The sequence below is a fragment of the Malaclemys terrapin genome, chromosome 9, assembly GCF_027887155.1.
Source record: "Malaclemys terrapin pileata isolate rMalTer1 chromosome 9, rMalTer1.hap1, whole genome shotgun sequence".
Lineage (NCBI taxonomy): Eukaryota > Metazoa > Chordata > Testudines > Emydidae > Malaclemys > Malaclemys terrapin.
The window spans coordinates 62,582,077-62,703,972 of NC_071513.1; the positions used below are offsets into that span (position 1 = coordinate 62,582,077).

General features: G+C 44.0%; 1 protein-coding gene and 1 pseudogene across 7 annotated transcripts; one reads left to right on the forward strand and one right to left on the reverse strand.

Annotated features, from left to right (window-relative positions):
- Positions 1 to 6,710: 6,710 nt before the first annotated feature.
- Positions 6,711 to 119,786, forward strand: ST6GAL1 (ST6 beta-galactoside alpha-2,6-sialyltransferase 1). Of its 7 annotated transcripts, XM_054040531.1 has the most exons (10): positions 7,045 to 7,593; positions 26,794 to 26,913; positions 27,530 to 27,583; positions 51,523 to 51,597; positions 78,214 to 78,360; positions 81,140 to 81,827; positions 85,067 to 85,164; positions 102,482 to 102,583; positions 106,262 to 106,436; positions 116,662 to 119,786. In XM_054040531.1, the coding sequence occupies exons 6-10, from the start codon at positions 81,182 to 81,184 to the stop codon at positions 116,901 to 116,903; spliced, it is 1,263 nt and encodes a 420-aa protein (XP_053896506.1). In that variant the 5' UTR covers positions 7,045 to 7,593; positions 26,794 to 26,913; positions 27,530 to 27,583; positions 51,523 to 51,597; positions 78,214 to 78,360; positions 81,140 to 81,181; the 3' UTR covers positions 116,904 to 119,786. The 7 variants fall into 7 exon arrangements, with proteins under 7 accessions (XP_053896507.1, XP_053896511.1, XP_053896506.1 ...); XM_054040535.1 differs by lacking the exon at positions 51,523 to 51,597; XM_054040532.1 differs by lacking the exons at positions 7,045 to 7,593; positions 26,794 to 26,913; positions 27,530 to 27,583 and adding an exon at positions 6,711 to 6,772.
- LOC128843761 (zinc finger MYM-type protein 6-like) lies at positions 22,389 to 25,412 on the reverse strand (annotated as a pseudogene).
- Positions 119,787 to 121,896: the final 2,110 nt, after the last annotated feature.

Sequence of the window (121,896 nt, forward strand, 5' to 3'; positions counted from 1 at the left end):
CTGGATGATTTGACTCTTTCTACTTCTTTATGATTTTTTGCATAATCCAGCTCCTGACAAGTCAGTGCTTTCAGGGAAACCTTTACTCTTCTCCAGTATATTGCAACTCACTGACACAGATTTTGTAAACAATAGATGGGTTCCTCCTGCCTCCCCTTCAGGTGGTGCTATCTGTAACTGCAATCAGAGACAATGTAATCCTCTTAGGTTGCTGAGTGCATAATGTGAATAATTCAGCACCAGAGTGACATCAGGTTACTATCTATCAGTTACTGCTACCGCAACCTGCATAATATCTTGTTTTTAATCACTTTCTAAAACCACGAACAGGAAATATCAATGCATAATGAATTGCGTGCTTAGATAGCTTTGCCCAACACCATGTGGCCGTGCTAAGAGGCAACATCATAGTTCAGAGCTTTTCCCCTTTGCCAACAAACTATACACAAATTAACTCGGCAAAATCAATACTCACACTTGCTTTTATTCTGACTGCCCATAGACCCATCCACAACCCCTGTGCACAGATTTCTGCTGTCAGAAGTAAGCATCATCTGAGCAAGGGGAAGTGTATGCATCCATGGATGCAGATGAACTACATGCCATAGCAGTACATATTTTCCCCAAATGCCTCTCTGCAGCAACAGGGAAAGTATGGGGTGTGGCAGGACAATGAACAATAATACTAGTACATTGCTGTAACCTGTAATGTGACCATTCAGTGTCTCAGTTAAGGCTTACAAACCTCTTAATAGTTCAAGACTTTTTTTTATCAGAGGGGTAGCCGTGTTAGTCTGTATCCACAAAAACAACGAGGAATCTGGTAGCACCTTAAAGACTAACAGATTTATTTGGGCATAAGCTTTCGCGGGTAAAAAAGCCACTTCTTCAGATGCATGGAGACATCTACATGCATCTGAAGAAGTGGGTTTTTTACCCACGAAAGCTTTTTCAAAACTTTTTTAAAACTTGTAACTGTTGTGTCATTTTCTTTGGGCAGCATAGAAGGAGGGGAATTTGAAAGATGAAAAGGTAGTGGTGGCCTGGAGATAGGAGAGCATTCCATGTATGGGTGAGTGGGAATGCATGGTGTAATTGTGGAAGAAGCAGGTAATTGCATTATTGAGGCTGGTGGCATTGGTGGAGCATGGTGAGTGATGCCATAGGAGAGACTAGAGCTAATGAACAGTGAAATTTTGCAGAGCAATCTATTAACTGTGTGTCATATCTAAGCCTTCCTCCTATGAAAAGAGATATTGCTCAGAGTTACTAAAACACAGAGATTTAAGCACAAAAGAGTTTGGAAAAATACTCAGTTAAGGATCTCATTCTGACCTTGATCCTTTCATAGCAGATCTGCAACACAGTTAGGGATAAGCAAAAGCACTTCTGCCAGAAGAACTGCACAAACTCAACCTTTCAATCATCCCATTTTTTAGGTTTCAATTGGTTGTTAACGCTTCCCCTTCACTCTTGGCAGTGGTGTTATACCAATAGAATAAAAACCACCAAAATGTTATACCAATAAAATAAAAACCAGCAGGATCTTAAGAGGGATAAGGCAAAGATGCCACATTTATTGTAAATATACTGATAAAGCAAAAGATAAAAGTAAACAACATTGTTTGACCACTTATTTCTCTCTCTCTCTCTCTCTCTCTCACACACACACAAACACACACACACACACACACACACACACAGAGATTCATTCCCACAATCATTCATTCAAGTTCTGTATAGGTGTTATAGTTACCAGCCTAGAAGTTGCTCATGCCAAATTACTGGCCAGGTATCTTGGTCATGAGGATGGAGCCGAGTCTGTGTCAGGTGCACCTGACGCTCCTGGAGGCTGGCAGCAGAACCAGAGACTCAAAGTCATCAGTCTTTAGAGTCCATTCTTATAGGAATTAATTCCTATGTTAGTCTATGGGAACTGTTTCATCCTGCTGTTGCTGACTCAATCAGCAGATGGCACATTCCTGTCCAAAGTGGCACATTCCTGGTGGCTCCACACTGTCCAAAGTTTATGTTTCTCATCCTTCCAGGTGATGGGGTGGATCCCAGTTTACCCTCCGGAGATTTTCTGGTCATCCACTTGACACATTCTTCGGGCGATGGATACTCCCTTTCTAGGCTGGCATCTCCCTAACCATTCATGTATATCAAGCATTCATCAGCATACATTCCATATCTTAACCGTATTTTAATTTACTGTCTCCACCACTTTCAGGGTGTGTGCTTATTCATTTGAGACTCCCGGCCCTTTAATCACAGAGGGTGGGGGTCTGTCCTAGGAGCCCTTGAATGAAGTGAAAATCACTTAACAGCTTATAGTGTTTGTTTACAATTACTTCAAGAACAAAGTCAATTAACTTGTTTGTAAGTTTTACATAGTAATAAAGTATCTTTCACAGGATAGATATAATCAATGGTTTCTACAGACAGTAGCTTACAAGTTTTAACAGAAGACCCAAGAGATTTTTGTACTTGGTGAAACTGTTGGATTTTAAAGTGTGGGGGACAAATTATGAGGGGGTCACTGTCACTTGGGGGAATGACTGTTAGTACCTTCTTTAATATCCCTACAGTGGGATGTCATAGGTTCTGTACCTCTTTTCTCGCACTTCTCTAATAGAGGTGACCCATGCTATAGAGCAAGTCAAATTCTGCCCCCAGCAAAATGCAGATTTCAAAAGAATTGCATAGGCCTGAGTGAGAGCATTATTTTGGTCTTGTGCCAAGGATCTCTTGTGTTCCAGAGTTGAAGTTTTTGTGACAACAGTTGCTCCATTAGCAGCTTGTTTGGAGGCTAATTTATATATAGTTTAGGAAATATATTTATGCAGATAATCATAATATTTACTTGCGCTTGTATCAATCTTGATAGAGGAAGAGCTATGATAGAGGAAGAGCAGCTTTGTCCTCTTTCTCCGCTTCGGGAGAGAGAGTAGCATGAGCCACACTTTATGATGCTATGTCTAGGCTATATTTTGCTCTTGGGTGCCTGTTGTGCATCCCACTTCCACAGTTTCTGCCACACCGTGAACCGTCAGTTCCAAGGTCAGCCAAAATAGCCAGCATTGCGGGAAGAGAGGGGAGCCAGAAAAGCTCCCCAAAACACACTAAACCAACAAGCCAAGGAAAGTTGTTTGGCTGCAGCCTGATTACAAAATACTGTTAAGGTACACTTCAAAATAGAATCACGTTGCAATCAAGTTAGAGGACAACCGTGCTGTAACGTTTCCCTGACATGTTTGTATTTGTCATATACACAAGGTCACTTTCACTGGGGGAAAAGGTGCAGAGTCTTTTTCAAAAAGTCTTCCCATGGATGACAGGAGTGGAGGCGTAATGGATTGATCCAAGACCGCTGCTATGGAAGGGGAGGGGGAAACTTTTGTACAACAATAGACACTCTAAATGACCTCATTATCACTTAGAAAGACCCTATTATAGTACTTACTTGCAAGGGAATAATTACATTTATTGTTGGAACGATAAGTAGAATGGCCTGGTGCTTCATATTTAAATACCAGTTCTAATAACCCAGGCATGAGGAAACTAGGGCCTGGGGGCTGCATCCGGCCCTTCAGACATTTGAATCCAGCCCTCTTGCTGGGGAGTGGGGTCCAGGGCTTGCCCCGCTCTGGCGCTCCAGCCAGGGAGCAGTGTCGAGGGCTTGCCCTGCTCCGTGTGGCTCCTGGAAGCAGCGGCATATCCCCCCTCCAGCTCCTATGTGTAGGGGCAGCCAGGGGGTTCCACACGCTGCCCCTGCCCCAAGTGCCACCCCCACAGCTTCCATTGGCCAGGAACCACAGCCAATGGGAGCTAAAGGGGCGGTGCCTGCGGATGGGGCAGCGCACAGAGCCACCTGGCCGTACCTCCGTGTAGGAGCCGGAGGGGGGACCCCTGATCCCCTGTGCAACCCTGCCCCAGCCCTGATCCCTCTCCTGCCCTCTGAACCCCTTGGTCCCAGCCCAGAGCACCCTCCTGCATCCCCAGCCCCTCATTCCCAGCCCCACCCCAGAGCCCTCACCCTCTCCCGCACCCCAACCCGCAATTCTGTGTGCATTCATGGCCCGCCATACAATTTCCATACCCAGATGTGGCCCTCAGGCCAAAAAGTTTGCCCACCCCTGTACTAACCATTTTTGCTGGCAGGGACAATGGCAGCCCATGTCTACACTACCCCTTATGTTGGCAAAACTTTTGTTGCTCAGGGGTGTGAAAAAATAGACCCCTGAGCAACATAAATTTTGCCAGCATAAGTGCTCGTGTGCATAAGGGCTCTGCTGGAGGGAGAGGCTCTCCCGCTGATATAGCTACCACCAATCGTTTAGGTGGTTTTGTTGTGTTGACGGGAAAGCTGTCTCCCATCAGCATAGACGGCTACATGAGCGATCTTACAGTGGCACACCTGTACCTGTGTAGCTCAGCTGCTGTAAGCTTGCTATGTAGACATGGCCTTACTGAAGGTCTTGAATAGTGGAATAGAAGCAGGTCATATGACTTTCTAGTGCAATACCAGAAAGAAGTAGGGGGGGGGGGGGGTTGATCTTTTTGTCAGAGGCTCCTGAGCGTTGTTGGCATGAATGCAACTATTGTTAAGCATAGCTCTACTGTGGATGATGAAGTCTCATTTTAATGTGGATGATTGAGGATTCAGCAAAAACTACAGGTGAAAAGCAAGGTCAGACCAATGCAAGAACTGCAAACACAGTATTGGCAACCCCAAATGTTCAGAAAGCATGAGTCAGGCTCTCCAAAAATCATGAGACTGGCTTTAAAATCATGAGATTATGATGTAAAAATAATACATTTATTTGCCATCTGCTTTTTGAGCTTTTAGGGTACACTTGGGTCACATTTTGAAGTTTTCTCCACAGCCATGAGGGCTGGAAACTTACTTTTTCTTTAAGAATGAAGGCTGAAATCATCACATATCCACTTGACTCCAGGAGCTGGGGCTTTATGGAAAATAATTATTATCATGAGACTCATGACAAAATCATGAGAGTTGGCAACACACTGACTTAAGTGCTACTCCTTTCAGGGAGATGGAGTTGGTGTAATGGGTCAGTTACATTGGCGGGAACTCTATTTTAGTGAAGAACTTACAGAGTTAGGTCAATGTAAGTCGCCTTATATTGAACTAACTCTGTAGTGTAGACCAGGGCTTTCATTATCAATAATAATCCAGTTTATAGCATGTGTACACTCCCTGCTCCCCAAGCAGGGAACAGAACAGTGGGTTTTCTGTTCCCTTTCTGTATCTATAGTTGATACAAAAGTCTGAAGGACAATATGAAGAGGGGGCAAAAGTATGAATTTTAAAAAATACACACGGAATTGCACTGAGAGACTATCTTGCCCCCCAACTGAGAACGGCGATTCATAAAAAGTAGTGCAAGTCTGCTATTTGTTTCAGTACTTTGTACTCAGGGCCGGCTTTAGGAAGTGCGGGGCCCGATTCGAACAGTTTCGACGGGGCCCCGACAGGGATGACTAAACAAACAAACAAACAAACAAAAAAAAAACACGCGGGGCTTGTACTCACCCGGCCGTGCTCCTAGTCTTTGGCGGCGGGTCCTTCACTCACTCCGGGTCTTCGGCGGCACTGAAGGACCCGCCGCCAAAGTGCCGCCAAAGACCCGGAGCGCCTCCAGGTGAGTAAAAATTAAAAAGGTGCCTCTAGCCAGGGAAGGGATTCTCTGCCACTTGCCCCCCACTCTGGGCGGCCCTGCCACTGGACGCGGAGCCCTCTTAGGTGCGGGGCCCGATTCGGGGGAATTGGTGGAATTGGCCTAAAGCCAGCCCTGTTTGTACTGAAAGTACTAATTTCAATACTTTGCATATAATCAGAGGTGAAAGTAGAAATAGTGACTTACAGGTAAGGGGCTGGGTTGGGGCCAGCTCTGGCCCCCAGAAGGGGCGGGGCCTCAGGCAGAAGAGGCAGGGATTGGGGGGAGTCCCAGGCCCTTTAAATTGCCGCCTGCGGAAGCCAGCCGCCCCCGTATGGTGCACCGGTTCTTGCTGGTACGCCGTAAAGGGGCGTACCGGCTTACTTTCACTTCTGCATATGATATAGCTTCTTTCATGCAAGGCTTGGAAGGTACATTTGTAACAAAAGCATTATCAGTCCTCCAATGTCACTCCCTCCCCATTGCACCTTGTGTAGTCATTACACTTCTGCAGAGTAAAATGCTGCCAGTGTGACACCCACCTGGAGTAAAAGACTGCAGTGGAGAATCCGGAACAGCCAACCCGACCAGTCCAGGTGTGTGTGTGTGGGGGAATGAGGAGACAGCATGGATGGAGGGGTTTATGTAGGGTGACCAGACAGCAAATGTGAAAAATCTGGACAGGGTAGGGGGTAATAGGAGCCTATATAAGAAAAAGACCCCAAAATTGGGACTGTCTCTATAAAACTGGGACATCTGGTCACCCTAGGTTTATGTTAGAGCTGAAAGGGAAGTTGAGGGAGATCTGTTTCATTCAAGGCTCCTCAGTACACTCTGAGCTCTTATTATCAGCTTTTAGTCTCCATCGTCGTCTTTCACGACCCTGGGCTTTCGGACACACACAAAGCCTCGCCTTGTTATTGGCAGCCCCCCTCACCATTGTTTCCGCTATGCCGGGGGAGCGGATCCGCACCACGCTGCTGGCCTTGTCTTCCCAGCCCATAGGCACTGGCTGGGCAGTGTGGCGGGGAGAGCCCAGGGGCAGGGATGGGGGAGGAGACGGAGCCCCACCGCACAGCACTGAGGAGGTAGGGCAGGTCTCAGGCTGCAGCTGGGCGGTGGAATTCCGGCGGGGCAGGAGGCGTTGGGCTCCTGTGAGTGGGTGGGTGGGTGAAGGGGGGCAGGGGGTCGGTGCCCGCTGGGGGGTCGGAACGAGCAGCACGCGCCGGCGGGCGGGCTCCCTTCCTCCGCCCGTGCCCGGCTCACGAGGCGCGTTCTGTGCTGCGGCTCAGACAAAGGCTGCAGAGGACCGCGGCCCATCCCTCCGCGCGTGCATTGGCCGAGGAGGGTGAGGGGAACTCGGCCGGGGCTCCGCGGCCGGCTGGGCGCTGGCTCCCCGGGGTCGTTTGGACTCTGATTTCTGCGGCAGGCCCCCGGGGGGCGGGGAGGGAAACACGTGGGGGCTCTGCCGCCGCCAGCCCCCTGCTAGGGACCGTTGTGCCCCTCCCCACGGGGAGGGGGAGCCGGGATTGCGGGGGCTGCAAGGAGGGGAGCGGCCGGGGAGTCCGGCCACCCTGGCTCGTGGGGAGGGGGCAGCGGTGGGGCACCTCTCCCCGCAGCAGATAGGCTCAGCGCCGGGCCCCCATCCCCGGGACTCGCGGGGCCGCTGTACAGCACCCTGGCCTCCCAGTTTTGCATAACATCCTCCCCATCCTCCTCTCCCCGGGGCCGGGCTGTCGCTTGGGGATGATCTTATCTTCTCTCCCCGCCCCCCCGCCCCTCGCTGGCGAGCAACCAGTGAGGACTGTGGCTTGTGAATAGCTGTGAAGTGACCGGGCGGTAACAAAGGGACCCGAGACCAGCGGCTGAGCTGCCCGGGCCGTGCTTAGCGCAGCAGCTGCAACCCCAAGTGAGTAGCACCAGCAACTTCTGGGTCTGCTGCAAGGCACCGGGCAGGCGTGTGATTGGCACAGCCGAGGGAACCCGACCTGGACTCGGGTATTGGGGTTGGGAAGAGAGTGGACACTTCTCTGGGCACAATGGCATGAGTCTGATCCTGGGCTGTTTCCTCTCTGCAGAGGTTGAGGGAGGGCACTGAAATTGCTGGGGATTTTTTTTTTCTAAGCAAAAATTTAATTGCACTTCAAGTTCAACTCTGGACACTGCATTGCCCCCCCCCCCCAAAAGCTCATGCAATTCCCTAGAGAGAAATCCTAGTTATCAAATACTTTTTTAAATAAAATGTTCCTATAAATAAATTAACTAAATCCTTTCTATCAGGAGTTTGGCTGCAACATACTCTAAAAGAGAAATGATTAATCACCTGTTGCTTCTCCAAAAGACCAGCAGTTATTTTTGGTGTAGATTTTAGTGGCAGAAGTCTGTGCTTTTTTAAAATAATGTAATTCTTTTATTTTTTAAAGATGAAGAATTAAAAGAAAACAAAAGAAACAGAAGATAGCCTTTGTTGTATAGTTGCAAGTTTCCACTTGGTAACTAATAAAGGGCTAACTGTAGATAATCTTCAAGAGTTGAGATAAACATTTCAACTTGCACATCCAAAGAAAGTGGTTTTTTATGAATTTTTGCTGTGAAAGCCTGATCTTTCTGGATATGTATGTTGTTTGATTTTTGAATCTTTAAACTTTGCTCAAAACACTTCCTAAATAAAGGGGTTTGGTATTAATCTCTGGGTCCTTCCTTGTATGCTAACTCCTGTTCCTGTTGCAAAAACTCCCGTGAAATTTGATGTGCTGAATAAGTTGGCAAATGTTGACCATCAGTTCAATATGTAGAAAGCGCAACCACTGAGATAATGTAACAATCAATACTGCATTTCTATAAGCTCCATGTAGTTTTCCCCTTTTGAAATATAAATGTTCGTTCTCTCTCTATGTCTATATCTCTATATATAGAAACACTTTAATGGTTTATGTATCGCTGTTAGTACTCGAGTAATTTCCTTTCAAAAATATGCTGTGTGTGTTACTTTAAAGAAGACCAATAGAGATTCTAATTTTCATATTGCATGCATTGCTAGCAGGTCTCCGCAACGAAGCTTGTACATAAAGATTTGGATTTTGTTTGCGGATTTCACGTTAGTAGAGTGCTATGTACAAATACTTCACTGCACAAGTATACTCCAGATATTTTCTTTTCAAACTGACAGATTGAACATTTGATGTTGCCAGACAGCAGGTGGACTGCATTTTTAAATTTGTTGAATTTGAGGATTTAAATATGCTACTGCTTGTAGATTTTTGATAGTATTCACCTCTGGGCCAAATTCTGCCATCGTTGGTTAAGCAAAAGTCCCATTGGCTTTCTGCTCAAGTGAGGAGCACAGACTTTGGCCCTGGTTTAAATTGCTGCCATAACATTAATGAAAAGAACGGTTGGGTTAAACTATACTCTATAATGTGAGGGTGACAATGCTGTTTTGATGGGAAAAATCACCAGAAGAACTTGTTGTTCTTAGTGGCTGTACTAGACAGAGGTGGTAGTCTGATCTTGAAGTGTTTTCTCTCAGTTTCAGAAAAGAATATTTTCAATTAATTTTATATACAGGTCTGTCGCGTCTTACACTCATTTAACATGCGCGATTTCAACCTTACACGGTTGGCAAAAACAAAACAAAAGAAAAAAATAACTATTTTAATACTATACCTGTAGTGCTGGCGATTCCGCCCGCCATTGAACTCAATGGAATTTTGGCTATATGCGGTTTTCGCTTTATGCACTAACCGTGGAACGGAACCCCGCGTAAGACGAGACAAACCTGTATTAAATCCCCCCCCCCCTTTGTAAAAGCATAAGCATGAAGGGGCAGAATGTCAGCTTGTAAATGGAGCTATGCTTATGTATTCCTGTGGCTTTGCTACCTCTCTTTTTCCCTCCCCCTCTATCATCTGTATATGCCCATTTGTAATGTTCCTCACTTCGCATCACTACCACAACCTCTAACGCTACCTTTTTTCTTCTTCTTTTTGTATTATTTTTGGGAGAGCAACAGAAGGGGAGGATTGGGGGCCTCTGGCAGTGCCATATGTTGAATGGAGCCCTGTCATAACTATAAAGGGAAGGGCAACAGCCCTGCTATGTACAATACTATAAAATCCCTCCTGGCCAGAGACTCCAAAATCCTTTTACCTGTAAAGGGTTAAGAAGCTCAGGTAACCTGGCTGACACCTGACCCAAAGGACCAATAAGGGGACAAGATACTTCCAAATCTTGGTGGGGGGAAGGCTTTTGTTTGTGCTCTTTGTTTTGGTGGTAGTGTGCTCTTGGGATTAAAAGGGACCAGACATCAATCCATGTTCTCCAAATCTTTCTGAACAAGTCTCTCATATTTCAAACTTGTAAGTACAGCCAGTCAAGGCATGGTAGTTTTATCTTTGTTTTCTCAACTTGTAAATGTACCTTTTACTAGGGTGTTTACCTCTATTTGCTGTAACTTTGAACCTAAGGGTAGAGGGGGTTCCTTTGGGCTCTTTAAGTTTGATTACCCTGTAAAGTTATTTTCCATCCTGATTTTACAGAGATGATTTTTACCTTTTTCTTTAATTAAAAGCCTTCTTTTTAAGAACCTGATTGATTTTTCCTTGTTTTTAGATCCAAGGGGATTGGATCTTGATCCACGAGGAGTTGGTGGGAGAAAGGAGGGGGGATGGTTAATTTCTCCTTGTTTTAAGATCCAAGGGGTTTGGATCTGTATTCACCAGGGAATTGGTGAAAAGTCTCTCAAGGCTACCCAGGAAAGGAAATTAGCACATTGGAAGTGGTGGCAGTGGACCAGATCTAATCTGGTAGTTAAGCTTAGAAATTTTCATGCAGGCCCCCACATCTGTACCCTAAAGTTCAGAGTGGGAAAGAAACCTTGACACGCCCAAACTGGTAATTGCCACAACCTGCCAAAACATCTTTGCACGCAGGTCTCATCCATTGATGTCAGTACTACTCTGGGAATAGGGTTTTAGTTAGGTGCTGCAGAACCAGTAGAGGAGGGATTAACCTGTGTGGCTCTTTATTGTTGCATTTAGCAAAGGAGTAGATAATCTAGGATTTTTTCCACCCTCCAGAATTATAGTAGTATGAAAGAAGGTCAGATGAGGTGCCTAGAAGTTTCCTGGAAGTGTGTTTGGTTCTTTGTTCTCTTCCACACCTTCCTAGGAACGTAATTTGTTTTCAGATGAAGCCACTCATTTGAGTTAATTATGTATTTGATTATTTAATTCCTAGCATAGCCATTTGCAGTAGCCTGTAGATACTTCATTGTTTAATTTTTTTTTATTTTTATTTTAAAAATCAGACTAGCGTTAGGAAAAACATCATTTTACCCATTTAACATTTTTTATCTTCTCCATTCTTTGTCACTTTTTTGGGGAGGGTCAAATCCAGTTCACATTACTCGCATACCTATTTTAAGGGAAGTCACAATAGAATACAGATTGAGAACATGAAAGAGGAATTACTGGAATTAGTGGTTTAATTAGAGGAAGTGTTTTTGATAATATCACGTAACTGTTTACTGTAAACTGATATAATCGCTGATATCATTAAAAACAAAACATCTGATAGGGACAAGTGTCAGAAAAATCCCATAGCTGCTGAACATAATGGAAGAAAGATTCTTTCTGAGCTCTGGGTGAAAAAGAGGATTTCAAAAGGTCTTATTGTTAAATGTTGTGAAAAGCCTTCCTGCCTGTTGAAATAAGATGTTCTAGCATAAGGTGCAAGCCCTCCATTTTATAAGTATCCTTTCATAAACTGTGTATTTTCATAATTTAAGACACATTTAAGCAGCAGCTTAAATCTTTGCTTGTTTAAATAATTCAGCACCATGTCATCTTGTCCAAAAATAGCAGTGGAGTTTCACCGGCATTACTCAAGGGTGGAAGATGCAGATTACAGAAAATGAGTTTGGATAGCTGAAAAATAGATAAAAGAACAGGAGTACTTGTGGCAACTTAAAGACTAACAAATTTATGTGAGCATAAGCTTTCATGGGCTACAGCCCACTTCATCAGATGCATGTAGTGGAAAATGCAGTACTGTATACAGTACCTACTGTATTTTCCACTACATGCATCCGATGAAGTGGGCTGTAGCTTATGCTCAAATAAATTTGTTAGTCTCTAAGGTGCCACAAGTACTCCTGTTCTTTTTGCGGATACAGACTAACACGGCTGCTACTCTGAAACCTGAAAAATAGATGTAACTTCTAGTGCACATACTCCTTTTCTGTCCTTCCACATTTGTTACACTCATGGCTAAAAGAGGGTTAAATAAGGTGAGTTACTCACTCTCTTATCTGTGCTGTAATGCGCACATCACAAGCTAGTTTACAAAAAGATTGCACCCAACTTTCCCATTTTGCTGGATCTGCACTAAATATTTGGGAGTATTATGTTCTACACCTGCTATACTCTCTAGTTTCCCCTCAAACATTTCCCTTTTGCTTAGCACAGTAGAAGAGGAGGTTAGTCAGAGGAGGCATGCACCACCTCTCTGGAGTGTAAACCCCAAATTATATCATCTTGCACTGCAAGTTTAAGTTTATTAACTACAAAAGATAGATTTTAAGTGATTATAAGGGATAGCAAATGCATCAAAGCAGATTACCTAGCAAATAAACAAAACACGCAAATTAATCTTAATATTCTACATAGATCAGATATGAATAGCAAATTCTCACTCTAAATGTTGATGCAAGCAGGCTGCAGGCTCTTAAGGGGCAGGTTGCACTAACTTACTGCTTGGAATCCCCAGGTGTTTCATTCAAAGGCTAAAAAAATCCCTTTAACCTGGGTCCAGCACTTCCCCCCAGTTCAGTCTTTGTTCCTCAGTTGTTTCCAGGAGTCTCTTTGGGTGGGGCGTCAGTGAAGAACCCTGATGATGTCACTCCCCTGCCTTATATACCTTTTTCATATGATGGGAACCCTTTGTATTAGCTGAGAAGCAGTATCGTTATTGGACTGCCTTGATATCACTTTTACCATGTTTAAATTTCCCCCCCCAAAATAATGTATACATTTGTTACACATTTTTAAAGGATTTACCATCAGCACCAAATTCTTCGTCATAACCTTATGATGAGTAAGGCTAAGATTTTGTCACATATATTTTTAGTAAAAATCATGGACCTGTCATGGGCAATAAAGAACAATTCATGAAAGCCCGTGACCTATCCGTGACTTTTACTAAAAATATGTATGACAAAATGAGGAGCTGTAGGCTCCCCACACTACCAGCGGGGGCCTGGGTCGAAGCTGCAGTGTCCCTCCCACTGCCCATGGTGGGGGTCCATGCTCCGGGGCACCCTGGCCGGCGGCGGTGGCTCCAGGGTTCCCACGGTGGCTGGGGGGGTCATGGGGGCCCTGCTGCGTGTGGTAGCCAGGAGCTCGGGGTCTCCCCACTGTCTGGGAGATCCAGGGCACCCCTGCCCACTGCTGCCTGGGAGGTCCGAGCCACGCCAGCTTCCCGCCCCGGCTGGGAGCTGTGGGGCACCCCTGCTGCTCTCTGCGGCTGGGAGTTCAGCCCCCGTAGTTCCCAGCTGCCAGGAGTGGCGGGGGACCCTACAGCTCCCAGGCCCTGGGGGCTCAAGTTATGGAGGTCTCTGGAAGTCACGGATTCCGTGACCTCCATGACAAAATCGTAGCCCTAATTATGAGACTTATCTTATGAGTCTTTCTTCCCCTATAATGTTTTGTCCAGTATCCCCTTTAGTAAAGGTTCTCAGTTTATGTATGGGACTTTGGAGGGGTAAGAATGTAAGAGGATCTAGCATGTTACGGGCTGGCCCCTGTGGAGTTGCATTCCATCTCCAGGGTTATGCCCATGCAAAAAATCCCTCCTTCCCTACATGGTTTCTTTCTCATTCTCACTCCAAACATTGGGACTTTCCCCATCCCCTTCTTCTAGAGGGCTGTGATCTTTTAGCAGTTTTTCCTTAGCAGCTTGATGGATCTTATACTCCTGAGGGCATTCTGTGCCAAAAATATAAGAATTCTGCGCACAATATTTTAAAATTATGCATAATTCTGCAGATTTATTTGTCAATAAATAAATGCAGAGGCTCCAGCATGGCAGCAGGGAGCACAGGCCACTCGCTACACGAAGGTGGGAGATCACCTTGCAGGCCCCCACCCCTTGCACCTGACACAGTACAAGGGCTGGGCCTGCCCCAGAAACACCCTGGGGCCCTGCTCCTCTGCACCAGGAGCCCCAGGTGTCGGGCAGGCAGGTTCAACCAGGCAGGATCCAAGTGTGGGGGGATCCAGGTGTGGGGTGAGAGGATTCTGTGTGGGACAATCTGGGTGCAGGCAGCTCAGTGGATGTCTAAGTGTGTGGGGGATCTGGATGCGGAGAGGCTCATTGGGGGGGGGTTCCAGGTGCAGGGGCAATGGGACTCTGCAGGGGCTTCCAGGAGAAAGTGGTTGGGGCTCAGCGGAGGGTCTGGTTTGGGGTTTCAGCAGGGGTGGGGGCTAGATGCTGGGGGAGTGGGGCTTGGTGGGGTGGGGGCCTGGGTGCAGCTAGTTGGGTGTCAGTGGCATGGGGAGCTGGATGTGGGGGCTCAGGGCAGTGGGACTCCTCAGGGTGGGGGTTTGAGTGCAGGGAGCTCAGTGGGGTGATCTTGGTGCAGGGGTGGGGGTCTGGAGGCAGGGGCTCTGGATGCAGGGGGGTTGAGATTCAGTGGGGTGGGCTTCAGGTATGGAGGGCTGGGGGGTTCTGGACGTACGGGGCGAGGTTTGGCAGGGGTGTCTAGGTATGGGAGGTTCGGATGCACAGGGGTTGGGTGGATGAGGGAGCAGCTCCCCATACAGTGACCCCTCCCCCCACAGCTGAGGCACGATGGAGGCAGGAAGCAGGGGAGGATGCTGAGCTTCCTGCAGCTGGGGGAGGTTTCTGGGGGTGGGTCTGATGCAGCCCCAGCCACTCCTTGTAGGGGAAGAGGAAGTCCCATCCTCTCCTGCCTCCAGCACAGCCAGGACTAGCAGCTGATCCCGGCTCAGGGTAGAAGCCACTGGCTGGGTGTCCCCAGACCTGCGGTGATTTACCTCTCCACCAGCTGCTCAGGGTGCCTGAAATGATGTACCTCACAGCAAGGGAGTGGTGTGTGACTGGTTTTGCATCTTCTCTTTGCTTTGCTGTCAGAAAGTCATTTTTCTGCAGGGAAGTAAAGAAATCTTCGGGGTACATGAATTCTGTGCATGCACAGTGGTGCATAATTCTCTCAGGAGTAATCTTACCCACCTGGGAAATGGCTTCCTCCTCCCCTTTCTCCGGTGGGTCATTAGCATTTTCACTGACACTCAAGTCTTTAAGACAGGATAAGAATCCTACTAAAGAGACAGAGTTAGTTTTCACAAGTACATCAGGAATAGCAAAAGTGGGACCTGGATTGGAATACCCTCTGCCACCCCTCTGTCTGTCCCCAAGAGGTCAGCTGTATGACTGCTCCCCTTGGGAGGTGAGTTACACAGTTCCCTCTTAAAACCTGAGACACAGGTCGGGTGCCTGGGAGCACAGATGCTGGAACAGCTGTTCTGTCCTGGGCAAACCCTCCCATGTAATCAGTGAGGAGATATTCCCATAATTCCCCAAATTTCTTCTCAACTTCCCCCTCTGGACCCCCCTCTAAGACACACACCTCTGTGCTTTCTAGAGTGGGATGTATCCTCTGATCAGCTGTGAAGGGCTCACAGCTAACAGCCAGAACAGTCCTTTCACTGGCAGCCACTACAGAACCCTCAGCCACCTCAGTGGTCTTGAGGATTCCATTACCCTCCTCCGGGCTTCCCTCTAGGACACATCTTCCTATGCCCCCTAGAGTGAGGTCTGTCTCTTGCTCAACTGCAACCTGCGAGCAGCCTGCAACCTGGACAGTTTTTTCACTGACTGGCAATACGCTCCCTGCCCCCCGGGAGGAAATGCTGCCTTTAGCTATCGGGCAGGAGGAACTGGTCTCAACCACACTCACCCCTGGTAGCAGACTGTTTCCCATTGCTGCAGAGGAATTAAAGAGGCACTCTCCTGTCTCCCCCGCAGTTTCTGAGACTTCACCCTTTCCCTCTGGGGTTTCAGTACGGTATTCCTCCTTGCTGCTGGCAGACCCCTTTACAGCCTGAGCTACATTGAAAAGGTCGTTCCCCAGTAATAATAGTGACTGGTACAGCTGCCACAGTCAATTCAGCTTCCAAGTCCTCAGTTTCCATGTGCACTTTAGCCAAAGGCACAAGGATTTTGTGACCTTCTACTAACAAAAGCTGTGCCATCTTCCTTGGCAGTAAGTCTTTTTCCTGAACAAGTTTTCGCTTGACTACAGAAATTTCTGCACCTGTATCCCTCCACCCAAGGGGTTCTTTGCCATTAATTTTGACAGCCTTTATGTGCTTCCTGCCTGGCTGTGCAGAGGCTACTTTTACAAACCCTGTATGATAAGTGGCAATTGCCTGAGGTGCCTCTGTGCTCTGGGTAGCAGCATTTCCATGGGCTGCTTGCTGCCTGTTTCCCCCCAGCACAGGGCATTTATTTCTTCGGTGCTCAGTGGAATTACAGTGATAGCACCTGCTGGGCTCTTCTGTTTTTACAGGAGATTTGGGATGAGGACTAGAGGAATGGACTTTGGGAGGTAAACGCCCAGACTCCCATCCACCGTCCTTCTTCCCAGGGGCAAAATGGGGACCCTGCTTCCCACCAAACTTAAACCCCTCCGTATGTGATTTATTTCTAATAGATGCTTGGGTTTGTTCAAATTCATCAGCTAGAATAGCAAGTTCTTCAACAGTTTTCACTTTTTCCCCCATAAACACTGTTTTACGTCATCACTACATATACTCAGGAAATATTCCTGAGCAACAAGATCACACATTCCTTCAAAGCTTGTAATACCTTTTCCCCTTACCCACTTACCATCAAATCTCTCATATGGTTTACATATACTACATTACTTGTCCCAGCACCCCTCTTAACCCACTAAATTTTACTCTATATGTTTCAGGTGTAATCTGAAACTGTTTTAAAACCATTTCCTTGAATTTACCATAATCTGAAGCATCTCTAATTGGCATCTTATTGAATATATACAGAGCTCTCCCAGACAACTTTGCAATCAAAATGGTCATGTTTTGGTCTTCAGGAATTTCACGGAGTACACACAACCTCTCAAAGGTGATGAAATATTCAGTAATTCATAGATTCTAGGACTGGGAGGGACCTCAAGAGGTCATCGAGTCTAGTCCCCTGCCCTCATGGCAGGACCAAATACTGACTAGACCATCCTGGATAGACATTTATCTAACCTACTCTTAAATATCTCCAGAGATGGAGATTCCACAACCTCCCTAGGCAATCTATTCCAGTATTAACCACCCTGACAGTTAGAAACTTTTTCCTAATGTCCAACCTAAACCTCTCTTGCTGTAGTTTAAGCCCGTTGCTTCTTGTTCTATCCTTAGAGGCTAAGGTGAACAAGTTTTCTCCCTCCTCCTTATGACACCCTTTTAGATACCTGAAAACTGCTATCATGTCCCCTCTCAGTCTTCTCTTTTCCAAACTAAACAAACCCAATTCTTTCAGCCTTCCTTCATAGGCCATATTCTCAAGACCTTTAGTCATTCTTGTTGCTCTTCTCTGGACTCTCTCCAATTTCTGCACATCTTTCTTGAAATGTGGTGCCCAGAACTGGACACAATACTCCAGTTGAGGCCTAACCAGCACAGAGTAGAGCGGAAGAATGACTTCTTGTGTCTTGCTCACAACACACCTGTTAATGCATCCCAGAATCATGTTTGCTTTTTTTGCAACAGCATCACGCTGTTGACTCATATTTAGCTTGTGGTCCACCCAGTTTTGCCAAAAAAGTCAGAACGGCTGGGACAGGGCTTACAAAAAGGACTGTCCTGGCCAAAATGGGATGTATGGTCACCCTACCTCTAAGGCTATGTTTACACTACATAAGACAGCTTATGTCTGCAGAACTTATGTCGCTCAGGAGTCTGAATAAACCAAGCTCCTGAGTGACATAAGTTACACTGACATAAGCACCAGTGTGGACAGCGCTATGTCCCGCCGACATAACTTCTGCTGCTCGCAGAGGTGGTTTATTATGCTCATGGGAGAGCTCTCCCATTGGCATAGAGCCTCTTTATCAGATACGCTGAGCGCTGTATGTGTAGACATGCCTTAAATGTGGTGGGGGCTTAATTCTTTTAACTGCTACTGGTTAGTAAAAGTAAAAATTCTTTTTACTGCAATGGATTGGGATTCATCTGTTCTAGTCCAGGAAGAAATGAAACACCATACTTACAGTGCTACCGCAGTTCTTATTACAGTAGCGTTTTGCAGAAACTATAGTATTTCCAAGGTCTTAAATAACAGAGGTAAGGAATTCTTAAAGACATGGGGTCATTTTGTATCCTCCCAAGGAAATATTTGGGAGAAAGGCCCATGAAATTCTTGGGAGGTGAACTTCCTTTTCCCTCAGAAGTGGGAGGGTTTATGGGACTGTGGAGTGGGTTTTTATCTCCTGACCCTGCAGACTTTGGGAATAAACAGAAAAGGGAAGCTCCAGTCTTGGAGGAGCAGCCCTCTGCTATTCTCCTGGGTTCTCCCCATCACTGGCAGTACAGCTACTTGGCTCATCAGAAGCTGCTGCTTTGCGGGAGACACATGTGCTGAGCCTAAGTTAAATAACCTATTTCCTTTTATTTATGTAGCTCTCCCAAAGTGTTGGCAGGAACATATCCTTGGCCTGTGGAGGCCAGCATGTTGCAGAGAATGGCAATTGGCTGGCATCAGCCCCTCATAGCCCTGAAAATCTGGGGTGGACTAACCAAGAAGAGCTCCAACAAAGAGGCTTCTTGGGAGGTCCAAGAGGGAGGGACAGTGTCACAGAAATGGTGCTCCCCCATTTTGTGTCTCCCAAGCTAGATCTGTCCACTCTGACTCTTCTCCCCTTATGGAAGTGGAGGAGATAACCAGAGCCATATTTTTGTGTATCTTCACGGTACCTCCTTTTTAATAGACAAAATACCCCCAATCTTACTGAGGAAAGAATTCAGTTTCAGGCAGTGGACACAAGGGATTGAGGCTTTTATTTACAGGCCTTTATGACACATTGCTCCCATTAGGTACCTCTCTGGCTAAATAGAAAAGTGAGTTTAAAATTGTTCCTTTGACTAAGAAGAGTCATCCTCTCTTTGGACATGTACCAAATTCCCTGTAATGTCTGTTAGGAACTCTCAGACATCACCTAACATTTTCTTGAGTTGGCCTTATGTTCCTATAAGACAGAAAATCCTGTGCAACCAAAGTTTGTGACAAGGCTGTGGCAACAAAGACGCTTTGTATAATAATGAGGTTACTGTTTCTTTGGAAACTTGTTTTAACTTGGTTAAGTCAAACCTTGGAACAGTGCATAGATTTAAACCTGGCCTTGTTTACTGAGACTTGAAGTTGTATACAGACAAATGATAGAAATGCCTGAATTTTAGCAAAGTGCTTGTAGCTGTTACTGACTAAATCACATGATGTAATTTGGAAATGTGTGTGAGGAAAGTAGGGTTCCCAATGTGAGACAGAGATGGATTATGTCTAATAATTGACAAAGTGCAGACTTATGAGATCTGGTATTACTTAATCTCCATCCACATATAAGTCTTCATCACCAAGTGTGTATTTAAAAGTTGTGTCACTTGACTGGCATCATTTAGCTCCAATGCCAATAGTAAAGGGTATGTGATTGGTTTTGAAATTGCCTTTTACGTAAATTCAAATGTGCCAGTTTAAAAACTAGAATGTGAAAGGGATGCTGTGAAGATTGGTAGGTCCAAACTTTTCATAGACTTCAAGGCCAAAAGGGATCATTGATCAAATAGTCTGATCTCCTGCATAACACAGACTGTAGAATTCCCCAGTGATTCATGTGCATAGCCCATCAAATTTCAGGTGAACTAGAATGTCTTTTAGAAGGACATTGATTTAAAGACTCTAAGAAGTAATCGAGAGTCCACTACTTCCTATGATAATCTGTTCCAGTGGTTTATTGCCCTCACTGTTAAAAATACACATCTTATTTAGTTTGAAACTTGTTGACTTCAACTTCTAGTCTTTGGCTCTTGTAACATCTTTGTCTGCTAGATTAAAAAGCATCACATCTTCTACCCCTGTGGGTAATTATAGACTGTGATCAAGGCATCTCTTAACTTACTCTTTAGCACCTTTGGGTTTCATTGTGATGTGATTTCCAGACCTCAAGCCATTCTCATCGCCCTTCTCTGAACCTACTCCTCTCACTACACATTTCAACACTCAATAACAAACCATCAGTGTAAACAGCACCGTCTTCCAGTGCCATGCAGAGGACAGCAGCTGGATGGAGAGAAGCAGGCCAAAGCTCAAGAGAGGCAAGATAGAGGTGATACTGATAGGAAGCACATTGAGGAACTCTCCTCTGTTGAGGGCATTTGCCCATTGGTTATAATGTTGCTGCAGGTTACTTTTGGATTTTTCAATGCTATTCAATATGCAAGTATCCATGGCTTTAAAAAATGCCCACTAATCCTGTGACTGGCTAGAAGACTGTTGCCCCATCCTATCAGTTATGGCCATGATGATCTTTCTATCTGTGACTGCCAGGCTTAATTACTGCAATTCAGAATACCTGGGAATAAAACCACACCCCTTCTAACAATTCCCACTAGCACGAAATGAAGCAATCCATCTACTCGGCAACTCGGTTGCTGTGAATACACCACCACAGTGCTCCACTCTTTGTGCTGACTCCCCGTTGAAAACTGAGTGCCGTTCAAGGTCCCTTGCCTGATTTTTGTTGGATTGAGCACCCCATTGGGTTGGGTCAGCTGAGACATACAGGAATACATGTGAGCACTGGAGATAGTCAGAACTTCAGTGGGAGCTGGATCTAGACTAAGGAATTCACTCCTACAAGAAATAAAAATGCCACTGACTTCAGTGGAACCTAATGCAATCCCAGTTTCTTCAGGTAGCTTTTCCTTGTTGGCCCATCTGTGAATCTCATGTGCACAAGCTTGCATGTGAATGCACACTCACCCATCTGGGTGTGTGTGTGTATATATATATAATACTGAAAAAAGTCCACTACCTATCCAAATTTTCCCCTACAGCTGGCAAAGCAAGAGTTTATTTTTGTATTTGTTTTTCTTAGCTACTTAGGCAGGGCTTTAGGATACCATGGCAAAGAAAGCCATATAAATACATAGATGGCTATACAGACAGCTGTCTCCGCCTGTTTATAGCAGCAATAAATGTGTAGACACTCTCCTAATGTTACTAACCCCACAAGGTGTTAACTTCAGAGATGAGTTGGGACCATTTAAAAGCTAACTGTATGAGGATCTAAATATCTTAATACCATCTCCTTATGCTTTTATTGTCCTTCTTCCTCAGGATCGGCTGTTAGCCTAATTCAGAGCAGAATGGACTTTGTCATGCTGCCCCAGTGAAAGGAGATTAGGTGATTCCTGCCCCTTCGTTCTTAGATTTTTTCCTTTTAATTTCTCACTGTAGAAAGTGCAATGGAGAATGGGCTGTTGGCTACTAGGTACTGTACATATCCCCTGGGAAAGTGGCTTCTGTGCAGGGGTGAAAGTAACATAGAAGACTTACCTGTACGGTTGCCCGGCACCTCGGGTGGAAAGGACAGGGTGGGACTGTGGGGGTCAGCCTCCCTGAATCAGCCCATCCACGCTGCCTGGCCTGTGCTATCCAGAGATTCGGCAGTGATTTAAAAGGGCTCGGGGTTCCACCCGCTGCTGCAGTAGGGGCGTTGGCATCTGGGAGCCCCGGGCCCTTTTAAATAACTGGCCCTCAGGGCAGCTGCCCCTTTTGCCCCCCAGTCGGCGGCCCTGCCAGTAGGGTCGCCTGTGTGTGTGTGTGTGTGTGAAAAGGGACAGCGATATTAAAGCGCTTAATGTCGGCTGCATATGGGCCGGTACCAGCAGCCACTTCTTACTGGTACACTGTACTGGCCCGTACCGGCCAACTTTCACCCTTGCTTCTGTGGATTCATGGCAAGGTCTGCATCTTACCCTGGGGAGCTCAGCAGATACTTGAATAATGCGCAGTCTGTTTTAGATCATGGGAGAGGAAGGCTGATTATCAAGTGGAATTCTCTGTCTGCTCTAGTTAGGCAGAATCCCCTGGTTTTTTGTCTGAGCTCCTTGTGCTTACTTACAAGAACAGTGACTTTATTTTCAGGGGTTCTCACAGCAAATTTGTTGGTTGCCGCTCTGACAGTTTTTCCTGAAATACTTAATTAACTTAAGGGAAAACAAATAAATATGCACATTTACACATGCAAATCATGGTAATTTATTTATGTGGGTTTTTTTTTTGCAGACTCAATAATAAAAATAATTTACAAAAATATTCTTTACTGCCTCTAAACACAATAGAAACACAAATAAGGTGCTTTGCACGTTCTTGTCTTTTTTGTTGTTTCTTTTGCTTTTTTGGTAAAAGGTGGATATCTGTACAACAATTCTGAACTAAATTTAAAAATGCTTTTACATAATAAAAGTCTAAATAATAATGAAAAAACATATCTGCAAATGTGTCCAAAATTTCTTTCTCGTTCACAGATAAAAAAAATCAATCCAATCCAGTAATAAAAATGATAATACAGTAGTAACTAAAAACATATTCCTATTATATTGTACTTTACTAATACAGTGTGATAATGAAATTAAAGTTCTGGGTTTTAACACATCCATTGTGTGGATCAGACAACTTGCAAAAGTTCAGGAGCTCTTTGAATGGAAAGTCTGCAGGATCTTGAGTCTCCTGTGAAACTAGAAGAGAAGCTTCCAGGTTAGCACAGTGAGGCAGTTTTGGTATTTGTTCTTCAGAAAATGCAGTGCACACAGCACAGTAGTAGAAAAGAGGGACAAGAAAAGAAAAGCAACTTTAGCTAGGGGCTTGTAGGTGTCCTCAAACAGATACATATTACTACAGAATTTCTGTACTGTAATACCGGGCTGACTGAAATATACTTTCATTCTTGCATCACTGCACATTTACAGAATGAGGTATTTGAGACTGCTCAAATCTGAAGAGTCAAAGGAAGCTAATCTGTTTTGTAAGGCAGTTTGTTTGCAGCCAAAAAGCCTCAACCAGAATTGCTGAATGGGTCGGTCACGAAGGAGTACTGACTGAAAAAGTTTCCCTCACTTAAATTATTTTCAAGATCCTTCAAGAGGATACTCAGGTATTCAGATACAGTGAAATAGACCTTTCGCTGCACATTCTTATCCTGACAGCTGAGAAACTGACTAAGCTCCTAAAAACTGAAAAGTCTCTTTCCTCATGTAGGGGCTGGACGATGTCAATGATTGTCTTCCTGAATGTATTAATTACTTCAATGCTGTCAGATAAAGTTAGCTGAGGTTTCTGAAGCTCCAGGTTTATGGAAGCAAGCGTGGGTAAACACTCTTTCAAAAAAAGCAAACAGCCATGTGCTTCTGGATCTTGTTGCTTTTGGGACAGTTCCGGCAAAACTGTGTTCAGAACCTCAACAAGCTCTTCCTGGAGCTCAAACAGCCTCTGTTCACTGTCGATAAAACTAAGCCAGCGGATCGGGTTGTAATTCAGCACCATATGTGTCTCGCAGCTCGTTTCGCACAAAGTTGCTGATCTCCCTTCATTGACATCGCTGGCGTTGAGAGCAGTGATGCACTTTTTCACTATGGAATCAACCTCATCCATGCTTTTTCATTGAAGCTTCTTGATGGGCAAAACAGTGAAACAAAAAAAGCTTCAGAGTGCAGCTTTCTTGGAAGCAGTTCAGCACCCACCTTGTGCACTTACATAGCTGCTATCCTGTCCGCTGTCAAGCCGCACAGATTGGCAAAGCTAACGCGGTGGCATACCATTCTTGCCTGAACCCATTGAAAAATGTGTTTGCCAGTTGGCCTATCACTGAGGCTCACCTGACGTAAAATATCTTCAGAAGAACAATGGTGATCACAGTCCAAAAAGTGAACACATATGATGACCTTGGGATTCCTCATGACATCAAGGTTCTCATCCAAGCACAGGCTGTAGAAAGGGCTCACTGTGACTTTTTCAGTTGTTTTGTTTTGTAGAAAATTTGCCAGATCTCATGTGCTCCTCTGTAACATGTCATTGCTCAGTGGTATATCTCTGAAAAGTGTATTTTCTGGTTGTACGGCCAGAACAGTTTTCTTCATGAATGCTCCCTTGCCGAGTGGTTTTCTTGCTTTCCCCAAAAGTAGTGCAACTTTAAAAGTAGCCACCCTTATCTGATCCATTTTATTAAAAAAAAAAAAAATCTCTGAGCTGTCACTGTTATTTTTCAAGCTTGGTTTTTGCATTGTTTAACAGTTTGTGCCTCTGAAACTCACTGTGGTAATTCTGTTCAACTTTCCCTGCATAAATGCTATAGTGACATTGCATTGCAGACATTTTAATTTGATGGATTTCTTTCGTACAAACAGCGCACACTGCAACTTGCTCAGAAATGGAATCAGATGGCTTCAGAAACACAAAACTGCATTTCCCACTGGTCCAGAAATGTTTGTTTTTCTTCCTTCTGTGTTCTCCTTTTCTTAGCAGCAGGTGGCTCTGTGGGGACCGTCTCTGTATCACATTCAGGGTCATTTTCTGTAACTGATTTTTAAAAAAACTTTCCGATATCCATTGGCATTTTTAACTCTTCCACCTTCTGTCACCAACACTCTCAACCTACCCAAACATCGCACAGCGATCTTCCCAACAGTGACATTGGCCAACAGCCATTTACGGAGCTACAGTAGCGCGAGATGTAAACATAGTGATTAGCCAGTGAATATGCTTTGTGACTTGAAAAAAACCCCATGCCTTTGTAGTTCAGCTCTGTCTGTACTGAACTGTAATATTTAGAAGGGAATCAGTGCGCATTATGATTTATTTTGTTTACAAAGTGACATTAATAGGTAACAGCTCAGTGATTGTTGCAGCACTTTAGAGGCTGTCATAAAAATCTGCTGGTGACCAGAAGCAGCCACAGTGCATTTAAGAAACACTGATATAGGTTACTGAGCTAATGAGCAAGACCAACACAACATGCTTCAAACTCTTCATCACAGCTTTCTGGTCAGCTTTCTTTCTGCTGCAGTTTGGAAAGCTGTGAACTGTTACAAGTGCTGCAGCTGTTAGCCTACAGTTTCGAGAAGACAGCACTGCTTTGATCTACACTCCTCTTTATTCTGAAGTTTAGCATTGCAACAAAAAAGGCTAGGACCGTAGCTTTTCAAAAAGCTCAGATTCTGCAGAAGCTTATAGGATTGGCTTCCCCACTCACTAGGGAAATGTTCGAGAGTAGGCAACTAGTTTTCTTTCAAGTCCCGCTGGATACATCTTTCAGTGCCCGTCAATATATTTTTTTGTGTCTGTAATGTGCCATGCAAACCTATGGGACTATATCAGTGTATTGTTTTCAGACAGCAGATGAGTCCGTTCTTGTTTTTTATTATTATTAACAGTGCTTTCAGACACCTTCAGGATCCATCTGAAGGCTCTGCTCCACATACATGATAAAGGGACACCTTCCACCTCTTGTTTAAAGGTCAGATTTAAAAAAAAATGATGTTTGTGCTCACAGACAGGTGTGCAAATTTGCACAGTTACCACAGTTGCATCCATGACTTGTACATTTGTGTGTGCAAATAGGTACTTGGATACCCGCATGCTGGATATATGTGTGCAGTTGTGGTAGGTAGTTGCCCTTGCAAATGTAGGTGTGCAAACGTGCATTTTTGTCTGCCGATCTCAGACATTAAATATAATTTGGCTCTGTGAGCTCTAGGAAGCCCATTCTCAAAAGAAACAATTGAGTTTGCGGATTCATTTTCTTCATATTATTCAGTGACTTGTGGTTTGATTCTTTGTAGCGTCTAAAAGGCTTGTTTTCTTTAATCAGGTTTGCTATCACCTCTCCAATATTTGCCTCTTGCATGGTAAGCTGCTGCAGAGGCCTGGATGTCTCCCAAGTTTATAACTCTGTCAGCAAGTTTATCAAGTTTAGAATTTAATTCTCTGCTGCAATTTATTCTTTTCTGTTTCATTAGTAAAGTCTGCCCAGAAACCAGTGAGGGTTCCAGGCAAGATGGTACCTTGTTTACTCATATTGCCCACTGGCTTTTCAAACATCCTTTAGTTTCTCTCAGCTTTTTATCTAATAGAAACTGGCAATGCAGGTTGGCACCACTGCTCCCCCACAGAGGCAGTGGGGGAAAAGGAGACATAACCTCTCTCCTTCTCTCCTCCGCAGGCAATGAGAACTTGTCTCGGTACAGTGGAAATATGCAAATACAGAAATAGATTGCTCTATGTTGTGCTCTGCCAAAATTATGCTGGCAACATTTATTTCTTTTGGGAACCTGCAGCTGCCAAATAGTTAGTAACTAAAATATGCCTGTAAGCTACTGCGATAACCACAGGACACAAATCTAACTATAGAGCTGATGTTACCTCTGCAGTGTTTTTAAAAAACATCCTCTCCATCACCCCCATAGAGATAACTGTTCTTGTTATTTGAATGTAGTTATCCCGGTGAAAGTGTACTCTGGATCATGGGTATAAGAAGACATCGTAGGTGCTGATTCAGTGCTAGATTGTGGCTGGCATTGTGCTGGTGAACAAGAGGTCAGACGGCCTTGTCCACCTGCATAGGTGTCAACCAGAGTCATTCTTTGCATTTCTTGAGCACCGGGGGGGCTGATCCAATGGAAGGACTTCTCATTGACTTCAATGGGCTTTGGAGCAGACCCAGGGAAAGTGAGTCCATAACAGCAGTGGTGCTGGACTTCTCAGAGTGGGTAGGGGTGAGCACCTCCTTCTGCATCAACCAGTGGTGTCAGGCCAGTGCTGTGTGAGGTACACTCAGTTATAGGGTGGTGTGGGTGCTGCTCTGTCATGCTCCCTTTTACCAAAGTACCCAGAGTTATTCTGAAGCCTTCCTATAACCCCCCACAGTATAGCCCTTAAGTATGCAGTGCCAAGAATACCTAGACAATGGGAAACTCTGCTTTTCTTTTATAATTTGACTTTTCCCATTTTTTCTCCTTAGGAACAGAGAGAGGGAGTCTGATCTACAGATTTCATAACTGGGTGGATGCTTTGGTGACATCAGTCTTGTCTGTAATCTTTTGTCACTTAACAGAAAGGGTCTCCAGTCAGGAGGGAACAAGTGAGTCTATATTCCACCATACTCTGCCCTACACAATGGGGCATTGAAGATGGGAGGGAGGGTAAACAGTTTATTGGCTGAGGTACTGAGTTTGAGGTGAGCACTAGGTCTATATATATATAATCTTTAGTTGGCAGTTTTCCTAGTATTAACCCAAGTTAACACTTACGTTGTAAATCCTTCATCGGTAGGGCTAAAATTCCCTCCCCCCAAATTAGTGAAGGAGCTATTATTTCTCAACTATACTCTAATATGTTACAGAAGAATAAAAGTAGCAGGCTGCCATGAATAAAATTTTAATACGCAGTACTGTATTTTAATGTTTGCCTTTTGTAACTATTACAGTATATTACTATACATTGAATGGAATGCGGAGGTAATACCCAGAAGTCTGATTGGACAGCGTACAAGACATAAATTCTCTAGAAATGCACTGCACATTTCAGATTTGCTTTACATCTCTGAGTTTTGGAATATATTATCCAGAAGGAGTAAATGTTTAGTCCCTTACTGATTGGGTTTCTGTTCTGAACGTAGAGCTGTCCTGTTTTGTGCTTTCTGTTGTCCAGTACAGTGGATGAAGGTTTTATGGTTGTTCCTTTTTATGGTTTTACAGAAGTGATCAGTCTCGTGTTATCCAACTTGGGACCTTATCCTCTTTCAGGAGGAAGTAAGTGTAGTTCCATATAATTTTAATGAAAACAGATGTTGTTTTGTTCCTGACATGGATAGTTGATGGGTTAATGCTTGACGCTCTTTTTATACCCAGTGGTGTGAGTAGAAATCATTTCTTGACGGTACTGTACTCATGGAGGGCCACAAGGGGGGCACGTGACCTCCCCCACGTGAAACTCCATGTGACCCTGCCCTCAGCCCGGGGCCCCCACACTCTCTCCGTCCCCTCTGATACCCCCCTTTGTATATACAAACACCAACATGCTTAACTACTCACTTTGCCCCCACATATGTAATATTCAGTCTGTTCATATGGAATATGGGAGTTGGGTGAGGAGCCATTTCAGCATATGTATGACTTATTAAAAGACAAATTTTAAGTAGCACTGTATCCTAAACTGCTTTATGGTATTGTACTCAAACATTGCATTTCAATGGGAGATTCAACTTCCTTTATAGGAACAGACTCCTGAAACTCTTACCAGTCCACAAAAGTGGTCCATAGTCATGCAAATAGTCCCATGGTCTTCAGTGGAATTGATCAAATGATTAAGGGTTTATAGGATTAGGTTCCAAGTTTGTAAATTGTTCTGGATGAAACTGATAATGCCTGAGCTATCAGATCAGAAGGAGCTTCATTCGAATAAAGGTGGGCAGATGTGTGATAAGTCTTAGCTCCGTTGCTAAGATGAGGAACATATTTTCAGCAAAGTTCTTGGCAGGTTCCTGAGGCAGCTGGTTTAAGGCTGTCAGTGTCTGGCATTATAATCTTCATTTATAGTTCTCTCACCCACAAAGCATGGGGCATTTGTTTTCTTTGTTTTGATGCTCCAGTTCCAGTTAACAAAATGCATGTTAGACTAGTTTGGCTGCAAAGAAGAATTCTGTGTTTACACTGGGGACAACACCTGATTCCTGTCAGGCTGCAGAACCGGGCTGATATCAGAATCCAAACATCCTCTGGTCAGTGCAAGCAGAGGCATTCCTCTAATGATCTGGACTTGATGTGATGCAGTATGGATATCATGGATAATTCAGACCAATAGGGAGAAACAGAATCAAAAACACTGTTTAAACATCTTCCATCCCCCTCCCTCCCCTCTTGAGGACTCCTGACCAACATAACAGCACAATACATATGCTAACAAACTTAAAAACAAAGCCATTTAAAGAATGAATACTCTCCCTAGCCACGTTCTGCTCTTTTAAGGAGCAGAGCGCAGCCCCATCCCCCCCCCCTCCGTAGCGGGGAGCTAGCCCCAAGTCTTTCTGGTATCCCATACCTGCTAAAAATCTCTTGCCGGTACTGCGTATTGGCGGGTACCCCCTACTTGTTTATATGTGATCCTGCAATCAAAAAATGTGGACCTATTCCTGGTTCTTGCAAGGACTCTTATTGCAATCAATGGGACTGTGTGTGTGCGGGGTTTGCCGCAGGGATAGGATTGGCAGGATCAGGGGCCTATTTTGTATTTGTTAGCCTGCAACTTTTTTTTTCCCCAGTAGAGACTCAGGATGACATAGACATCAAGGGGTTCTGCAGGTCAGAGCTGAGGTGCATTACCAGAAGCTGAGCTGTCTGGAGAAACTTATATAATGCCTACACTGTGCCTGGCTCCTTATGATGTTAGTTTTCCCAGCAGGATATCTGGTTGGTGTTTGATGGGTCTTGCATACTTATATTGGATTCATTTTGGGGGGTACTGCTTTAAACCTTGAAATCCATGCCTGGTTTAATAGTGCAGGATTGTTCGAAATGTTCGGCAACCTTTGCATCTTTTTTTAATTTTAAAGAACCAATTCTTCATCCCTGATCATTAACCTTTAATATGTCTGAGGAAGTGTTAATGAAGAGCAGCCTGAATACCACAAACCACATATTATTATTGGTTGGCTCTCGTGCAAGACTTCCTAACTGAATGGCAAAACTGGTGGTCAAGGTACTGGACTGGGATTTGACTTGGGAGATCTGGTATTCTTTTCTGGCTGTGCCACAGACTTGCTATGTGACCTTGGCAAGTTGCTTAAAGAGACACTGTCAACTTGAACAGTCACTTTTGAGACTCTGATAATTAAAGTATTCATATAAAAATAACCTAATATTCTCCAGAATGACTTCTCACTAACTTATAGCTTATTGGCAGAATTTTCCCTTGAAATTTCTTTTTCAGTTGGCACAATGCAGTATTATCTCTCTTCTTGGCACCCTCACTACTGTGGGGAAAAATAAAGGTGTTTCACATTATGTTATATATATATATGTATTTCCCAAGTTGCTTGGATGGAGGAGGAGAGAAGGAAGCCAAATCTATTTTACTAGAGCCAAGCAAATTATTTACAGAGAATAATTTGAATGAACTTAACCTCCTCATTTTTGCCTGTGGAATGTGTGTAAGGCAGGGACAGTAGTGAGAGATGAGGGAATGGCAACTCAGAGGAGGAGAAAGAGCTGTGTTTGAAGAACATCATTTTACGAGTGATGCATGGGTGAGTGGGGGCTGACTACATAGACTGCTCAGAACAATATGTCACTGCAGATGAGCTGATTACTGTGAGAACCTTCACTTTGGAATTTCCTGACTCTTAGGGTTTAAATTCCTAAACTTCATGCTGTTGATGCTTGGTTTTTGTTTTGCTTTTTTGTCCCTTTCCCCTCCCCCCAGAGAATAAATAGCTTGGACTCTGGCAGGATCAGTAGTGCATCTATTGCTCAGGTAGCCTGAAAGATGTAGATTGATATTTTGCTTCCAGTAATGAAATGAAAAGTGTTTTACTTATGAACCTCAGCAATATGCTCCATACAGCCAAATATCAATTGAGTCAGTTTATATGAATTTATTCTTTATCATGGACTTCATTCACAGGAGCCAGGATCTCAAAAATCAGGGTGACTCTTAGTGGAAGGTCAGTCATTTTAGGATGCTTCTAATCTTTCCAACCCTAGACAGGATCAGAAAGGGAAATACTGTGACTTGCTGTCACTCTGGTCTTTCTGTCACTGAGAAAAAGCTTGTCCTAGTGAAACGTACAGGCCAGTTTTTAGTTCAGAGTCCTTGAGTATCTGGTGCTTTTGAGGGTCACATTTCTCTAATTTACATTGAGTCCAGTTGTTAGCACACTGGTCTGGGACTTGGGACACCTGGGTGCAATTCTTACCTCACCACAGACTTCCTGTGTGACTGTGCTTAGCCTCTCTGTACAATGGGGATAATAGCACTGACCTCCCTCACAGGGTGTTGTGAGAATAAATACATTAAAGATGGTGAGGTGCTCCGATAACGATGGTAATGGGGGTCCGACGTGCATCTTAGATAGATAATTAGAGAAAGTATCATATGCTTGATACTTAGAAATCATGAAATTTGTTCAGATAGAAAATAAATGGCAAGCTTCACTATTTCTTTTCCTTCACAGTATCTTGGATTTTATATTTTATGATGACAGTGAGTAACGATAACTTTTATCAAAGGCCCTGACTGGTCCTGCAAAGACTCATGTGTGTAATTAGTTTTACACCTGGGAATATCCCATTGTCTTTAATGGGACTTACCCATATGCATAAAGGTAAGCATGTGCATAATTCTTTGCAGGATGCCCTAAGCTGGTAGTTCTGGCCAAACTCTGTTGTCAGATATGAAATGGGCAGCTTCTGTTAAAATTAGTACAAGTCATGGATGTGATTCTGAGAGCAGAAGTTGGCATAAGGGTAAAAGTGCAACTGCATGCAGAACTTCTTTGATTACTCTTGGAGAACCTGCCTCCACAATCCCTTCAGTGAATTAAATTGACTGGATTTCAGTAACCACAGGCTTTTTAATCTAACCTTGTTTGTGCATCTTTCATTGCAATTGTCCTCAGCATCTGGTTGCATAACTAAGATAAAAGTCCTTCAGTTTGTGCATACAGGCGTATTGGGGCAGTTGTTTGACTGCCCTCAATTTAAGAATACCCCACTGACTACAAAGCATTGAAATAGTATGCATCACAATCTTGAAGCTATCTTCAAGAGTTGCTTAGATCATCCACCTTAGGGGCATCCTGCATTGGCTTGGTACTCTGGCTACATCTTCAACCCCTACAGCCTTTTTTCTTGGCCCAATGGCAGTATATCCCCTTGTTCAAAGAATATCCCTCCATTTGTACTGTCCTTCTTAGCTTTATGGGCCCACTTGCCCCACATGTCTCCCTATTGATCCCACACTCTCAGGCTCCTCTTAGCTCAAGTAGTGGTCCTTTCCCATCCAGAGGCTAAGCATCAAACTTGGAGAATACTGGGTTCTGTGCACTTCGGACCCCCATTCCTACATGTTTGTATTAATGTGATACAACAATATATAAACAGACTGAAGGGAGTTGTACTCCTCTCTTCCTCTCTGAACTTCGGAGTCTGAGCTGAAGCCTGTCTTGTATCCCTGCAGTGGTTGATCGTCAGGGGAAGTGCATGGCCATCATCAACAATCCCCAGAGAATGGAATCTCAACCCCTGTATTTTCCAGCAAATGTAGACTGGGATGGGGTCCCTAGCAGTAGCCCAATTCACCTCCTTTGCATCCGCACTAGGTTCTTGGAGCCCAAAGCACTAGACACAGACACCTTTGCATGGCTTGGAACTGGGCTACCTCCCCTTCCCTAATACCTAGAATGCTAAAAAGTCAGAGTTGATATTGCTAGATCCCTGACACCCAGTACTCTGATGGGCTTATTATTTGGAAGCGATGAGTCTAATCCTGGGTTTCCCCTTTTGAACTCTTCCATTTGGCTCTACTGGCCCAGGGACCAATTCTAGTCTCCTGCAACGTACTGTTTAGGTAAGCAACGTAAAGACTGACTGGGGCTGCTTCACAGGAGGTTTTTCTGATGTGAAATTCTTCCAACCTTTGTTCATCGGGGTACTGTAGTGCTGGGGTGGTTGTCCCTCCCCCTCTGTGTCAGAGAGAGGCCACACTGCCTCGCTTTGCCGTCGGGGCTTCTGCCTTATAGCAGGGGAATTAGCATAGGCATTAGCGTCCTGACTGGTCTAATGGGCTGGGCAGCCAACCGTCAAGGGCCCTGGGACTTTTCAAGCAGGGGCTGCATCCACCTTAGTCTATGACCTCCGGACCCTTGTGGCAGGGGTCCGGGCCAACACAGACATAAGTAGCTTCAAGCCCTTCAGCCCAGGGCAGAGCACCCCCAGTAGTCAATTGGCTCCGGCCTCTGGAGACAGAGGCAGCGCAAACCCTGTAGTCAGTTAGCCCCAGACTCTTGCTTCAGAGACTGGGCACACCCAATATTCAATGAGCTCTGTGCTCTTGTTGCAGAGCCGGCGCACACCCAGCAGTCAATTAGTCCTGGGCTCTTGTAGCAGAGCCAGAGAAAATCCAGGAGGTAATGAGCTCTGGTCTCTAGTGGCAGAGATAGAACGAACCCCAGGGGCAGGCGTCCTAGCTCCAGCGGACAACCGACAAGCACAGGCACTGGGCCGGATGAGGGGAGGCTTCCACCCCAGGGATGGAGTGGCAGGTGGGGTCTGGGCCCACCCTACTCCACCAGACCCTGACCCAGGGCCCTAACAGTGACAGAGTAGTCCGCCACTGGTCAGCGGGATCCCAACTGCAACACGCTGGCCGTGCTTCAGGTAAAGCTGCAGCCAGACTAAGGTCAGCTGCCCCTCTGGGTAGGTGGCTTGTGGCAGTCCCAGCAGGTCCGTGGCAGAAGCAGGCTCCCCAGCAGGCAGGGCGTCACTGGGTTCAACAGCAGGGAGCGAGCAGAGTCTGTCTGCCTCCTTCGGTGTCGCTGTTCCAACTGAGTGGGAGGCTCCGCCCTTTGTACTTCCTGTCCTGGTGACATCCTTCCGGCAGGAGGAGGGAGGCAGGCCTAGCTCCACCCACTTGGACATGGAGGGTGGTTCCTCCCCCTCTGTCTCAGAGGGAGTCCACACTGCCTCACTACAGGTACCAAGAGAAACATTTTCACCCATGCTGGTTCCCTTCACGATGGCTTTCACTTCCCCCTTGCATTGTCAATGTCATTAGTCATTTAGTCATTGCCCTCAGAGCTAATTTTAATCCGCTGTTTATGGGTCTGTTGCTGGCAGAGATATCAGATCATAGGTTTGTGTCAGGAGACTCTCCCACTTCTTACTGCAGTGATACCAATCTAGTTCAGTTGTTCCTCAGTGGAATCTCTTTTGATATTGCTGGGCTTGTGGGCCCTGCATATGCGCCACTGGAAGCGGAATTTTCTTGTCATTACCCCTGTGTGGTCAGTTTTTTCCTGAGGAGATGGCCTTTTGGCTGTCACCTGACTTATTCCTTCAGTGAACATCACGGGCCTGATTCTAATTTTCCTAACACAGTTGTAACTCCATTGATTCAATGTAGGCCAGCTTGAATTACACATCATGTAAAGTAATCGCTGCTACCTCCTTTGTTGTTTCAGCTCCACTAGTGGTAAAGTGGTAGTGACAGTGGGAAACTTTAGCAAACACAGCCTAGTATATTTACAGCTAAGGTGTGTATTTTATGGGCTTATGACCAAGATGATGGTAAGCAACCAGCTCCAGCTCCATAACCACTTGTCCAGGGCTCTTTACATGTCATGGGCAGCGAGGACTGAAGCCTCCACATCTCAAGTGTGCAGGCCCAGTCATCTCCCAGGACTTGCATATGGGACCATCAGCTGGATCTGTTTTGCCCCCTTTGGTTTTAAAGTCCTACAGGCTACATGCTAAGGTAAGACCTCCCTTTGTTACATCCTTTGTCAATTTTCAAATGTTTTTGTTCATATGATGGAAGAGGGATGTATGACCAGGGAAAATTACTCACCAGTAATTCCTTTTGTCATCTCTCTCTCATTCTTTCCTGACATCACACATTCTGTTCTCTTTCCATCTGCCTTCTTCTTTCCTGTATTTTCTCTATCCTCCTTTCTCCCTATCACTCTGCATGCTTTCTAACTGCCAGGAAGGCAGTAGGCTGGGGTCTTATATACAGTGCTTGACTGGCAGATATTCTGCCTGCTTGATGCTAGTAGGTGGAGCCATGATACTTGAATGTCTCTGTTCAGAGGATGGGGAGACAGAGGGTACAAAGCAAGGAATTAGCAGTAAGTAAGATTGTCTTGCTTGTCCCAGCAGATTGAACACTTATCTGTAGTACACTGTGGAGCATGCTGGTTGCATTGTCATCTAATTTGAAGCCTCTTTTCCACTTGAAGGGGAGTAGGGAACCCTTCAGTTTCTCCTAAGCTTGTTAGGTTTGTTAGTCTTATCTGCATACACTGCCATCCAGCACTGTTGCATATGCTGTTCTCCATAAGGGTAGAATGCTATAGGGCTTGCTGCTGTTTCACTAAAAACTAGTGCTCTTGAAGAATGCGTCCTTTTAGTCCTTTCATATTCATAGAATGGCATTTGGATTTCTAAGGTTTCTGCATCATATTCCGCTGAAATGGTTTAATTTCCACAAAATTACGTATCTTGTATGTTGATAGCATCTTTTGTGCAAGGATAAGCTACATGAGAGAGATTGCACTGGAATGAATTATAGCAGTCTGAAACATTTCTTGTTCTGTCCTAGCAGTTGTTGTAATGAAGGGGGGAGAGTTTCCTTGATGCTCTTGGCATTTGTACCTTTATTATTTGCTACAGTGCCCGGTGTCCACAGACCCTTTCCCTGCAGTCTTTTTTTGAAACAGTTAGAAATAATGAAGATGTACATCTGAACCGTGTGGAGGATTTCAAAAAAATACATAAAATGTGAACACAATCCATGGAGTTTGCTTGCTTAAAGACAGGCCCAGTCTACCCTACATTAGGGTTACCATACGTCCGTTTTTTCCCGGACATGTCCGGCTTTTCGGCAATCAAACCCCCGTCCGGGGGAATTGCCAAAAAGCCGAACATGTCCGGGAAAATGCCGGCCGGGCACTTCCCCTCCCGCGGCTGCTCTGCTCCTCCCCTGACTCTTCAGCTCTGTTTAAGAGCCGAGCTGCCTGAGCGCAATGGGCTTCAGGCAGCCCCCTGTGCCTCCGGACCCCAGCCGCCGGCCGGGCACTTCCCCTCCCGGGCTCCGGCGGCGCAGGGTCCGGAGGCATGGGGGCTGCCCGAAACCAGTAGCGCTGGGGCAGCTCGGCTCTTAAACAGAGCCGAAGAGTCAGGGGAGGAGCAGAGCCTCCGACCGCGGCGGCTCTGCTCCTCCCCTGACTCTTCGGCTCTGTTTAAGAGCCGAGCACTATGGGCTTTGGGCAGCCCACATGCCTCCGGACCCTGCGCCGCCGGAGCCCGGGAGGGGATGTGCCCGGCCGGGGGCGCAGGGTCCGGAGGCATAGGGGTTGCCCGAAGCCCAAGCGCTACCGGCTTCATGGTTTGCCGGGCAGCCTCCAGACCCTGCGCTCCCGTCTGGCGCTTCCCCTCCCGGGCTCCAGCTGTGTTTGGGAAGCGCCGGCCGGGGGCGCAGGGGTCTGGGGGCTGCCCGGCAAACCATGAAGCCAGTAGCGCTCGGGCAGCCCTTTTCGCGTGGGAGGGAGGAGGAGGCGGAGTTAGTGCGGGGTTGGGGCAGGGGAAGGGGCGGGGCTGGGGTGGGGTTGGGGGTGGGGAAATGGGCGGAGCCAGAGCCCGTGGAGGGTCCTCTTTTTATATTTGTTAAACATGGTAACCCTACCCTACATATACCACAATATTAGGAGATCTGATTATAACAAGGTTCCATTTTGTAGCACAGGTAGCACCTTAACAACGTTAACTGTATTAGTGTCTGGTTAAAACAGAGAATTTAAACGCCTGCGTGCACACACAAAAGGAAATGCAAAGGTTAATCTTCTCCTAGTAATGGTATCCTGTCCACATCCTGTGTTATTAGTTGAGCTGTTTAAATTTATACTTTAAGTATTCACAAATGCTTCCTATGATAAAAGAACATAAAGGTTGCAAAATCAAACACTCGAAAGTTAATAAATGCCAGAATTCAGATTGCCTGTGCAGCCTTAGTTTTGGTCCCCTTGTGCATACGCACTATAACATTCTTTAATTACATGATCACTTGCTATTTCTTTTCACAAAACCCCTCCCTCATTCAGGGCACATAATGGATGGTGCTCTCTTAAGGAGAAGCTCTTAAATAATTTTTTATCCTCACTGTTCAATGTGTGGCCGTAGGCCTTATTTACCGCTCTCTATTCAAACTTTGCTGTGAAGACAGTAACATTAATTTCTTCCGGGGCTTTCCTATAGCACTCATCATTATACTATCTGACAGCTTCACAAACACTGGTGAATTTATTTTCCCCAAACCCCTGTAAGTGTAGGGGGTGGGGTGGTATCCCTTTTTATGGATGGGAGCCAAGGCACAGAGAAATGAAGGTAAAAAATATCCACTAATTTTGGGTGCCCAGTTTGAGGTGCCTAGGACCTAATTTTTCAGGGTACTTTGCATTATATAGCAGTTTATTTGTTCAAAGCACGGCTTCCATTGTCTTCAGTTGCAGCTGTGAGTGCTCGGCACTTCTGCAGATCAGATCCCAGGGTCTGAAGTCGGGCATGTAGAAAATGAGGAACACAGTTAAAAATTTGGTTTAAGTAGCTTGCCTGGCATCACATAGGAATTCTACGGCGAGGCAGGGGTAGAATCCAGCTTTCCAAGGCAGCATTCAACTGCCTTAAACATGAGACCATCCTTCCCCTTTCTGCAATCCCTTGCCTCATTCATGACACATTTTCCAACTTCTGCAAAAAATGAAGCAGGGGTTCTACAGACAACTGTTGTCTTCACTACACAGCTTTGATTCATCCCCAGTGTGGGCCCATCCAAGTGTGCTGAATGTGGCAGGGGTCCTGTGGAAAAAATTTTATATGCCCACGTAATTATAGTTTGTATGATAAAGCATACAAAAGGGGGCCATTGTAAGGTTGCGCAGATAAACTTAATTCATTGTGCTAGGCATTGTACAAACAGAGAACTAAAAGTCGGTCCCTGCCCCACAGAGTTTACAATCTAAGTGACTAATGTTATTCTTCAGTTTGCAAATTTATAAATCTCAGAGTGTCAAAAAAATTGTGAAAAAAAAACAGTAGCACAGCTACCACTAAAAAAATTGTGCATTCGCTGCTGGTGTGAAGGATGGCTTGAAACTGTCTCCAGTTTTCTTAACAAGCAGGAGTTTATATCCAGAAGGCTCAGCTCAGAACAAGTTGTGCAAATAGGCACTCACTGCAGTTGGTTACAAATCAAGACCTGTGTGGAGGAAGTGGGGGAAGGGTCAGGAGACTCTTCCCACTAGCTGTTTATTGATCCAGGCCCCTCTCCTCTCTGCACAAGAGCCTGTGCTGGCTGCCTACTGCCCTGGGGCAGCAGGAATCTTTGCAGACCTGTGTGATGGTTCCCAGTGGCAGCTTCACCTTCCAAGCACTAGTGCTTGTGGCAGGGCTGCAGGGGCTTGGCTGCTTGTTTTCTCACCTCAGCGGCCTGATGAGGGGTGGAAGGCTCTTTGGGCTGATGGGCCCTATTCATGGCTGATTGCTCTGGAGCCTGGTGGTAGGGAGAAGGGCTATTATGCTGCCTTTCCTGCTGTCCCTTATGCTAGGAGACCCCACATCCCGAATGAGACTTTGAGGCAGGCCCAACCTCCCTTAGCTGTTGTTCCATGAGGACCCCACTGATACATATGGCTGTGTGTGTATGGAGTCTGGGACTCTGCCTCCTGGAGAATAGTCAAGGCTGGGTGGCTCTTTGGATACACTGCCATACTCTGATTCCAGTCAGACTTTGGGGGCACTGAGCTATGGTAGAGCTTTAGTCAGGGTCCATCTGCATTAAGTGGGAGGATCAGGGTTTGGCCCATACAGTGTTTCTTCTCTGGAAAGCCTATCCTAACTAAAGATTCATTCCTCACATCACCTCAGCTGAGTAATAAACACACCGTTGCTTAAACTATACTGCAAGTCAGATGGGATTCGCTGGTATATCTGAAGGCAGAATTTATCCCACATGTATCACTAGCGCCCCAAGTTATGGCAAAGTTTTGGCCAGAATGAAAAGACAAATTGTTCGCTGCTGGACCAGCAGATACAGAATTGCCACCCATAGAAAACAGGGTAACTTCTGCTGCTCTTAACAACACACAAGGATTTACCTGCTTTTTCAAGTTACATACTTTTAAACACAACATATATGGCGTGATCCAAAGGCCACTGAAGTCTCTGGGAGTCTTTCTGTTGGCTACAGTGGGCTTTGGATCAAGCCCAAAGTGAAGTATTTCTTGAAAAAAAGGCAGAGGCAGAGTACGTACCATAGAACCTACTCCTTTCCCCTTTGTGTTGATCAGTTTCCAGCTGTTGCTGCATTGAACCAATTCTTCATGGACATTAAGGTTGTTTTTCAGGGACTGATTCTTCAGTATGAAGGAATGCTACGGTGGTGCAGTATAACTATGTTTTGTTGTGCAGTGATGTATTTAATACTCTAGCTGAGGGCTTGTCTACCCATAAACCGCTCCAGCAGCATTGCTGTGGTGCTTCAGTGAAGACACTCCCTATGCCAACAGGAGAGGATCTCCTGTCCCTGTAGTTAATCCACCTCCCTGAGAGGTGGTAGCCAGGTCGACAGAAGAATTCTCCCATCACGGCTGTCTATACTAGGGGTTAGGTCGGTTTAACTGCATTGTTCAGTGGTATGGATTTTTCACACTCCTGAGTGACGTAATTATACCGATCTAATTTCATAGAGTAGACCAAGCCTGAGAGAACCTCAGGGAAAAACCTGTGGTTAGCAGTTTTTCAAATAGATATTCAGATATCATGGTGATGGGTGTATGTGTAGGTGTGTGGTCTATAACCCCACAGTAAAATTACACACACTCTCTCCTAGGGTTTCTGTTTGGTTGCACTAAATATATGAGAATAAAACTCGAGCCCATCTCGTCATTTCCCAGCATCTTACTCGATGCAGCCATCTTTTGTAGGTGACAGGGGTAACTTAACTGTATCTGTCCGGATGGTATCAGTAATAAATCAATGGGAACACAGTGCATCCATCTGATAAATGAATGATACAAACAAGTGTGTTCTTATCTAAAGCTACTATCGATTAGAGTTTAAGCAAATGCACACATAGGTAATAGGTTTAGGACATCACAGATACAGTTACCCACAGTCTAACATAAGAACGTCCAGACTGGGTCAGACCAAAGGTCCATCTAGCCCAATATCCTGTCTTCTGACAGTGGCCAATGCCAGGTGCCCCAGAAGGAATGAACAGAACAGGTAATCATCAAGTGATCCATCCCCTGTTGCCCATTCCCAGCTTCTTGCAAACAGAAGCTAGGGACACCATCCCTGTCCATCTTGGCTAATAGATCCATCAATGGCTATCTTCCATGAAGATGAACCATCTTCATGGAGGATAGGTCTCATGGTCTGAGATGGTTTTGAGTGATCACCAGCTGGGCTTCCAGGGGCCCTCTTTCCGTCCAGCTGATAGGGAGTTTAGGTGTCATCTCCTTGCCCGAGGAAAAGCTCCGAGGTATTTACTTTTACCATATCTTTTATAGCTAAGTCTATAACTCTATTTGGTTTTCAGCTGGCAGTGACTGAACATACAAAATGGATCAGTGCTGTACTGTCAAGTTCTGGGGTACACACAGGAATGTCAAATTCTGGGGTAACGCACAAGGTGGCGGTGGTTTTTCCTGTCAGAGCAGATATTTGTGCTACACTAGAGAAAACCGGTAACATCTTGATCATTTTCTTTTCTTCCGTTTACTCAGCCATGGGGGCAAGTGAATTTCCACCTGCTTCAAACAGGAGGGGATTGGAATGAAAATTGCAAGTATTACCTCCCCTATTAGTTCTCTTATCAATAATCCCCCCCCCCAATAAATTAACAACTGTGGCCTGCACATGTACTATGTTTAAAGTAAACCATCTGCCCTCCTAAGCCAACAGGCATTAGAACTTGATGCACCATTAACTAAATGGAAAAAATGGTGTCTGCCTACTGGTTGCCTATAATCTGCTAGGCCAGTGGTGATATCTTAAAATAAGCATTGGAACCACTTTAACATCCTCCTATGCCAGCCCAAACAAGTTTGTTATCTTCTTCTACAGGCCAGGGGGAAAGGGAAGAAAACAATGGCAGTAAAAGGACTTCTTGTTTGATAACATTCACCTGTTTCCTGCCTCCAGGAGATGCAAAGAGCTGCGCTAGCTGGTTAGGGACTTTCAAGCTGACTGGAATAGTTCTAGTTAGACTTTAGGAAGTCTTCATTGTTTTTTTTTTTTTTTTGCCTCCTGATTTCAGATTTTAACTTCATAGGTAGTGACTTGCCTTTCTAGCTGGGGTTTGCCGTTATTTCTGGTGTTGCTGGATGGTTGCCCTGGAGAGAGATCTCTCAGGATGGCACACGGCTGTGTTCAAGGCTTGAAAAATTTTCTGGGCAATTGCTAACCAGAGACTGATAAAAAAAGATGTGGAGGAGGGCACCATGATGTTCTAGGCAGAGTGAGTGTTGGACTTCCTCCAGCATGCTATCCCTGAATGGGCTTGAGCCCTCCAGGCAAGATTCTGAGCTGTACCTCTCTGGAGAAAAACCTGGGTGTGGGGGGAAAAGGTGGTTTCATACCACCCATTGTGCCTCCTGTATACTGGCCTCAGCTGGCAGCCTATGCATTTATGCTTGCTTCTCATCCATGGGTGTTTCTGCAGCTCAGAATAGCCAGAATGCAAAGCACTCTGACCATGTCCCTCCCACTCCACCAGTCCCCCTCCTGGGCCCACCCCGGTATACCTGTGCTCAAGAGGTGGCAGAGGGCTGTTATGCCACACCCATGCCATTTGTGGAACTTCCCAATAGTGAGGAAATTCTCAACTGGGGGGATCTGGTTGTCTTCTAGCCTTTTTGTTTCAGCAGCACTAGAGAACTGGGGCCATGACCTTTTCCATTAGACTGGCTAGTGAGTGTCTGTTAAATTTTAATCCGCTTTGTCTCCCTCTTGCGACAGGGATGAGAAAAAGAGTTAGCTCATTCCTCCAACCCCAGAGGATGTGTTGCTGGAGATGCCATCTAATAATCTCAGACTAAGGGCTTGTCTACACGGAGACTTAGTGCATGGCAAGCTGGGGTGTGAGTCTACAGTGCATAGTTGCCGCACACTTACTAGCCATGTGGACCTTGCTACCGTGCACTAAATGTTCTGTAATGCACTTTCAGCTACTGCTCTTTCAAAGAAAACACCACAGAACTATTATTAGGTGGCCTCAGGCTTCACATGGTCAGCTCGCGTGGGTAGATTTAACCCTGGCTTGCCACACACTAAGTCTCTGTGTAGACAAGCTTGAGGTACCATAGTTAATGGTATTAGCGCTGGAGTGCTAGCTAAATACATTCTGAGAAAGCTGGAAAAATTACTAGACTTTCAATGGGATACCATATTCTTCTTCACTTCCTGTCTTAAACCATTGCATAGTACTGAATAGTTGCGGCATTCCATCCCAGAGGAGATTGCATGTCTGAAGCAGATGAAATAATTTCTTTCAGGATGAGATGAGCTATGTAAGTAGAGGATAGTAAATCTCTAAGAAGGACGCACACGTTGTTTTGTTCTAGGGTAATGCATTGTGCAACTCATCCTTCACTCTTGGTAGCCCACGTATAAGCTTTCGCTTTCACAATCCTCTTTGAGAAGATATGTGGAATGTCAATGTTTCAACCAGAAGTGTGTCCTTTCTTCTTTCTGCCCTTCCCCTCCATTTATCTTTGTCCCTCTGTCTTTTTCTCCTATTTCATTCTATTTTCATTTTCTTTGTCTGTGTTCTCCCCCTTTCCTTCTCTCCTTCTCAAAGCAGAGTAAGGAGACCCACAGAATCAATTTACCCCTGGGACCAGCTGTAGAATAAAATGGACTGAGTTTGCAAGGATTCAGTCTGCAACTGGCTTCATCTGGAAAAGATTTCAGTGGTTCTTCCTCTCTGCTGGTGCTGCCAGTGGCCTTCAGGGCAGCAGAAGGATAGGCAGAGCCGTGAAATGCTGCTGTATTAGAACAACTCCACTGCTGAATGCTTTCTTTCCAGGGAAATGGCATGTTATTCTCTGGGACAGGTTGGCTAATGTCCCAGATGTGACATTGGTGCCTGATGAGGCCAAGGAAGAGATATATGCCTAAATAAGTTTGTTTTTTAAACAGGCTATAGTACAGGGGTTCTTAAACTGGGGGTTGGGACCCCTCAGGGGGTTGTGAGGTTATTACATGGGGGGTTATGAGCTGCCAGCCTCCACCCCAAGCCCCACTTCGCCTCCAGCATTTATAATGGTGTTAAATATATAAAAAAGGGTTTTTTAATCTATAAGGGGGGTTGCACTCAGAGGCTTGCTATGTGAAAGGGGTCACCAGTACAAAAGTTTGAGAACCACTGCTATAGTATGTCTTTTGAGAGTAAATCTGGAGCCTTTCCTTATGGAGATGTGTATAGGGGTAAATGGGGAAATCTGGAAGGGACTGGGGAGAAAATGGCCGATCTGGTGATAATTCCCTTTAACACAATTCAAATTAATAGATCATCATTTATTTTGAAAAGTCTCAGAAATCTGATCATAAGGGCAGAACTCAGCAGTCAAGTGAAACGATGCAACTCCACTTAAATCAAGTGAGTTTCCCCAGGCTTCTGCCAGTGGTGAATTTTCTTGGTGTCTCTACATGCTATAGAGAACCCTAGCCTCTCTTAGGGGTGGGCTCTGAACTCAAGGGAGTGCTGCAGAGATCCTTTCTGTCTCTTTGATGCACCCGTCTGGGACTTTGCAGCACTGTTTGAGACTAGCATAGGACAGCCTCAATGATGGACACATTGCTGTCTGCTGGGGAGAAGGAGCCACAGGGCTTGGTTCTCTGTTGCCACGTGCCTTGTGCATTCATTTGCACCAGTGCAGAGTGAGTGTAAAACACTATCATTCTGGTGTGGTGGCATTTTACACTGGCTTTGCATGGGTATAAATGACTGAACGGGGCAACAGAGAATCAGGCCCGGCCGTTCCCTGCCCCCTTAGGAAGTGGTGTGGCCCTCATTGCTGGTTTAGTGCTGTGAGGATCCTTCACAGGAGCTTCCTTGGCTTCCTCATTCATTTCCTGCGTGCATTTCAGGTTCCTAGCCTACACGTTGGTTTTCTTTCCTTGGGAATTTTCTCCCCCTTTCTCTTCAGACCAGTCTGAATCTGTTCCTGGGCAGTGCAGACGTCTCCTGACCGTGCTTGTCTATAATTCTTTGCCAGGGCTGCACCTCAGACTGCACAGAGTTTAAGTGGATTTAAACACATTGTAGCTTTTTGTTATAGCTCATGTTTCTCAGGGTTTATTTTTAGCAATTTTTGAGCTTTGTGTAGATGTCCAAAAATCAGGGTGTTTTGGGGTTTCTCTTTGTATATACCAGGGGTGGCCAAACTTACTGACCGTCTGAGCTAGGTATGACAATCTTCATAAGTTCAAGAACCGGGGCACACCTGCCAGGGACTGGGGCTTCAGCGCTGCTCCTACTGAAGCTCTGAGCCCCGGCAGGTGTGTCCTGCTGGGCAGAAGCTCCGAGACCCCCCTCCCGGCTGGGCACAAGCTCCGAGACCCCTCCTCCATGCTGCAAGGCAGAGGTCCCAAGCTTCCCCCCATTTGGTAGGTGGAGAATGGACATGGGGGGGACTCCGCGAGCCACACTTAAACGCTAAAAGAGCCGCATGTGGCTTGCCACCCCTGGAATATACTGTAATGAATAATGTATATAATATACATTACTCATTACAACAGTATATGCTATGCTATGTTATACTATACACTATACTTAGTTCGCTTTCCAGTCACATATGAAGGGAAGTTCAAGCAAGTGGTTGTGGGGGGAACCAGATGTGGAATGTCGTACCTGCTGTAAAATGTTGCTCAAACCTCTTCACCCATTTTCCAGCTTGTACCACCAGGCAAGTATCTGCCTCTTTGGTCTGGCTAATTAATTTATGTTGCATGCAGACTAAAAGGAATCTAATCTATATGCATGTGTTTCTTCACTCCTCCATTGTCCCCCATCCAGTTTAGATCACATAAAGGAGCACTTACTGGGAGGGGCATAAAGTCTTCTGTGAATAGAGCCACAAGCAGGAAATCTTCTTCATGTGCTCTTAATCCCTTGATGCTACTAGCTGGGATTTCCCAGCATGGCTTGTGAATGCATTAGAGCTCCAGCCCTGCCATCTCCGAGGAGTTAACAGCTTCAGCATTGCAGCACTGTAGCAGCATTCCAGTCTCAGGGCCATCCCTCTTGCATGAGCTCACTGGCTGTCTGAAGAATGGTTGTATTCTTCATTATTTCTTCTTAGTCTGAGTTCTTTGGAGGGGTGGGTTTCACCTGAGATCTTGGATTATTTTACCCAGGAGCATTGCGAAAAGCCTCCATAACATCTCTCCTTCTCTTCCCCCCTTTTTCTATTAACTTTTATTTTAAGTTGCTCTTTCCTACCTCCCACTCGGAGTACTCTAAGCTGACAGGACATAGATGTGGTAAGAGGAGTCTTCCGCTGTTTGCAAACCCTGCCATCTTGTCTGTAATGGTCAAACCAAAAAAGCATCCTTGAGTCCCCACTTGGCAGCAGAAAGTACAGCTGTTGGACATTTGATCAGTCTAAAAATAATCGGTTAGATATTGGTCAAATAATGTCTAAAATGGCCAAATGTTTTAAAGCACGAATTAACTGATTACTAATTTATTGTGACACCAGTAACAAAAAAGAGTAAGTATCAGAGGGGTACCTGTGTTAGTCTGTATCCACAAAAACAATGAGGAGTCCAGTGACACCTTAAAGACTAACAGTTTTATTTGGGCATAAGCTTTCGTGGGTAAAAAAATCACACTACTTCAGATGAATGGAGTGAAAATTACAGATACAGGCATAAATATATTTGCACATGAAGAGAACGGAGTTACCTTACAAATGGAGAACCAGTGTTGACAAGGCCAAAAGCTTATTTCCAAATAAAAAAGAGTAAGAATTTATGGTCTCCGGTAGGCTTAGCCTTAGGTAGGTAGTTATGCCTAATTACAAAAAACGAGTTATTTAACTGAGTTAATGCAACAAAGTTTTAAACAATGAAAGAATAATAATTATTTTTTGAGCAATGTTATGTTACCCTTTAAATGTGCCTGTTTTTCAGGCCTGACCAGTTACAAAATAAAAGAAAAATGAAATTAAACAGAAATAAAACAAAACTGTAAAATAAAAGATTTTTTTTAAATGCATGTATGCTAGGTAGTGAGCAGATCAACTCTTCAAGCGGCTTAATGGCTGTGTTGAGGGAGGAGGGAGGAGGTTTAATGACTGTGAACCCTCCTCTTTCTCCCCGATTCTCTTCTGAGTTAATTTCTGTATGTCTGTCTAGTCAGTTTAGATAAGCTGCTCAGGGCATGGACTGTGCCTTTTAACATTTTTTTTAATGTGTTTGTAAACGGCCATGTACATTGATAGCCAGGTACACAAATTAAGATATATATGCATACATATAATGTTCTAGAAAATTCTAGCCAATCAAGATGTTCAGCTTTCAATTAGTTTACCTTTTTCCTAACAGGTGGCATTAGCATGTAATAATGTGAGTGATCAAAGTTTTTAAGTAGGCTTGCTTACAAATGGCATCATGATGCAATCAAACAGATAGGCCACCGCCTACATCAGAGCATTCTTGCTGGAATATTTGACAGTATTTGACCATGGTCAGATAACACTGCTCTACATCCAAAATGCTTCTGAAATAAATGTAGTCGAACTGTACTAATTCTGGGTCACTGAGAACAAAAATGATGCTTAAAATTGTTATCAGCTCTAGAAATCATACAGTGTCGTGCCCTCTTATTTGTCAGTGTTTGATTTTGCAAAGGAACACATTTCTGTTAAGCCAAAGTGAGCAGAGATGCCTCATACTTGTGTGAACAGTGCAGATAACTTCTGCTATGTTTGTGATGAAGTGACTTTTGCATCACTGAAGCGCAGTATAACCACTATGGTTAAGAAAGCCTATCACCTTTATTTTGGCTGCAAAATTGGAGATCAGGACAAGAGGTGGGCCCCACACATATGCTGCAACACTTGTGCAACAAATATTTGCCAGTGGTTGAACAGGAAAAGGAAAAATGCCTTTTGCAGTGCCAATAATTTGGAGAGAGCCAACAGATCATATCAGCAATTGTTACTTCTGCATGGTGCCTCTAGTTGGGAAAGGTGTGTCAAAGAAGAAAAAGAGGACTGTGCATTATCCAAACATTCCATCAGCTATACGCCCAGTACCCCACGGAGAAGGACTGCCGGTTCCTGATGCACCAGAATCATTCTCACTTGAGTCAGACGAGGAAGAGGATGAAACTTCTGGTCCTGAACCATCAATGTCACAGGACCCACATTTTCTCCCATCCTCCTCTTCTGAACCACACCTCATAACACAAGGCAAACTGAATGACCTTGTCAGGGATTTGGAACTACCCAAGAGTAAGGCAGAGCTGTTGGGCTCCAGACTACAGCAGTGAAATCTCCTGGCAGGTGATGTTAGGGTTTCCATGTTCCGTGACCATCAAAAGGATCTTGTCCCATTCTTCTTCATGGAAGGTGATCTTGTAGCCTGCAACAACATCGATGGTGTGATGGCAGCCCTCAATGTCGTTCACAATCCAGATGAGTGGAGACTGTTCACTGATTCATCGAAGACGAGTCTTAAAGATGTTTTAGTGCATAATGGCAATGTTTTGCCATCAATTCCAGTTGGTCATGCAGTCCATATGAAGGAAACCTATGACAACATGAATCAACTTTTGAGGTGCATAAACTAGGACCAACATCAGTGGCAGCTTTGTGGCGATTTGAAGGTTGTTGCTCTCTTGCTTGGTCTGCAGACTGGATACACAAAGTACTGCTGTTTTCTCTGCGAATGGGATAGTCGTGCAAGAGATTCCCACTACATCAAGAAAGATTGGCCACTCCGACAGTCATTGGAGCCTGGGAGGAAAAGAGTTCAGCATCCACCACTTGTTGAATCAAGGAAGATTTTGTTACCACCCTTACACATCAAGCTGGGTCTGATGAAGAACTTTGTCAAGGCCATTGACAAAACACAAGCAGCTTTCAAATACCTCCGTGGAAAATTTCCAAGGTTAAGTGAAGCTAAGATAAAGGAGGGTGTCTTTGTTGGTCCTCAGATTCGTGAACTTCTTCGAGATGATGCATTTGACCATGCACCGCGTGGCAAGGAAAAGACGGCATAGAAAGCCTTCCAGTTAGTGGCAATAAATTTTCTCGGAAACAACAAGGCAGACAACTACAGGTTGTTGGTGGAAAACCTCCTCAAAGCATACAAAAGCCTTGGTTGCAACTTGTCACTAAAGATACATTTTTTGCACTCTCATCTAGATTTTTTTCCACCGAACTGCGGAGCAGTGAGCGACGAGCACGGCGAGCGATTTCACCAGGACATTGCAACAATGGAGAAACGCTATCAGGGCAAATGGAGCCCATCAATGCTTGCAGACTATTGCTGGACAGTGACAAGAGATGCTCCATTTAATGAATACAAGAGACAAGCCAAGAAGCGCCGAGTAGATACTGAATAGGACTAAACTATGTACAGAATAGTTTTTTGCCTTTTGTTTCATAATACATTTTATTTATATAATCCTTTTGCTGATTTTTAAAGTGTTACATAAACAGGACAGGTGAAATATTATCATGTAAAGCAACCATAAACACATGAAAAGACCTAGGTTTACAATTTATGATTAAAACTCTACTATCTACACAATATACATAGACATAAAATGTAAAAAATTAAATATCTTAGAAACAGTAGCCAATCAGTTGTTTTAATTGTCATATTTGAATTCAGCACATCAAAATACATAATAAATAGCACATTTTATCTCTGAAGCTGACGACTTCTCAAAAACTGTAGACCAGTGTAATAGGTGGTCAGTTGACATTATTGGACTGGCCAATTGATAGGCTTGCCCAGCCTACAGCTGTTAGATCTATGGATCAGACTCCATGTGGAATTTACATTGTAGAAATCTCAGTCTGGCATCACACCCCCAATGTATTTCCTTTTCTGTGTTGTTTTTTGTTTTCTAGTATTCTAACTTAGTGAAAAGAAGGAGAAAATGAGACAAAAATCTAAAATGTAGGCAGAAGAGCAGAGGAGGGAGATTGATATGATGTGGAATTCACTAATATCAATTTGTATAATCTTGGTTTACATGTTCTTCATTCTCATTGTCCATAACTTACAGTGGCAAATAGAGAGAATACCAGGTTTTCCTGTGCAAATTAAGTTTGGATGGACCTTGCTAATGCGGTAATACTCAGAGAGATGAGTTAAAGCCAACTTCTGTTACATAATGTTTTGAATAGAACTGGTAGAAAAAACTGATTTGTCAAAACCAAAACTTTTTGAGGAAGTGTATTGGTTTTGACAAAAGTTTTGGGAAGGTTTCTCAGGTTTAGGATAAGAGAGCACAAGAGCTCCATTTTGTAATCCTGTATTACATTCCAAAGGCCCAAAGTATGTATGTGTATATTTAAAAAGCAATTAAATGTTAAAGATCCAATTATTTTAAATCTCAGTTACTCTATATACAACATATACGGGAACATGGGTTCTGAAGTAGGGGTTGCGAGACCCATGAAATCCTTAAAAAAAAATATCAGCCACTGATGGCCTGGAATTGAATCTAATGGGCAGCTTTCTAAATCCACGCACATGACAATGCTGCTGAAAATAGTCTGAGAGCTGTTTGTGTAGCTGATTACAGGCTGTTCTTTCTTTCCTTTCTTCCTTCCAGAATACCCTTTGTAGGGTTGCATTTCTAATCTTATAAAATATGTCATGAGACTAAGCTTCCTCAGGTTGTTTAATTATTAAAAGGACATGCACAGTTCATTCAACATGTTGCATGCTTTGAGTTCCTTATTTTAGGCCCTGATCCTGCAAACACTTATGTAAATGAGTGAAGTTCCTTATGGGTGGTTCTGCTGAGGCTACTCTTGTGAGTAATGTGCGTAAAATTACAAAGGCCCCAGTCCTGCAATGAGCATCACATGGGGAGAACTCTGCACCTTCTTAGACCTTGCTGTAGGGTCCTGGCTTATGATTCCGATTTTACAAAAGGTTACTCAAGAGCTTAACTTTCTGCACTTCAATCAAGTAGTTCCAATGAAGTCAGTGGAACAGCTTGCAGTGTATAAAGCTAAGTACCTGCATAAAACTTCTCAGGTTCAGGGCCTTATTTAGCATGTTATACCATAATGCACCACAGGGAGACACATAATAGAATTTTAAAGGTGACCTGCAAAGTAAAAGCAAATAAAGAACATTTGGTTTTGTTCCCTTCTTGTTTCTTGCACAGAAAAGATCTGAAAGGTTCTTGTTGTGCTTTTACTTTAAAGAGGTTTTAATATTAAGGAATGTCAAGGTTTTCCCTGGTTTGCTGAGTTGTGTTCATAACAATTTTAACCAGGGTAGAGAAGATCTGAATATCTAATATAAAAAACAAGCAAAGAAAAACACGGTAAACACCTTTCTGACCACCTTTATACATCACTAGCTAGAAATGACACATACTTTCCTCCTCTTTTAGATCGCCTTTAGTATTGCAAGATTAATCACTCAGAGGTGTTCACTGGGGGCAGAAAAGGGAAAAGTGGTATGTTACACAGTCAATTTGGAACCAAGTAAGTTTAAAAATAACCAAGTGGAAAGTAGTGTCAGGTGCTGCATTAGCCCTAGAGTTTTGCTATTTTTGTGGTTTTACAACTACCGTTTAAAAAAAGATTTTCTCTCCCTTGTTACTGTGTGAAATTTCCATGCAAACAGGAGCGAGAAGTGAGTAAGGGTCTGATACAAAGCCCATTGAAGTGAGTGGAAAGACACCTAGTGATTTCAGTGGGCTTTGGGTCAGGCCCTAAATGACTTCACAAGGGCAAATTGAGACTGACTATATACAGAATGCCACCAAATGCTCAAAGTAAACAGACTGAAAATATAGAGAATAGGGAAGAACTCCTCAGGTGGTCTAACTTGGTGTAGTAGCTACATTGATTGAGGATCCTGGCCCATTTAGGGGCAGATTTTCATAAGTGCTCATCAACCATGATTGGGGCCAGACTTTCCAAAGAGCTGAGGCCCCAGTTCAGCAAAATAAGCATGTGCCTGACTTTAAGAACAGGAGTTGTCAGTCCCATTGCCCTGTTTGTGTGCATAAAGTTAGCTAGGTGCTTCAGTACTTTGCTCAGTGAGGGCCCTGGCTCCTGTTTGGGCACCAAAACAAAGTGGCCAGACTTTCAAATACTCCCAGTATTCATCCAGGAACTGCTGGGAGCTGAGCTCTTTTGAAAATCTGTCCCTCAGCCTCTGATTTACAGTTCAACTTGCTTTAACCTTGTCTAGCTACAAGTTCTAGAACAAAGTGTTTTTTTTTTTATGATTGTACCCCTTTAAGATAACAAGAGGAAATAAACATGTTTTCATGGTGTGCAAAGGTTGCTGGTAAATTCAGATAGTTCACTGTCAGAACAGTTTTTTTTTTCACTCTCATGTGGATTTTTACAGTACACTTTGATCCCACTCACCTGTCAGGGTTAAGTAATGTAAAATTTAAGCTCTGTGCATTTCCGAGAAGTATACCCCCAACTACCCATTGAACATCTTCTCTTGCGCAATGATCTGAACAAGCTTGCTGCTGCTACGGGAATTGTTTTTGTTTTAGCAGTGTAATGTTAGAAGTCATACAACTGTAGATGGGATTATGAGTCTCTGCCCTGGATGACTGCATTCTCAAGTAGCCATGCTTCCTTAGCTGAGGTTTTGATTGAAAGGTTCATTAGGGATTCCTTCCTACTCCAGGATCTCTGTCTGAACAGAATACTCTTTAAATTAATCACTTGCTGCTTTTCTTCCAGGTAGAGCAATGTTTCCTAGCATGAGGGCGGAGCCTCCTTTGGTGTATCAGACTAGTTGGTGGGAAGCGTGAAAGTGTGAGTAAAAAAACTTAGGAACCACACTGTAAATGTTTTGTTGCACCCTCCCTTCCTATTCCCATTGTCTCTGCATGCTCAGGTGGATGGCAATAGGAGTAGCCCCAAGCTTCGTTGCCTTGCTCCTGTGGCACTTGGTTCAGCCTTGTGTTGCACCATTGGGAGCCTCCCTCCCCTGGAATACTAAAGCAGTGTAGACTTTTGGTGAGTGGGGGTATGGGAAGAGGGATCAGAATTAGCAGGGAGGACGTGGGGAGCAGGGGAGGGGAAGAGGAGAGACATGTAAAAGAGGGAAAAAAAGGCAAAGAATTGCAGAGCAAAGAGTAAAGGAGGGAATGTGAGAAAAGATGGACAAAGTGAGAGAGAACCAACTGGGTCGAGATATGTTGTGGGAGGTTTTGGCGGGTGTCCATCTGCCAGTCCATCCTGAGGATGGCCACTGAGCTGCAGCATTCACTCCTGTAGCAGAACCCTGTGGAAGGAGTGCACAGGAATCCGGTGAAATTGTGCCCAAGCAGGGAGAGTTTATTGGCCTTCTGACCTCTCAGTATCGATAGCCACATGGCAGGTACACAGAGGCAGCTGAGTGGAGGGCTGGCCATCCTGTATTCTCCTCCAGCAGGAGCCATGTTGTCTTTGGCAGAATCCTGGTGGGGTTTCCAGCAGCTATAGAGGAATCTCCACCAGCGGGAATAGGCCATGAAGCAATATTAACTTCTTATGGGATAGGTCCAACCAGGAACTATTCCAGAGAGCATCATATCCCTAACACGGTTCCCTCCTGCACCTCTTTCTAGTTCTGCTCATGTAAATCTAGGAAAGCATGTAGGCCATAATGATGGAGATGGGTTGCCCTGAAATGAGGGCTTTAATCTCTTCCTAATAATTGCAATTCACAGAAATAAACATTAAGAGATTATAGCAGAACTCGCTCCTCTAGCTAACGCTATGAGATAGTTTTCATTCAACTCTCTTGCTTCCTCACTCAGAATTTACTGCAACTTTCAGCTGAAATTTTCCAGTTTAGCCTCTGCCAAAAGTTACCTTTAAAAAAGAGTTTGAGCAAAAACTGTTCAGCCATTCTTGAATGTGAGGAGATGAAAAAACAATAGACACTTTTCTATTGTGGAAACATTCTTGCAACCTGGCCCTGTGAGCAAACTGGAAGGTAGCTGAACATTGGAACAAAACTCACAAAATGGCTTTGTTCAAGAGGAAATTGGGTTTGAGTGAGTTTTATGAGTTTTTGAAAATCATGTACTGAGCATGGGCAGTGGATTTATTTATTTATTAAAATTACTGTTACTGAAGGAGTTTCAAGAAGAAGATAATCGCTATTATTATAATTGTTTACTGTGTATGGTCCGTTCTCCAGTATAGTTAGTCAGTCAGTTTCACATTTTTAGCTTGTTAACTATGTTGAAAGAGGTAAAGAAAACAAACTCCCGGATAGGAAATACGATTTTAAAAACTACCCAGTTTGGACACACACTTTAACTTTGACCCCATCCCCATGCAAATACTGTATATTAAAAAATAATATTTTGGAGATCCGCTTTCTTTTAATAAGGAACTGATACAAATGTTCTTGAACGTATCAATAATGTTTAAAACCACAATTTCTGCTGCTTGCACTTCAGAAAGCTCAGCAGACTGCTCAATTTGCCAAAAAAAATAATTTTTTTAATCAAAAAAAAGTTTTAGTTTTGGGATGTTATCCCTGTGTTGTTTTAAATCGGGGTTCTCAACTTGAGGGTCTTGGCCACTTTGTCCATATGTTGCTAAATGGGAAGGAAGCAGATCTGATCAAAAATGTGTTTTTGTTTTGTTTTTTTTTCTTTTGTTTTTCTCAAGATAAAACTTCAAATTTTTTTTCTAGTGGAATTTTGAATACTGAAAAATTGAATATGAAAATGGAAATGCCATCTTGGTGCATCATGGGAGTTGCCAGTTGGGTGCTTTATGTTCCAGTTCTCCTCTGTGGGCTGGGGTTCCTGGTTGTACTACATCTCTGATCATGGCTTTCCTTCTTGGAGAGGGGAGGTGGTATAGCATGGAAGACCCTGGCCATGGTTTACATCATGAGAGATTTCAGAGTAGCAGCCGTGTTAGTCTGTATCCGCAAAAGGAAGAACAGGAGTACTTGTGGCACCTTAGAGACTAACAAATTTATTAGAGCATAAGCTTTCGTGGACTACAGCCCACTTCTTCGGAAGTGGGCTGTAGTCCACGAAAGCTTATGCTCTAATAAATGTGTTAGTCTCTAAGGTGCCACAAGTACTCCTGTTCTTCATCATGAGAGATGTAGTCCATCAGGGGAGCCCGGCTTGGAGAGAAGAACTGGAACATAAAGCCACCCAAACTACAACTCTTATGAGATACTATGATGGGGTTGACTAGGCTCAGAGGCTACCTGTTGGAGGCCTCAGGGTCCTGCAACACCCCGTCACAGAGAGGAGCAGAAGAGAGGTTCTCCAAGCGGCCTAGAATGGCTGCGGGGGAAGCAGCCAATCAGAGGACCTGCAGGGAGCAGCCAATCACGGGATCATCAAACAACTATAACCCACTTTAGGCCTTCAAACAAACCCCCAACTTCTCCAGTGGCATCTGACCAGAACAATCGATGCAAAACCTGCAGACATATCTCCACTGCTACAGTGATCAACACCCCCCCACAACACAGCTGTCAAGATCCATGAGTCTTACATATGCCTATCACAATGTGTTATACTTCATCCAGTGCACTAAATGCCCCACTAACTAAGTGGGTGAAATCAGACAATCACTGCACTCTTGAATGAACTCACACAGGAAAATTATACAAGACAAAAACACACTATCAGCTGTATCTGACCTATCAGCCGCCGCTTTTTTTCCCACTGCCCGCCCCCCCACCTCCTGATATTTGATCTGGGTGATCTGGTCATCCTACTTTGCACTCCCTGGTATTGTCTAGAAGCTGTGATTTACAAGAGAAGCTGTTAGTAGTGAAACCTGCAAGTGTTGGAAATGGCCTGTGATATATACAGCCCTGTTTCAGAGATATATTTTATTTAGTATTTTTTAGGCTAAGAAGACAAACATCCAGCCCAAGCCATCAAACTTTTTTTGGTCACGCATCTGTAGTCTGCTGTGCCACAGTAAGCTATCACTGGCAATTTAGGTTTTGATTCAGCAACGCTCTTTTTCATGTGACTTGACTTCAGTGGGACATAGGCACATGCTTAAATGCTTGTCTAAATCTGGACCTCAGTTTCTTTTGAATGTATGTGTAACCCTTCTGCCCCTCTGAGTTGGCAGCAACAAGGGCCGGGTTCAGTATCTAGGGGTTCTGTTTCAATAACGCAATGCAAAACCGACTTGAGCCCCCACCCAGTGACCTGGGACAATTACATACCACCCCCCTCCCAGGCACCTCTAGGAGGCAATACTTCCCCTCTCGCAAGCACGGAGTCTGAGTGTAGCAAAAACCTTTTAATAAAGGAGGGAAACAATGCGGCATTATGTTGGGGAAACACCACAAACAGGATTCATAACACAAACCATGAGCAAAAGACCCACCTCCAAGTAAGTTTGACAGTGTCCTTTTCCCCTCAGGGTCTTAAGTCCAATCACCCCAAAGTCCAACAACCCCAAAGTCTCTGTCCCTGGTCAGTGCCGCCCCAGAGTTCAAAAGTTTATCTGCAGAGTTTTACCCCCCTAGCCTGGGCGGAAATGGGGGGGGGCACACAGGATGTTAAGGGGCACCTTACGTGGTCCGAGGCCAACTGCCCCACCTCTCCGTGGAGTTCTGCTGCAGCCTTTACCATTAAAGGCTCCGCTCTACCAGACGTGCCACACGGCTCCACTCCACTCCTCCAGCCATCCCCGCAAACTGCTCCACTCTGCTCTGCTCCCCATTCCGTGGGCCGCTCCAACCGTCCCACAAACTGCTCAGCTCTGCCAGCTGCTTAGCAATATATCTTCAGGCTCCCCCACTGGTTAACACAGCACTCCATGATCTCAGCTCAGCAATTTTAGCTCTTTTAGTGATTTCAGCTTGTAGTAGGGGAGCCCCAGGGCTGATGCACCATTGGCCCAAAGTGAATTCAGTTCAGCAACTTCTAGCTAGACTCCTAATGGAAGCAAACTTAGCTCTACTATTCAACAGTGGAGAGAGGAAGGGGTAATGCAACTGGTGTTCCAGGCCCCCAAAAGGGGCCCATACCATCAGGTACACATCATACCTATCCCCAACCTCTCTCAATTCACTGGGTTTTGTAACCCATGCCCCTTGTCTAGCAAGTGCTACTTAGTTACTGGTGAGTCCCTCTGTCATACAACAGTTCCACTGGCCTTGATTCACAGAATCAGGGTAACAACACTTTATTCTTCCTGCCCCAATAACAGAGAAACTGGGGATCCCACACCAGCCAAAGTAACCACTTTCAGTTGTTGTCCCAGGCTAGGCGGGTGGTTGTGCCTATGCAAACAAGATCAGCCCCTGAAGTTCTTTTCAACCCTCACCATAATTCACCACCAGATGTCAGGGTAGAGCTTATCCTGACTCTGCTTACATCTGTTTATACCCACAGCAGAAATGCTCAGACATAGGTGTGTCATTGTAATAACTAGAAATGTTCAGAAGCATCATGCACAGGTCCAAAGAATATCAAAGGGGACTGTAAATAATATTTACATTACTCCTTGCTTAAAACTTCTTTTGGTTTTTGTCTCCCTATCAAGTTGTTGTTTTTTTCCCAGTGCTCTCACACATTGATTTGTGACTGCAGGGGTACTCATTGAAAGCTGAGCTGTTGGCATTCAGACTCTCTCTCCTCTTCCCACCCCCCCCCCCCCTGCATCCGAAAAAAATAATTGAAGTATTTGTTCTTGTTTGGGGAGATGCTTATCAGCAATTACTTGGACTTTGCAGATAGGTGGCTCATAGATTGCAAGGCCAGAAGGGACCATTGTGGTAGTCTGACTTCCTGTATAACTCAGGCAATAGAATTTCCCCAAAATAGTTCCTTTTCCTTTAATTTATGCCTTATTCAGTTTGACATTGTCTAACTTCAACTTCCAGCCATTAGATCATGTTATACCTTTCTTTGCTAGATCGAAGAGCCCATCATTCTCTTCCCCATGTGGACACTTACAGACTGTGATCGTCACTTGTTAACCTTCTCTTTGTCTGTTAAATATTTAAGATCAAATTTGGAATCTACTATTATGTAATTGTGGTGTATGCATTTGACATTTGTGCAAAAAAAGGTGATGCTGCTACTTTATGGTGATTCCAGACTAATATAACTGGAAAATAAAGCAGACCTTATCTGTTATAGGAAAGAATAACTGTCTAATTGTTTCAATGACTTTTGGACACTTGAGTCACCATGTGATTTCATGCCTCTAAGCTCTGTAAACATGTAAAATGTTCATGTCAAGGTTTATTAGACAAATAGTTTCTGAATGTTATAGCTAGTGAATGTGAGAGAAAGAAATGAATTGGCCAGTTTTAGTTTGGTGTTGCCTCCGCTAAGAGTTACACTGTACCCCCGGGAAGAGAGTGGAGTCTGCCTTGGCAAGTGCTTGAAATTAAAGGGTTTATTATGCTTTCTATTTCCTTGCCCAAAATTGATCAAAAATTGCAAAACACTAATGTGCTCACCATTCTCACTTCACTGTCAGGTTTGGCAACTACAGCTGGAACAAAAACAATTTTAAGGAAAATCTCAAATCACTGGTCTACAATTTTTGAGAAGTCGTCTGCTTCAGAGATAAAATATGCTATTTATTATGTATTTTGATGTGCTGAATTCAAATATGACAATTAAAACAACTGGTTGGATACTGTTTAAGTTTTTACATTTTATGTCTATGTATATAGTGTGGATAGTAGAGTTTTAATCATAAATTGTAAACCTAGGTCTTTTCATGTGTTTATGGTTGCTTTACATGATAATATTTCACCTGTCCTGTTTATGTAACACTTTAAAAATCAGCAAAAGGGTTATATAAATAAAATGTATTATGAAACAAAAGGCAAAAAACTATTCTGTACATAGTTTAGTCCTATTCAGTGTCTACTCGGCGCTTCTTGGCTTGTCTCTTGTATTCATTAAATGGAGCATCTCTTGTCACTGTCCAGCAATAGTCTGCAAGCATTGATGGGCTCCATTTGCCCTGATAGCGTTTCTCCATTGTTGCAATGTCCTGGTGAAATCGCTCGCCGTGCTCGTCGCTCACTGCTCCGCAGTTCGGTGGAAAAAAATCTAGATGAGAGTGCAAAAAATGTATCTTTAGTGACAGGTTGCAACCAAGGCTTTTGTATGCTTTGAGGAGGTTTTCCACCAACAACCTGTAGTTGTCTGCCTTGTTGTTTCCGAGAAAATTTATTGCCACTAACTGGAAGGCTTTCTATGCCGTCTTTTCCTTGCCACGCGGTGCATGGTCAAATGCATCATCTCGAAGAAGTTCACGAATCTGAGGACCAACAAAGACACCTTCCTTTATCTTAGCTTCACTTAACCTTGGAAATTTTCCACGGAGGTACTTGAAAGCTGCTTGTGTTTTGTCAATGACCTTGACAAAGTTCTTCATCAGACCCAGCTTGATGTGTAAGGGTGGTAACAAAATCTTCCTTGATTCAACAAGTGGTGGATGCTGAACACTTTTCCTCCCAGGCTCCAATGACTGTCGGAGTGGCCAATCTTTCTTGATGTAGTGGGAATCTCTTGCACGACTATCCCATTTGCAGAGAAAACAGCAGTACTTTGTGTATCCAGTCTGCAGACCAAGCAAGAGAGCAACAACCTTCAAATCGCCACAAAGCTGCCACTGATGTCGGTCCTAGTTTATGCACCTCAAAAGTTGTTTCATGTTGTCATAGGTTTCCTTCATATGGACTGCATGACCAACTAGAATTGATGGCAAAACATTGCCATTATGCAGTAAAACATCTTTAAGACTCGTCTTCGATGAATCAATGAACAGTCTCCACTCATCTGGATCGTGAACGACGTTGAGGGCTGCCATCACACCATCGATGTTGTTGCAGGCTACAAGATCACCTTCTGTGAAGAAGAATGGGACAAGATCCTTTTGATGGTCACGGAACATGGAAACCCTAACATCACCTGCCAGGAGATTTCACTGCTGTAGTCTGGAGCCCAACAGCTCTGCCTTACTCTTGGGTAGTTCCAAATCCCTGACAAGGTCATTCAGTTCGCCTTGTGTTATGAGGTGTGGTTCAGAGGAGGAGGATGGGAGAAAATGTGGGTCCTGTGACATTGATGGTTCAGGACCAGAAGTTTCATCCTCTTCCTCTTCCTCGTCTGACTCAAGTGAGAATGATTCTGGTGCATCAGGAACCGGCAGTCCTTCTCCGTGGGGTACTGGGCATATAGCTGATGGAATGTTTGGATAATGCACAGTCCACTTTTTCTTCTTTGACACACCTTTCCCAACTGGAGGCACCATGCAGAAGTAACAATTGCTGGTATGATCTGTTGCTCTCTCCAAATCATTGGCACTGCAAAAGGCATTTTTCCTTTTCCTGTTCAACCACTGGCAAAGATTTGTTGCACAAGTGTTGCAGCATATGTGTGGGGCCCACCTCTTGTCCTGATCTCCAATTTTGCAGCCAAAATAAAGGTGATAGGCTTTCTTAACCATAGTGGTTATACTGCGCTTCAGTGATGCAAAAGTCACTTCACCACAAACATAGCAGAAGTTATCTGCACTGTTCACACAAGTATGAGGCATCTCTGCTCACTTTGGCTAAACAGAAATGTGTCCCTTTGCAAAATCAAACACTGACAAATAAGAGAGCATGACACTGTATGATTTCTAGCGCTGATATAGGGCAATTTGTTCAGCAGAGTGATGTAAGCTTCGTTATGATTGTATCATCCATGACTTCTAGGAATAACATGATGCAATTCATAACATGTATGACGCAATACCAGCTTCAGATTGCATCATTCATTGTTTTGCCTTAAAAGCAAGTACTGTCCAAACTCAGTCATAGATTTATTCATAGATCCAGTCAAAAATGTCATTTCTGATTTAAATTGAGATCCCTTCCCTTTATAACTCACTTATCCTCCGCCATTCCCAAGTCAAGAGTCGTATATATTGACCCAATAGCACATCTTGAAAACTAGAGCCAATCAACAATTTTAAGCATAATTTTTGTTCTCAGTGACCCAGAATTAGTACAGTTCGACTACATTTATTTCAGAAGCATTTTGGCTGTAGAGCAGTGATCCAAAAATGTCCCCTTGCTCTGCTGGCTGCTGCCTTCCTTGGAACTATCCCTGTCTTTGGAGCTTAGTCTTGGCAGCATCCCTAGCATTCTGGGGTCCCCCTTCCCTTGCACTTAGTCCTTCCACCTCGATCTGCTCAAATCTTTGCAGACTTTGAGAGAATTTTTCATAAATTTTGAGAAGAAAAAAAAACTTGCTAAGTTTTTCTTGTCCACCAGCTTTACTCCCCCAGAGCAAGGGAAGTGAAGGGGGAAGCAGGAAGGAAGTGGCGAGCAGCTGACTGCTTCCCCTTCTCTCCCTGACTCGCTCATGTCTCTCAGCTGCACTTGGCAAGAAGCTCACATCCTTTTTGGCTGGTGTTGGGCCTTGTCTGTGACTTTCCACCTGGAGGCTGGATTATTACAACACAGTCCCCGTGAGGGCCATGCTTTCAGTCCGTCAAGAAACTGCAGCTAGTACAGAAAGTAACGGCCCATGTATTAATTAAGCAGTATTTCACAGAGGTCCCATCACACTGGTGCTCTGTGCTGGCTACCAGTCAATTTCAGGATGCAGTTGAATGTTAACTTTGACATATAAAACCCTAATGATTTTGGTCCCACATACCAGAGAGATCTCAGTCCTCTCTGCACAGTACTGTTGCTGGTCCAAGGCACTGGCATTCAGATACTGTGCAATACAAAACTCTGAGTTCCAGTGCCCACTAAAGTCAGTCTCCCTTGACTCCAGTGGGTGGCAGACAGGGATTTACTCAGGATGGAGCTACTGGTAAGGAGTTCTCAGTCCCAGTCTCCTGAACCTGCTACCTTTTTTGATTCATTAGGGCCCAGAGTTGGGTTTTGGAGACACTGTTCATCAGACCTGTTCTCCCAGGGAGTGAGTGGTGATGGCAAAGGGGTTGTGATGGGGATTTGCTGATGCTTACGAAGTTTTCACTCACGGATTTTAAAATGTAAGACTTTTCAGAGGTGTTTTGTATGTTTCAAGCTGTTTTTGCGGTGCTTAATGTGCCGAGGGTTTTAGGTGGGTGGATAAAATAGAAATTAAATAAATAAGTAAATAGCTTAGTCCAGTCTTTTATGCCACTTTCTGGGTTTCTTGGGACTCATGTTGAGTCAAAACACAGTGGGTCAGATCTTCAGCTGGTGTGAACTAGTGTAGTCCCATTGTTTGGAGCTAACCCAGTTTATAGCAGTTGAGAAATTGGCCCAGCAGGGATTTGTGATCATTCTCTGTTAACTGTTCAGATGCCTGTTGATGTCTGTCTGCCTGTGCAGTGCCAGGCATGGTCATTTTCCAGCAACTCCCTTAGGGCCTTATTGACCACAGATAGATTTGGAATGATTTACAAAATAGTTTGGCATGACCCTAAATCTCAGTGGATCTGATTTAAGAGGGGGCATTTAAACTGTTGCATTAATGTATCTGGGTCAGCAAGTAAGCCATATCTGTTCAATTTATGTCTAATATAGATAGCTTCTGTAAGGCCAATTTTAGCCTTTAAGTTCAGTGCTAGGGTTTCTCTTTCTGCAAAATCCTGCTTAAATCTTTTATTGTGTTTTTTAAGGTTTCTAAATTAAAGCATCATCTGTTATAACTTCAGCATCCTGTAATATCTTTGAAATGCCTGGGAGTAGAACTAATGTGGAACAATATTTGCTTAAATCTATTATGTCCAATTGTGTGAAGACACTGCATTAGAATTTGACTCAACTAATATTACTTGCCAAAATGCACGTACAGTGTCTGCTACTGAAAATATTTTGGTTTCCAAGAGTCCGGCTGTCAGTTCAACAGTGTTTATTGCTGAGTGGATCGATTTCAATCAAGGTGATTTTTAAATCAAGGCGATTTAAATCATGGTTTAAATCACCAAGTGGAAAGCCTCAATTCAAATAATCAATTTTAATCAACTTTTCCATTTGTTCTTCAATTATTTTCTAAAGAAAGGGGCATTCTCATTGGTTGATATAACCTTTAAAATATATTGTTTTAAAGATAAATAGAGCCTTTAGACTAGATTTGGTACATCTTTTTGTTAGCCAAGAGGGTATACTATAATGATATACACCTCTACCCCAATATAACGTGACCCGATATAACATGAATTAGGATATAACGCGGTAAAGCAGCGCTCCAGGGGGGCGGGGCTGCACACTCCGGCAGATCAAAGCAAGTTCGATATAACATGGTTTCACGTATAACGCGGTAAGATTTTTTGGCTCCTGAGGACAGTGTTACATCGGGGTAGAGGTGTACATTTATTTAAGAAATTGTAGAGGTTAATATTTTCAGATTCTTATTATTTAACTTTTTGCTTATGATTTGTATCAAGCCTGCATTAGGAGAGAAATGTAATTACCGGTAAACACAAAATAGCACACAAAATATATTTTTATTAAAGAAAACAAACTTAAATATTTTGGATACATAAACTTCTCTTCTAAAAATATGTTTCACATTTGCAACAAACAATTTATTAACTGGAGTCAGTGTATTAAACTGATTATTTCAGGTCAGCCTGTGAAAGTGACTGGAGCTTTAAGTTTCTACTTGCCTAAGTCCCTTGAAAATGAGACCGTGGTTTCCTAAGTTGACTGTCCTTCAGACCTTTTCAACAAAGTCTGGTTCCAGGTGCTTAGCTAGTGACTTCCATCAGTTCAATGGTGCGACTTTCTTTAGAATATCATCAAACAAACATGTACAGCTCTGAAATTTATTATGGTTGGCAGGACTGAATTAGATGCCCATGTCATAACCGTATCTTCTTCTTCAACAGTTAGGCAACTAATCTTGTACTTTGGGTTGAGAATGTGGCAAGAAAATGAGGTGGAGTAAGTACTTGGTCCATCCACTTCTTTACTGTCTGCCATTTAACTTTGTTATTGGGTATTTCTTTCTTCAATGTCTCTTGAAGTTCTTTTCAAATTTCAACAGCAGCAGCAAGACTGCAGCAATCTGTCTGCAGTTTGTCTCAGGCTATGGAAATACGTTTCAGTATATTCAGCATATCTTATACATTTCTCTTTCTTCTCATGATTTGTTCCATGTATTTTGTCACAATTTTCTTCCAAAATTATCATCAGAAATGGCCAGTTCTTAATAAATAGATCACAACAGTCAACCACTGAGTTCCACCTTACATTGTGGGGGAGAATTAATTTGGATTCTCCTCTCTTTGGTGAAACTAAACCAAAGTGGTTGTCTCAGAAGTATTTTGCAATTTATTAATTGCAAATTGCAATATGTTCCTTATTTCCTGCAGTTGTACTTAAGTCGTTGGCTAAAAGATACATCAAATGAGCACTGAATCCATGTGTTATAAGCGTCAGGTTCCCTCCATTGTTTTCTGCTAGATTTCTTCTCATCTTGGCAGCATTGTCTGTGACAAAGCTACTTGCTTGACACTGCCATTTTAATTCACAGTTTTTTAATAGCTTTTACTGCTGCTTCTTTTAAGTATTCTGCTGTAGGGGCATTTCCTGATGTATCAATTGTTTCTGTGAGATAATCTCATTTTCTGTTGTCACACTTGCACAGATCACTGTATCACTGTGTGCATTGCTTTACCATCAAATCTCAGATTAGCAAATTTCCTATAAATGTTTTTTGCACACTGTCAATTTTCTTCTCATATATTGTATCCAGGAACCTTCAACAATGTCTGCTCTGCCGAATGGAGTGCAGCCTGGTCATAATGATTGAACCATGTCAATGAAATATTCATTCTGAACAAGATGAAAGGGAGAATTTATTGCATAAATGAACCAAGTAATTTTTTAATCTGTGGAGTCTTGCTGGAATTTGCTAATCCTGATTATGAACTCATCCATGGGTTTATTGGAAAAAGAAGAAAGCTTTTTTTTTTTTTTTTTTTTTTTTGATACAGGTAATTTACTGTCTGACATATGTTTAGTTGCAAACTGCTGGTGGTACCAACAGATGACTGAAGTTGTAGACATTGCAGATGACAGATGTTCATGACCCCTTATGACTAGACTGGACCCTGAACCAAAATGGTATAAAAAGTCACTCTCACTGAATAGTACTGAGTGCCCTGCTTTATAAAAAATGAGATTGTAAATGGAAGATTCTTCCTATAGCTGTTTGTACCATTGTTTAAATGATGTAATTTATTCTAAACCTAGTTTATAGGGGAATTTAATAAATAATAAGCATTATCTAAATCTGTGTAAATCCTTATCTCTGACAACATACCAAACAGTTTGAAAAAATTAAATGTTATCATTCACAAATGCCGATTAAAACTTTTAATTTTAAACAGGAAATCTTCACCTAGGATGTTTGTATCTTGGCAGGGGGTTATACTAGATGACCCTTGCGGTCCCTCCTAACCCTGTGGTTCTATGAGTCCATGGTTATATTGAGCAATAAAAACAAATCATTTCGGAAATCCAGCAGTAACACTAAAAAAGTAATTGATAAATACTCCCACAACAAATTAATATGTCAATTATATTTTGAACACAAACATTTTGAAATTCCGAAGAAAGTATCCACCCAAAACATAAATTTATGGCAATAATCTAAGTGATCATTTACTAGCATAATAAGACATGGTAGGCAGTCTATAAAAATGTTGCAAAAGTAAGTTTAATCACCAGTTCATCCATGTTTACACTTGGCACATGTTCATGTTTTTACCCAGAGTACAGGAATTTCTTGAAAAGTTCCCCAATAGGGTCTTTTTTATGACTTGTTTTCTCCAGTTCCCAGATGTTGAGATCAACACTAGAAGGCTGCTCTCTAAAGACTGTTGCTCCTTCTTCCTACAGTGTCCTCTTGCTTTGACACCAGTGTTGCTTCTTTTTGGTTGCACACCATGGGCGGCACATGAACCGCCAGCTGGGGGAGGCCAGCCCCCAGACCTTCCCCTTCTGTGATGCACCTCCCCTGCCGCTGGAGCCTGAAAGCCCCCACCACCAGGGCCATCGGCCCCCACCCCAGGCTAGCCTCCCCCAGAGCACAGGGAGGGTTGGCGGGCAGCGTGGCCCCAGCCCCGGAGAGCTGCGAGGGCAGATGGCACAACCCCAGCGCTGGAGCACCGGGAGGGCAGGCAGAAACCCCAGAGCATCAGGAGGGTGGGCAGCGTGCAACGGCAGTCTCCCCAGACCCATATCAATGGGAAAATGGGTGGTGCGCGGCAGGCAGAGCGGGAAGCAGTAGGAGGGGTCTGGGGGCGGAGCATGGGCAGGACCACGCCTGGCTGTTTAGGGAGGCACAGCCTCCCCCAGCCTATGGTACCTGCTGCCCATGTTGCACCACTGCTCCTTCTCTCTTGTTACTTAACTCCCTATTCCTCACAAAAAAACCTCCAACGGTTCTGCTGTAACCCACATGCATTTTGCACTGCAGTATTTTATTTGTTTAGAGACTGAGAGGGAGGCTGTTGAGAAAGTGATGGATTTCTGTTTTTATCTCTATCTGTGTGCACATGGAAGAACACAGAGCAAGGCCATTTATTTGAAGTGCCCAGAACCATCCAGAAGCACGGGCTGGTAGTTATTGGGCAGATCAGTGTTTTTCCATGAGCCAAAGAGTTATTTTCCATGGTGGGTGAAGTCATAAATATTCATAATCTGAGAACTGAGCCAATCAGAGCTCAGGCAGAGAGATGCTATAAAATAGGAATGAGATCACCCAGGTGGGCTCAGTGGATGATCCTGATGAGATACACCCTATTCATTGATTAATGTTCCCATGTTATGGCTTTATTTAATATGGATCCATGCATATCTACTTCATTTGGTTTTTCAGTTACAGTCCTACATGTAATTCACCTTGTTGTTGCTCAGGAGTTTTTTGTACAGTAGCTCCCAACATTCACATATTATTCACTTCCATTTTTATTTTACCAGTTTGGGCAAATGGTGTATGGCCCATGGGAGGTACTGATTTGTCTGCCCTACAGTGGTATATATTATGTTCAGACATACTGGGGTTTGGAAGACATCTCAACATTTTTCATATTATTGTACTTCACATTTTCTCCCTTTTCCTGTTGAAAAGGATAAGATATAACTGATTATTAAATATGTTATGTTCTGTTCTCTTTTTTCTTCTCTTCAGTGACTGTCTTCTTGTACAGATAAGATGTAGTAGTGTATGTATGGTTAAGCTATTGATATTTTAGGCTGAAAATTATTTAACACTAGCTGTAATGTGTTTTCAACCAGTCATTCTCATGACTATCTAGCACGTATCCATACCAACCCTTCTTTAATATAAAAACACCTTCACAATGATATTATTTTCTTGGTTCATTTTTTCCTGTTCGCTTAGTCTGGGTGTGCTGAACGTTAGGTGGTTTCTCATGATGTATCGATGTCAGAAGTGTGTTTGGTTTTTCAAATATATCCATTAGTAACGAGCTGTCACAAATGATAGATCATGTGGATTTCTTAGAAAAGCAGAGATTTTTTTATTTCCTTCATGGAAGGGGTCAAATTTTTCTTTCAGGTACATGGGCCTGATTCAAAGTCATTGAAGTCACTAGCAAGGCTCCTATTTGTTTCAGTAACATTTGGATTAGACCCCAGCAAAATCCTAGGCCTATTGAAATCGGTGGTAGCATTGCCATTTTAACTTCCATAGGACCAGGGTTTTATCCTATATACCAAACTACTATTGACTTCATTAGGTGGTACATGTGTACAGGGTGGATAAAAATCAATGTTTTTTTATGTAAATTGGATTTTTTGTTTATAAAATACTTTTTGAGGAAAAAAACCTATCTAAAGATAGTTTTAATTAAGATACATTATAGCTCAAAGATATCTCCTCATGGAATAGGGATTATAAATTCTAATTCTATAGCATGAGACAATATATTCATGTAATGTTTAAGAAAAGTTTTGTAATGAGTTCCAATAGTTCATGGATTAGGTACCCAATCTTATGGGGTTCCTGGGGCTTCTATATAGATTATTTAGGTTAATCTCTCTATCTACCCAATGGGACTCAGTGCTCAGTCTAGAAGATACTATCAGAGATGCTTAGTTTTGTAGTTCTCAAACTGTGGATTTGTGTCTTCAGAGATGAAATGCTTGTTAACAGCAAAAATGTTTTTAAATAAATAATATATAGAGGTGAGAAATAACAGACCTCAACCCTATAGTCCCTCTGCAAATTTGTGTACACAGAGTCAATCCCTTACCTCTCTCTAAAAGTGCAAAGTTTCAAAAAGTTCAGTGAATAGGGTAGAATGGGAAGAAGAAGTCTGGAGATAAATGTGAGACAGGAGGGACAGGCAATAGAAACAAAGGTGAAACTGTTTGAGCAGCATATTCCAGAAGTTTTGAGGTCTTTGAGTGTAACCATCATTGATTTGAGATCTACCATATCATTCTCTCACTAGAAGGGAAAACCAATAATGGCAGCAGGCCGTAACAGAGACCCAGTTTGGGAATAAGAACCATTCAAGAAATACATGTTTGCTGATGATATTTTAAAGAAAGTCACACCAGTGAACTGGTGGAAGTCACTTAAGCACTTGGATTCAGAGATTGTTGAAGTGATAATCTCACATTTAACAGCAGTAGCTTCTTCTGCGGGTGTAGAAAGAATATTTTCTTCCTTTGGACTAATTCATTCCAACTGAGAAATCGTTTAGGACCTGAAAAAGCAGGAAAGCTTGTTTTTCTTTTCCGGATTATGAATAAACAGGAAAATGAAGGTGAAGACGACCAAGTTAGCTGCAGAAGCCAGTATTTTAAGTTTCTCATGTTGACCTGTCTGTTGTTTTAATTTTTGGGTTTAAAAAAAAAATGTTCATTTAATTATTTTAGTTAAAAGCAATTTTAACAAAAACAAACCTGATTTGAAAAAACTTGAATGTTTAACTAAATTCAAAAATTCATATGCTTGTTTTGTTAAAATATTATATGTTTGCTGTTGAAGAAAAAAATCCAGAATACATAATGTTGTTGTTTTAGCTAAATAAAACAACTTAAATGTCTGTCTAGTGATGTTCTCCTCCTAATACAGCATGGCAAGACAATCCTCCAAATATTAATGATTAACCTGTTGAATTGGAGATAGTTCACCTCAGTGACTTCATAAATATCTGCTTCAATTACCTTTGGTAAATGAAATAACCAAACAATCATTCATTTTCTGATATAGCTGTAAAACTAATCTGAAAAGTTTTCAAAATAAATCACTTAAAAAATGTATAGTGTGTACCTTCTAAAAATGAAACCTATATCTAGCTCTGAGTTGTGAAGGATATGTATTAAGGTTATAACAACCAACGAGAATGCACTTTTATGTAGAAATCCATGATTAAATCGAGTCTGCCTGACTAGTGATTTAAATCAATTTGATTTAAATCAAATCCACCCTGCATGTGTGCATGTATCAAAAGACATAATCTGGCTCAAGTTTTCTGAACAGATCCATACCTGGCATCAAAGTAGTGTTCATCAAGTCGAGTTTTGTGTAAATTTCTATTGTTCCATTTCATTATTTTAGCTGAAACAGAGGGAATTAGATTTTTCTCCCAGTTAGTATGAGCCAAGAATAACAACTCTTAAATCAACCCTGAAAGGTACCACGCGAATGATCTGTAAAAGTCTGGATACTGAAATATGGAAATATTGTTGTAGTGTGCAGATTAATGACAATTGGCACAAGATTTATTGATAACACCTCATAATTGGACAGGCACTGAGGGGCGATAGAATATTATTTAATGTTTGTGTACTGCCTTTCATTACAAAGGGGCTCATAAACAAGGCAGAAAAAAAATCTCTGGGAGTACAAGCAGCATGTGGAATTTGAGGTGGATTGAATTTGGGTTTGGCAAAGAGATGTTGGTATTAAAACAAAAGCAAAGCATAACTCCCCAAGTGGGTAGTTTGCCAGTGTGCTGAGGCTAACAAGCACCAGTTTTGTGAAAAATGCCATGGGATCACTAATGATCACAGCCAATTAGGACCTCTGTTTTATGCCTCATCTGTAAGACAGAACTGTGAGTAGCACAGTGCCCCTCACAAAGTCTATGGGCATTGGTTCAGAGCTGATTGGGAGGAAAGAACATCCCCTATTGAATTACCAATGCCCATTCCTGCTGTATCTGAGAGTTTTTGTTCTGTTTTGTTGTACAAGTACTTAGTAGGCATGAATCGGGTTAGTTTTGGAGATCTGATGAAATCACAGCCTGGGATGGTGTAACTGTAGGCTATTTGCACCCTTTGCATCAAACTTGCATTAGTCTTTCCTAATTTTACTTTCAGTCTCTCTGGGGACATCAGTTTGTATCCACAAGTGGAGGTTTTTGCTTACACAAACAGATGTATCTACAAATAAAGTTTGTGCAGTTAGAGAGGCCAAATGAAAATACAGCTCACTTTGGGCCATATCTTCAGCTAGCGTACATCAACTTAGCTCCATTGACTTCATGTGTTCCTTTGAACCTGAAGTGGTTGTAAAGAAGGTACTGGCCATCCTTTGGAAACCATGGATTGATTCTCTTCTCAACTAGTCTCCAATCCTGAAAAAGACTTGAGCATGTGTTTAACTTCAAGCACTTAAGTAGTTGGGCAAGAAGCAGCACAGGTTATTAGTCTGGATAAAACCTAGCCATTACCATCAAGCAGACTTGAGCTCCTGGTTACAGCCAGCTCAGATTTAACCTGTCCACGTGGGATATTGTGCAGGTGGCTGATGTCAAATGCTTAGAAAGATTCATAGACTGTTCTGGAGGATCCTCAAAATATATGGCCGCTTGTATAGCAGTAGCTGCTGCCATGTTTTGGGTCTTTCAGTGGCATTTCTGGAAATGTTGTCACATCAAGTTTGCTACAAGGCTGTGGGTCTATAGAACCACACTTATCCCAACTCGATTGTACGGCAGTGAAACATGGTCACTGAGGAAGGCTGAAGAACACTGGTTTGTTGTTTCCGATTCTCATAGTCTGTCAGCTGCTCCATATTAAGTGGCAGGACAAGATCAGCAATGAAGATATTTGAAGTAGAAATCAGTAATTGCCTCCACCAGCACTGGTTCAGTTTCCAACTTTCTTGACATGGACATATTATTAGAATGGAAGATCAATGAATTCCGAAGAATGTTTACCAAGGAATGCCACTACGTGGCTGGCAATCATGTGGTTACCAAAAGCTGCAGTGGTATGATAATGTAAGGGGACTGTTGCCCCCTTACTAACATTCAGTGGGGGTGTTTTGGTTGCTAGCTCCCAGCACTAAAAGGGGAAGGGTCGATGGGAAATCAGGAGCCTGAGATTGTCCCCAGGAACAATGGGGAAAGGCCAGTGCTCCAGATCAGCCTGATTGACAGGGTGGGCAGGCTAATCAGGGAGTCAGAAGGCCAGGGGGTCCAGTCCTCCTGAACTGGAATGGCCTGAATCAGACAGACTGGGGCCGAGCTAAGGAGAGAGCAGGGGCCCAAGCTAAGTGGCTGGAAGCAGAGCTGCAGCCCCAAAGCCAGGGCACAGCCCAGATTGAATAGACCTGCCCTGGGAGGAGAGCTGCAGCAACCAGAGCCAGAGAGGCCAGAGAAGCAGCCCAGGGAGCTGAAGGCAGAGCAGCAGCCGTGCTGAGGCAGAGTGGAGCTGGAGCTGGGGCTGGAGCAGTCTGGAGCTGAGTGCGTTGAGCAGCTGGGGAGAGGAGGGGGACCCTGGGCAGTGGGCCCAGTGCAGGGAGACACCTCAGCCAAGAGGCTCTGCAGGCCAGACTTGGAAGGGGATCGTAACCCTGACAGGGCGGGGGCAATGCTGGGAAAAAGGGTCCTGCCACCTAGAGCCTGAGAGCGTGTGGCCACCACCAGAGCAAGTGTCCAACTCGCAGCGTCTCTGCAGCACAGCCAGGGCCTGAGAAGGAGCCTGGGGCCTACAAGGAACAGACTGTGAACTGCCCTGACGTTCCAGCGACAGTTTGTGATGTTCCCTGCCACAGAGCAGGGTGATGTGTTTTCCTTTAACTTTTCCCATTTTTCCTTATTCTTTTTTTTAACTTAATTGTTAATTAAACAACTTGTATTTGCTTTAAATTGTATGAAATGATCAGGGAGGTGCCCAGTGCAAAGAGAGTACCCCGGAGTGGTGACACCCTAGTCCCTGTCCTGGGTGACCACAGCAGGGTTGGGGGTCAAGCCCCCCAGGAATTCTGGGCCCAGCCTTGTCGGGGTTTACGAGGACTCTGCCAGACAGGAGAGTGGAAGGGGAGACCTCAAGGGCAGGGAGGCCTCTGAGTAAAGGAAGTGGGAGGGAGGACTCAGATCCTTTCGCTAGTTCACTTCACCGGGGTAGTGCAGAAGCCAGGAAAGTTCCCCACAATAGCGGGACCATTCCCCCGCTTACAATAAGATCACCAGTGATGGACATAAGATAGTCTGGTTGAATATTCGATTTAAGGACCAATGTAAGGCCCCTAGCTAAGGTATACTTTGTGTAAAACTGTTGTGAGAAGAGAACTGGGTTCCTCCTTTCAGTGTAGTAGTTCTGAAGGGACATGCCTGTGCCTGTTGACCGGGGACATATTGATGCAGCTACTGTTCCATCTTTTCTTTACATTAATGCATTGTGTCAAGAGTCTCTCATGGATAAAGCAGTGTGTGACATTGCAGTTATTTTGGCTGTTGCCATGACACTTGTTGGTAAATTGTATAGTCAATTGCTCGACCCCAATTTGTTTCATTACAAAATATACTAAAGAAACTCAATAACCAATGTCAATCAGTCTGCCTGCTAAAAGGCAATAATAGTACAGTACAGGAAAAAATGGGTTCAATATAATACCAATTTCCGGAGAGCAATCTCATGCAGTGTTGTTGAATTCACCTTAGGAAGAAGGCTTGTTTCAAAGTTATACCCTTAAAGCTACCCTTTTTATACCCAACCAGTTTAAAAGTAATAAGGTACTGTATGGACCATCTGAGGCTAGATTTATCCAATAATCTTTCTGCCTTATTTTTCTGGTACCATGATGTACCCCTTATCTCTTTGTTTTGAACATGTACATTCCAGATACCGTGGGCATGAAGGCACCTCCTAGGTTGTAAATAAGAACATAAGAATGGCCATGCTGGTTCACACCAATAGTCCATCTAGCCCAGTATCCTGTCTTCCAAAAATGGCCAATGCCAGGTGCTTCAGAGGGAATGAATAGAACAGGTAATCATCAAGTGATCCATCCCCGGTCACCCATTCCCAGCTTCTGGCAAACAGAGGGTAGGGACACTTCAGAGCATGGTTCTTTTTTGAACCATGTTATAGTCTTGGCCTTCACAACATCCTCTGGCAAAGAGTTCCACAAGTTGACTGTGCGTTGTGTGAAGAAATAATTCCTTTCATTTGTTTTAAACCCGCTGCCTATTAATTTCATTTGGTGACCCTTAGTTCTTGTGTTATGAGAAGGAGAGACAGCATGGCCTAGTGGACTGAGCACATGACTGAAAGGCAGATATTCCTGAACTCTGATTATTTGTGTGATGCTTGGCAAGTCTCTCCACTTTTCTTTCTCAATTTCCTGTATGTATGTTTGAAAGCGAGTTTCTGGCTGGACAAGAATAGAAACAGGAATCTCAAGTTCCTCTTTTGGAGAACTATGTCTAGTCCTTAGACATAGACTAGTACTATTGGACAAATGATCTTTTATTTTCTTCCACCAGTTGCTATTAGAATGTACCATAGCTATTAATTGAACTCATTTCCCAATCCTGTGTCTTGGAATTGATTCTGCATTAAACACACAACATTTCTTTATTTCAGTAACGCTAATGCAAACCAATTAAATTCAGAATGTTTAAAATTAATGCCTGTGCTTAATTGTAAATGAAAATGCAGGATTTATACATTTGGGACTAGATCTTCAGATGGTGTACGCAGTTCATTGTCTTTACACAGCTATCCTGATTTACAGCAGCTGAGGATCTGGGCCATAAGTAGGAAATTGGGTGCACTGTAGATCATTTTGTGCATGCCATTTTGGTGGTCACTTTTTGAAATTAAGACTCCTCACAGATGTCTGACACAGCTTTTTACCAATGTTATTTGAATGCTTACAAAGAGCAAAAGCAAAACTCTTGCTTTTAAAGTTTGGCAAATAAAAAGGGGGGGGGGGATGCTGATATATTGAATGCAAAGTTCCCTTCCATAGCACCCATGTACTGTTGATGTAAACTTCTGAGAAGAGAGCTGAAGAAGTGCTGACACAACCAGAAATGAGGGCCTCATTGATAGCATTATCTCCTCCTTACATTTAATTCTTACTTGTTTTCTAATTGAGCAGTTATCTTTCTCTCCTGCTCCCTAACAGGTTCAGATCTGAGAACTTGAAATAGGGGTACATGTTTTCTATTGGGATCAATTGGATCTGCTGAGAATAGGATCTGTTCATGACTCTTTCAGAGGGACAGTTCCTATGCTTTGGCAAATGTGTACCCATGTTCCATTCTATCCTTATCAGATAGTTTAATCACAAAACCAAAGTTACCTCATCAGTTTTGCAAGAGTGACACAAGCATGGCTTATCTAGAGAGGGCCTGGGCATTTGCCAGCGCATCAACTAGGCCCTTGTGAAGGAATTCTTACTTTTTAGAAGAGCAGACATGGATTTAATGTGATTTATTTCGGGGGGGGGGGGCTAATTCTTCCTCCATCTTTGAATGTAATGGTTTGGTTCTCACCTACCCCTTCCTTGTTATTCACCCCTTATGTCTTCTGCTTCAGATTCCAACCTCCTTTTCCAATAAGCCTAGTTCACATCTTTTTTGGTCTGCTAGCTTAGGCCTCCATAACACTAAGTATGCTCCTTATTCTTCCCTTAGGGCAGGTCTATGCTACAGCCTAAGTCAATATAACTTACATTGCTCAGGGGTGTGAAAAAGCCACACACTCCCTCAAGCGATGCAAGTTTCCATACCGGCACTATGTCGGCAGGAGACACTCTCCCGCTGACATAACTTCCGCTTCTCACCGAGGTAGAGTAACTATGCTGACAGAAGAGCACTCTCCCATTGGCACAACGTGTCTTCACCAGCCGATGTAGCACTGTAGTGTACAGTAACTCCTCACTTAAAGTCGTCCCAGTTAATGTTGTTTTGTTGTTATGTTGCTGATCAGTTAGGGAACATGCTCATTTAAAGTTGTGCAGTGCTCCCTTCTAACGTTGTTTGGCAGCCGCCTGTTTTGTCCACTGCTTGCAGGAAGAGCAGCCCGTTGCAGCTAGCTGGTGGGGGCTTGGAACCAGGATGGACCGGCAGCCCCCCATCAGCTCTCCCTATCAGCTCCCCGCTCCCCTAAGTTCCCTGTGCAGCAGCTGCCCAGTAGGCTATCAATTGCAGCTGTCCCTCCTGCCACTGCAATCTGCTGCCCTTTCACCCCACTCAGTGGCGTAGGCTAACATAGGTATTGCTCACCATTATAAATCAGTGGGATCTTTGATGAAGCTGTCCCTGTGCTGCATGAAGGAGTTTGGGGAGTGGGAGGAGGCAGGCTTGTGACTAATATACTTACAGGTACAGAATTGGTGGTTGAGTTCAGCAAGGTACTTATGCTTATGCCTGCCTATCTTTGAGCCTGTGAATAGGATTTCGCTCCTGGAATGCTCTAGGGAAGTCTGCAAAGTCTTTTGACTCAGCTTTGTGCATAGGACCAAGATTTGGCACTAGAATACTTACATTTTTGTCATCGTTGGCTGACAAATTGGTGCACTATTGCTTTGTAGAAGTTGACTCTTGATAATCTCACTTGACAGGTGTCAGTAGATTTGAAGAAAACAACATGTTGTATTATTGCTATAAATACCTATTTGACTGTACTGCTATCTGACCTCTGCATTCCTGATATAAGAGGTATAATTATGATATTTGTAGGCTTTCTGAAGTTTCACTTATAAGAGCACATATATGTTCACCCCTGTGGTGTATGAATGAATGTGGCTGTCTATAACAAATATTTTATCTACAGCTATGTAAATAGAACATCACCTATCTGCACTATCCTAATTTGCACCTTTCTTTTTTTTTCATTTACACAGAAAAATGATTCTCTTCCCGCTTGCCAGAGCAGATTCAGTCGCAGGATGATCTAGGGAAATCTCATGTTGTTAATCTCATGTGATGTTTTACAAATATGCTACATCAGTACACCATGAAGTATTATTAATACTAACCCATGGTTGTGAAAATAAATGAACAAAGGACATTTTGTGATTCAGTAGTGTCCGTTTTTAAACTGTTTGCTCACTTTCCTTTCCAGCTTATAAAATGGAGCAATGTATTATTTGTGCTACAGAAGCACCTAAAGGTCTCCCTCAAAGATCAGGACGCTATAATATAGTGCTAAGCACCTGATTTCCCATCAATGTGAATTAGCATCCTCCTACTGGACAGATCGGGGGGAGTGTTAGACCTATAGTTGGGGAAGCACTAAAACACACACAGGCTTGATGGTTATGCTGCTTAGAGGGGAACAGGCTGTTGAATGAGTTCAAACAAGTTGTGAAGGTGCCTATAATTTTTTTGGTAGCGACTCTGCTTCTATATGACCTATTGGCTACTCTCCCTGATCTACCAGTCAAGAGAAAATGTGAGCTAAATGCCAAACTACTCTCGCATTTCCTGGCTGCAGTCCCATGTGAAATCACAGCTAAATGAAAAGGGAGGGAAGGATGTCACTAGGTTAAATAAATAGTTTGAAGAAATTTGGGAAACGTTAACCATGGAAAATGTAAATGATTTAAAGAATGCCCTAGCAATGAAAAGGTCAGTCCCACTTCCCACTTAAACGGTTAGACCCAAAAGATACAACCCTTTATGCTCTTAAAAACAAGAAATTGGCAGATTTTATTCCCCCCAGTATATAAAAACACTTGTAGGTGCCCATATATTAACACAATATAAAAGACTGCCCATTAATAAATAGCCACTGAACCTCTTTACCCTCCACCTGCCCAGAAGTCTGAGAGGTGGGGAGGAAAGATGGGTTTTTCAGCACGCCTGCAAGGCTGATAGATCTGGGTTGTGGCAAGGAGGGATTTCCAAAGTCAAAATCTCCCGCACACAGAATGCTGCCAATAGCTCCCTCTAGCTTATATCAAGGGGGGTCCAGCTCAAGCACCTCTGCTGAGCTCAACTACGGCAGTGTGACACACCAAGCCAAACTGTAAAGCAGCCTGGGAACACCTTGCACTACCAGCTTCATGGCAGACCTTGTATACAATACACTGTATTCTTGTCAATGCTCTGGCTTGCTTTATGCACAGTGACATGGTATTTTCAGAGCTCCATCTTTTGTGGACTGTGTTAATGTTGTGTCCCAGCTTATGCAAAAAGATGAATAGTAATTTAGTACTAATTTCCAAAAATAATTGCCAGACTCTCAGCTTGTATAAACTGGCATAGGTCCACTGAAGTCAGCAGAGCTGTGCCAGTTCATATTAGATTGAAGAGGGTAAAAACTATGAGGAGATTCTCTGTGTATTAAATGGACACCATCAGCTTGACATTTAAAAAAAAAATGTATATTTAACCCACACAACTTCTGGGTGTGGTGTTGTGTTCCATCTAGTGACACTGAGACCACTCAGAGAAAGAGAGAAAATGAGTCTGCTCTACAGCTTTGCTAACATCCAGTTGGCGTTTAGCTCATGCAGTAGAGGCTCATGCACTAGGCTCTAGAGATCCCCGGTTTGGTCCCGCCCAACGACAACCGTGGTCTGTCAGCATTACATATACTTTTAGGTGGTACTCCTACCCAGGAGGCCCCCTGACAAATCATTAGGTTTCACAGCCACATTTTTCCTACTTGGTAAATGATTTTCGCTCCCTTCTTGACGAGCAGAAGGTCCACACAAACAATAGGGGATTTGTTCCAATGAGATTACCAATGTGAACAATTAAGTATATGCATAATTGATTGCAGAATTAGAGCTATCGACAGTACAGGGAAAACCATGAAGCTGATTAGGCACAAGGCAGGGGTGCTGATGTTGGAAACAATGTATTTGCTGTTTGTTATTACTACTTCAAGCAAAGGGGTGCAGCATCCCTAGTCCCAGCAGGGATGCTCTCCACTACACCAAGTAAACAAACTGATGAAATTGATATTTTTCCTCTAATCTGTTGTTGTAATTTTGTTACTTGAAACAATAACAGGTTTAAAAACAAACCCCAAAACCCCTGACTGAAAGGAATTTTTTAAGTTCACAACTTCCTTTAACTCTTTCAAGCAACGGATTTATAAAAAAAATAGTTTAATGCACAACTGTCAATAAAGGCAAATACCATTATGTCCTACTGAAGCACGTTATAACAAACACTTGTGATTAAAATTTCATTAATGAAAGTGGGGACATATTTGCATTTTAACAACTGATTCTGTGGGTTGAATGCATGTGTGTTGCAAATCTGCCGATTTGCACTCTCTTTTAATGTTATCTGACTATTGACATTAAAAGAAGTTTTAATAATCTAGGCCCCTGTCCTGCAAACAATTACAAGTGTACCTAATTCATGTGCATAGTTTTGCTGACTTCAGTGTTAACGTAAAGTTAAGCATGTGTGTAACTTTTTGCAGGATCATAATGGTTTGTAAAGTCTCCCCCGCTCTTTCACTGTAGCTCCTTCCATCACTTGCTTTGTAATGGTTTCCTTCCTCCACATCGTTTTTGAAAACAGGAAATAATCTATTTTAGGCTAGCGTTTGCAGAGCACTCAGTGCCGTGGGGCCCTCATCTAATGGGGCCTCTGGATGATACTTGAATGCAAAATACTTTAGTGCTATTGTGAAAAGCAATACTGAGCCTGTCCAGCAGATAAAACTCTTCATGTGTGTTTGGTGGTGTGGCTTTTGTGCTGAAGGAATAAGACAAGAACAACACTTTATTTTGCAGAACCTACAGTAAAATATTTGCAGAGCAAAAAGTGACTAGTCAGAAGACAGAGCGTCTAAGACTCAGGAGAAACTCGCAAAGACACTGTTTAACTAGATGATTCTAAAAATAACATTACATATTCACTTTAAATTTGCCAAAAACATACTGGGGGCACTGTAATATCCTTGCTAGCCAGGCTGCGGACGGAACTGCTAGGTGGCTCTAAATTTTGGTGTGAGACTCTCTAGGTTTTTTTTTTTTTTTTTTAAACTGAGAAAGATAGATGTTTTGCTTTGTCACAGGCAAAGTTTGAACAATTCCTGCTCATTTCAATAGACGTTTGAGCTCTCAGAAGGATTTTACTTGATTAACATTTTTTTGCTGCTGGCGGTAGCCAGGTCTGGCTATCAGAATTCTCTCTGCAAGACTTCAACACATACCTAAGAAAATCCTTGTTGGTGCCCTATGCTATTTGGTATTTCTCTAATAAAGTTCTCTTTTTTTGCAGGTGGCTTGTGACCTTTATTTGAAATCTGCTCATCAATCTGATGTGTTGGATTTGTAAGAGAACACAGCTTCTCACCATTGTTAGAAAACCTGCAGATACTTAAAAATGAGCAGTGATTACTCTAACTCAAGTATTAGCCAACAACAGGTAACAAATACATTAGCAGTTCAAATAATACAGAGGAGACTTTGTTTTGAAGTCTAATAATAGATTTTATTGTCTTTATTGGGATAACAATCCTTTAGTTAGTCAACATTTGGACAGTGCTTTGAGGATGTAAAGTGCTAGACAGTGGTTAAGTGTTAAGTTCACAGGGGCTTGCTCCTATGAGCAAGTTGGCAAAGTTCCTGTTGATTTTAGTGGATCCCAGGATCAGCTCTATATGGACTTGAGTAGTCTTCACTCACACGAGTCCTGCTGACTTCAATGGGACTGCTCCTGTTGCTGGGGTTATGTCTACCCTAGAAATGCTACAGCAGCAGAGCTGCAGCACTGTAGTGTAGACAATGACTAGAGTAACAGAAGGAGTTCTTCTGTCGCGGTAGTAAACTCCACCTCTCCAAGAGGCAGTAGCTAGGCCTGCAGAAGAATTCTTCCATTGACCTAGTGATGTCTACACCAGCGCTTAAGTCATCTTAGTTACATTGTACGGGGTGTGAAAGCCCTGAAGGATGTAGTTAAGCCACCTAAGTCTGAAAGGTAGACCAGTCCTAAGACAAACACAAGGAAAGGTTTGCGTATTTGGGCCCTAGTTTTGCATATCTATTTTTCATGGCTCAGTCTGTACCATCACCTGCCTTTTAAGTGGCTCCATTCCTTTCTCTGGGAGTTCACGGATGATAGAAATAGAAAATAAAGGGAACTTTATATGGTCAGACATCATTGCTTATGAATGAATGGCTGGAACTTGGGGATACTGGGTTTGTTCAATCAGAAGTATAAGACTGGCTCCAAGAGGTCAAAATTCGATTGCCTGTATTTCAGGTGCTGAACCTATTCACACTAGTGTAGATGGAGCCTGTACCCTATACCCTGCTGGTGTGCACTAAAGGTTCCTTAGTGTGCTTTAATTGTAGTACTGTTTCAAACAGCACTATGTTAAAATGCACTAAGAAACATTAAAAAGAGTACTCATAATATATACTACTGTAATAAGTAATATAACTCATTATGATGTATACTAAATTAATTACAGTAAACCCTGAACCCCACTTGTTTTTGGACATTTACATAGAACTCAAAAATTGCTAAAAATAAACCCTGAACAATGAAATTAATACATCCCGAAGAACAGAAGTGTTGCCTATGGCTCTAGGCCAGAAAAATTACTTCCAGCACCGATCCCAAGTAACAGGCACTATGCATATGGTTGCTAGTTCCCCACCAACTCCTGTGCACTTCTGGAGTGGGAAACCATTCCCCTGTGTTGGATTGCAAGGTGGCCAGACTACTCTCTTCACCCTGGGAGTCAGATACAGACATGTAGGGTATGGAGAGCCAGTGCCCAGCTCCTCTGCACAGCAGTTCCAATTCCTTGTTCTTGGCCCTATTACACCACTCGAGCATCTGCCCTCTCTTTGCTGCTCTCATATCCTGAGGGCAGGTCTACACTAAAAAGTTAAGTTGGCCTGCCTACGTCACTCAGGGGTGTGAAAAACCTACACCCCTGAGCGACGTAGTTAAGCCGACCTAACCCTAGTGTAGACAGCACTAGGTCGATGAACAAATTCTTCCATCAACCTAGCTACTGCCTCTTGGGGAAGTGGATGAACTAATGTGATAGGAGAAACCCTCCCGTTGCTGTAGCGAGTGGCTACACAGAAGTGCTACAGCGGCACAGCTAAGTATCGACATAGCTTGAGCAACACACCTGAAGGCACTGGCATGTACAGAGCTGGCAACCATGCTCTGGTCACCTTCAGTGCCCACCTATGTCCAGGCACCATGCACTGCTGTAAATGCCACAGCTGCTTTTAGACTGCCAGCATATCTTCGTTTACACCTGTCCCCTTGTGTTCCCTTGGGCTTTGAACAGAGGTTGAATAATGAATTGACCTGTGTTTTCCTGCTGTTGATTTTCTGCCTCTGCATCACAACACTCTAGCAACAGAATGTCTTTCCCCTAAACAACAAACACTCCGTCTCCTCCATGCAGCTGCTGAAATTATTTTCTGCTGAAGGGGGGGTGTTCTGCATTTGTTGGAGCACTGTGCTGCAGAAAGCTTCCTCGCTTCCCCCAGATATTCTGTATTGTACCCTAAATTAATATCAAACCAAGAGCATTTTGAGAATAAAAAAATTAAAAAACCAAAACACTAATGTAGACTCATTGGCTCCAGCCAGCTGTTTAATGACACTACATGTTTGGGGTGCTGTCAGTCACTTACAGATTTGCAGAAGTTTCCTATGAGCTCACTAAGGTTTCAGTGTAGCTATCTTGAAACTCACATGATGTTTATAAAATTTGCATTTTCCACAGTGTTCTTTAAACAGACTTTGTTATTGAAATGGTAGTTTCTGACCACAGGCAAGAACCAGGGACAGATTCAGGCAGGGAGCCTTGACCTAGTGATGTTGTTTCAGACATTAAATATCTATTTAAAAAATAGTAAAGTGGGGATTTTCACCTAACCTGGCATGAAAGTTCTGCACCCATACACTCTTTGGAGAAGGAAAAATATAGAATTGGGGATGAGGGAGGTCTCCCATATAACTCAATAAGGAGCATGGGCCTGGGTTGATATTCAATTTAGGACCTTGGGCCTGGGTTGATATTCAATTTAGGACCTCATCCAAGCCCAGTAAAGTCTTTCCATTGATGCTAGTGGCTTTAGATCAGGCCTTTAGATGGATTGAGAAGTCTGGAAAAAATTTCTAGTTCCCCCACTGCTTCTTTTGATTAGTTGTTTCTTGCCCTCTTTTTCAGGCCCAGCATCGTTAATCACCTCATTCTAATGCACCATACATTATGGTTCACATCAATCTATTGAAAAAAATGTGTGGACTCTTGTTATTGCTTGTGGTTCTGACTATTTGCTTGTGGGGGGAAACAAGAAAAGGCTACTATATTCCCTTCAAAACAGAAAGCAAAAGTTTTCAGATTCCCAGAGCTCTGGGAAAAGGAGATGTACTTACATCCCGACTTCTTTCAAGCAAAGATGTCAATGAGAACGACCAGTTATCTGTTGCTTTGCTGGTCAAAATGGAGAAAGTAAATGGCAGCATCTCTCCAGCCCCTCCAGGAAACAGTGCAGTGGCAAAGTACAAGAAATCATTGCTCTCTGTGAATGTCTGGAATGAGGACAGTTCATCAAAGAATCTCATACCTAGGCTGCGAAAGGTCAAAAACAATTACCTGTCCATGAACAAGTACAATGTGACTTACAAAGGGCAAAGGAATACTGCCAAACTCAGTCCGGAGAAACTGCTGTGCCAGCTCCGGGACAGAGTGAATGTGACAATGATCCATGGGTCAGACGGTCCATTCAATACCTCTGAATGGCAGATGTATCTACCAAGAAAAAACCTCAGCCAAGAAGTTGGCCACTTCCGTCAATGCGCTGTCGTGTCCTCAGCAGGATCTCTGAAGTCCTCGCATCTGGGACCAGAGATAGGTTGGTATTACTCTGTTAGGATAAAACAATATCATCTGGCTTTTGAACTCTGTGAGGCTGGAACAATCCGCCATCGCACTTGATTTACCCATAGGACTTTCTCCATTTCAAATTAATCTGAGAATTCACAAAGACACTTGCACCAACTTGAAATATTCAATTAAGATTCTTATTGATTGCAGGTGTGTGTGGTGGAGAGCAGAGAGAATGAGCAGGTACCCTTAGTGTGTACCCTTAGTGCACATTTCAAATATGTACATTAATCTTTAACACTTGAAAACACAATTGGTTTAATTGAACTAAGTGTGGGCCAGGATCCAGCTCAAGATCCATGCTGATTTCTGCCCCCATACAATATGATGGAGACCCCCCGTGATAGAATTCCCACAGCAAGGGAAGGGTTGCAGCAGTACAAAGCAGCTGCAGTCTCCACTCTGGGGACCTCTAGGGAGCCAGAGTCCCCTAAAGAGAGAGGGTAGGGCAGGCTGAGAACAGGAGATGGCCATGGCAGCTGCAGGAAGCACTCTAGTGATACCGATGTAACTCCCTGAGTGAACACTCTGATTCCCATTTGAGTGCCTTTGTTTGGTTTAACTTATGTCACTTTGGAAGAAGTTTAAACTAAACTGGTGGGGGGAATAAAGCCATTCTTAAATGGGAATGGGTATCCATATGGGGTAGTTACACTGGTATCACTGTATCAGTTTAACTATGCTGATAGCATTATACCAGTATAACTGATAAAACATGTAGACAAGCACTTTGGCTCTGGAGAAGGAGGAGAGGAGGCAGCAGTGTTTCCTAGTGGGTAGATCACTGGCCTATCACTCAGGAGACCTGATTTCTATTCCTGACTCTAATATTGGCCTGCCAGGTGACTTTGGGTATGTCACTTTGCCGCTCTGTGCCTCAGTTTCCTCTCTGTAAACTAGGAGTAATGACACAGTTTTCCTTTTTAAAGTGCTTTTAGATCTACTGATGAAAAAAAAAATCTATAGAAAAGATAAGGTGGTATTATTCATTATTTAGCGCATCCGTTCTCTGTAACAGCAAAACCTCTGGCCTAGCCCAGCCTTGGTGTAGTTGGGGCTGTTAAGCGCTACTGCAATCCAAATAGATAATATTAGTAATCATAGAATATTAGGGTTGGAAGAGACCTCAGGAGGTCATCTAGTCCAATCCGCTGCTCAAAGCAGGACCAATTCCCAACTAAATCATCCCAGCCAGGGCTTTGTCAAGCTGGGCCTTAAAAACCTCTAAGGATGGAGATTCTACCACCTCCCTAGGTAACCCATTCCAGTGCTTTACCATCCTCCTAGTGAAATAGTGTTTCCTAATATCCAACCTAGACCTCCCCCACTGCAACTTGAGACCAGTGCTTCTTGTTCTGTCATATGCCACCATTGAGAACAGCTGAGCTCCATCCTCTTTGGAACCCCCTTCAGGTAGTTAAAGGCTGCTGTCAAATCCCCTGTAGAGGAGCAGAGTCACCCCTGCAGCACCTCCTGCTGGTCAGCTCAGGAATTAGCTCATTTCAACATTGGAGCACCCCCTGCAGGCCAGTGGTCTGCCTGTCCTCCAGCCCCTGTGTCCCTCCCAGACACCAGTGCCCTTTTATCTGGGGGTGCTGCCTTCTGGCAGTACACCCCTCAGTACTAGGGTCTCCCCTCCCCAGGGAACCCCCACCCACTATCCCTACCTTGCCTCAGAATAAGGCCACTGCCAGTCACCAACTAACCCTCACTCCCTGGGGCAGACTGCAGTATAGGCCACTCATCACAGGCAAGGTTGGGTTTGGACCTGCTGTCTTGGCCTACCCCTGGGCTGCCCTCAGCAACCCCCAGTACCCCTTGGTCTCCTACTAGGCCACAGCCTAGGGCTTTCCAGGCTGGAGCTCCCCAGCCTGTCCCCAGCCCTGCTCCACTCAGGTACTCTGCCTCTAGCTCACTACAGCCAGGCCCTTCTCCCTCTGAAAACAGAGAGAAACTGCTTGGTTTCTGACTCACAGCCTTTTTATATAGGGCCAGCGGAGGCCTGATTGGAGTGTGGCCCAGCTGCAGCTGCTTCCCAATCAGCCCAGCTTAGCAGCTCCCAGCCACAACCTTCCCCCAGGGCTGTTTTAAGCCCTTCAGGGCAGGAGTGGGGTAACCACCCCGCTATATCCCCCCTGACTTTTCTCTTCTGCAAACTAATCCCAGTTCCCTCAGCCTCTCCTCATAAATCATGTGCCCCAGCACCCTAATCATTTTTGTTGCCCTCCACTGGACTCTCTCCAGTTTGTCCACATCCCTTCTGTAGTGGGGGGACTAAAACTGGATGCAATACTCCAGGTCTGGCCTCACCAGTGCCAAATAGAGGGGAATAATCACTTCCCTCGATCTGCTGGCAATGCTCCTACTAATAAAGCCCAATATGCCATTGGCCTTCTTGGTAATGAGGGCACGCTGCTGACTCATATCCAGCTTCTCGTCCACTGTAATCCCCAGGTCCTTTTCTGCAGAACTGCTGCCTAGCCAATAATAGGGAAGCGAGACTATGAAGGAAGACACAGAAACAAAACTCAGGAAAAGCTATGCAGTCATCTGTTCTAGGAAAGAAAAGAGAGTGAAGCCATGAAGGGAAAGTATAACACTACTAAGAGTATAGTAAGTTACATTTGGCAAAGTACCTATAAACATTACACAGCTGTTGTATTCCTTTAAAGTGCAGGAGGCATCATGTTGAGCAGTGAGGTAGCATAGTTATTTTTCACCCTAGCTACTAGGCTCAGTCCACAGGCTATTGAGCATCAGGTTTTTCAGGCCCTGAGAAATAAAGGACATTCCTCTTCATTATTCCCCAGTCACTGATTTGTAACGAATCACAAGGAGAACTATTTACCCAAGCATGTATTGAGCAGGTTTCTTGGATGTCACTTGTGTTCTCTATATGTGTGCTGAGTTTTTACAATAAAATACATACAGCTGAAAATGGTTAGTTTCATTTAAACCAAATTAGAAGACAGAGAAAACAGCACACATAGTAATCATTTAAATACCAGCATGAAAAGAATCAACCTTTTTAATACTTCTGATGAATCCAGCTCTGTATCTCTAACAAACAGCTATTACAAGGAAAATTCTGCATTGATTATATCCCTGACATATTTTTAACATACCTGAGTTAGATGGTTTTCCCCCACTCACACATAATAGCCATCGGTTAACTTTTAATAACTCTTCCCTCTTTACTGCTTTCAGACCTCCACGACGCAGTTTTGAGATTTAATGGGGCTCCTACCATAGGGTTTCAGAATGATGTAGGGGAAAAGACAACAGTCCGCCTTGTTAATTCCCAGGTAAGTCTGCCTGGCATGCGTGCTACACAACAGAGAGTGCAAATGTATTGAGTACGTGACTGAGGGCCCAATTCAGGTCTCTTATTGTGCAGTCTCTCCTTCACTGCAAGGATTGAGGTAGGAATAACACCAAGAGCAGAGTGATTAATGGTGAGTGGCAGCTTTTCTTACAGTATTTATGGAAGAATAGAGCCACATCTCTGGCTATGAACATGAAATCTCTACCTCACACTCTTCGGACCTTTATGTAGCAGCATCTGGAGGTGTCATTTCTAGAGCGGGGTGGACAAACTTTTTGGCCCGAGGGCCACATATGGGTATGGAAATTGTATGACGGGCCATGAATGCTTACGAAATTGGGGGCTGGGGTGCGGGAGGGGGTGAGGGCTCTGGGATGGGGCCAGAAATGAGGAGTTCAGTGTGCGGGAGGCTGGACTGAAGCAGGGAGTTGGGGTTTGGGGGGGGTGAGGTCTCTGGCTGAGGATGAGGGGTTTGGGGTGCAGGAGGTTGCTCCGGGCTGGGACAGCAGGGTTCGGAGGGCGGGAGGGGGATCAGGGCTGAGGCAGGGGTTGGGGTGCAGGAGGGGGTCAGGGGTGCAGGCTCCTTGCAGCGCATACCTCAAACAGCTCCCAGAAGCAGCAGCATGTCCCCTCTCTGGCTCCTGTGCGGCCAGGCGGTCCCCCTCCCCAATAGGTTTTTAATAGTTGTGCTGTATCATTTCATGCTGTATTTCAAATACAGCTTTTTATTTATGGTGTATTCACCTGTACAGAACACCCATCACAGGATATATCCTGCTCATTGTCTCATCAGAGACAGCTCTGTACATCCACATTGTGACACAGATGTGACCTCATATCCCTGCCTCACGCTCCTTTGAGAACTAAGCCACTAAGACTTTCTGCTTTCTACATCTTACTTCTCAGGCCTTTCTCCTGCAGCTCTTCTTCCCACTTGGCCTATTGAGCTCTTGTCAGATGGGTGGAACCTCTCAGTCTGGAGAATGCAAAGCAGGGCTGTAGCATTATGTGTTTTGAAGCATTTGCCCTTTCTAAACTTTCCAAGCCAGAAAATCCTGCAAGAAATCTAAAAAGTCCAAGAAGTTCAAGACAGACGTTTCTTCCTTTAAGTGTGTCCATGTCTCCTCTCCTCTGCCTCAGTTGGATGACAGGCAGATTTCATAAGAAACTGACCGCATTAGTTGACAAAGTTACACAAGCCCTTGATAAACAGGAGGAGGAAAAGGTCACTCTGTCGAGGATTCCCTTCAAATTAAGAAAGTTGGAGGGGATTATGGTTTTCCTATCATAGAAGCCGTGGGGGGAAAAATGAGAGTGAATCATTCCACCCTAAAAAGAAAAGGTCTGTTGGCAGAGTTTCCCATAAGCCATATTAAGTTCAGAAAGAAAGAGAAGTCCCCTCCGTCCCAAGAATGGATGTGTTTGTTTATATGCTGACTTTTTAAAAAATCATTGTCTTTGCTGAGGATGCTGTGGACCATGTGGACAGCACATTGATCAGAGTTATATAAACAATTGTGAATGCCTTGTATAGGAGATTGTCAAAGCCTTGGCCTGTCCCAGGGGATGTAAGTAAGATGGGTATGAGCTCCCTAGCATCTTAACGGGAGACTTCTTCAGCCATTGTGGAGATGAGTGATGAACAAGGAGTGAGGCACCCGGTGTTTCGCACATCATTTTTTTACATAAAGAACCAGAAAAGATTTAATCTGAGGTGTTTCCCGACACATTTGTTCTAAGGTTATGTGGCCTAATGCAAAGCATGTCGAAGTCAATGAGAATCTTCCATTGAGTTCAATGAATGTTCGATTGGGCGCTTAGTTTTAAGAGCAGAGGAGTATTGCAGCAGACCATAAATGAAGGATCAGAGCCCCAAAGTGCTAAGCATGGTACAAACATGACAAAAAGGCTATTCCTGTTAAGAGGTCACAACCGAAGAGAGGGCTCGTCTATACATGGAGCTATTCATAGACTCATAGACTTTAAGGTCAGAAGGGACCATTATGATCATCTGGTCTGACCCCCTGCATGCTGCAGGCCACAAAACCGTCCCTACCCCTTCCCTAGACTCTGCTGTTGAAGTCCCCAATCCTGTGTTTTAGTGACTTCAATCGGCAGAGACCCTCCTGCTAGTGATCCCTGCCCCATGCTGCGGAGGAAGGCGAAAAACCTCCAGAGGCTCAGCTAATCTACCCTGGAGGAAAATTCCTTCCCGACCCCAAATATGGCGATCAGTAAGACCCCGAGCATGTAGGCAAGAGTCTCTAGCCTGACCCCTGTTAGCCATTATACTATTTACGTACCATTGCTTGGTATTCCTTGGCTACTATGTTTTACCATTAAACCATTCCCTCCATAAACTTATCTAACTTAATCTTAAAACCAGACAGGTCCATCGCCCCCACCGTTTCCCTCGGAAGGCCGTTCCAATATTTCACCCCTCTGACGGTCAGAAACCTTCGTCTAATTTCAAGCCTGAACTTCCCCACGGCCAGTTTATATCCATTCGTTCTCGTGTCCACATTAGTACTAAGCTGGAATAATTCCTCTCCCTCCCTTGTATTTATCCCTCTGATATATTTAAAGAGAGCAATCATATCCCCCCTCAGCCTTCGCTTTGTCAGACTAAACAACCCAAGCTCCTCTAGTCTCCTTTCATACAACAGGTTTTCCATTCCTCTGATCATCCTAGTCGCCCTTCTCTGCATCCGTTCCAGTTTGAGTTCATCTTTTTTAAACATGGGAGACCAGAACTGCACACAGTACTCCAAATGAGGTCTCACCAGCGCCTTATACAACGGAAGCAGGACCTCCTTATCCCTACTAGATATACCTCGCCTAATGCATCCCAAGACCGCATTGGCTTTTTTCACCGCCACGTCACATTGTCGACTCATAGTCATCCTGCGGTCTACAAAGACCCCTAAGTCCTTCTCCTCTTCCGTTACTTCTAACCAATGCGTCCCCATCTTGTAACTAAAATTGTTATTAGTCATTCCCAAGTGCATCACCTTACACTTTTCACTATTAAATTTCATCCTATTTCTGATACTCCAATTCACAAGCTCATTCAAGTCTCCCTGCAGAATATCCCTATCCTCCTCCGAATTTGCAACGCCTCCCACCTTTGTATCATCCTCAAACTTTATCAGCCCACTCCTGCAATCGGTTCCGAGGTCAGTTATAAATAGATTAAATAAAATGGGTCCCAAAATTGAACCTTGAGGCACTCCACTAGTAACCTCCCTCCAACCTGACAGTTCACCCTTTAATACGACCCGCTGCATTCTCCCCATTAACCAATTCCTTATCCACCTCTGGATTTTCATATCGATCCCCATGTTTTCCAGTTTAACCACTATTACTGTTACTCCGGAACAGCTATTCCTGAAGAACTTGGCGCTTAGGCTAGGTCTATACTACGGGAGGGGGTTGACCTAAGATACGCAACTTCAGCTATGTGAATAGCGTAGCTGAAGTTGCGTATTTTAGGTCGACTTACCTGGCTGTGAGGACGGCGGCGAGTCGACCGCTGCCGCTCCGCCGTCAACTCCGCTTCCGCCTCTTGCCGCAGTGGATTTCCGGAGTCAACTGCAGAGCGATCAGGGATCAATTTTATCGCGTCTTCACTAGACCCAATAAGTCGATCCCCAATAGATCGATTGCTACCCGCCAATCCGGTGGGTAGTGAAGACGTGCCCTTAGATAATTTACTCAGAAGAAGAGTCTCTTTTTCCAGATTAGTTTAATCCACTTTGGCTAGAATAAGTGTGTTCGCAAATTGAGTTATTCTGAATTAGCTGTTGTGCTTTACATTCACACCCTATCTCATTCTGGAATAACTTTCATGTGTAGACAAGAGCTAAGAGACACAAGAGACAACCTGTAATTTTGGTATAATGTCATGAAATACATGAAGGGATAGACTTGCATCTCTAAGATTTAAAAACTGTTTTGGGAGGTTTTTTAGCCCTAGCAGATAACTAGAAGTAATATTTTCTTTACTTTTAGATTTAATCAATGGATTCAACTTAATTCGCCTCACATTAAGACTTCAAAATTAAAAGTGAAACACTGCCCAACAGGGAATGACCGATGAGTTGGGGCCAGGAGCCAGAAATTAACCTGTAGGGGTTGATGGTCACTATTGGATACAAGGGCAACTGAAAAATTGGAAAAACAAGGCCAGTTTAAAATTGTGACTGGAATATAGTCAGTCACTTTCTTGCCTTGTAGGGCATGTCTACACTGCACTTTTAACACCTACAGCTGGCCTGTGTCAGCTGACTCGCCCTTGCAGGGCTTGGATTATAGGGCTGTTTAATTGTTATTAATTAAATTAATTCCGGTTGTCCAGTTTCATGTTGGAGTCTGTTTTTGAAGTTTTGTTGTTGAAGAATTACGACTTTTAGGTCTGTACTTGAGTGTCCAGGGAGGTTGAAGTGTTCTCCAACTGGTTTTTGAATGTTATAATTCTTGACGTCTGATTTGTGTCCATTTATTCTTTTGCGTAGCGACTGTCCGGTTGCAGATGAATGAGCCCCTGATGGTGTGTGGCTGATGTGATTAGGACCTATGATGGTGTCCCTTGAATAGATATGTGGACAGAGTTGGCAATGGTCTTTGTTGCAAGGATAGATTCCTGGGTTAGTGTTTTTATTGTGTGGTGCTTGGTTGCTGGTGAGTATTTGCTTCAGGTTGGGGGACTGTCTGTAGGCGAGGACTGGCCTGTCTCCCAGGATCTGTGAGAGTGAGTGATCGTCCTTCAGGATAGGTTGTAGATCCTTGATGATGTGCTGGAGAGGTTTTAGTTGAGGATTGAAGGTGATGGCTAGTGGCATTCTGTTACTTTCTTTGTTGGGCCTGTCCCGTAGTAGGTAACTTCTGAGTACTCTTCTGGCTATGTCAATCTGGCTATGTCAATCTGTTTCTTCACTTGACCGTGTGGGTATTGTGGTTTTAAGAACGCTTGATAGAGATCTTGTAGGTGTTTGTCTCTGTCTGATCTGAGGGATTGGAGCAAATGCGGTTGTATCTTAGAGCTTGGCTGTAGACAATGGATTGTGTGATGTGGTCTGTATGAAAGCTTGAGGCATGTAGATAAGTATAGCGGTCAGTAGGTTTCCGGTATAGGGTGGTGTTTATGTGACCATCGCTTATTAGCACTATAGTGTCCAGGAAGTGGATCTCATGTGTGGACTGGTCCAGACTGAGGTTGATGGCGGGATGGAAATTGTTGAAATCATGGTGGAATTCCTCAAGGGCTTCTTTTCCATGGGTCCAGATGATGAAGATGTCATCAATGTAGCATAAGTAGAGTAGGGCATTAGGGGACGAGAGCTGAGGAAGCGTTGTTCTAAGTCTGCCATAAAAATGTTAGCATACTGTGGGGCCATGTGGGTACCCATAGCAGTGCCGCTAACTTGAAGGCATACATTGTCCCCACATGTGAAATAGTTGTGGGTGAGGACAAAGTCACAAAGTTCAGCCATTACTTTGCAAACTGGACACCATTAAATTAGGCTTGAATAAAGATTGGGAGTGGATGGGTCATTACACAAACTAAAAACGATTTCCCCATGCTATTTTTTCCCCTACTATTACTCACACCTTCTTGTCAACTGTTTGAAATGGGCCATCCTGATTATCACTACAAATGTTTTTTTTTTCTTCTGCTGATAATAGCCCACCTTAATTGATTAGTCTTGTTAGAGTTGGTATGGCAACCCCCATTTTTTCATGTTCTCTGTATATATCTTCCTACTGTATTTTCCACTGCATGCATCTGATGAAGTGGGTTTTAGCCCATGAAAGCTTATGCCCAAATACATTTGTTAGTCTCTAAGGTGCCACAAATACTCCTATCACTCTGAAACATGTTTATTTTGGCTTTTTTCATTTGTTGTATGTACCCACGTTTGCCAAGGCTGTGCTTAGAGGAACAGCTCAGTTGGGCTTTATCATGTACATTTTCTTGGTGAGAGTATATTCAAAATTTTTTGCATTCTCTAGGCTTCCTAGAATTCAAAATGATTAGATTTGTTTAAGTATGTGAAATCCCTAATCAAGTTGAGATTAAAGGATATTAATAAGCAACTAAACAAGGCTCTTGTTTCCATTACAACTATGTCACCTTGATTCCCCCTTATTAAAAAGACTCATGGATATCTAGAGAGTTTGTCCAATAACAAGTTAAGGAGGGCCTTAACAGCTCTCAGTTTTCAGTCTATGCAGACAGCTTAAATCAGAAGGCTGATATACTGGCACTAAGAAACGTAACCACCTCTGTCCATGCAGCTCTGGGCAGGCAGAAGGCCTACCCTATTATTTATTATACTGTAATTTGTATTGCCACTTGAGGTCAGAATGGCTTTCCATGCTTTTTTTGTCCTGAGCGCCTTTTTCTACAACCTCTCAGATAACAGAATATTTATTAGGGACTAACAATGTATCTGTGATCCGAGTGATTGCCCTATTTGCATGGCCAGCAGCTAAAATCAGGAAAAGACAAATGGCATGGTGATTATATGTTTTAATTGATTTATGTTGTCATAACTATAAAGGGAAGGGTAATAGCTGTCCTGTGTACAGTACTATAAATCCCTCCTGGCCAGAGACTCCAAAATCCTTTTCCCTGTAAAGGGTTAAGAAGCTCAGGTAACCTGGCTGGCATCTGACCTAAAGGACCAATAAGGGGACAAGATACTTTCAAATCTTGGGGGGGGAAGGCTTTTGTTTGTGTTCTTTGTTTGGGAGTGTGTTCGTTCTCGGGGACTGAGAGGGACCAGACATCAATCCAGGTTCTCCACATCTTTCTAAGCAAGTCTCTCCTATTTCAAACTTGTAAGTAAATAGCCAGGCAAGGCGTGTTAGTTTTCCTTTGTTTTCTCAACTTGTAAATGTACCTTTTACTAGAGTGTTTCTCTTTGTTTGCTGTACTTTGAACCTGAGACTAGAGGGGAGTCCTCTGAGCTCTTTAAGTTTGATTACCCTGTAAGGTTGATTTCCATACTGATTTTACAGAGATGATTTTTACCTTTTTCTTTAATTAAAAACCTTCTTTTTAAGAACCTGATTGATTTTTTCCTTGTTTTAGATCCAAAGGGGTTTTGGATCTTGATTCACCAGGAGTTGGTGGGAGGAAGGAGGGGAATGGTTAATTTCCCCTTGTTTTAAATCCAAGGGGTTGGATTTGTTTTCACCAGGGATTTGGTGAAGGTTTTTCAAGGTTTCCCAGGGAGGGAATCCATTGAAAATGGTGGCAGCCGAACCAGAGCTAAGCTGGTAATTAAGCTTAGAAGTTTTTATGCAGGCCCCTACATTTGTACCCTAAAGTTCAAAGTGGGGATCTCAGTCCTGACATGGTGAATAGCGGTGGGATCATTTTAAACCCAAAAGCCAGTGAGATTTTTTTTTCCTTCTAGCTGCTTGGAAAGCGGAGCTGGAAGTAGATAGATGCATATCTTATCTCTCCTTGCCTGAAGGCAGAGGTGTTAAGTTTTTTTTACAGGTCCTTTGTTAAGAGAAGGGTTCAATTAGCAAATGACTGGTAAAAGGTATTTACAAGCTGAATTGTTTTTTTTTCTTTTTACATCCTTGGGAGTAGCTAGTTAGAAAGTTACTGTTAACTCTGCAGCAGCCAGAGCTGAGAGCTTCCCAGTTTGTCAACTGCAAAGGGGGTGACCCAGCACAAGAAAACAGGAAAATGACTACCAAAGAAGAAAAAGCCAAAGAGGAGGCCCACAAGAGAGAGATAGAGCTGAGAGACAGAGAGGAGAAAGCCAAAGAGGGGGCCCACAAGAGAGAGATGGAGCTAAAAGAAAGAGAAGAAAAAGCCAAAAAGGAGGCCCATGAAAGAGAGATGGAGCTGGAAAAAGCCAAAGAGGAGGCTCACAAGAGAACTATGGAGCTGAAAAAGAAAGAGATGGAGCTGAAAGAAAAAGAGATGGAGGAGAGAGAAAAAGAAAGGAAGCATGAACTGGAAGTAGCAAAAGCTAAGCAGGATGCACCAGCCAATGCTAACAACCCCCCTCCAGGTACCACTTCCCATCCCAGAAAATTCCCCATCTACAAGGCAGGCGATGATACTGAGGCCTTCTTAGAAAATTTTGAAAGGGCCTGCCTTGGATACAGCATCACTGCAGACCAGTACATGGTAGAGCTGAGGCCGCAGCTCAGTGGACCCTTAGCAGAGGTGGCGGCTGAAATGCCTAAGGAACACATGAACAGTTATGAACTTTTTAAAAACAAGGCCAGACTCAGAATGGGGCTAACACCCGAGCATGCCCGTCGGCGGTTCAGAGCCCTAAAGTGGAAACCCGATGTGTCATTTACCCGTCATGCCTACCACATCGACAAAAATTGTGATGCCTGGGTATCAGGAGCAAATGTTAAATCTCTGGAAGATCTGCTTTCCCTAGTAAAAATGGAGCAGTTTTTAGAGGGTGTTCCTGAGGAAATAGAAAGGTACATCCTAGATAGGAAGCCCAAAACTGTAACTGAGGCGGGGGAGATTGGAGCCCAATGGGTGGAGGTGGCAGAAAAGAAAAAAACTAGTAGCAGTTGGAGCGAATATCAGAAGGGGCAAGCCGAAACAAAACCTTACCACCGGGGACAACCCAAGGCCCCACCCACATCCCAAGGGAAACCCCAGACGCCTTCTCACCCCACCACACCGGTCTCCACCAACCAACTTCGTCCCGGTGATACCTTAGCAGGGCGATGTTTTAAATGTAATGAACTGGGACATATAAAGGCTCACTGCCCCAAGAACCCCAACCGATTACAGTTCATTACACCCCAATCACACCAAAGATCCCCAAACCCAGATGCCTCTCTCATACCCTCGGAGCGAAAGGAAACCTTGAGAGTGGGCGGAAAGAAGGTTACCGCTTGGAGGGACACTGGGGCTCAAGTGTCAACTATCCACCAATCCCTAGTGGACCCCAAACTCATCAACCCAGAGGCTACAGTGACAATTCAACCCTTCGTGTCACAATCTGTAACCTTGCCCACAGCCACGTTGCATGTCCAGTACAAGGGCTGGTCAGGAATGTGGACTTTTGCAGTCTATGACAATTATCCCATTCCCATGCTGCTGGGGGAAGATTTGGCCAACCATGTGAAGGTAGCCAAGAGGGTGGGAATAGTCACCCGCAGCCAGGCTAAGCAAGCTTTCACCCCCATCCCTGTTCCTGAGCCGTCCACCAGGGCCCCGTCTGTGTTACCGGAGACCCAGACAAAGGTGGTGGAACTGGATCCTCTGCCAACGACTGCAACAGCCGTAGTGGATCCAATCCCAGAGACCCAGCCAAAGCCAGTCCCAGAACCGGAACTGGCAACGCAACCAGCACCAGAACCATTGCCAGCCCTGAGTCCAGCCCTTGCAAACCCGTCTACAACTCCAACGCCAGAGGGCACCAGCGAGCCTGAACTGGCAGAAGCAGCAGATAACCCTACCCAAGAGGCTCAGCCAGAGCCTAAGTTACCACATAGTGCACCAGCGGACAGCGGTTCACAGTCAATGGAAACAGCCCCAGCACCTGCATCGCTTCCAGAGGGACCAAGCCCCAGTCCACAGTCCAAGGAGGAACTGATGTCTCCAGCATCAAGGGAACAGTTCCAGGCCGAGCAGGAAGCAGACGACAGCCTTCAGAAAGCTTGGGCGGCGGCGCGGAGCACCCCACCGCCTCTCAGCTCTTCTAACCGATCCCGGTTTGTTGTAGAACAAGGACTTTTATACAAGGAGACTCTTTCTGGTGGGCACCAGGAAGACTGGCATCCTCAAAGACAGTTGGTAGTTCCCACTAAGTATCGGGTAAAGCTCTTGAGCTTAGCCCATGATCATCCCAGTGGCCATTCTGGGGTGAACAGAACCAAAGACCGGTTGGGGAAGTCCTTCCACTGGGAGGGAATGGGCAAGGACGTTGCTAATTATGTCCGGTCTTGTGAGGTGTGCCAACGAGTGGGAAAACCCCAAGACCAGGTTAAAGCCCCTCTCCAGCCACTACCCATAATTGAGGTCCCATTTCAGCGCGTAGCTGTGGATATTCTGGGTCCTTTCCCAAAGAAGACACCCAGAGGAAAGCAGTACGTACTGACTTTCATGGATTTTGCTACCCGATGGCCGGAAGCAGTACCCTTAAGCAACACCAGGGCTAAAAGTGTGTGCCAGGCATTAACAGACATTTTTGCCAGGGTAGGTTGGCCCTCCGACATCCTTACAGATTCGGGAACTAACTTCCTGGCAGGAACCATGGAAAACCTGTGGGAAGCTCATGGGGTGAATCACTTGGTTGCCACCCCTTACCACCATGAAACCAATGGCCTGGTGGAGAGGTTTAATGGAACTTTGGGGGCCATGATACGTAAATTTGTAAATGAACACTCCAATGATTGGGACCTAGTGTTGCAGCAGTTGCTTTTTGCCTACAGGGCTGTACCACATCCCAGTTTAGGGTTTTCACCATTTGAACTTGTGTATGGCCGTGAGGTTAAGGGGCCATTACAGTTGGTGAAGCAGCAATGGGAGGGGTTTACGCCTTCTCCAGGAACAAACATTCTAGACTTTGTAAGCAACCTACAAAACACCCTCCGACATTCTTTGGCCCTTGCTAAAGAAAACCTAAAGGATGCTCAGGAAGAGCAAAAGGCCTGGTATGATAAACATTCCAGAGAACGGTCCTTCAAAGTAGGAGACCAAGTCATGGTCTTAAAGGCAATCCAGGCCCATAAAATGGAAGCGTCGTGGGAAGGACCATTCACGGTCCAGGAGCGCCTAGGAGCTGTTAACTATCTCATAACCTCCCCCACCTCCAACATAAAGCCTAAGGTATACCATGTTAATTCTCTTAAGCCCTTTTATTCCAGAGAATTAAACGTTTGCCAGTTTACAGCCCAGGAAACAGATGACGCGGAGTGGCCTGAAGGTGTCTACTACGAAGGAAAAAAGGATGGTGGCGTGGAAGAGGTGAACCTCTCCATGACCCTTGGACGTCTGCAGCGACAGCAGATCAAGGAGCTGTGCACAAGCTTTGCACCAATTTTCTCAGCCACTCCAGGATGGACCGAACAGGCATACCACTCCATTGACACAGGTAATGCTCACCCTATTAGAACCCCACCCTACCGGGAGTCACCTCATGCCAAAACTGCTATACAAAGGGAGATCCAGGACATGCTACAGATGGGTATAATCCGCCCCTCTAAGAGTGCATGGGCATCTCCAGTGGTTCTAGTTCCCAAACCAGATGGGGAAATACGCTTTTGCGTGGACTACCGTAAGCTAAATGCTGTAACTCGTCCTGACAACTATCCAATGCCACGCACAGATGAGCTATTGGAGAAATTGGGACATGCCCAATTCATCTCTACTTTAGACTTAACCAAGGGGTACTGGCAAGTACCACTAGATGAACCCGCTAAGGAAAGGTCAGCCTTCGTCACCCAGGCAGGGGTGTATGAATTCAATGTACTTTCTTTCGGGTTGCGAAATGCACCCGCCACCTTCCAAAGACTTGTAGATGGTCTCCTAGCGGGATTGGGAGAATCTGCAGTTGCCTACCTCGATGATGTGGCCATTTTTTCTGATTCATGGGCAGAGCACATGGAGCACCTGGAAAAAGTTTTCGAGCGCATCCAGCAGGCAGGACTAACTGTTAAGGCTAAAAAGTGTCAAATAGGCCAAAACAGAGTGACTTACCTGGGGCACCAGGTGGGTCAAGGAACTATAAATCCCATACAGGCCAAAGTGGATGCTATCCAAAAGTGGCCGGTTCCAAAGTCTAAGAAACAGGTCCAATCCTTCTTAGGCTTGGCTGGATATTATAGGCGATTTGTACCCCACTACAGCCAAATCGCCGCCCCGCTGACAGACCTAACCAGAAAGAAACAGCCAAATGCAGTTCAGTGGACTAATGAGTGTCAAAAGGCCTTTAACCAGCTTAAGGCAACACTCATGTCTGACCCTGTGCTAAGGGCCCCAGACTTTGACAAACCGTTCCAAGTAACCACAGATGCGTCCGAGCGAGGCGTGGGAGCAGTTTTAATGCAGGAAGGACCGGATCAAGAATTCCATCCTGTCGTATTTCTCAGTAAGAAACTGTCTGAGAGGGAAAGCCATTGGTCAATCAGCGAAAAGGAATGCTATGCCATTGTGTATGCGCTGGAAAAGCTACGCCCATATGTTTGGGGACGGCGTTTCCAACTACAAACAGACCATGCTGCGCTACAGTGGCTTCATACCGCCAAGGGAAATAACAAAAAACTTCTTCGGTGGAGTTTAGCTCTCCAAGATTTTGATTTTGAAATACAACACATTTCGGGAGCTTCTAACAAAGTGGCTGATGCACTCTCCCGGGAAAGTTTCCCAGAGTTAACTGGTTAACAATTGTTTTTGGAATGAAACATATTGTTAGTTTTTATATAATCAGTAGTATGTCTAAAGGTACATGTGTCTTATTAACTCTGTTTTCTCCTAGAACTCCAGGAAGAAATCACAGCCAGTGTGGAACCAAACATCCAACACTATCTGTGATTTGGGGGGCGTGTCATAACTATAAAGGGAAGGGTAATAGCTGTCCTGTGTACAGTACTATAAATCCCTCCTGGCCAGAGACTCCAAAATCCTTTTCCCTGTAAAGGGTTAAGAAGCTCAGGTAACCTGGCTGGCATCTGACCTAAAGGACCAATAAGGGGACAAGATACTTTCAAATCTTGGGGGGGGAAGGCTTTTGTTTGTGTTCTTTGTTTGGGAGTGTGTTCGTTCTCGGGGACTGAGAGGGACCAGACATCAATCCAGGTTCTCCACATCTTTCTAAGCAAGTCTCTCCTATTTCAAACTTGTAAGTAAATAGCCAGGCAAGGCGTGTTAGTTTTCCTTTGTTTTCTCAACTTGTAAATGTACCTTTTACTAGAGTGTTTCTCTTTGTTTGCTGTACTTTGAACCTGAGACTAGAGGGGAGTCCTCTAAGCTCTTTAAGTTTGATTACCCTGTAAGGTTGATTTCCATACTGATTTTACAGAGATGATTTTTACCTTTTTCTTTAATTAAAAACCTTCTTTTTAAGAACCTGATTGATTTTTTCCTTGTTTTAGATCCAAAGGGGTTTTGGATCTTGATTCACCAGGAGTTGGTGGGAGGAAGGCGGGGAATGGTTAATTTCCCCTTGTTTTAAATCCAAGGGGTTGGATTTGTTTTCACCAGGGATTTGGTGAAGGTTTTTCAAGGTTTCCCAGGGAGGGAATCCATTGAAAATGGTGGCAGCCGAACCAGAGCTAAGCTGGTAGTTAAGCTTAGAAGTTTTTATGCAGGCCCCTACATTTGTACCCTAAAGTTCAAAGTGGGGATCTCAGTCCTGACATATGTTCTTTTAAATTTTTATTTATATGTATTGTAATATTTTAAAATCCTGGATTTACTTTTAAGTTTTATTGTAATATGTTTTGGTTTTGGTGCATTGGCTTACGGCTAAGTTGCTATTAATAAATTTGACTTGACAACAGACAACAAGTAATTACAATGGGCAGACAAGGGGAGTACAATTAAACAGTGAGAGAGTTGTGAAATAAGCAACGGTCACAGCACCCCAGCTATCCATCCAGTAAGTGTTTTGAAGCCATCACTACTTAGCTGGGTTAATCAGGAAGAGCTTGTTACAATCTAGTGAAAGGGGCACAGGTTGAAACCACCCAGATAAGACAAAAACCAGAGCTTCATACTCCAGAACAGGCCAGTTCACTACCTGCTCACCTCTTCATTCTGTCTCCTCGCTCTATGGGATTGAAGTTCAGTCATCTGCTCTCAGAGAATGAGGGCTTGTCTACACTGGCAATTTACAGCGCTGCAACTTTCTCGCTCAGGGGGGTGAAAAAACACCCCCCTGAGCACAGCGAATTGCAGTGCTGTAAAGCGCCAGTGTAGACAGTGTACATGGAGGTGGTTTTTTTAGAGCGCTGAGAGAGCTTTCTCCCAGCGCTCTGCCGGGACCACACAAGCCATGTTAAAGCACGGCCGCGGCAGCGCTTTAGTGTTGCCAGTGTAGACTAGCCCGGAGTCTTCCAGGTTGCTGCTTTGGAATAAGGGTTGACTTTTTTCAAAGAAGTACAGAGGGTTTAGCTACATGTATTCTATTAAAATTCCTGGGTAAATCCCCTGTACTGCCTTGGAATTTGCAACCAAATTCTCTAATCATGTTTGTTCCTCTTCCTTTACATGAATTTTTGTTGCTCATAAATCTTATCTAACTTCCTCATCAGAATTCTCCTCTCCCATGATTTGTGTTATCTTGCTGCCTGCTGTGTCCCAGTGCTCTCTGCTTCCTGACTAATGGATACAACATAAATTAAGAATTGGACTTTGTCCCTTTGTAAACTGATCTTCCCATAAGACATGTTCGACAATTTAAGTCCTTACGCGTCTGTGTGTAATTGTGTTACTGGGTCAATAGTATGTTCTCCACTTTGGAAGCTATCTCCTGGGGCCACATATCCAGTGCCAGCCTAGCTATGATATGCAAACGGTGCCAGTGAAAACATTTGTCCTGCTTCTGCAACTATATATATATATATAATTATGCAGCTGTAGTTATTCCAATACAACTCCCCATGTGGATGGATCCATGTGTTCTGGGATAATGAGTGTTAAACGGAAGGGAAGATGATGGAGAAGTAGAGAGAAAGACAATGACACAACAAAGTACGAGGTAGGAGGCTGGGGTAGGTAAAGGGATACCATTCTTCGGGTACACGTCAGCAAATGTGGTCTAAAAGGCTATATTCAAATGAGTTAATTAATCCAAACGAGATTACATAGATGATAAATGTACTAGCAAGTTATATGGTGAATTAGCAAGGCAATCAGGAAACAATGAAATCAGCTAAATAAGAACAGAACAAATAGGCAATAATCAATGCCTCGGCAGTTAATTAGGAGCAAAACAGCTGGGCAAGACAAGTAAGTGTGGTAGCAATTAAATGACAGTTGGTTGAGTGGAAAGAATCAATCAATTGATTAAGCAGAACAGATAGGCACTAAAGGCAATAAGTGGTGAGATCAGTTAGCTCTGTTGATTAAATGTGGAACCTAGAACTGATAGTCAACAAATTAACGCCATGCAGAGCAAACAATAGCAGGGTGTGAATGAGGTTGCAGGAAGTTATCAGATTGGTTGCAGAAGTAGGGGGCAGTGACAACTGCAGAAGAAGTTTGGTGCCTATGTCTTTGATCCAGTTGTACTTGGTACCTGCCCTGCTTAAAAATGGGGGCAGGAAAGATGGCAACAACCCTACAGTTCTGATCTTGAAAAGGTCCTCTCACATTTGCTACATCTCTGTGCGTTCATGCTGCTGGATGAGTCTAGAGAGAGGCCTGTGACTGCTGGATTCATACTCTTTCATTCTCTCCCCTTCCTTTCTGAACAACTCTGCTTCTCCTCTCTGAGCCCGGGTCTACACTCCAAAATTACTTTGGTATAACTACGTGTCTCAGGGGTGTGAATAATCCACACCCCTGACCAACGTAGTTATATCGACCTATGCGCTGGTGTAGACAGCGCTATGTTGGTGGGAGAGCTTTTCCCGCTGACATAGTCACTGCCTTTCAGGGAGGTGGAGTTATTAAGCCAATGGGAGAACTCTCTTCCGTCAGCTTAGACCCTTAGACACTTCATGACCCTGTGTCAAGGACCATGAGTCTTGCACCTCCTACCTATGCCTACCGACACTTGGAATCTTTCCTGAAATGCTCTTCTCGGCCCACCTTCTCTTCTGCCCAGGATGGTGCTAAAAAGGATCCATTTTGTTTTGTAAAATATCTGGCAAGAATCCCCTCTCCCTCGGCTCTGCTGTGTCCCTCCTCCCCTTCCTGCCTTCACCCCACTCTGACACACGGTCACTGCTACTCTCTGCCACTCTTTCTCGCCCTCTCCCTGCAATTCTGTCCTCTCCAAATGCTTTTAGCTCCCACAACCCTGGGAGTTAAAAACTTAAATCCTGTCATTTGCACCTGGAAAGGATTGTGTGCACCAAGCTGCACTTTCAAACTTGACAGCCACATTTTTAAAAGTGACTAAAATGGTATAGGCTGAGGAAGCTATGCAGTACACATGGCAGGACTCTGGGCCTCAAACCTAATTTTCTCTCTCTCTTTAAATTAAGAACATACACTAGCAAACTCTTTTTCAGTTATAGAATAATAAGCATCTGGAATGGCCAGGCAGACATGGTTGTGATGTACTGGTAATGGGGACAGCCAGAATAGCGATGGGATGCTAGCAATGGCTGGGGAGGCGGGGGCGGGGGGGAAATAGCATATTTAAAAAGATGAATCAACTCGCTCTGAAATAGCTCCCGTTTGGCTTGGATTTCTGAGGGGCTGTCTGGCATAGTCAGGGTTTTCTGACTGCCCTCTTCCTAACCAGATGTTAACAAGCAGCGTCTGTTTGAATTGTGCTAATTAATAAAAGGACAAGCCCCTCATTCAACTCTGTTTCTCCTGTAAACAGAGCTCCAAAGTGGACTTCCCCAAGTTCAACTCTCACCTGCCCTGTGGCAGTTGTTGGATCACTAAAAGGATAAAGCTGCCCCTGGCTGATTTTTGTCACTGTAACTTAGCACCAGTGGCTGTTTGGGGGAATTGACACTTGGAACATTATTCTGAGTGTAACTCTGTGGGTTTGTATTTACCGTGACTGTGAAGTGTGGATTGTTAAAACTTGGCCCATGCATGCTTTTTTTTTTTTTTTTTAGTGAAATGTGATCTGAGCAGCCTGTTACCCTATCCATATGTTTTTCCTTTTTGGCACTGTGTCTATAATTGCAACAGAGTTGGAGAAATGCATGTAGAATTAGATGTCTCAGTTACCACTACTACTCTTCTCCCGACTAATTTGAGTGACTGTAATTATAGTGGCTGAAGTCCACATGCACTCCAAGCCGCTGTGTGTTGCCCATATCCTCTCCTTTCTGAGTAAAGTCAGGTAGAAAGGGAGATTTGATATGCATAGGTATGCAACCACTGCTCCTTTGACACTCCACTACATCCTGACCTGCTGGAGGGAGGAGTAGCAGCAGAATTAAAAGGCCAGGGCATGGTTGCTAGCTCACACGAGGAAATACTTTTCTATAGCATGTATAATCCAGGGATAATGGAACACTTTCTGAACTTCAACCAATCCTACCACCTCGTCCTTAGTAGTCGATGGGTATAGCCATGCTTAGTAATACTTTACTGCCTGACCTTCCACAGATTTATACATATTCTGCTGTGTTAGAAATCATCTTTCCTTTTCTCATTCAAGCTTGTAACTGTCGAAGAGCAGAAGTTCCTTACAGATACGTTGTACAATACTGGAATCTTAATTGTCTGGGATCCAGCACCTTATCATGCCGAAATTAATGAGGTAAGTGAAGAACAGTGTTGTAAATGAGATTTACAGGGTAGCTGTGACCTCATTTCTTGCCATACATGCCTGCATGTTGAGGGTCATTCCTTTTAAAGTTGTTGTTTATTCCTCTGGCGTGCTAGATGTAGCAATGTATGTGTTCGCAAGTTCCTTTTTCCATCCCGGTATGCGATCAGCTCCTGTGATTTTTGTCACAGCAGTCAGGGAAACTGTGAATTTGAGTAAAGTTCATGAAATGCCCCCATGTGATGCTGCGACCTTGTGTGCTAGGTTGCAATGCCCAGAGTGGGGAGCCAGGCCCAGCCCCACAGGTCAGGAGCAGCAGGTGCATAGAGAGTGCAGAGTGGGTTCGCTGTCCATTTCTCTCCTCTCTGCCCCTACCCCCGAGATCCCTGGCTTGCCCCCTTTCCATGACAAAACATTTCCATGACAAAACCATAGCTCTACTGATAGAAAATGTGTGTCTTTTCCAGACAAGGGTGAAGGGCCCTGAGTTGTCTATCTTTTATTGCCACAGTAAGTTTCCCATTGGCTGATCTCACATTAAGGTGACCACTACTGTATATAACATTCTCAAACTTGCGGGAGAGTGCTAGTCTCCATTGTCTCAAGAATCCATACGTTAGGCTGGACAGTCTGACCACAGTGGCCATTTTGGTTTTGAAAGCACCAGTCTGTCATAAGGTATATTTTAATGGCTTATAATTGATAAGAAAGCTCTATTAAAAGGGCAGCAAATTCCTTTACTCATGTCAGCTGGATTTCTGTAGGTATTGGATTAATAAACTGGAGTTACTTGTGTAGTGACTGCAGAGTAGCTGCACAATAGCTCCATTAGTAGTCATCACAACTCCCTCTCTTAGTAATTGGGTAGATCACCCATGTTGGCAGTATATTCAGAACTTTATTGCAAAACGGTATCCTGTGGTGCCCCCTCATCCAATCAGAAGTCAGAAGCTTTGAACCATCTCCTCCCTTTAAATTATAAGAAAATAAAATCAAGGGATGTTCTTCTCTTTTTGCGACGTGTTTATTGATTGTGCAGTCTGTATAGTCGGAAATGGGAGAGTTTGTTCCATTTTTAAAATAATTAAAAATACCTCTCAGCATTTGCACTGAAGAAGAATTTCAATATCTGAGATACTGCAGCATCCTTTGATTTGGCCTCATTGTTCTCCCTTTTCTGTCATGTCTCCTCATTCCTGATTTTCACTGGGGTATCTCAGTTGAAGTCAAAAGTTACATCATTGTACAAAACAATAACTTACCTTGACAGTTTCAATAATAAGTAAATATTCTGTCAATATGCTAATTTATGGAGCTTCAGCATAATATTCCAGGGCCAGAAAGCACAGGACCATCACTCAAGTGGCACAATAACAAAGCTAAGGATTATACTACATCAAACAATCTCAGCAAGCAAAGCATGCAAAATGATAAACAGCAACAGCTTCAAAAGCCAGTCCAGTGTAATTAGCAGACAGAAGACATGTAACTCTGAAACCCCCCTCTACAGGAGCAGGACTGAAAACTCTGGACTGTGTGATTGAAAGTTATCTTTCAGAAAGAGAGGCACATTGCACCAGTGCTAGCCTAGGAGGCCCGGGTTCAATTCGTTGCTCTGCCACAGACTTTCTGTGTCACCTGGAACACGTCACTTAGGTCCTGATCGTAAATCCCATTTTTAGGCTCCACTACCATTCGCAAAACTCCTGCCAAATCCTGTAGGCACCTAAACTTGACGCCTACATTTTCAGCCTAAAAGTTCTCTCCAGAATAAGTTTCTGCCTCCAAGCATGCCCACTGCCACCTGACTCTAGGTGTTTGGACACCTATCCCCAACCTAAGCCCCGGAGCAATCCACAAACCAGGAGGAGATAGGTGAGCAAATGCCTATCTCATGTGCGGAGCCCGATGCGAGAAGTGTGCTCAGAGGTAACCTACCAGATTGGTTCCCATTCACAATCGTTTTTAACTTTTAGAAAGCCAAGGATTATAAAAACACTTCCATGCAATCTTCACTTTGAATGGGTATAGATACGACTAAACAAGGAGTCCCTGCAGTGTTCCTAAACCCCACTTCGCAGCATTGTGCTACTGCATCAGAATCTAAGTGAAGTCATTTGGAAATTAGCTATAAACAAGTGTTTATAAACTAGTTTATTGTTAAAGCTGAGAGCAATGTAGAAGGGAAACAAACCTCAAACAGTGAAAAGTTAATTCGATTTTTAAAATTCGTGCAGCTTCAGTAACCCATGGTGCTATTTGTAACACACAAGGAGTTATATCTCTAAAGGGTTGCTGATCCTTTGGAGTGCACATCTGCTACAGTCCTCAGCTCTGCTGTCTCTTCTTAGTCTTTAGGTCACACCCTGACTTCCTAGATCAGAGACATTGCTTATAAAATGTCATCTGAATGTCCAAGCCTTTGTCTAGTTCTACGCCCCCAAAGAAGCAAGGGTATATATTTAGCATGCTTAAGAGCCTCTACTGAGCTAGGCTGGTACTTATTGCCTAGTAAAACCTCTCTTCTAGATGGTCCGAGAGTTTAATGAAACATAAGCCCTCCTTCAGTATTTTTACTGAAGTAAGGTAGTGAGAGGAAAGCTTATAAATTTGAAAGCTCACAAATACACACAATTACAGTTCACTGCACATACTGTACATTATCATCTTCTGATGCAATGTTGTGACAAAGATGCTTGTGTACCAGCCTTGGAATATGACCTTTTGTTCTCTGAGATTAATATAACAATTAAGAATGGTATAAAAATGACTCACTGCACATAAGATTGTCCTTTCAATGTCTTTCTAGGCCACATGAACAGTCCTGCCAGTTGGGTATTCTAGAAGGAGAGACGATACAGTGTAGTATCTCCTAAAATGTTTGAGAATGGAACGGAAAAGAAATTGGATCTTTTACAGATTTTATTGCTAGTGGGCTGCTCGCTTTCATGTAGCGAAATCTTCTCCCTGAATCTCCCAATTTAAATATCAGGAAGACATTAAAGACCTGATCCAAAAGTCCATTGAAGTCCTTGGAGTTCTTTCCACTGACTTCAGTGAATTTTGGATCAGACCCTAAATGCAAATAAAAATGGAATAGTTGGTAAGACACTTTTGTGAACTGGATCACTGACACACCCACCACTGACATGTGGAAGATCTTAATGCATTAGAGATGAGAAACTTAGAAGGATTAGAACTCCATAACAATCTACTAAAAGATGAGATGATTCCCCGTCAGTCTTCAGTATGAGGGTGTCTTATGATAGAGACTGCAGGAAGGCGGGGTGGGGGGGATATGCCATTTCTCTGCATTGCTTTATGAATTGCAATACAGCCTGGTGTGATTGCATGTCAAATTACATTCCACTTGTAAAGAAATTTCTTTCACAGCATCTTTAAAGTTACATAGTGGATATTGTTGAAGACATTTGTGTTCTGTTGTGGGTGCCATGGGCTCACCTGTCTCTTGCATGATAGCTCTTCCATCAGCACCTTGCCCTCTGAATTAGAATGCAGGTGGAATTTCAAAGGGCAACCTGTTACATGAAAGATAAGTTACTGCATCCCACAGCAGTGCAGAACAATAATAGATTCCTTAGGTGTTTTGTGAGAGATCTTGTCTTTGAGGGGAGGGGGAAAGGATCTGACTTGTTAATTCTGTTTTAGTGGTACAGAAAACCCGACTACAGTTTCTTTGCAAACTACAAGGTGTATCGTACTAGACATCCGGAACAGCCCTTTTATATCCTGAACCCAAAAATGCAGTGGCAGCTCTGGGATATTCTGCAGGAGAACTCGCTGGAGGAAATTCAGCCCAATCCACCTTCTTCTGGAATGCTTGGTAAGGTACCAAGTAAATCTTTGGCTTTATTAGTTTTGGATGGGGCTCTTCGGTTTATTGAAGAGCTGATAAGGGTCGTGCTTTCTGTTTATCAGATTCAAAGCAGCCCTTTGGAGATTCCTAACAATGTTCAACTTCTGTAAAATGCAATGTTTCCCATCTCAAAACAGCAGCTTAAGTATGTTAGAAAACAGCATTTCTCAGCAGCAGCTCTCAAACTGTTCCGTGTAGCACTGACTCCAGAAATAGCTATACTCAGATTAAACACAGATGGAGGCTGGAACGTTAGGTGCAACAATGTCAATTGTCAATAAAAGGTGCAATCACCTTTTACTGGTCACCAGCATTTCTAGCCAATAGGAAAAGAGCAACTCATATCTGGTCTGATCTGAAGCAGAGTGATGTCTTTCAGGGCTTTCACTGCTATTCCTTTTCATTGTTTTTTTTATTTTAACAAGCGAATAAATTTATCAGCTCACTATTGCAGTCAACAAATAGTTTTATTTTCAAATTGATGAGCCATTACCTATTATGGGATAAGCACAGTTCAAAAAGAAAGATTTGATAAGGGAAAAAGTTGTCAGAACTCAGTAATAACTAAAAATGGTAAATAATTCCCCCTCAGCCAGCCTTATCCCTCATTCTAAAGCCCTTTTGTTTCATCACCTTGTGCTGATCTCAAAACATTAGTGAAGAGGCCCATTCCCCTCCCAGACAGAAATTCTATTGTGGCCAGGTTCTCCTTTTCACAACCTTATTTAATCAGCAACAAAATGAAAAGGAACCGACCGCTAAGCAGCGATTTATAAGAAAACCACTTACAGTGGAGTTGTCTTGTTTGCTTTGTAGGTGGCAAAATTGTTCTGCTTTGGTTACCATCCTACTGCTTGCAAGAGGGCACTCACACTGTAAGATATTCTACCCCCTCCCTCCATGGGTGTGCAGAACTAGACCTTAACAAAGTTAGGTTAGCTGATTATATTTCTGCCAATCAGATTTCTTGCTTCTTTCTACAAACTCATATTTCTGCCTTCCAAGCTATTAAATCATTGCTGGCTCACGTTCAGCACTAATGTGTAATGGGGGAACAGCTGATTTTAGAAGGAAAACACAATGCAAATGATTATTGATTAGAGCAAAGGATTGAGAAGGCAGGACTCCTGCACAGCTCAGTCTCTTGACCTTTTTATGCCTCAGTTTTCCCATTTGTAAAATGAGTATAATCTGTCTCCCAGTCATGATAGAGAGAGAGAGACACACAAGCTTTTGAGCTTACATGGAGCTCTTCTTCAGGTGATCTCTACAGAAGAGCTCTGTGTAGCTTGAAAACTTGTCTCTTTCACCAATTGAAGTTGGTTCAATAAAAGATATTCTTCCCATGTGTGGAATAGACCTAGGGACCAGCACACCCGCTATGGCCCTGCTGGCCAAGCCCTATGCGCAGTGACCCTCATAACCATTCTGGCTGTGATCTGACCTGCTAAGGCCATGCCAGGGGTACGCATGCATGCCAAGTGCCTGAGTCTGGAGTTTCTTCAAAGCAGTGTCCGTTGACCCACACATACGCAGTAACACTCCTCATGCGCCTGACTGAGGGTATAAGAGGCAGTGCGGCTCGACACCTCTCCAGTTTCTTCTTACTGTCCCATGGTCTGAGTCAGAATCATGTCCTCTGCTATTGCACAGCCTGTAAAATGTATTTGTAAATAGTTTATATCTTAGCTTAGGAACTCTAGTTAGTATAGAATAGAATACTCCCCCCCTCCAGTCAGGGGAAATCGTCCTCGGTCCCTGGACTGTGCCCAGGGTCCCGGGTTTCAAGAAGCAAGGAAAAAGGAGCCGCTGGTTCCGACAGTATTCATCATAGGTACCATCTCATCTATCCAAAGACTGGCTGCATCAGATGAACTGGGCTCTTCAGGAGTTTCTATGGGAACTTCTCAGACCCTGGGCTGTGTGGAGACCTTTGTAACGTCAGAGGATGTCTTCTTCCCCTACCTGCAGTCTCCACTCCTTTTGGGCCCTGCCCTCCTGAGAGATATCCTTATCCTGGAGGAGGAATTGTTACCATTGTCTCAAGAGAAGTCCCATCTCTATCCATCGCACAGGAGTGCCGCGGTACTTATGGAATCAAAGGAGTTGGAGGAGATAGCTGCACCAGTATCTCTGCGAAGGCACAGGAGCCCTAACAGACAGCCGAGACACTATTATCTGTCAGGTTATGACCCTCCAAGGGACACCTAATATTGATTCCCCAGGGGGCCACCATGAGCAATGGATCTTTCCTTATTGCAGGTGCCCGGACCCCTCTCAGGAGTCATACCACTCCTCCTCCTCTCATCAGCTGGTTCCATATGTGTATGAGGAGGAAGAACCAGAACTGGTTCCGATGGGAGCCTCATCATCCTCTCCAGACACCACTGTCACGCCTTCATTGCCCTCTCCACTGGATGACCACCAGCAATACCAGGAGTTGTTGCACAGGGTTGCTAATGATCTACAAATTCCTCTAGAGGAGGTCCAGGACCCTCAGAATCAACTACTGGACATTTTACAACCACAGAGACTGACCAGGGTGGCCCTTCCAAACTAATCAGGCCATATTAGAACCAGCCAGAGAGGTTTAGCACACACAGCATCTTGTGCCCCTATGCCAAAAAGAAAGATGCTATTTTGTGCTGGCCAAGGATGCTGATTTCTTGTTTTCTCATCCTGCCTGTAACTTGTTGGTGGTACAGGTGACTACAGAGAGAGCTCAGCCACGCTACCAAAAATCTACTTTGGCCCATAAAGGCTCAAAGAGAGTGGACCTCCAGGGTAGGAAGGTTTCCTCCTCTGCAGTTCTCCAGTTTTGTATAGTTGATTACCAAGCTTTATTAGCAAAATACAATTTTAACACCTACACCAGGCCTACAGAATGTAAAGACAAACTCTCCATGGAAGAATGAGCCCAATTCCAGTCCTTTCTGGATGAGGGGAGGCTGGTAGCAAAGGTGGCTCTCTAGGCTGTGGTAGATGCCACAGATACAGCATCCAGATCTTTAGCCCCAGGACTGGTCATGCAAAAGGGTCTTGTAGCTCCAGTCATCAGGCTTCCCTAGAGAGGTTCAAAATGCTATCCAAGATCTTTGACAAGTCCAGCCTTTTTAATGAAAAGACAGATGAGTCTCTATGCTCTCTAAAGGACTTGAGATCCACCCTGTGATTTACACACCAGCCCCCAGGAGGAAATGCCAGGAATAGCCCTTTTGACCACAACTGTCCCCTTTGCATACCCCATACTACCAGCATCCACGTGAATCTTTCTCATAAGTGACAAAGGATTCAGAGGTCTCATTTCTCAGCTCCCTTCACTGCTGCACCCTCCATGTATTCCCAACCACAGGCCAAAGGCCATTTTTTATATGCATGTCAACACTTGCACATAGGATACTCCATAGAGTTTTCTTTCCCTCCTCACAAAACACATGCCTGACCCCCCTTCAGGGACCCCTCTCATCAATCCTTGTTACACCAGGGGGTGATAGAGAGGTCCCAAGGGAGTACCAAGGAAGAGGGTTCTACTCCCCATATTTTCTAACCCTTAGAAAAGACATGGACCTCATCATGGACCTTTGGCAATGCAACATCTTTATCCAAAAGCTGAAATTCAGGATGATTACACTGGCATCTATAAACCTCTCTTCAGGAGTGAGTGTGGTTTGCGACTCTCAGCATAGAGGAAGCATGGTTCCACATGGACATTCACCCATCACACAGGAGATTTCTGCATTTCATGGTTGACCAAGAGCGCTACCAGTTCTGTGTCCTTCACTGTGGGCTCACAGCAGCTCCAAATGTGTTCACAAAAGTTTTCACCATGGTAGCAGCCCACATGAGACATCAGGGATATATGGTATTTCCATACCTGGATGATTGGGTTTTGGTAGGCCAATTTTGGCAAGAAGTTATATCAGCAACAGAGTTTCCTTTGTGCCTTCTTGCCACTGTAGGTGTTTGCATAAACGAAGATAAGTTCTTTTTGTCACCCACCAGGACAGTACATTTTATAGGAGCACGGCTGGATTCAATCTCTATGACAGTTTTCCTGCCTGCAGACAGATTCTATGTGATGAGTAACCTGATATCTTGCATCACCTGCAAACCTCAAACTGATTATTCCTTTGCTTATTCCTCCTTTCCCAAGGAGATACAGAACACTGTTGAAGATATCCCCATCGATGGGGACAAACTCTTCGCCTCTATGACCAATGAGGTCCTCCATTTCATGAAGAACTCATCCACCACACTCCGATCTCTAGGCATCGAAACACCTGTCACAAAAAAGAGACAATATAGGTATCAGCAATATCAACAACCATGCTACCATACCTTTGTGCAATATCAACCTTTAAGACAATATACGCAGCAACAACAATGCCATAAACCCAGAACCCAACGACGTTGCCCTCCGCAAACAATGGTGACCCACCCTCCTAACTCAAATAACAAATTTGAAGTCTTGCTCAAGGGTATAGAAAGCCTCGCACCCTCTCCAGAGCCAACTCCAACCATCCATTTCTTTGGACACTGTCTACATCCGTTCCTTGCCAGTTGGGAAGCCATCACTATAGACATATGGATCCTGGAAATTATCAGATCGGGTTATGCCATCCCCTTCCTCTCTTACCTCCCACGCACCCTTCCACCCCATCCCTCTTCGGGGACACCTCTCACGAACATTTACTCTGTCAGGAGGTACAACACCTCAAGCAACTAGGAGCGATAGAGGAAGTACTGCCTCAACACAGAGGGAAAGGGTTTTACTCCAACTACTTATTGACAGAAAAGAAAAATGGCAGATGGCACCCTATCCTCGATCTTTGACATTTAAACAAGTTCATCAAGAAACAGAAATTCTGGATGGTTACTCTTCCAATGATAATTCCGACGCTGAAGTAGGGAGATTAGTTTTCAACCCTCGACCTCCAAGATGCATATTTCCATTTCACTATCCACCTTGCCCATGGACATTTCCTCAGATTTGCCGTGGGAGTGCAACACTATCAATACAGAGTCCTTCCATTTGGCCTCTCCACTGCACCATGTGTCTACTCAAAGATGCTAGCAGTTGTAATAGCACATCTCAGAAAAAAAAGGGTCCTCATTTTTCCTTACCTGGACGATTGTCTTCTTAAATCCCCCATTCACTTGGAAGCAATCCGCACAACTTTTACAACCCTCCACTGCTTCCGCACCCTAAGTCTGCAAATAAACAAAAACAAATCTACCTTACAGCCTACCCAACAAATCTACTTCATCGGCGCCCACATCGATTCCACCAGTGGTCTTGCCTCTCTTCCCCAGGACAGATTCCACACAATTACCCAGATACGTGCCAGCCCACAGACTACAGTCCGAGATTCCCTGCAGCTCTTAGGACACAGGGCCACCTGCACATTTGTGGTCACAAATGCTCACCTGTACATGCGATGCCTTCAGGGTTGTCTAGCCACGGTATACAAACCGAATACGCACAGGCTAAACAAATTACTAACTGTGCCCCTGAAAGTCAAGGACTAATTATACTCCCAAAAGTCAAAGTCACTTCTGTGGTGGACCTCTCCCATCAACCTCTGTACTGGGGTTCCCTTCCGACAAGATCCCCCTTCAATGACTATCACTACAGATGCATCCCTCACAGGATGGGGAGCGCACATGGGCCACCTCACCACTTAGGGCCTCCGGTCCTCTACAGAACCAAGCTTCACATAAATTTGCTAGAGCTCAGGGCCGAATGCAATGCCTGCCTCCATTTCCTTCCCGTTATCCAAAACCGCCGAATTCGGATCATGACCGACAACATCGCGTGCATGTTTTATGTCAACAGACGGGGGGAGCCCGGTCCCACTCCCTCTGCACAGAGGCGGTAAAACTATGGAACTGGTGCCTTCAACACAATATCCATATCTCCACCTCATACTTGCCAGATTCTCAGAACACCACCGCAGACGAGCTCAGTCGATCCTTCCCCATACAGGATGAATGGGAACTCAATGACACCATTCTATCCAACATTTTCCAGACGTGGGGTTATCCCCAACTGGATCTATTTGCCACAGCAATAAACAAAAAATGCCCAACATTCTGCTCCAGAGCAGGCCTGGGGAAACACTACTGAGGAGACGCCTTCATGCTCCGATGGAACGAAACTCTCATGTATGTGTTCCCACCAATACCTTTCTTGAACATATTTATACAGAAGATAAGAACAGACAGATCCAACATCATTCTAATAGCCCCAGCATGGTCCAGACAACCGTGGTATCCCTTTCTCACGCGGATGTCAGTCAAGCCACCGATTCCCCTTCCCCCACTCAGCAACCTCCTATCAAAACGCCAGGGACAGCTATTTCACCCCGACGTACAGTGTCTCCACCTGAGGGCCTGGCTAATCAATGGTTCTCTAATGAGGAGTCAACCTGTTCGGACCAAGTGCACACAGTCTTACTACACAACAGAACACATACCACGCGCACTACTTACCTGCATAAATGGAAACGGTTCACATCTTGGTGCACTGACAAATAGACCTCTCCAGTTTCTGCCTCACTCCCAATGATACTAGATTACCTGCTACACCTTAAAACATCTGGTCTCTCCACGAGCTCACTCAAAGTCCACTGCATTTCACCATAAGATTGACAATGCTACAGTCTTTGCCCATCCAATCACCAAAAGGTTCCTGAATGGTATCCAGACATTATATCCAGACGTAAAACCGCCCCCTACACCCTGGGACCTACACCTAGTCCTCAAAGCCCTGATGGACAAACCTTGTGAGCCAGTGGCTACCTGCTCCCTTCTCCACCTATCCATGAAGACCGCCTTCCTGACAGCAATCACATCTGCCAGATGGATAGGAGAAATGGGAGCGCTTATTGTGGACTCTCCGTATACCACGTTCTTCCGCAATAAGGTCATACTCTGCACACATCCAAAGTTCCTATCTAAGATACACTCTTCCTTTCACCTCAGTGAGCCTATACACCTATCAACGTTTTCCCCAAAACCTCACACTAATGCTTTTGAAACGGCAGTGCACACACTTGGTGGATGCAGGGTACTGTCCTTTTACCTGGATAGAACAAAACCATTTAGAAAAAAACCCAAACTTTTTGTCTCTGCTACTCAGCGATCACAGGGAAAGGCTATTTCTACACAGAGACTCTACAAATGGATTTCTGACTGCATACGTCTCTTGTTACCAAATGAGGCAAATACACCCTCCTACATCAATTAGGACACACTCCACTAGAGCTGTCTCCACCTCCACTGCCTTGCTCCGTAATGTCCTGCTTTCTGACATATGCAAGGCAGCTACCTGGGCATCAAACCTTACCTTCGCCAATCACTGTGCTGTCATGCACACTGCAGCATCCGACATCAAGATGGGTAGAGCTGTCTTGTCAACAGCCTTCTTACCTGATCCGAAGTCCCAACCATCCTAAGGGATACTGCTTTTCAGTCACCTGGAGTGGAGCACCCACAGGGACCTCTCTCGAACAAGAAGAGGAGGTTACTCACCAGGTGCAGTAACTGACATTCTTCGAGATGAGTGTCCCTGTGGGTGCTCCATTACCCACCCTCCTCCCTTCTACTTCGGAAGCTGGAACGCACTCCGTTGTAGAGAAGGAACTGAGGAGCCCAGGCCATGCACATGCTATTCAAACACTGACAGTTTGTGAGGCAGGCACAGCACATGCATGGCCCGTAGAGGTACTGCTGTAGAAATCTCCGATCAAAGGCACTGGGACGCACCTTGAGCTGGAGTGGAGCACCCACAGGGACACTCATCTCAAAGAACGTCGGTTACTGCACAGGGTGAGTAACCTCCTCTTCTTCCCATGCTTCGTCTGAGAAAAGAGACCTCACTCCCTTAACATCAGGCTTGTCCTGGCATTCTACCTGCAGAGAACCAAGCACATTAGAAAATCTCAGAAATTCTTTGTTCTTGTGGCAGAAAGGTCACAGGGACAGGCTATATCATTACAGAGGATTTCTAAGTGGGTTTTGGGATGCATCTCAGAACTCTACAAAACATCGAAGCTCCCCCATCCTGGGCATACCACAGCTCACTTCATGTGGACACAAGCTGCCTCCCCAACATCCTTATTGGATGTTCCACTACAGGACATCTACAGGGCATTCATACTTTGACATTAAACTATTCTCTAACTCAAGCAGCAATGGTGAACGCAGCTGTAGGAACGGCAGTACTACAAACCTCTCTGCTGCCAGTTTCCTCACATCTTCCGGTCTGAATGCTGTTAGACAGTCACCCAGATATGGAATACACATAGGGACTAGCACTTGAAGAAGAAATGAGGATTACTTGCTGTAATTGGAAGTGCTTTGAGATGTGTGGTCCCTATCTGTATTTCACTACCCGCCTTCCAGGTTCTCTGCTTTGGATCTCGTTGGATTGCAGTAAGAAGAGGAACTGGAATGGTGTTGAGTCACACTGCCTCTTATACTCTCGGTTGGGAGCATGAGGAGAGTTACTGTGCATGTGCCGGGTCAATGGAGATTGCTTTGAAGAATTTCTGGACTCAGGCACATGGTGTGCATGTGTACCCATGTGTGGAATACAGATAGGGACCACACATCTCCAAGAACCTTCAGTTGCAGTAAGTAACCTTTACTTACCCTCCCACCTTGTTTCTCTAATATCCTGTGACCAACACAGCTACAACTACATTGTATATCCCAGTGATGGTATGAAGCTTAAATTGTTCAGTGTGCTCTGGGAACCTTTGGAAGGCCCCATGTAACTGCAAATAGTTACTTATGGTAAATTCTGATCAACATTTTAAAAAAAAAAAAATCGGGGAATACAATTTGACAAAGTAGTCACAAAATTAAAAAGAATTTGTTGTGTAGCATTAGTAGATTCCCTAGTCGTCCTTCCAGATGTCACAAATCTATTCAGATCTGAAACTCAGCATAATTCAGTGGGATGCTAGAAAATAAATATTGATCCAGATTCCCTGGTATTCCCTGGGTGCTTTGCAATGCTTTAGCAATGTAAAGCAGCCTGTAAACCTGGATTAATTGTTACCTCTCTAAGGCCTTGGCTACACTTACCAGCTAGTTCGACGGCTGGAAATCGAAGTTCTGGGTTCGACTTATCGCGTCTAGTCTGGACGCGATAAGTCGAACCCGGAAGTGCTCGCCGTCGACTGCGGTACTCCAGCTCGGCGAGAGGAGTACCGCGGAGTCGACGGGGGAGCCTGCCTGCCGCGTGTGGACCAAGGTAAGTTCGAACTAAGGTACTTCGACTTCAGCTACGTTATTCACGTAGCTGAAGTTGCGTACCTTAGTTCGAATTAGGGGGGTAGTGTAGACCAAGCCTAACAGTTGCTTTGCACAGAACATCCCACGGAATCTGGCTGATTATCATTATTAATTGCATTCTAGAATTGCTCGTATACTTCACATAAGACACATGAGGACAACACTGCTCCATCTAGGGAAATTGCTTTGAGCTTGAACAGTAGCATACTGTGCAGTGGTGCTGAACTGCAAAACAAGCCCTCTCTAGACTTGTGATTTTAATGGCTGTGCATTCATTAGGTGAGGTGTTGCACTCCTCCCCCACAACACAAAACCCTACCCTAGACTTGAGACTGGGAAGTTTGGCCAAGTTAAATAGGAGGGAGGACCGAAGCCTGAGTCTGCCGCAGTCCCACTGCCCCAGGTGAACCGCTGATATAGTGCATGCTTGGCTACTCAGCAAGTTTTCACACAGCTATCAAGAAGTAGTAGCATTTTTTAATGCTGATCTTATAACTCACGGCATATTGCTGTCACACAGTATCTTCATGAGGCTTTAATGGGGCAGATTGTGCTGTGTCTAGCAGGATGCAGTTGCCAGTCACAGCATCTGTGATTTTGGAGGTGTAACCAATTTGTATGTGAATGAGCGAATGGCTCAACAATTGTGCAGACTTTAAGGAGCTTCAGAAAATAGCCTCCTCCAGTCATAGCCTTTTCTCCCTCTCCATGTGGTCTGAACTTTACGAAGAACACTTCTTGCAGGGAAACCTCACCGCCTCCCATCTTTGAAAACAGAAGGGGATATTTCGCTTAAACCTCCTGCCTCATATTTAAGCAAGAAGATGGTTTGTTTCATAACCTGTTTGCCCCGAGGTTGACTAACTGGTTCTTGCTCTCCCTCTGCCAGGCATTGTGATCATGATGACCCTCTGTGATGAAGTGGATGTTTATGAATTCCTCCCTTCCAAACGACAGACAGATATCTGCCACTATTACCAGAGATACCATGACCGCGCCTGCACCATGGGTGCTTACCACCCCCCGCTGTTTGAGAAAAACTTGGTGAAGCACATTAACCAAGGCCAAAATGAGTTAATTTACACCCATGGGAAAGTGACTTTGCCCGGTTTCAGAAACATGCACTGTTAGCAACTCAACTTCTACTGTGCATAGATACTTCTGTTGATTTTCAAGGCACTTTTAGAAGGATACTGTTGAGATGGTTAGGCCTAAACATTGATGTGCCCTGACAGTTCTTTCATAATGCACACCTTACACCCCTTAGGATTCCTGTGATGCAACTTCTCCGATCTGTACAATAGCAGAAAGAATTACACATCCTCCACCACAATTATCCAATATCTACTGTGTGAACTTCCAGTCAGATTAGTGGATCTGAGGGGCTGAGTACCTTCAGCTGCAATTGGCCACCTGAGTTGTTTTCTATGCAGTGTAAACCAACGTATTGCTGGTATCACTCCACTGAACTCAGTGGAATTATGCCAGCAGAAATTCTGGCCCAGTTTATAAAAGAATGGCTAAAAATAATCCCATAGTTCTGGAATCTTTAAAGACAGGCCTACCATTATGGACCCACTGTGAAGGCTGCCTGTTAAGATAGGCAGTAATTCAACATGTTAAAATCTATTACTTTAATTATAGTCCTAACGACCTTGAGAAACAGTCCTTTATATTCTGGAATTGTGATGGTGATTCTGTCAAATCAAGGAGGAATTGTTCAGTGTCGATTTATTTTGAAATTTTTACCTTTGTAAAAATTCTGATGTTCAGTGAATTGCTAAATTGAATTTAAATGTCTGGTGACCACTCAGTCCAGTTTGTTCAATGTAGCTTCTTGTTAGGGAAACAGGATATTTTAATTCCAAATTATTTTGGGGAAGACTTTTGAAAGGCATAAATGGCAGTTTGCAACTGTAATGGGGGTTGGTGCCTAGTTGCCATTTGGGCCCTGTGAAAGTCTCCCCATTAGTAATTTAGGACAATAATGCTACATAGTCACAGGCAACTAAATAAGCCATGGGGCTACTAGCCAGCCACAGACCAGATCTCCCCTTCTAGGTTTCATCAGCTATCCAAGTTGACCTCTGTTAGCTATTCCTGACATTCAGATAGTGTCTCTCTCTCACACACATATACACCCTTTCCAAGTGCACAGGGAATGAGCACATTACACTATCTCCTGAAATAGCAGCTGGGAAGGGGGAGTTGCACTCTGCTCTTCAAGCCAGTGCAAAAGGGAGGTGGGCAGAGCTTTTTGACTCCTTCCTGCCCCCTTGATGTGATTTTTGTCCCCAGAGTTCATGGAAGGAGTAGTCTTTTTGATTTCCCCCAATCATAGTTTTTCTTTGGTCTGGGCAGAGGGTCACCTCGGTTTGTCTCCATTCCCTCTGTTCACCTATTCCAGATCCACTATCCCTTTTCTCATGGTTCAGATTCATAGGATCTTCACTTCCAAGCTGAAGCCACCAGGTCACACTCTTCTGTTGTGTTCACTGGTGTAACCCTACTCAGGTCCATGGCATTATGCCAGTGTAAACATGGCTGGAACACCTGATAGGAAGTATAAATGCTCAACAATTAATATGCTGTTTCATGATCCTACCTATATTTATGACAACGTTGATATTATTTAACTTTCCGTCAGTAATGTCATTTATCTGGTTTTGAGTGATATGGGTTTTAATGGTTTTAGGTGTAAGAAGTAGATGCTACTTTTGCTGTCCATAATATGCATCACTGTGGTAGGAAAACAGTTGCACAGCAACAGACTTTGTTCCCATTGTGAAGAACCCATTGGGTTAAATTCTGCCTTCTGTTAAACTTGTATGTCCCACTGGATTCATGGGAGAGCTTGGCCACCATTGATCTGAATCTACAGAGGAACCCTTTCATCCCATGTGAAGACCAGTTGACTTTAGTAGGGCTCTGTGCAGATCCAGTTGCGAGATCAGGGCTTAGCCGAATAAAGTCCTAGTGAGAAAATTCGCATCATGGTACTTGTAAAATGAGAATTCCTATTGCTTGTAATAAAACCTTGTGAAGACATTGGCTCAGATTCTGATCTCCGCAAACCAGTGTAAATCTAGAGAGGCTACAGTGGATTTACACCAATGTATACGAGATCAGAATCTGGTCCAACATTTAAATAATGCTTTTTTAAATTTCTGTACAGTTCTGCAAAGGCTGTGTCTGGGTAGTAGTGAGTTCCAATCAGTAACTCATTACCAGTTTCCATTGTTGTGCAGAATGAAACCATCAAGCTATTTTCATTATTTATGTAGCAGTATTTTAAATTTTAAGTGGAAGTACCAAACTCATCATTTTTAAAAATTTTCTGAACACTGATCTTTTAAAATAGTTTGAAATAATACTGAAGGATCCAAAGAAGATGTACAATTTGTAATAAAGTTTTTTAAAGAGGTGCTATCTGTATCATTCTTAAATTAAACTAACATGAGGATATTAAATGTTGTTTAATTTCTCTCCCCTCCTTTTCCTCCCTTCCATTTATGAGCTTGCAAAAGCTTGAGAGAAAGAATAATTCAAGAGAGACATAGCAAACATCTCCTCACCACTCTACTGTATTACTCACTTATAGAACTCAAAGGATGTATTGGGGAGCTGCAAATAATGTGATAGTTCAGCCTGCCAAGTTGCATCTTCAATGAACAGGAGAAGGAATCTGAATCACGGTTATTACACAATATTTGCCAACAACTCCAGGTCAACAAGAATTTTTTGGGACACTACATAAATACTTCAGCACACACAGGACTCAATTTTCTCCTAGCGCCATCTCCACCCCAACCAAGATGACAACATAATATCAAAACAAGACAACACCATTAAGGTAAAAGACACAGCACTACCTGTTGGTGCAGGTGCTGCCTGCATTGGTCATTACATTGTCTTTGCACTCCATTCTTATACTGGACCTTGTATGGAAGGGAGTACCTGTAACATGGTGGCTTTTTAAAAAATAAATATGGGCAAATGTTTGCCAATTCCATGGCTGCTGAAGTCCTTATTTCAGAATCTGGTTGAATTAATCTTTCAGATCAGATAACTCCATTCCACTCCCATCTTTCTTGCTGACATCCCTATCTGTCTAGTAGAAAGTCTGCTGGAACTCTGAGAGGGGCACAAGTAGTGTCCACAAAACTACGCTCCATTACTAGATGCAGCTCACTTTCTTACATGTTTGGCTGGCTCTGTGGATGTTGGGTGAGCAAGGTAGAGCCCCAGCCCACCTTCCTCCTTGCTGATTTTGAGTGGGAGCAGGGAGGCAGCTCCCTGAGCACAGACTGAAATTCTGTCTGGTATTTATACAGACCAAACAAATGGGGAAAGCTCCTTACACCTCCTTCTCCCCAGGTTTGAGCAGAACCACAGGCCAGTTCCTGGGGATTCCCATCCCATCCTCTGTGTTGCTTGTGGGGCAGTAGAACATCTAGTAGGGACCAGATGCAATCTAGCCTACTCATGCTATTTCAGAGCCCAATTCTGCCTTTGTTACTTGTGTTTAAGGGTACGTCACTGCAAGCAGCCCCATTGAAGTCGGTGGGACTAGCTGTGTTCTAAAATACTCCTCCACGAATGAAGGAGGCAGAATTAGACTCTTATTTGTCATATATAACCATTTGAAACAGGGTGTGCTGTCCCTGTAAACTCAGGCCTGGAGCCAGGCCAGCCCAGCATAGCAAGGGAATTCTGGGAGATGTGATTCCCAGTTCTTAAGGGGATTTGTAGATGAAAAGCAAGACCTGCTGGGAAAGGGGAAGCCAGATATAAGAAGCAAACTTTTCCCCAGTAAGGGGGAGAACACGATAGAAGCTAGATGAGTTGTGGGCCTCTAGAGAGAAAGCAACATCCTGACAGGAATAGGACCTGTCTTGGTTCTTGGGGAAGTGGCTGCTGGTGAATGTCTCCAGTGAGGTAGCAAGTGGGTTCTGGATGGGACTTTCCTAATACAGCCTGGGAGGGGACCATCTGATAAGCAAGGTAGTACTCAGCATGATGGAGGCAGAATTAGGGCCTTCGTCCATGACAATCCATACAGTGCCCTTAGTTCCTGCATACTGGCCTTCATCCCACAAAATCAATCATTTTGCCATTGTTGTGGAAAATTGACCACACGGTTGATTTTGGATCAGACAGCCTGAGGCTCCTTTATTGATCAATCAAACATGCATGCATGGGGGAGTCAGCCAAGGCAGCCAATCCTTCCCCCCACCCCCCGACAGATGAAATACGGGAGCTTATATAGGATAAAACCACAATTAGTAATACATACTTTCTTATCAACATTATTGCCGTATTTGGAATACAATATCCATAAAAGGGAGTATAGCACAGCAAGCTTTCCTGTTATTCTTAGTTTGCCCTTTGCAGTTACATGCTTCCCCTAAAACTAACAGTGGGCAGTTATGAATCACCAGCCTTGTGATTATAGATAGTTCCTCTTCTGTACTTTTTCTTCACTCTGCCATCAAAAAGCCCCTTTTCTCCAAAACCCCCCTTCTTCCAGTTAACTTGACTAATGTTCAGGCCCAAGCCAAAATATAGGCCTACCTGATCCAACCAAAGTTTAGGCCTAGAAATCTTTCTACAACAATCCTCCCTTTGATGCCTATTTGGCATCACCTTGGCCTAAACTTTTATATTCATGAGCCCACTAATCTTTTCCTCTTCCTTTTCCCTTTTTTCATTCCAACTTTTATTATACATTTTGTTAACAATTATTAATGCCACCTGCTCCCTAGTGGGAGGCCTAGATATTTTCACTGATAAACTAGGCAGGCAATTACAAAAACAACAACCCAATTTGCACACTAAATATATAGCAACACACAATAATGCAACAATAATCCCAAAAAATACTTGCTTTAAATGAAGAGACCATGAAGAAAATATGTTAGTAAGCCAAGACCAGGGATCATTCCAGGTTTCTGGTTGTTTAGCCTTTTTTACTGCTTCCTTTATGGCTGCAGCATTCCACTTTATAATTTGGGAGGTATTATTGATGTATGCACAACATGTTTTTTTAATTAGTGCACACACACACACACCCCTTTGCGGCTAGCAAAAAATCCAATGCCATTTAGTTTTGAAGGGACACTTT

Coding starts and splice junctions, on each gene's coding strand:
- ST6GAL1 (XM_054040532.1), top strand. CDS start 81,182: ATGGTTCACATCAATCTATTGAAAAAAATGTGTGGACTCTTGTTATTG. Junction 81,828..85,066: donor GCATCTGGGACCAGAGATAG/GTTGGTATTACT, acceptor TACTGCTTTCAG/ACCTCCACGACGCAGTTTTG. Junction 102,584..106,261: donor ATCATGCCGAAATTAATGAG/GTAAGTGAAGAA, acceptor ATTCTGTTTTAG/TGGTACAGAAAACCCGACTA.